The sequence below is a fragment of the Triturus cristatus genome, chromosome 10 (assembly GCF_964204655.1).
Source record: "Triturus cristatus chromosome 10, aTriCri1.1, whole genome shotgun sequence".
Taxonomy (NCBI): Eukaryota; Metazoa; Chordata; class Amphibia; order Caudata; family Salamandridae; genus Triturus; species Triturus cristatus.
In genome coordinates this window covers 962,765,387-962,909,565 of record NC_140593.1, presented here as the reverse complement: position 1 = coordinate 962,909,565, position 144,179 = coordinate 962,765,387, and positions in this window count along the sequence as shown.

Sequence of the window (144,179 nt, the reverse complement as noted above, 5' to 3'; positions counted from 1 at the left end):
GCCTCAATTCAAAGTACAACCATCTTCAAAACTTAACTCTGTGTCTAAAAGTAATACTAGGCTTAACTCTGACCCTAAGTCTAGCCCTAAACCTTACAATGGTTTTGAGTCAGGATAAGAGACCTACTTTTAAAGCTCAAAGTTTTGCCTTACTCTAACCCCTTAAACTAATTCTAAACCTAAGGAAGACTTAAGCCTTACACTAAAAATAACTGTAGACATATCCCTATCCTTGTTATGTTATGTTATAAAGTACTTATTAAGCGCACGTTCACCAAACAGTTTCTTGGAGCTGGAGTGGAAGAAATGCAGCATCAGAGGGGAAGCCTAATTGTCATATGCCTGGGACCATGTCTTCAGCTGTTTTCTGAAAGGTGCATAAGAGGTGACCGACCTCAGCTCCACGGGGAGCGAGTTCCAGAACTGAGGGGCTAAGACTGCAAAAAGAGGAGCCACCATGTTTCTTACGTTTATAAAATAGGAGTGACTAATAGGTTCAGATGGGAGGATCGTAGATTACGAGTGGGGGCATAGTGTAGAATTTTAGACGAGATGAAGGCTGGGCTGTTGCCGTGAAGAGCTTTGAAAATCGTGCATCCCATCTTAAACAGGCCACGCATAGCCAAAGGGAGCCAGCGGAGGCCCCTCATTAGTGGTCTAACACGGTGCCATTTAGGTTGGTGAAAGATCAGTCTAGCGGCCTGATACTGGACTAGCTCGAGGCGTCTAAGTTGATAAGCCGGGATGCCTACATAGAGTGAATTGGCGTAGTCCTGACGGGAGATAACCAAGGCCAGATCACTAAGGTCAGGGCTTCCCGGGACAGGAATCTGCTGATCTTCTTGATTCTACGCAGTTGGAAAAACCCAGCAGAAACCACCGAGCTGATCTGGGCCTTCATCGATAGGTCATTGCTTATCACTATACCCAAGCTCTTGGCTGAGCTAACAGGAAGAGGAGGGTTGCCCAGGGTAGAAGGCCAAACGTTGAAGTTCCAAGTATTAGCAAGTCCTCCAATGAGGATAAGCTCGGTTTTATCAGGGTTGAGCTTCAATTGATTCTTGTTCATCCACTCACTTATGAAGGTCATAGTATCTTGAAAATGAGACAAAGGAGATGGAAGGAGATCAATGTCAAAGACCAGTTGAAGATCATCGGGGTAATTATAGATCCCAACTTTCCTTTCCCGCAAAGAGGAAATTAGAGGAAAAAGGTACAAATTAAAAAGAAGCGGGGAAAGGGAGGAGCCCTGGGGAACCCCACAGGTCAGGTCCATTTTCTTAGAGGAGAAGTTGGCAAGAAGTAACGATTGAAACCGGTTACTGAGGTAGGAGGAGAGCCATTTTAAAGCCAGGTCCTGGATCCCGGCATTACAGACACGGTCAAGATGTTGTGATCGACCGTGTCAAAAGCTGCTGACAAATCCAGGAGAACCAGGGCCTGGGTAAGGCCTCTATCCGCCCTCCCTCTACGATCATCCATAACTATCAAGATGACTGACTCTGTAGAATAGGATGCTTACCCCTAAACTTATCCATATCCCTTTCCCTATCCCCAACCCTATCCCTATCCGGAACCCTTTCCCTTTCCCTATCCCTTTCCCCAACCCTATCCCTATCCCTATCCTTATCACAACCCTATCCCTATCCTTACCCATTCCTATCCCTATCCATATCTCATCCCTATCCCTATCCCTATCCCATCCCTATCCCTATCCCTATCCCTTTCCCTATCCCTATCTCAGCCCTATCCCTATCCCTATACTATACCTATCCCTATCCTAACTCTCTCCCGATCCCTATCCCATCCCCATCCCTATCTCATCCCTATCCCTATCTCATCCCTATCCCTAACCCTATCTCTATCCCATCCCTATCCCTGTCCCTATCCCTATGCCGTTCCCTATCCCTATCCCTATCTCATCCTTATCCCTATCTCTATCTCTATCCCTACCCCTTTCCCTATCCCTATCCCTATCCCTATCCCTATTCCGTCCCTATCCTTATCCTTATCCCTATCCCTTCCCTATTCATACCCCTTTCCCTATCCCATCCCTATCCCTGTCCCTGTCCCTATCCCTATCCCTATCCTTACCCCTTTCCCTATCCCTGTCCCGTCCCTATCCCTATCCCTCTCCCTCTCCCTTTCCCTATCCGTTTCTCTATCCCTATCCCTATACCTTTCCCTATCCCATCCCTATCTCTATCCCCATCCCTTTCCCTATATCAGTTTCCCTAATTCTCACCTAACCCTAGTCCTTGCCCTCACTGTAAGCCTTATTCTTATCCCCAACACCGACTAGAACCCTTACATTAGGGCTAACCCTAAATCTAAGATTATGCGCACCCCTTGCCCAAAATCTAACTCTGATCCTGACCGTGACATTATTCCTAACTGTAAACCTAATCCTACCTCTAAGCCTAAATCTAACCATAACATTTACCCATGGCTCTCTCTTATTTGATAAATAAATATTCTTAGTAGAGATATCACTGTTGTAATATGTATCATTAAAGTACTTTCTGTTATAATACTTCAGTGTATTGAATTCCCAGTAGTAAAGTGTACTTTAAACATTTGCCATTGGAATAAAGTAGATATTCTTTCTTGGGATCTTGGTGCGAAATGTGTGCTGGGTAAAGCGTCTAGGGCGATTGTGCAGCCTCTTGAGGCAGACTGTAGGTAACATTGAAAGGTGCTGGTGAGAGCATCCATGGATATGGATCAGAGACTACACATGAGCAATCAAATGCAGGTGTGGGAATGTCATACAGCCAACCACCACGTCAGGCTATTGTGTGGCCTATGTTTCACTGCCCATTAGGATGTGCTCTCTGAATCAGCAGGGTCAAGGCTCACTGATGCCTAAGAGAAATCGTAGTCCTTCCCGAAACACAGGTGGTGGTTGACCTGGTTGTCCTATGGAAATGTTGCTCCATTAAAAGTTGCCCAGAAGGTTGCCAGAAAAAAATACAGGTCCATGGAATCCACTGTAAACTCTGCACTCTAAAAGGTCCATGAAATCCGCTGTAAACTCTGCACAACAAAAGTATTGGCCACTATGGATTCTGCATGCCACCCCCGACTACTCAAAGAACTCTTCAGTTGTGGTGGCAAAGTGCTATTCTGCACTGAGTTCAGAATTATGACAACTCCAGGCTCAGTGCTGCATCGGCGTGCAGCTTCTAGTATTGTTAATCTTAGACCATTTTCAGCTACCATACTCCTGTGACTTGTACCACTTGCCTGTCATCCCCAACTGTGATGCTATTTTGATCTGCCTCTGCCTCGGATCTGTAGTTGGTGGTACACACAGATGTGTTACTGACATCTTAGCTCCTGGTGGGGTAGTTTGGTCATACTTGACCTGCAGTTCTGTTTTGGTATTAAACCTCTATTCAGGCTGCTATCTTCTGTCAAGCATGCTGCATACTTTGATTATGACCACATCCATGAAATCATACCCAATGTGTTCTTTGTCTACTTTCTACATAATTAATCAGGAGGTAAAAGAATCCATTAAAAAAGACGATGGGCCTAGATCCTAAAACTAAAAAAACATAAAAGAATGAGCAGCGACTTACTTTTATTTCTCTTGAGAGAATCATATGCAAAAACAACTGTGGATATTAAGCATCAAGCTAAGCTGGTAACCTGTGCGCTGTAGTTTCTGACTAGAGACTAGATGGTCTGAACCTGGGGAGGAGCAAGATGGCGGGCTGAAGCCGCCTCTAGGAGCGGACCGCTGCGGCTCCTGGTAAACTTGACCCCTCATCGGTAAAGATCTATAGGAGAGATTGCCAAAAAAAAGCACTAAATTTATGACGAGATAAGGCAATTATTTCAATATAGAGAAAAACTCTGAAGACGGGAGAAAACGGAGAGAAAGGAGAAAGGAGAAAGAGAACGCCGATTCGAAAAAACCTACAGGCAACGCGGCTTTTCCTGGCGCTGCTGACTGGATGCAGCTCCTCCTACAGACTCGTTCCAGCTGCTTGCTATTGACTCGACATCTCGAGCGAGTGCCAGTTTGGCGGTAGGCATATCGCTTACCCTGCAACATTTTCTACGGCCATAGCAAACTTCTGTGTAATCTGATTGCTCGACAAATGGCACCCACAAGGAGCGGTCGAGGAACAAATCGCCAGCCAGCAGAGACCCCAGCGGTAGCAACTACGATGCCTGTGGTGAGTGGGGGCGGTATCGGCACAGGCTCCGGCAACGGCAGAGCTTTAACAGCAGGGGGGTCGGCTGCGAATCTTCAACTAGGTAGCATGGCAGGGACATTGCAGGAAGGATTGGAGGCTTCTGCTGACATTATATCCCCAAAGCTTGGCCGACAGGTAATCCAGTATTTACTATCTGGAAACATCTCTGAGATTACCGAAAATGTGCCACTCTACGGAGATAATAACTTAGCAGAGACGATAATTAATGCTATAGCCAATAACTCTAAACAAGGCAGCACTGACTCTCAGCTACAAAAAACTATTAGCAAAGACAATGATAGCAACGGCCAATTGTTGCTTGATACCCCAGATGGGCAAGATATTAACACATCAAAGGAGCAGCTGGAGAGCTTGGGCAGCTCCTTATCAGTAGCAGATAACTTAATATCAGCTAACGGGCATATGCAACATTTATCTAAAACATCAAGTGAGCAGTGCCTGCTAAGAAAATCTAAGAAGAAAACAACAACCAAAATGGATCCCTTAAAAAAGGTAAAATATACTAAAGAACTTAAGAAAATGCAAGGCGTATCTAACACAAGCATAGCTTCTGAAAAACACACGAAAGAGGACTTGAGGAACAGTCCAATGAGGAAATGGGTGCAATCTAAAAGTGGGATCAAGAAGACTATTGCTAGGTTATCAGGAATGGGGCTTACTGATGGTGGGAGCATCTCCGATGTTCCTATGCCAGCAACAGAAACATCACCAATCAGAAAGGCGGACTCTTTACGTTTTGGGCCGGCGCAAAATCCGGCGAAAGAATTAAACACCCAGGATTTTGTGGCCGGGCAGCTACCTACTTTAGGCGACAGTGATGTTATTTCCTCCGTATCTTTCTCTTCAACCCCACCTTTGGAACTACCCCAAGAATTATCTTTGTCTTCCTGTTCTCTTTCCTTAGAAAAACAAGCTTCTGCAGAATACAGCCATTACAATGCTCAGGGTCAGGGCTAGGAAACAGCTATGCTCGCCATGATATTGCAAGCTCTCAATGAGCAGAGGGAAGAAACACGGGCATTCTTTTCTCAAGTTCGAACTGACAATGGAAAAATACAGCAGACAATGAAAGAAGCAATGGAGAAAGTGGGGTGGGTTACGGAAGAGGTGGCGGAGCTTCAACAGAGAGTTGTCAATAGAAGAGGCTTCGTCTAGAAGGGCCACCTCCGCGGAGAGACAAGAAGTACAACTAAGGGAAGTACAGACTAAACTGGAGGATTTGGAGAATAGACAGAGACGACAGAATCTTAAACGTCTTGGGGTTCCTGAAGGTTTAGAGGGTGCGGCCCCAGAGCCTATATTGTTCAGATTATGCAGCAGGCTTTTCCTGAACTTGGGGACTGGGACTGGGACTGCCAGATCCAGCGGGCGCATAGACTCCCGATAGTACAACGTCAGAAAAATCTCCAATATCCTAGACCATTCCTACTTTATTTTGGCAATTATCTATTGCGCCAAGCTGTCTCGCTGAAAGCTGGTCCTAGATCACCCGTAGTGGTGGATTCTCTTTCTCTGGTCTTTCGATCAGATTTTTGTAAATATACGATGGATAGGAGATGGCAGTTGAAGCAACTGATTTATCCACTAAAGGCAATTGGTGTTCAAGCTTATTTGCAAGAGCCTTCTCGGCTTAAAGCTATTAAGAATGGGCAAAGCTACACTTTTCTTTCTAGATTAGAGGCAGAGGAAATGTTGCAAAAATGGAAAAGGGAAGGCTCAGGTTGAATTGGGGACATCAAAAAAAAAAATTCTTTTTAATTTGCCTTAATATAAGCATATAATCTATAGGCCTGTTCTGGCCTATTTACTTATTTTGTTTATCTACTTTTTCTCTCTCTATTAAAAATGGTTTGGGGGGGGGTCTTGACCGGGGGCTGGGGGGGCGGTCGAGCCCTAGCTGACTGCCATTCCAGCGGCAGTCATTAGAAAGAGGATGATTGCTCCTCCAAGAAACAGGGTGGGTGGGAAGGGTGGGAAGGGTGGGAAGGGTGTTAGGGGGTTGGGGTGGGATTTTAAAATGCATAAAAAGATAGCTGTCAAAAAGGATAAAAAAAACAACATGAAATTGATACAAAATAAAAGCATGAATTTTGGCACTATATTGTGTACTACTGACATAGACCAAGCAAAGGTGGGGTTTCTTCTTACTGAATGGCTGTGGTAAAGATTTTAGCTTGGAATGTTGCCGGCCTTAATAGCAGGAATAAGAGACGCTTGGTGGAAGAGGAACTGCGGATGTATAATCCACACTTAGTCTTATTATCAGAGACTCACATAGCACATAAAGATAAAGGGCTTCTTAAACAATTGGGATATGAAATTGTTATAGCTTCTGATCAAGATACTTCAACTAGAGGCGTAACTATCTTGAGGCATAGATATCTAAAATGTACAATTGAAAAATTGTTAACGGATAAAAGTGGCAGGTGGGCTATTGTGCAGGCTCAGATTGAAGGTAGGAAATGTGTTCTGTGTGTAGTATATGGTTCAAATAACGATGATTATCAAATAATAGACAGATTGAATATTGAATTGCTGAGCTGGGAAGGCGACAGAGTTGTGATGTGGGATTTTAACTGTGTTATGAATTATGAGATAGATACTACAAGACGACATGCATTTCAGAGGATGAAAAAGACACGCACAGCAATCAACGAGCTAGGACGAATACATGCTCTTAGAGATGTCTGGCGGTCACTATATCCTTATGTACCGAGCTACACCTATTACTCTGCTGCGCATAAACTATGCTCCCGTATAGATATGGCTTGGGTATCAGATGAAATTATTGAATTTTGTACAATGGAGATATGTCCCAGGGTCACTTCGGATCACAACCCCATTCTCTTGAATTTTAGGATACCATCAGCGAGGAAACAAACGAGGGATTTTTGATTTCCTAGACATCTTTTAACAGAGGAAACCTATATAGCAAACATCAAGCAACACCTGAGGGAGTATTTGGAAATTAATAATGGCTCTGCAATACCAACAATAGTCTGGGATTCATGTACGGCTAGCATTAGAGGATTTACACAGCAATATATTTGGAGACAGAATAGGCGGCGTAAGATAGAGGCAGACGAGATTATCAAAGACATTAAGACCATAGAGAACCGCCAAGCAGAAGCACTACTAAATGGCTCTCAAAACTTAGAAGCTATAGGATATGAAACCTAAAATCAACATTAAAGCAATCATTCAGGGAGAAGATAGCGGTTAAAATTAATAAACATAGACTGTCTCAATATGAAAGTGGGGAAAACGAAATATCAGAATTATTGTCAGATGATATTCAGCATGATGAAATTAAAGTGGCTATCTCTTATTTGCCATCAGGTAAGGCATCTGGAGATGACTCAATCCCCTTAGAGCTGTATAAACTATGTTTAGACGAATTACTTCCAGCTTTCACTCAACTTATTAAGCATATTGAAACAGGTGGGAACGCTCCAGACTCTTGGAACACGACTAGGATAATTTTTTTCTTAAAAAAAAATAAACCTCCAGAGGAATGTGGGTCCTACAGACCCATATCGCTTATAAACACGGACGTGAAAATTTATGCCAAAATTCTTGCAACTCGCTTAGCACTTATAATGCCGGAACTTGTCTCACCCCAACAACATGGGTTTATTTTAGGACGAGATACTACATCTCATGTGAACATGGCTATAGTAGTGTTCGATGTTGCAAAAATAAAGGCTGCCCCACTCGGTATGATACTACTAGATGCTGAGAAGGCATTCGACCGAGTGGGGTGGGACTATCTCTGGGTAGTATTATCTGCATACGGTATCAACGGTAAATTTTTACACCTAATTAAATCTCTATATTATCATCCCACAGCTAAACTAGTCTATGCAGGACTCCAATCTGATGTGTTTCCAATATCACGGGGTACCCGCCAGGGGTGCCCTCTTTCACCACTTTTATTTGCACTATCAATAGAGCCATTCATATTAGCATTACAAAATCAACTTCGGATTATACCTTTTGTACACAACTCAAATGAATTAAAAATTACGGCATATGCTGATGATATCGCTGTATACTCAGCGGACGTTAAAACAGCACTATACGAGGTGGTCAACGAAGCAGAAAGATATGGTTTGGTATCTGGCTACAGACGTATCATCAATGAAACCCAAATATTAATGAACTACAAAGATACCGATATAATAACTGGGATATGCAATACGGCTACTTACCTAGGGGTTAAATTAACTACTAGAATAGATAAAATCATAGAAATAAACTATGAGACTCTTCTTAAGGAGACTGCAAAGCTGCTTAAAAAATGGCATAAGGTTCCTATAGGTATTAGTGGCCGTATAAATATAATGAAAATGAAAATATTGCCTACGTTTATTTACCTATTCCGCTCTATCCCTTTAAGACTAAGTATGTCTTTTTTTAAACGATTAGATGGAATCTGTGGCAGCTTCATATGGGGCTATAAGAAGGCTCGCAGAGCTATTCGCTTACTTAAACTACCATACAATCAAGGGGGTCTGGATTTTCCAGACTTTAAATTATACTTTTGGGCAGCCTTTTTTATTCGGCTACGAAGTTTAATACACCCTGCAGGATGCAATGCACCCCCCTTTTTTTTAAGTTTATGCTTGGTAAGGAACATGAAATGTTCCTATATAGAATTAACGATCCGATCTATTTCAAGCGGGTCAGATTTAAGGTCGCAAGAGATATCTCAAACATATGGCTCTCCATTACCTCTAACTGTAATACAACATTTTATCATGATAAACTACCCATATGGGGTAATCCGGGCTTACCGGAAATTTTTCATGATATGGAGGATAAACGATGGGCTAGCTTTGGCATAACATATTTGGGTGATGTATATGACCAAAATGGGTTTATGACTCTTGAGAAAATAAAGATTATATATAAGATAACGCCGGGCATGCAATTAAAATATTTTCAAATTCGAGATTGTTTTATCCGTAGCATGCAACTGACGAATATCTCAGGCTCGCTCATATGGTAATATCTGTATAAGGATAACTTAAAATCAATAATTAGTACTGGATATAACATTTTATGCACATTTAAGCTAGATGATTGTCATAGATTAGCTGAACGCCTAGGACACAACGCAGGGATATCAGTGACAGCTAACACTATATCACGTGCTTTCTCTAGACTCAATAACTCTGTATACTCCTCTAATCTCAGGCTACAACAATTTAGAACAGTCTGTCAATTATACTATACACCAGAAAGAATATCAAAGTGGTCATCCCTGGGTCATTCTAGCGAACGGGCAAAATGCCCAAAATGTAATTTACAGGCTGCTGATTTAAAACATATGTTCCTTTCATGTCCTTTATTGGTGAATTTTTGGTCGAAGGTAACTGAAGTGATTTCTCAGAAACTAGGGAGGGCAGTGAAGTTTTCAGCAACAGAGGTACTAGTGGGAGCCCAGAGCATTATAAGCAGACACGCGGACTTAATTTCAATATTATTGGTCAGTGCAAGATTGACAATTGCTCGTGTGTGGATCTCACCAATACCCCCATCGGTCATGGAATGGTGGAGATTGGTTAAAGAAACATATGATATGGAATTAGCATTGGCTAAAGTGAGAGGTGTGCGTGCACTTTGTAAACTAAATAAGATATGGGGTGCATTATTCTGAAATGTCCAAGGCATAATATCCTACTACGTTTGTCAGGGGGGATAATATGTATATCTGCAGATATGAAAAGTAACATACTCCTAAAACTGATATAATTGCTTGTATTAATGTTTGTAGTAATGCGATTATGATTTCTCTAATTGAACAATACATATAAATGTTTTTCTTTTTTTTTTCTTTTCTTATTTCATGTTGGTAATAAAATTTTGGAAAGCAAAAAAAAAGAGACTAGATGGTCTCTAACAGTTCGAGTTTGGTAGTTCAGGAGTGGGACCGCCCCCTCCTGCACCACCCAACCCATGGTTGAACTGCCATGCAGATTAGAAGTTTTCTCCTGGCTGGCGGGCGGTTCTTTGGCGTTCCCACAGTGGTGCCTAATAGGCCCTGCAGTGGGAACGTCAAAGGGCCTCATTATGAATTTGGTGGTGTGGGAATGGGACTGCCCCGCTCCGCCAAACCTGTGTATGAACCACCCGCCAGATTAGGAGTTTTCTTTTGTCTGGCAGGTGGTTCTTTGACGATCCCATGGAGGTGCCTATGAAATAGGCACCGCCATGGGAACATCAACATCAGTAACTGCATGGCACGGACTGCTGCAGTCTATGTCATGCACGTACTGGGGTGCATTCACACAGTGGGGACAAAATGTGCCCTCCCATGCATACACCTGATGGCCCTGAGGCTACAGGGGGCCCTGTAGGGCCTCACTTGTTTCCTTTCTGCCACCGGTTTCTTGGCGGGCTCACCGACATGAAAACCTTGGCGGAGAGGTAACTTGTAATATGCTTTGCAGGACCGCGGCGGTCTGGCAAGCATATTGCAGCCGCCTCAAGACCGCCATGGATCTCTGATCCCTGGCGGTTACGGCTGTCACAGGGGACTGACACAGCTGCGCCCCCACTAGTCTGGCAGGCAGCCAGACTCGTAATGAGGCCCATAATCAGTAACTGCACGGCATGGACTGTTACAGTCCATGCTGTGCAGGTGCTGGGGTGCATGCACACAGAGGGGGCACGACATGTGCCCCCCTGCATGCACCCCATGGCCATGGGGCATTTCTCTCTGCCATGGTTTTCATGTTGAGCTTGATGGAGCAAGGATTCGAGAAAATTATACTTGCTTGGAGAAATCCCTCATTAACAGTACTAATTATTAGAAATAGTAAAGAAAACAAAATTAATATACACGCACAACATTTACATATTGGAAAATAGCTTTACGCATGCTTAATTAATGAAAATAGAATGCAACAGGGCTAAATCCCGCTTTAAAATGGAAAATGCTTTTGCGCATGTGCGAATTAGAACTATGTAGAGAGTAACGTGACTAACCCGTTTTGAGAGGAAAAACTCTCACACATGCGCAGAAATTACTAACATTAGGTCTTGAGGCACCGCGTGCCTGGCATATGCTGGCCTGAATTTAAAGAGCGCTGTTGCTGCTAATGCTTTTGCTTAATGAAAGAGAAAATAACATGGGATAGAGTAGAAGTGGGTGGTGAACAGTGAAAATCACTTATTAGAGAATTTAACATCTGTTTATGATTCCTTTATTAATAGTGTACGTTTGGGCCTCATGTTGCATACAAGAGAAAAAGATGGTGACGAAAATGGAGGCGAGCTAGACATGCGCAGTGTAATAGTGATGTGACCCACTGACCGTGTCACTGACAGGCTGCCAAGAGCCAAGGACAAACACCGTGTGTAACCTCTTCTCAACAGTGGAACTGTATTGAAATGTGTTTTGATTTGTAACATTAAATACATGAGAAAGGAAGTGAGACAGAATATTAAATTAGCTAAAGGGGATAGGTTTGTTAGACAAAAGAGTTTATTAAGAAATTAAACATGGCAGCGTGAGGTGATGACAACTCCCCTGTCACTGCCCAATCAGATTTCGTATTTCATCAAGATTTGTAACTTTTGAGGGTGGGGCATGCAGAAATGAAGACTATAAATGTAGTGACTTAAAATTTAAGATTAGTTGTTAGAGAGTCAGGCGTTTTAAGAGAGATCGACATTGCTGAGAGAGAGAGAGAGGAGAGAACTGCTGCTGATGAGGAAAGGAGGAAACAGATTAGGAAGATTCATACCTGAATGACAACCTGAATATATTGAAGATTCTGGAAGAATATTGAGGAGGAAGAGAGTTTAAGTGAGGGATGCACCCCGGTGCGTCGGGTCTGTAAAGAAGTTTTAGTATGTATTGCCCTGTCCTGAGCCTGTCCTATAGTCTTTGTCTACTGATTCTTAATCAGGAGACCTCCACCAGCCCTTTTTGGCCAGAGAGTTGGTTTTTCTGTTATCACCATTGGGTAAATATTTGTCTGTCTCAGATTTGCAAATGTATGATTTATTATGCCTTTTGTCTCTTCATCTATCCACTCTTAATGCACCAACTTGTTGAATGAGTCTGTGAATTGAATGTATATTGCTTAATTATTTTTCTTCTCTCCCATGAAAATTTGATGGTGTTGCACTGTGAATTTGTATTAATGAGCGTTCAATTATGACTGAGATTTAGATAAACTTTATTGAATGTTACCCAGAGTCTGTGGTTATTTCACTAAGGTATGTTAATCAGTTAGTTAATTGTTCATATCACCGTTAACTACTCAACTAATGGTCCATCGACCAAGTCAAGAGTGTTGATCTGTGAAGATTAGTTAGACATTGAATACAATTTCTCAAGAGTAAAACTGAATCTCCAGTGAGTTAACTAATCAAGATCAAAGTGAATTACAAAACTTAACCCCCAGCGAAACAGCCAGGAAACTTGAATGTGTATGTGGGCCCTTTGTATTTTTCATTGGATTGTGATGTGTTCAACCCTGGTCTTTCGCTTGATCAGGCTCACAGCCATGAAAACAGTGGTGGAGAGGAAACTTGTCATATGCTTGGCTGGACCACGGCGGTCCCACCAAGCAAATTGCGGCCTCAAGACTGCCGCACCAATACCAGGGATCTGATCCCTGGTGGTTGCAGCGGTCCCATGGCGGCCTCACCGCTCTGGTCATCATTGTGCAGTCGGAAGACTGCCACTGAGGCGCCCCCGAGAAGTCACTTTAGCAAAATCTGGGCATCCATGCACTTGTCTTTTGGTTGCGGGATTGTAGATCAGGTCTAGGGTAGTGGGAGTCAGAGCACAGAGTGTGACCAGGCTGATAGCAGCTAGACAAGGAGGTTTCCTCTTGTGCAGTATATCATATATTGTGCCATCTATACCTATGTGGTTAACGTATAGTAGCAAGGTCAGCTTTTAAAATGCCTTTCCTATGGTGGTTGTGGTACAGAGTGCTTCGGTGAATGATCTCCTCACCCAGTTCTGGTGAAAGGAGATACCTCAAGGAAGCAACCTAGGGTAAAACTGATGGATACATTGAGTGCCCCGAGAATATCATCATGGGCGTGACCTCTGAGTGCAAGCGTGGGGGTACCTAAGAGTGGTTTCTTTGTCTCTGATCCGAGTGTTATTTCTGGCAAGGTTGTAATGCCCTATAAACAGTAGTACTCTAGATAGGTCTGCTATTTTGTGTTGTTGCCTCTAATAATGTAATGGTCCCTCTTAGCTAAAAACACTAGTCATGTTGTCTTTGAGATCTTAAAAAAGGGTCTAAGATGACCAACTGTCTTTATTGATTTGTGTCACTTAGCACATCATTAAAAAATATCTCATGTTTATACTCAATAAGTATGACTGGCCAACATGATTTTTTGCATGTAACATTTTGGTAATTTCTTCAGGGCCTGTGGCCCATCGTTCCTTAAGTGTCAATCAAAGCCTGTAAGAAATAGGAAAAAGAAGTATCAGGGCCTGACCTTGGAATTACCTTGCTCTTGGATAGTTTACCATGAGACCACTGACGGTGTTGTATACCAGTGGGGTTTCATACAACTTCCCACTATAGGGAGTATGATGCTTAAATAACAACGTTAACAGCCAATTAAATTGTCCTGATGAAATTGACAAATATTACCCTGCCCGAAAGCAAGGTGAGGTACATTTATAAAACCCTCATCAGAAGTGTGCTTGGCATGTGGAGAATTTTCTTCCAGGAAGACAGGTGCCCAACTGTTGATTCTCTGCTTGCACGTAGCTGGCAGTATAAAAAATATTGGCGGTCCACTCAACCTAAATTGGGTAAATGGACTTCCTACATTGCCAGCATTGTCACAATTTTCTGATGGCTTTCTCGCCATCATTGGCCCAGAGAAAGTCACCTTCCCATGCCCTTGTGAGATTTGGAATGCCCTGGTGAGTGAAGACGGCTTCCATAATTTATTGATAGATGTTCTGTTACCACCCACCTATAAATCAAACCATGTGCTAAGTAATCCCAACACGTATCACCCGGTTCTGCAAAAAGCTATATTAGTAACTGAATGAGGTCAAAGTTACTGTCATTATACTGTACCCCCACACAAATCCGTGTACTCAACAAACCCTTTAAGAAGTGCTATGAAGTACTTGACAGAAAAAGTGACCATAAGAAACTTTAAAGTAAATGAAAATAAAAGAAAGACAATTAAAAATGGCTGTTTTATTTATTTTTTATATATTTAAAAAATATTTTTTTATAACTGAGCAACATTAGTAGAACAGGAACTAGCTCAAGTAGGGAACAAGCCGATACACTTGACAATTATAATGTTATGTACGTTGGTGTGACTGAAATAACTGCAGAAAATAAATAAGGAAAAACAACATACATCAGGCCTTTTAACCATTTGATATGTTCAAAATACATTACCCAATCTTAGTACACCCAATAAAAAGGTACTAAAAGCATTTTGGCTAAGCATAACAGAAAGAGGCCAGTTTAAACCCTTGAAGAAAGACAGGACTGTGTTAATATCCCTAACTGTGCCAAGTAACAGAGTCTTCAACAATGTAATATTTTAAAAATATATTCCAAAATCTTATCCACCCAATAAAAGAGCGTCAAAACAATTGTTAAGTAACTTGGGGGCATATCAACAAGGGCTTTATCTCTGCTTTTTTGGCTTTAAAAGCCAATAAAGCAGAGATAAAACTAGCACCCTATCAACAACAGGGTGCTAACATGCAAATTTGCATGTTAGCACCCTTTTACTCTACGCTTCCCCTTGCATCTCTAATGAGATGCAAAGGGGGCGTTCCAGAGTAAAATAATAGGAGAAATGTCACTAAGCGACATTTCTCCTATTATCAAGAATATCGCTAACCCTGTTAGAGACAAAAAAAGCAGCGCTAACCGCTGTTAACGCTGCTTTTTTACGTCTGATATTTTTCTGACTTAGCCATGATATCCTATGGAAGGAGGATATCATGGCTAAGTTTGTCTGTCCCTATCAACAAGCCAACGTGAGATTATCGCTGGGTTTCCAGCGATAATCTCATGTTAGCCACTTAGCGTGAGGATTTTTATCGCTATTGAGATAAGCGTTGCTAATAGCACGCTATCTCAGCGATAAAAATCAACGCTAGCCGGCGATAATTTTCCTAGCGCTAAGTGATCTTAGCGATAATTATCGCCGGTTGTTGTTGATATGCCCCTATATTAGAAAGACGGACGAACTACTTTATCAGAAACGCAGAGCGGTGTCAACGTTTCTAAAAGCGCCACCATATTGTTTTCCAAATTATTCTAAGGTCTGGGGTGCCAGCACAGACCAGGCAGAAGAACTCGGCAGCATGTGCCATTTCTGTTAATGGTGGCAACAGTGTGTGCTGCAAGGATCCTGAAAGAAAATATGGATTAAGATACACCCATTGCTTAATTTGTAAAATAATAAGTGCAAGGACCCTGACTAGGAAGCCTCAGCAGCTTGCACCATCCACTGCCCCTGTCATGGATGCCAATGAAGGTACCAAAACAACTTCTAGCCATCTCTCTCGCCTGCAGGTGTAACAGTTAAGATTATTCCAGGTCCCCAAAGCTAAAGGAATGGCTGGGGAGGCAGGTATTAGTAATTTTTAATACATATTGTATTCCCGAACAACCGTTGTTCTGCTCATGTGGCAGAGTGTCATATGTGTGGTGTGGACAATCAAGTGCTAGTGCCGAGCACCAGAAACCACCTGCTCAAATTAAGCACTGGATACACCTATTGCTTAATTTGTGCTAATGGTGGGCACTGGCACAATTGTTCGCGTACTAGACTTTATCATCAGATTTTGAGCCAGAGCAAGAAGGAGAAAGTCAGAAAAGCAAGGAGGGAGAGAAAGAAAGGAAAACAGCTGCAAAGGGTGAAAGCAGAGGTGGGAAAGAACCAGGCGCGCAACACCCATTGGGATCAAAGGGCTTCAGCTCCCCCCCCCCCACTGTGTGTGTCAGCCTGGGCTGAGACAGCTTCCCGAGCTGACACACAGACACTTTTTGAACTTATTGAGTACTTCACAGGTCTTTAATAGACCATTTACGTGTTAACGAGGCTTTGTTGTTTTATCACCCTTTCATCTCCACTTTGTCATCCATTCATTCTTTCATCCATTATTCAGTCTTTCACCATTCTGTACATCCTTCCATCCATGTTCCCATCCATATCCAAACCTATCCATTCATAATTTCACTAATCCATCCCTCCATCCACCCTTTCACTCATCCATCCACTCATCCTTTCGATCATCCATCCTATCTCTCATCCATTCAGCCACACTGTCAGTAAATTCTTTCTCTCATCCATCCATTTACCCTTTCACCAATCCACCCGTCCTTTCACTTACTCATCCATCAATCCATTCACTCTTCTGTCCATCCATGTATACTTTCACTCATCCATCCATCCTTTCTTTTATCACACCACCCTCACTTTCACTCATCTATCCATTCTTTTTCTCATCCACCCATAAACCGATCCTTTCACTCATCCATCGATCCTTTGACACATTTACCTATCTTTTTGCTCATCCGTCCATCCACCCTTTCACTCCAGACATTCACACTTTAACTCCATCCGTCCTTTTACTCATCCACACTTTGACTCATCCATCCATTCACTCATCCATCCACTCATCCATTATTTCAGCTCATCCAGCCATCATCTAACCACCTTTTCACTCCATCCACCCATCCATTCAGCATGGGGTTCACGAGGTGGATGGTGGATAGGGCTAGGATGTGAGGTGACTGCGACATGGCGTTGTGGTTCCTTTTTTTGCACCCAAGGTCTTTGGAGTGCTTTACAAACGTACCAATCCCATTACAGAAGGTCACATTATTTTAGGCATGGGGACGTTTAAAGATTTGCCCAGAATCACAGAATTTAAAGCCCGTGCCAGGACCTGTACCTGGTTCACCACTTCCATTAAACTACTCCACGTGCTGCGATGCCCAGGTGAGAGAGTTTAATCCTCTGGGCTTCACAGCATTGATGCCAAGGAGAGGGGGACCTCTGCCCTGGGCCACACAGCACTGGATAATGGCAGCAAGGCCCAGGGAAGGGGGGCGCATAACTGGACCTTGCAGCCTGGAGGACAAAACCTCACTTGAAAAATTACATTTGTGATGTGACCGGATTGGGGAGGGGGCACTGGAGGTGCAGGTGGGCTGACTGACAGTGTGGCATTTCACACAGAAGCAGGGACCTATGTTTTCAATGTGAGCGCGGGCCCTAGGCAGCTGCCCACATGGCCCATGCTTAACGCCGGCCCTGCCCAGACTCTTCCCTTCTCTTACTGATTCTGCCCATCACATACACTGCTCCTCTTCCTCTTTCTGTTTACTCAAGCCTCTTGCTCTTTGTTGCCGTTCTGCCCCCATTATGTTCATCTGCCACCTCTCTGCTGTACTTTTTCTCTATCATCTCTCCTCACCTTTTATCTTAGATCTTTCCTTTTTTGTACCCTTTTCATATTCACCCCATCTCCATTCTCTGTGCTTCTTTCACCCTTAACCTTTATTCTAGGTGAACAAGGTTGTCACCTGGTCAGTTTTCTACCTGCTCCACTGGTATTTCCATGCCCTGGCTGGAAGAACAAGCATTTACAATGCAACAGGTCTCGCATTTGTAAATTTTAGAGCTATCGTACACTAAAACTACGGACCCAAATCACTCCATTCCAATGCTCGCAAGACTCCAAGATTACATCAGGTGTGATAATGTAATGTCAGCACGTATTTGTTATCTTAGCTCATCCTGCTATCCTTACACACTTGGAATATAATGTGACATTTATTCAGAATTAATAAGGGCAGAAGTTACAACTAAAAAAACTGCCTGCAGCACTGAGCCCATATACACTATAAGACGAGCATATTTTCAAATACAAATGCTGAGTTTTAAGCACGACGGCGTGCTTGTCTACAAAATCAGGAATTTTCACGCTCGCTGCTAACATCAGCTGCAATAGTAATTACGACCCAAATCACTCCATTCCAATGCTCGCAAAACTCGCAGATTACATCAGGTGTGATAATATAATGTCAGCACGTAATTGTTATCTCAGCTCATCCTGCTATCCTTACACACTTGGAATATAATGTGACATTTATTGAGAATTAATAAGGGCAGAAGTTACAATTAAAAAAACTGCCTGCAGCACTGAGCCCATATACACTATAAGACAAACATATTTTCAAATACAAATGCTGAGTTTTAAGCACGACGGCGTGCTTGTCTACAAAATCAGAAATGTTCACGCTCGCTGCTAACATCAGCTGCGATAGTAATTACGAGCCAAATCACTCCATTCCAATGCCGCAAAATAAAGACAGCTAAACCCTTCTAGTAAAATAAATACAACGACCTAAATAGCAGTACAACTCTTCCCGAAAAATAAATTAAAACAAAATAAATAGCAGAAATGGACCATCGTACACTAAAACTACGGACCGAAATCACTCCATTGCAATGCTCGCAAAACTCCAAGATTACACCAGGTGTGATAGTGTAATGTCAGCACGTATTTGTTATCTCAGCTCATCCTGCTATACTTACACACTTGGAATATAATGTGACATTTATTCAGAATTATTACGGGCAGAAGTTACAACAAAAAAAACTGCCTGCAGCACTGAGCCCATATACACTATAAGACGAGCATATTTTCAAATACAAATGCTGAGATTTAAGCACGACGCCGTGCTTGTCTACAAAATCAGGAATTTTCATGCTCGCTGCTAACATCAGCTGCGATAGTAATTACGACCCAAATCACTCCATTCCAATGCTCGCAAATCTCGCAGATTACATCAGGTGTGATAGTATAATGTCAGCACGTAATTGTTATCTCAGCTCATCCTGCTATCCTTACACACTTGGAATATAATGTGACATTTATTGAGAATTAATAAGGGCAGAAGTTACAACTAAAAAAACTGCCTGCAGCACTGAGCCCATATACACTATAAGACGAGCATATTTGCAAATACAAATGCTGAGTTTTAAGCACGACGCCGTGCTTGTCTACAAAATCAGGAATTTTCACGCTCGCTGCTAACATCAGCTGCAATAGTAATTACGACCCAAATAACTCTATTCCAATGCTCGCAAAACTCGCAGATTACATCAGGTGTGATAGTATAATGTCAGCACGTAATTGTTATCTCAGCTCATCCTGCTATCCTTACACACTTGGAATATAATGTGACATTTATTGAGAATTAATAAGGGCAGAAGTTACAACTAAAAAAACTGCCTGCAGCACTGAGCCCATATACACTATAAGACGAGCATATTTTCAAATACAAATACTGAGTTTTAAGCACGACGGCGTGCTTGCCTACAAAATCATGAATTTTCCCGCTCGCTGCTAACATCAGGTGCGATAGTAATTACGACCCAAATCACTCCATTCCAATGCTCGCAAAACTCGCAGATTACATCAGGTGTGATAGTATAATGTCAGCACGTAATTGTTATCTCAGCTCATCCTGCTATCCTTACACACTTGGAATATAATGTGACATTTATTGAGAATTAATAAGGGCAGAAGTTACAACTAAAAAAAATGCCTGCAGCACTGAGCCCATATACACTATAAGACAAGCATAGTTTCAAATACAAATGTTTAGTTTTATGCACGACGGCGTGCTTGTCTACAAAATGATGAATTTTCACGCTCACTGCTAACATCAGCTGCGATAGTATAGTTACAGCACGAAATTGTAACATGAAATCATCCTGCCGTCTTTACATACTTAGAACATGGGATGAGATTCGAGAGGGATTAATAAAGTTAGAGCTTGCAAGTATAAAACACCCGAAAACAGTGAGCCCATGTGGTTACAACAACAAAACAGCACCAAAGGCTAAAGTGATGTTCCTTATAACACGAGCACAGTTGTAAATAAGAAACGTTTGTTTTGGGCAAATGTATACCATTTTACACATCAACACGCTTCATGCTCGCTGCTGATATCAAGTATGGTCGTATATTTACGGGACTTCATTCACACATCAAATCATCCTGTTATCCTTACGAAGTCAGTACATGGTGTGCCATTTGTTATATATTCATAAAGGCACAAGGCACAACTATAAAAGAGCCTGAAGCATTGCGCCCATGTACACTATTATTCAAGGGTTTCCTACCCGCATCCACGCTAGGCGCACACAGCCACTTCGCAGTGCCCTTCAATTGGGAATAAAGTGTGAAAAGGGTAAAAAATCGGAAGACAGAAAGTCTGGTATGGTGTCAAGCGTCAACTTGTTTGTGACAGCTGAGAACCGAAACCAGGCCAAGATAATGAAGTACATTAAGATGGGCAGTATAGATTGTAATCTCTTCGTTCCCAGCTTCAAAGACATGCAAATGAAGACACAGAGTGATGCGAAAGGTATTTTCCATTCCAATGCCGCAAAGTGAAGACAGCCAAACTCCCGGGAAAATAAATAAAAATAAACCCAAAAGCAGAAACGGACCATCGTACACTAAAATTACGACCCAAATCACTCCATTCCAATGCCGCAAAATAAAGACAGCTAAACCCTTCCAGTAAAATAAATACAACGACCTGAATAGCAGTACAACTCTTCCGGAAAAATAAATTAAAACAAAATAAATAGCAGAAACGGACCATCGCACACTAAAACTACGGACCCAAATCACTCCATTCCAATGCTCGCAAGACTCGCAGATTACAGCAGGTGTGATAGTGTAATGTCAGCACGTAATTGTGATCTCAGCTCATCCTGCTATCCTTACACACTTGGAATATAATGTGACATTTATTTCAAATTAATAAGAGCACAAGTTACAACTAAAAAAACTGCCTGCAGCATTGAGCCCATATACACTATAAGACGAGCATATTTTCAAATACAAATGCTGCGTTTTAAGCACGACGGCGTGCTTGTCTACAAAATCAGGAATTTTCACGCTCGCTGCTAACATCAGCTGCGATAGTAATTACGACCCAAATCACTCCATTCCAATGCTCGCAAATCTCGCAGATTACATCAGGTGTGATAGTATAATGTCAGCTCGTAATTGTTATCTCAGCTCATCCTGCTATCCTTACACACTTGGAATATAATGTGACATTTATTGAGAATTAATAAGGGCACAAGTTACAACTAAAAAAAACTGCCTGCAGCACTGAGCCCATATACACTATAAGACGAGCATATTCCCAAATACAAATGCTGAGTTTTAAGCACGACGCCGTGCTTGTCTACAAAATCAGGAATTTTCACGCTCGCTGCTAACATCAGCTGCAATAGTAATTACGACCCAAATAACTCTATTCCAATGCTCGCAAAACTCGCAGATTACATCAGGTGTGATAGTATAATGTCAGCACGTAATTGTTATCTCAGCTCATCCTGCTATCCTTACACACTTGGAATATAATGTGACATTTATTGAGAATTAATAAGGGCAGAAGTTACAATTAAAAAAACTGCCTGCAGCACTGAGCCCATATACACTATAAGACAAACATATTTTCAAATACAAATGCTGAGTTTTAAGCACGACGGCGTGCTTGTCTACAAAATCACGAATTTTCACGCTCGCTGCTAACATCAGCTGCGATAGTAATTACGACCCAAATCACTCCATTCCAATGCTCGCAAAACTCGCAGATTACATCAGGTGTGATAGTATAATGTCAGCACGTAATTGTTATCTCAGCTCATCCTGCTATCCTTACACACTTTGAATATAATGTGACATTTATTGAGAATTAATAAGGGCAGAAGTTACAACTAAAAAAAATGCCTGCAGCACTGAGCCCATATACACTATAAGACAAGCATAGTTTCAAATACAAATGTTTAGTTTTATGCACGACGGCGTGCTTGTCTACAAAATGATAAATTTTCACGCTCACTGCTAACATCAGCTGCGATAGTATAGTTACAGCACGAAATTGTAACATGAAATCATCCTGCCGTCTTTACATACTTAGAACATGGGATGAGATTCGAGAGGGATTAATAAAGTTAGAGCTTGCAAGTATAAAACACCCGAAAACAGTGAGCCCATGTGGTTACAACAACAAAACAGCACCAAAGGCTAAACTGATGTTCCTTATAACACGAGAACAGTTGTAAATAAGAAACGTTTGTTTTGGGCAAATGTATACCATTTTACACATCAACACGCTTCAGGCTCGCTGCTGATATCAAGTATGATCGTATATTTACGGGACTTCATTCACACATCAAATCATCCTGCTATCCTTACGAAGTCAGTACATGGTGTGCCATTTGTTATATATTCATAAAGGCACAAGGCACAACTATAAAAGAGCCTGAAGCATTGCGCCCATGTACACTATTATTCAAGGGTTTCCTACCCGCATCCACGCTACGCGCACACAGCCACTTCGCAGTGCCCTTCAATTGGGAATAATGTGTGAAAAGGGTAAAAAAATCGGAAGACAGAAAGTCTGGTATGGTGTCAAGCGTCAACTTGTTTGTGACAGCTGAGAACCGAAACCAGGCCAAGATAATGAAGTACATTAAGATGGGCAGTATAGATTGTAATCTCTTCGTTCCCAGCCTCAAAGAGATGCAAATGAAGACACAGAGTGATGCGAAAGGTCTTTTCCATTCCAATGCCACAAAGTAAAAAAACAGCCAAACTCCCGGGAAAATAAATCAAAACGCTCTAAATAGCAATGCAACTCTCCCGGGAAAATAAATAAAAATAAGCAAAAAAGCAGAAAAAGGAACATCGTACACTAAAAGTACGAGCCAAATCACTCCATTCCAATGCAGCAAAATAACACAGCTAAACCCTTCTAGTTACATAAGTAAAACGCGCTAAATAACAGTGCAACTGTTCTGAAAAAAAAAATGAAAACAAAATAAATAGCAGAAACGGACCATCGTACACTAAAAGTACGGAGCCAATTCACTCCATTCCAATGCCTGAAAGAAAACACAGCTAATAAAACACGCTATGGACCCAATTCAAAGTAAACACAGCTATAATAATAAAACACGCTACTGACCCAATTCACTTCATTCCAATGCCTCAAACTAAACACAGCTAAACTCTTTCAGCAATAGCCACGAAAAGAAACAAAAGAGTTCCAACTGGAACACTTCATGCCACATAAAGCATGTTTACTGTAGTTAGGCGGTGCTGTGTGGGCGTTCTTAAAAAAGTAAAGGCTGATCGACAAAGGGCATTAGCCTGTCAGAAACCAACACACTAAAACAGACAAGCTCAGGAACCAATTACTGACAAAGAGCTGCAGTAGGCGGAGATTCAACACATTTACAAATTACTTAATGCCTCGGAGAGGCAGCGCATGCGCTGCCCTATGCGAGACCTAAAAAAGAAGCAAAATGTCCTACAGCCTGAGTTTTTAACCCTTACCTATACATACTTCAAACAGCAGGTATAAATAGAAAGTACTTTTAAATGTGTTCTAGAGATGCATTAACAATACCTGACTAGTAGTCAAAGTAAAGAAAGGCAGAAAAGTCATGTTTCAAATTAATACATACTATTATTTTAAAGCCCTATTTAGTATAACATCTGGGCCTTAGCAGACTCTTAAAAACCCCAAATGGCCTGTATTTTTTCTCTTGGAAGGCTGGCAATCCTAAGGTGAGCACTGTTCATTATGATGCGATGTGTTTCTGTCTTTTACTGTGAGCCCGGCAGGATATGATAATTTTCATTCATGCAGGGGCAGGGATCACTTCTCAACCGTGGGCACTTTAAATGCCCATCTAATTGCTGTTCCCATGCAGATGCAGAAATTAGATTACAGGAACCCTTTCAGCCAATGGCTGTGTTAGTTCCTCATTGATTGGCCAAACGGCATTTAGTAATAAACACCCCGACTTACAGATTTCAACCTTTGAAAATCCAGATGGCGCTTGACAGGTCAGATGGACCTTTGTCACCGCAGTACGAATGGAGCAACCCGTCATGCACATATCAGCTGCCAGATCCTCAATATTCAGCAAATGAGGAAAAATTGAATACAATTTCAAAACCTTTATTTATTTTAAAGGATTTGTATGATTTTGACAAAACAAAAGGTGGAATGGTGCACCCATACACAAATTGATTGGCGAGTGTTTAAGTCCATTAGAAAAGTTCTTGCTTTCTTCACATCCCATATTCAAAGTTGTAAAATCCAAAGGTTTAAAAACATCCGGCCAATGTGTTTTGTTCAAGCTTTCGTGAACTTCTTCAGGGCTTATATTCGTATATCGTTGAATATCAGTTTAGATTTGTGTTTGATCAATTCCTTTTCTCATATTTTTCACCTAGTGTTGTAATGGTCCGCCATATTAGTTACCAGTTCAATATCGGGATAATTGTTCCCCTAATCCAATACCTTTTGGTCCCGCTTAACTCAAAAAAGTTATGGGTTGTTTAACGGCCATGGTGTCCATCACCACAGAAGGTTCCCCAACATTACGATATGTTAGTCTTCTGGCATCTTTATTCAGATTAGTTCAGTTTACAGAAATAGTGAGTAAAAGGTTGATTAGTGACAACATAAATCAATACAGAATGTTACATAAAGGAAATTGTCTAGCCAAAGAGCCTAATTCTACCCTACACAAAGAAAACCATGAAGGGTTCCTTTTAGAAAAGAGCAAGATTTTGGAGCATAGTTAGAGACTAAAACTTCTTGTGAAGAGCCGTTCTGGAAACTTAGCCGAATACCCTACAGCTGCAGTAGCAACCATCCAAAATATCAGTGCATTGATTAGAGAAAATCATAATAAAGTAAGAAGGATAAAGTCACATTTAGCAATAGCTGTCCATAACAAAGGGCAAGGATGCAAAAGAGCAACTCTTTCGTAGTAGAGTAGAGTCACAAAGGGTCTTCTCCAAATTAGTCTCAGAGGTCAGAGTGAGAGTTCTCCTCCTAACTCACTAGGAGCATTCATTAATATAAGATCCCACAATAATGTAACAAAACTTAGTAAATGTCCGAATCTCTCATCCAATGGAAACCAATCATCCGATGGTGTTGTCAACATCCATTGCTTCTTCTCCTGATTCTCACATGCTGGTATACGATAAAACACTTTTGGATGTATTAGAAACATTGAGCAAAGTTCACATGAGAACCTTCTCACGTAGGCTAAAAGCTGCATTCAGTGTCGATTGTGAATACAAAGGCTGGTCAGATGCGCTGAAACAAATATATCAATGATGTTCTAGTTGAGCATACATAAAGTATATCTAAATTATTGTTCATTCTAACAGACTGTTATTCATTATGAATTTACAGCAAGGGTCAATGTTAATATGAATGATCTACTATGGTACGATGAAGCTAACGAAACATAATCTTCAAATCAGCACATTCGTTAGCAAGATGCAGGTGGTAGGTAAAATGTCTAAAATAAACGTCTACTTAGCTATGAGCAAGAGTCCAGAGATAAGGCTTGGGTCTAATTAAAGGGCCACGTTTAAGAATGATAGCCTAGTACAAACAAGCATTGTCATAGCCAATAGGTCTCGCTTTTGGGACCTTATAAATGTTTAGCCAGAGCTATTGGCAGTGCCAATGTCTTTAAGCTATGTTGTAGAGCAGTGTGGGTGCTCTGCTGCATGCTGAAAAGTTATAATAAAAAAGTGTTATAAGTGAGACCTAAAAATTGAGGAACTGCATTTTTTGTCAGTGCTCGCATACAGATCAAAATGTACTAAAAATGCAGCAACTTGGGCTGCTGCACAGTGGAAGGACCTTCTCAAAGGTTGACTGGTCACCTTTCAGTAGTTTATTGCTGTATTTAAATGTTAAAGACTAACGAATAGTGTGAAACATTTGATATAACAGTATTAACATGGGTGAAAATGACAACATAATGTAGTAATGATGTTACAAAATATGCTGCATAATTTACCTTTTCTAGCTGTATAATATTATTAACTCTGCCACATAATTTGGTCATCTCCTGTCAGATAATTTCAGTGGTCCAGGGTATAACCAAATGCCACTGCAACTATAAGAATATGCTACTGCAGTGTTTTCTATATAATAATGGATTAACCACACTTGCCACATAGCACCTGCCTTATCATTTGAACTACTCAGCAAAGCACATTCAATTTCTAATCGAATGGGATCAAAAGTAACCACAAAAAAGTGTGACAGGCATGTGCTGAGCTTTGGCAGATGCTCCGTCAATTTCTGTACTTGTGTGTTCAGTGCTACTTATTACGTGAAACTTTTGACCAGACAACATTAATGTGCGTTGAAATTACAAAATAGTGCCACATCATGCACCATATGCTTGTTTTCTAGTTACATAGTTTGTCAAAGCTGACATATATTTGGTCCTCCACCGCCACATAATTCCAGTGACACTGGCAAAGAGAATGTGTTGTAGCACGAAGCCATCATGGTCAGAGATAGGCATGGAGCCCATGGCGAACAGTAAAACAGTCAGGGTGCAGTCATGGACTTAAATGCGTGAGGCAGACTTTTTATGTAAGCAATAACAGAGGTCTCACCAAGGACGTTCTGCAAGACGAGCACCCACTACTGATATGCGTATAGACGCACCTCAAACTCTCAGGGTGCCCCCCCACCTCAGCGCAGTATCTGTCAGTAAGAACGAACTGATTGGTAATCAGCTGCTGCTTGAGCACCTCCAAGTCTATATTGTATTTGTAATGTCATTTATATAGCGCTTACTACACCTGACGAGGGATCACGATGAAAACTAACTCACCAGCACCATGTGCCCAATGCATGTTAGGGCATGTGTTTATTTGTTAGTTGTTCTAGTTTCAAACCCATGGCCTGCCAGCACAGAATATGCAAGTAGCAGAAGTTTGATTTGCTACGCCCACATAGCCACTGCATTATTATTTATTTGCAAAACACCTGCCACCGAAATAGTATCTCTGTCATGAGCAAACAAATGTCTCTTGTACGCCATTAAAGTGCACCACAGGGATTTGAGAGGACGCAGGCCAGCCTGGGACAGGCAGATGCCACTGGCGTATCACCTCAAACTACTCCAAAATGTCTCGTCTCCAGAGACGCTATCGGATGAAGCATTGGACCCCCCGTTACTGCCCTCTGCCCCTCAGGTTCTTCTCATCAACACCTGGGAGAGATGACAGATCATTTCCCCTTGGAGGCCGCGTCACTGCAAAGAACGCAATCTTAATCTCCCACTCAGAGATACATCTCGATGGCGACGAGCACATGCCCCACCACCAAATTAATGACCCTGGGAGCTCGCGCGCTGCTCCGTCACCGCTTTCAAAATGCTAATAAGGTGGCAGGGAACAGAGGAGCTTGAAAAATGAGTGTGATATGGAGCAGTAGTGAGGCAGAGAGAACGGAAGGAAATGCGGGGAGATAGTGAAAGAAGCGCCTGCAGAGACGCTGTGGTATAATAATAAGCAGGAGTGGTAGAGAGCTCAAAGCTTAGAAGTGGAGAGACGGACAATTAGTACATGTTGTGTGGAGGCGCAATATCGCGTGATTTTTTATGAAATTTAATAAAAACATTGCAGAATTATCCACAGTGACACTTTTAAGATGAAATGCGGTTTGCTGTGTCTTCATGACATTCTGCCATGCGAGCACGCCCTTTACATAACAAGCACGCGAGTGGTGCGCGCGCGGGCCACAGCAAGCCATGTGTTTTGAATTATCATGCACACGTCTGGGCAAGATAATTCAAAACAGATGGCGCCCGTGCGGGTAACCGCAAGCATTAGGCCTTGGGTGGAGCAAAGGCGGGACATGGACCCGCCTTTGCCCAATTGCGTGCTGTCTTTCTTACGCACACAAAGCCCAATAGCCTGTGAACAAAAACAAAACACACGCACGAGCGTGTGGTCAGATTTTTGAAGCCCCTTACAAAAAGTCTCGCAGAGCAGCGCATTTGCGCTGGCTCAGGCGAGACCTAAAAAAAAGTTTTCACATTATTTTCATATAGATTTAAGCAAGCACATTATCCCTACATGTTATTTTTTTATGTGAAAACATTATTTTATCAAAGCTGAAATGCATTCTAAGTTATTCTTTTACACGTTTAACCCCTTTGATGCTCATGACGGAGCGGTTCCGTCATGAGCATCGGTTGGGCTGTGCTTATAACGGAACCGCTCCGTCATGAGCACAGCCCCCGGGGGAAGCGCTGGCGCTCCCCCCCTGGGGCATCGATCGTGCCCCCACAGAGGGGGATGGCAGCGGAAGAGCTTCCGCTGCCACCCCCGAGCCCCCCCACGCTTCCCCATGACGTCAGCGCGCACAGCGCGCGCCGGCGTCATCAGGAAGCGTTGGACGCGCTGGAATCCATTTCTTCCAGCGCGTCCAAGGGGGTAGAGGTAGGTTTTCTTGTCCGGTGGGGGCCGCGGCGGTGACATTTGTAGTATTGAGGCATCGGGGGAGAGGAAAGAGTATTTCCTCTCCCCTGATGTCTCAATACAGGGCATTCCTGCTCCACGATCGCGCACAGCATCGCGATCGTGGAGCAGGGATGCCCCACTAGACACCAGGGATGTGTGTTGTGGAATTTGGGAAGCGACCCCTTGGGCAAGGGTCGCTTCCTAGGGGTGCCAAATTTTGTGAAGTCTTTTCTGCCCCCCCTGGGGGCAGATTGGTCGTCTTTCTGCCCGTTTCTGCCCCCAGGGGGGGCAGAAAAGCCCGCTAGACACCAGGGATGTCTTTTATGTTATGTAGGAAGCGACCCCTTGGGCAAGGGTCGCTTCCTTCGGGGGCAAAATAATTCGAAGACTTTTCTGCCCCTCCCTGGGGGCAGATCGGTCTTCTTTCTGCCGGGGCAGAAAAGCCCACTAGACCCCAGGGATGTCTTTTATGTTATGTAGGAAGCGACCCCTTGGGCAAGGGTCGCTTCCTAGGGTGGCAAAATATTTCGAAGACTTTTCTGCACCCCCTGGGGGCAGATCGGTCGTCTTTCTGCCCGTTTCTGCCCCCAGGGTACACAGGGTACACATTTCTTTACTTACTTGGTTTGCACATTGTTGGTTGTTGTTGACTTGTTTGTGCAGTCTTCAATCTTAGTAAGTATAATGGCTAGCCGCAGGATTACTGCTCAGCAGGTTGTTGGTTTGCTGTTTGAGGCTTCCTCTGATATTGGTTCAGAGACTGACTCTGCATCTGAGGGAGAGGAGGCAGGGGACGATTCTGGCAGTGAGTTGTCTCTCCGTATGGAGTCATCGGATGATGAAGATACAATTTTTTTCAGTTGTTTATGGACGATGTGTTTTTTGCAGAGATTGTTGAGCAGACTAATTTGTATGCCGAACAGTTTTTGAGGGACAACAGTGCCAGTCTTAAGCCACACTCTAGAGCTACCCGGTGGACTCCCACAAATGTTGAAGAGATGAAGAAGTTCTTGGGTTTAACTTTTTTGATGGGCTTGCTAAGGAAGCCATCAATGTCTTCATATTGGTCTAGCAGTCCCTTGATGGCAACGTCTATTTTTCCGGCAGTCATGAGTCGTGACAGGTATTTGCTTCTGCTTCGGATGATGCATTTTGTTGATAATGGTTTAGCGTTGCCACGAGATCACCCTGACTGTGACCGTCTTTTTAAGATTAGGCCTGTCCTTGATCACTTTTTTTGATCGATTTTCTGAGATTTATGCCCCTGGGAAAGAAATTGCAGTGGATGAGTCTTTGGTGTTGTTCAAGGGCCGCTTGGTTTTTAGGCAATACCTTTCTAGTAAGAGGGCACGCTATGGAATAAAGCTGTATATGCTGTGTGACAGTAGGACTGGATATGTCTCTAATTTCAGGGTGTACACCGGTAAGGAATCTAGGTTTAACCTCCCTGGTTGTCCGTCCACTTTTGGAGTGACTGAGAAAATTGTTTGGGAACTTGGAAGAGGATTTTTTAACAAAGGCCACCATTTATATGTAGATAACTTCTACACTGGTGTGCGGTTGTTCAGGGAATTGGCCAAAGTGGACACTCTTGCTTGTGGCACAATCCGCTCTAACCGTAAAGGTTTCCCGAAAGAACTTGTTTGTCAAAAGCTTGTGCGGGGACAGTGCAGTGCGTTGCGTTGCCAGGAGCTTCTTGCTGTGAAGTTTACAGACAGGAGAGATGTCTACATGCTGACTACCATCCATGATGAAAGCACTGCACCTGTGACTGTTTGGGGTCAGGTCGCTGAAACGCGCAAACCTGTGTGCATTTTAGACTATAATAGGCACATGGGTGGTGTTGGCAGAGTAGATCAGAGGTTGGAACCTTACACTGCTCTTCGTAAGGCATACATTTGGTACAAGAAGTTGGCTATCCATCTTTTCCACTTGGCAATGTTTAATGCTTTTGTTGTGTTCCAGGATTCTTGCCCTGAGTCAAAGATGACTTTTGCTAAGTTTCAGGAGTCTGTAATAGGCAGCCTTGTTGTAGTGGAACAGGCAAGTGTTCCTAGAGTTGGAGTGGTGGAGGATGTTGCTAGATTGAAAGAACGCCACTTTCCAGATCACATTCCTCCCACACCCGCAAAAGATTTTCCCAGTAGGAGATGTAGAGTCTGTTGGCGAAGAGGTTCGCGGAAGGAGAGTCGTATGTACTGCCCCGACTGTCCTTCTCATCCTGCACTGTGTCTCCCTGCTTGTTTCAGAGCGTACCACACGCGAAATAATTTTTGGGAGCATTCATGAGTGGTAAAGTGAACTGCCTGGTCTGTATTCTTTGGATAATTTGATTCTGTTTCAAGGTTGGTGTTAGTGCAATGTATTTAGTTGCTGATATTCTGTTAGAAGATTTGTATCTATTTGCAATTTGTTTGTGTTTTTATTTTTTTCTAAAAAAATCCTAAATGTGATGGCGGTGTGTGTAGGCTTGCGCTTGGCTGTTGGTGTGTGTCGACTGGCACTTGGTTGGTGGTGTGCGTGGAATGGTGCTTGGCTGGCGGTGTGCATGGACTGGCGGTGTGCGTGGACTGGTGCGTGGATGGTGGTGTGCGTGGACTGGAGCTTGGCTGGCGGTGTGCGTGGAATGGTGCTTGGCTGGCGGTGTGCGTGGACTGGTACTTGGCTGGCGGTGTGCGTGGACTGGTGGTGTGTGCGGACTGGTGCTTGGCTGGTGGTGTCCGTGGACTGGAGCTTGGCTGGCGGTGTGGGTGGATTGGCGATTGGCTGGCGGTGTGCCTGGACTGGCGATTGGCTGGCGGTGTGCCTGGACTGGTGATTGGCTGGCGGTGTGCCTGGACTGGCGCTTGGCTAGCGGTGTGCGTGGACTGGCGCTTGGCTAGCGGTGTGTGTGGACTGGTGCTCGGCTGGCTGTGTGTGAGTAGTGACTTTCTGCTGGTCACTACATACACTGCTAGCTGAGTGCCACTCCACGCAATCCATCAGCCTGTGTAGTTGCTGTGTCTGGATTGTGGGAGTGTGAAAGTGATGGGCCCTTGAATGGCGCTGTGTGCTGGTGTGAGTTTTGTTATGTGATGGGCCCGCGGCTGGCGGTGTGAATGGTTTTGTATGTCTCACACGTATGAAAGGTGTATGAATGGCCTGTAAAGAGGTTGGTGCCTTGTCGTGGCTTTACAGCTCACGAGCTGTGAGTCAATGGTTCAGTTTCTCGCCCTTTCAATTATTGCCAGTGCATTTCATTTCTGTGAAATCACTTGCTAATACAATTGTATCTACTGAACCATCACTCACCCTCGTGCCAAATCCAACCAGTATGTGTGTGTGCTTGCGGATTAGATGGCTGTGCAGTAATATTTGTCTTTCTGAAGCAGGGTGTAACTTGTCCCTTTTTGGTGAATTATGAAATGTGTTGCTTTTGTGCCTGGTGGTGCGAATGGTCTTGTTTGTATCACGTATGAAAGGTGTGTGAATGGCCTGTAAAGTGGTTGGTGCCTTGACGTGGCTTTACAGCTCACGAGCTGCGAGTCATTGGTTTGGTTTTTTGTGAATTTAATTATTGACAGTGCATTTCATTTTTGTGAAATCTCTTGTTAATAAAATTTAATACACTGAACCATGACTCGCCCTCGTGCCAAATCCAACCAGTATGTGTGTGTGTTTGAGGAATAGATGGTTGTGCAGGAATCTTTGTCTTTAGTTTCTCTGCCAAGGTACACTTTCCATGCAAGAATAACCCACCAACTGTAGATATTGTCGAAAACCCATGAGAGTTCATGGTGATGTCTCTCTTGTGACTTCAACATTTTTTTTTATCCCCAATGTCCTGTAAACCTCAAAATGTCTGCCACATTTTCTTTGCAATATTATTCCAAAATTCTCACGCTGTAGGAACAATAGTTAATCTGGTTTTGCAAGGGGGGTCACTTTGGTTTTTGGCCCGGTGCTCAGCGGCCATCTAGGGAAACCTACCAAACCCACACATTTCTGAAAACTAGACACCCGGCGGCTTCCAGGGAGGTATGGCTTGCGTGGATCCCCCAACGGTTCCTTACCCAGAATCCCCGGCAAACCTCAATTTTTGCTGAAAAAATCACTTTTTTCACACATTTTGGGGTGGGAAAGTTGTGGCATCACCGGGCTCACACAAATTTACCACCACCCAGCGTTCCCCCAGGTCTCCCGGTAAAAATGGTGCCTCACTTGTGTGGAAGGCCCAAGTACCCGCGGCAGGCAAGGGCCCAAAATGTAGTGAGGCGACATCAAAATGGCCTATCGCAAAACCACCTGGTTTTGCAAGGGGGTCACTTTGGTTTTTGACCCGGTGCTCGGCGGCCATCTAGGGAAACCTACCAAACCCACGCATTTTTGAAAACTAGACACCTGGCGGCTTCCAGGGAGGTATGGCTTGCGTGGATCCCCCAACGTTTCCTTACCCAGAATCCCCTGCAAACCTCAATTTTTGCTGAAAAAATCACTTTTTTCACACATTTTGGGGTGGGAAAGTTGTGGCATCACCGGGCTCACACAAATTTACCACCACCCAGCGTTCCCCCAGGTCTCCCGGTAAAAATGGTGCCTCACTTGTGTGGGAGGCCCAAGTACCCGCGGCAGGCAAGGGCCCAAAACGTAGTGAGGCGACATCAAAATGGCCTATCGCAAAACCACCTGGTTTTGCAAGGGGGTCACTTTGGTTTTTGACCCGGTGCTCGGCGGCCATCTAGGGAACCCTACCAAACGAATGCATTTTTGAAAACTAGACACCCGGCGGCTTCCAGGGAGGTATGGCTTGCATGGATCCCCCAACGTTTCCTTACCCAGAATCCCCTGCAAACCTTAATTTTTGCTGAAAAAATCACTTTTTTCACACATTTTGGGGTGGGAAAGTTGTGGCATCACCGGGCTCACACAAATTTACCACCACCCAGCGTTCCCCCAGGTCTCCCGGTAAAAATGGTGCCTCACTTGTGTGGGAGGCCCAAGTACCCACGGCAGGCAAGGGCCCCAAACCTAGTGAGGCGACATTTGGGATAGGCAATGTTGATGTCGCCTCACTACGTTTTTGGCCCCTGCCTGCCGCGGGTACTTGGGACTCCCACACAAGTGAGGCCCCATTTTTACCGGGAGACCTGGGGGAACGCTGGGGGGTGGTAAATTTGTGTGAGCCCGGTGATGCCACAACTTTCCCACCCCAAAATGTGTGAAAAAAGTGATTCTTTCAGCAAAAATTGAGGTTTGCAGGGGATTCTGGGTAAGGAAACGTTGGGGGATCCACGCAAGCCATACCTCCCTGGAAGCCGCCGGGTGTCTAGTTTTCAGAAATGCGTGGCTTTGGTAGGTTTCCCTAGATGGCCGTGAGCACCGGGTCAAAAACCAAAGTGACCCCCCTTGTTTTGCGATAGGCCATTTTGATGTCGCCTCACTACGTTTTGGGCCCTTGCCTGCCGCGGGTACTTGGGCCTCCCACACAAGTGAGGCACCATTTTTACCGGGAGACCTGGGGGAACGCTGGGTGGTGGTAAATTTGTGTGAGCCCGGTGATGCCACAACTTTCCCACCCCAAAATGTGTGAAAAAAGTGATTTTTTTCAGCAAAAATTGAGGTTTGCAGGGGATTCTGGGTAAGGAAACGTTGGGGGATCCACGCAAGCCATACCTCCCTGGAAGCCGCCGGGTGTCTAGTTTTCAGAAATGCGTGGCTTTGGTAGGTTTCCCTAGATGGCCGTGAGCACCGGGTCAAAAACCAAAGTGACCCCCCTTGCAAAACCAGGTGGTTTTGCGATAGGCCATTTTGATGTCGCCTCACTAGGTTTTGGGCCCTTGCCTGCCGCGGGTACTTGGGCCTCCCACACAAGTGAGGCACCATTTTTACCGGGAGACCTGGGGGAACGCTGGGTGGTGGCAAATTTGTGTGAGCCCGGTGATGCCACTACTTTCCCACCCCAAAATGTGTGAAAAAAGTGATTTTTTCAGCTAAAATGTAGGTTTGCAGGGGATTCTGGGTAAGGAAACGTTGGGGGATCCACGCAAGCCATACCTCCCTGGAAGCCGCCGGGTGTCTAGTTTTCAGAAATGCATGGGTTTGGTAGGTTTCCCTAGATGGCTGCTGAGCACCGGGTCAAAAACCAAAGTGACCCCCCTTGCAAAACCAGGTGGTGTTGCGATAGGCCATTTTGATGTCGCCTCACTAGGTTTTGGGCCCTTGCCTGCCACGGGTACTTGGGCCTCCCACACAAGTGAGGCACCATTTTTACCGGGAGACCTGGGGAAACGCTGGGTGGTGGTAAATTTGTGTGAGCCCGGTGATGCCACAACTTTCCCACCCCAAAATGTGTGAAAAAAGTGATTTTTTCAGCTAAAATGTAGGTTTGCAGGGGATTCTGGGTAAGGAAACGTTGGGGGATCCACGCAAGCCATACCTCCCTGGAAGCCGCCAGGTGTCTAGTTTTCAGAAATGCGTGGGTTTGGTAGGTTTCCCTAGATGGCCGCCGAGCACCGGGTCAAAAACCAAAGTGACCCCCCTTGCAAAACCAGGTGGTTTTGCAAAAGGCCATTTTGATGTCGCCTCACTAGGTTTTGGGCCCTTGCCTGCCGTGGGTACTTGGGCCTCCCACACAAGTGAGGCACCATTTTTACCAGGAGACCTGGGGGAACGCTGGGTGGTGGTAAAATTGTGTGAGCCCGGTGATGCCACAACTTTCCCACCCCAAAATGTGTGAAAAAAGTGATTTTTTCAGCTAAAATGTAGGTTTGCAGGGGATTCTTGGTAAGGAAACGTTGGGGGATCCACGCAAGCCATACCTCCCTGGAAGCCGCCGGGTGTCTAGTTTTCAGAAATGCATGGGTTTGGTAGGTTTCCCTAGATGGCTGCTGAGCACCGGGTCAAAAACCAAAGTGACCCCCCTTGCAAAACCAGGTGGTGTTGCGATAGGCCATTTTGATGTCGCCTCACTAGGTTTTGGGCCCTTGCCTGCCACGGGTACTTGGGCCTCCCACACAAGTGAGGCACCATTTTTACCGGGAGACCTGGGGAAACGCTGGGTGGTGGTAAATTTGTGTGAGCCCGGTGATGCCACAACTTTCCCACCCCAAAATGTGTGAAAAAAGTGATTTTTTCAGCTAAAATGTAGGTTTGCAGGGGATTCTGGGTAAGGAAACGTTGGGGGATCCACGCAAGCCATACCTCCCTGGAAGCCGCCAGGTGTCTAGTTTTCAGAAATGCGTGGGTTTGGTAGGTTTCCCTAGATGGCCGCCGAGCACCGGGTCAAAAACCAAAGTGACCCCCCTTGCAAAACCAGGTGGTTTTGCAAAAGGCCATTTTGATGTCGCCTCACTAGGTTTTGGGCCCTTGCCTGCCGTGGGTACTTGGGCCTCCCACACAAGTGAGGCACCATTTTTACCAGGAGACCTGGGGGAACGCTGGGTGGTGGTAAAATTGTGTGAGCCCGGTGATGCCACAACTTTCCCACCCCAAAATGTGTGAAAAAAGTGATTTTTTCAGCTAAAATGTAGGTTTGCAGGGGATTCTGGGTAAGGAAACGTTGGGGGATCCACGCAAGCCATACCTCCCTGGAAGCCGCCGGGTGTCTAGTTTTCAGAAATGCGTGGGTTTGGTAGGTTTCCCTAGATGGCCGCCGAGCACCGGGTCAAAAACCAAAGTGACCCCCCTTGCAAAACCAGGTGGTTTTGCGATAGGCCATTTTGATGTCGCCTCACTAGGTTTTGGGCCCTTGCCTGCCGCGGGTACTTGGGCCTCCCACACAAGTGAGGCACCATTTTTACCGGGAGACCTGGGGGAACGCTGGGTGGTGGTAAATTTGTGTGAGCCCGGTGATGCCACAACTTTCCCACCCCAAAATGTGTGAAAAAAGTGATTTTTTCAGCTAAAATGTAGGTTTGCAGGGGATTCTGGGTAAGGAGACGTTGGGGGATCCACGCAAGCCATACCTCCCTGGAAGCCGCCGGGTGTCTACTTTTCAGAAATGCGTGGGTTTGGTAGGTTTCCCTAGATGGCCGCCGAGCACCGGGTCAAAAACCAAAGTGACCCTCCTTGCAAAACCAGGTGGTTTTGCGATAGGCCATTTTGATGTCGCCTCACTAGGTTTTGGGCCCTTGCCTGCCGCGGGTACTTGGGCCTCCCACACAAGTGAGGCACCATTTTTACCGGGAGACCTGGGGGAACGCTGGGTGGTGGTAAATTTGTGTGAGCCCGGTGATGCCACAACTTTCGCACCCCAAAATGTGTGAAAAAGGTGATTTTTTCAGCACAAATTGAGGTTTGCAGGGGATTCTGGGTAAGGAAACGTTGGGGGATCCACGCAAGCCTTACCTCCCTGGAAGCCGCCGGGTGTCTAGTTTTCAGAAATGCGTGGGTTTGATGGGTTTCCCTAGATGGCTGCCGAGCACCGGGTCAAAAACCAAAGTGACCCCCCTTGCAAAACCAGGTGGTTTTGCGATAGGCCATTTTGATGTCGCCTCACTAGGTTTTGGGCCCTTGCCTGCCGCGGGTACTTGGGCCTCCCACACAAGTGAGGCACCATTTTTACCGGGAGACCTGGGGGAACGCTGGGTGGTGGTAAATTTGTGTGAGCCCGGTGATGCCACAACCTTCCCACCCCAAAATGTGTGAAAAAAGTGATTTTTTCAGCTAAAATGTAGGTTTGCAGGGGATTCTGGGTAAGGAAACATTGGGGGATCCACGCAAGCCATACCTCCCTGGAAGCCGCCGGGTGTCTAGTTTTCAGAAATGCGTGGGTTTGGTAGGTTTCCCTAGATGGCCGCCGAGTACCGGATCAAAAACCAAAGTGACCCCCCTTGCAAAACCAGGTGGTTTTGCGATAGGCCATTTTGATGTCGCCTCACTAGGTTTTGGGCCCTTGCCTGCCGCGGTTACTTGGGTCTCCCACACAAGTGAGGCACCATTTTTACCGGGAGACCTGGGGAAACGCTGGGTGGTGGTAAATTTGTGTGAGCCCGGTGATGCCACAACTTTCCCACCCCAAAATGTGTGAAAAAAGTGATTTTTTCAGCTAAAATGTAGGTTTGCAGGGGATTCTGGGTAAGGAAACGTTTGGGGATCCACGCAAGCCATACCTCCCTGGAAGCCGCCGGGTGTCTAGTTTTCAGAAATGCATGGGTTTGGTAGGTTTCCCTAGATGGCCGCCGAGTACCGGATCAAAAACCAAAGTGACCCCCCTTGCAAAACCAGGTGGTATTGCGATAGGCTATTTTGATGTCGCCTCACTAGGTTTTGGGCCCTTGCCTGCCGCGGGTACTTGGGCCTCCCACACAAGTGAGGCACCATTTTTACCGGGAGACCTGGGGGAACGCCGGGTGGTGGTAAATTTGTGTGAGCCCGGTGATGCCACAACTTTCCCACCCCAAAATGTGTGAAAAAGTGATTTTTTTCAGCTAAAATGTAGGTTTGCAGGGGATTCTGGGTAAGGAAACGTTGGGGGATCCACGCAAGCCATACCTCCCTGGAAGCCGCCGGGTGTCTAGTTTTCAGAAATGCATGGGTTTGGTAGGTTTCCCTAGATGGCCGCCGAGCACCGGGTCAAAAACCAAAGTGACCCCCCTTGCAAAACCAGGTGGTTTTGCGATAGGCCATTTTGATGTCGCCTCACTAGGTTTTGGGCCCTTGCCTGCCGCGGGTACTTGGGCCTCCCACACAAGGGAGGCACCATTTTTACCGGGAGACCTGGGGGAATGCTGGGTTGTGGTAAATTTGTGTGAGCCCGGTGATGCCACAACTTTCCCACCCCAAAATGTGCGAAAAAAGTGATTTTTTCAGCAAAAATTGAGATTTGCAGGGAATTCTGGGTAAGGAAACGTTGGGGGATCCACGCAAGCCATACCTCCCTGGAAGCCGCAGGGTGTCTAGTTTTCAGATATGTGTGGGTTTGGTAGGTTTCCCTAGGTGCCGGCAGGGCTAGGGTTCAAAAACTCCAGCTAGTCACTTTGCCAAAAAAGGGTCATTTTTCACTGCAAAATTGAGGTGTGACCACGTTGCGTTTTGCGCCGTTTCCTGTCGCGGGCACTAGGCCGACCCGCACAAGTGAGGTACCATTTTTCTCGTAGGACTTTGGGGAACGCGGGGTGGGTGGAAATTTGTGGATCCACGCAGATTCCAGAACTTTCCATCCCAGAAATGTGCGGAAAATGTGTTTTTTTTGGTCATTTTTTTACGTTTGCAAGGGATTCTGGGTAACAGACCATGGTGGGAGGCAGTCAAGTCGCCCCATCCTGGATTCCCCTGGGTGTCTAGTTTTCAAAAATGTATAGGTTTGCTAGGTTTCCCTAGGTGCCGGCAGGGCTAGGGTTAAAAAACTACAGCTAGTCACCTTGCCAAAAAAGGGTCATTTTTCACTGCAAAATTGAGGTGTGACCACGTTGCGTTTTGCGCCGTTTCCTGTTGCGGGCACTAGGCCGACCCGCAAAAGTGAGGAACCATTTTTCTCGTAGCACTTTGGGGAACGCGGGGTGGGTGGAAATTTGTGGATCCACGCAGATTCCAGAACTTTCCATCCCAGAAATGTGGGGAAAATGTGTTTTTTTTGGTCATTTTTTTACGTTTGCAAGGGATTCTGGGTAACAGACCATGGTGGGAGGCAGTCAAGTCGCCCCATCCTGGATTCCCCTGGGTGTCTAGTTTTCAAAAATGTATAGGTTTGCTAGGTTTCCCTAGGTGCCGGCAGGGCTAGGGTTAAAAAACTACAGCTAGTCACCTTGCCAAAAAAGGGTCATTTTTCACTGCAAAATTGAGGTGTGACCACGTTGCGTTTTGCGCCGTTTCCTGTTGCGGGCACTAGGCCGACCCGCAAAAGTGAGGAACCATTTTTCTCGTAGCACTTTGGGGAACGCGGGGTGGGTGGAAATTTGTGGATCCACGCAGATTCCAGAACTTTCCATCCCAGAAATGTGGGGAAAATGTGTTTTTTTTTGTCATTTTTTTATGTTTGCAAGGGATTCTGGGTAACAGACCATGGTGGGAGGCAGTCAAGTCACCCCATCCTGGATTCCCCTGGGTGTCTAGTTTTCAAAAATGTATAGGTTTGCTAGGTTTCCCTAGGTGCCGGCAGGGCTAGGGTTCAAAAACTACAGCTAGTCACTTTGCCAAAAAGGGGTCATTTTTCACTGCAAAATTGAGGTGTGACCACGTTGCGTTTTGCGCCATTTCCTGTCGCGGGCACTAGGCCGACCCACACAAGTGAGGTACCATTTTTCTCGTAGGACTTTGGGGAACGCGGGGTGGGTGGAAATTTGTGGATCCACGCAGATTCCAGAACTTTCCATCCCAGAAATGTGGGGAAAATGTGGGTTTTTTGTCATTTTTTTATGTTTGCAAGGGATTCTGGGTAACAGACCATGGTGGGAGGCAGTCAAGTCACCCCATCCTGGATTCCCCTGGGTGTCTAGTTTTCAAAAATGTATAGGTTTGCTAAGTTTCCCTAGGTGCCGGCAGGGCTAGGGTTCAAAAACTACAGCTAGTCACTTTGCCAAAAATGGGTCATTTTTCACTGCAAAATTGAGGTGTGACCACGTTGCGTTTTGCGCCATTTCCTGTCGCGGGCACTAGGCCGACCCGCACAAGTGAGGTACCATTTTTCTAGTAGGACTTTGGGGAACGCGGGGTGGGTGGAAATTTGTGGATCCACGCAGATTCCAGAACTTTCCATCCCAGAAATGTGGGGAAAATGTGTTTTTTTTGGTCATTTTTTTACGTTTGCTAGGGATTCTGGGTAACAGACCATGGTGGGAGGCAGTCAAGTCACCTCATCCTGGATTCCCCTGGGTGTGTAGTTTTCAAAAATGTATAGATTTTCTAGGTTTCCCTAGGTGCCGGCAGGGCTAGGGTTCAAAAACTACAGCTAGTCACTTTGCCAAAAAAGGGTCATTTTTCACTGCAAAATTGAGGTGTGACCACGTTGCGTTTTGCGCCGTTTCCTGTCACGGGCACTAGGCCGACCCGCACAAGTGAGGTACCATTTTTCTCGTAGGACTTTGGGGAACGCGGGGTGGGTGGAAATTTGTGGATCCACGCAGATTCCAGAACTTTCCACCACAGAAATGTGGGGAAAATGTGTTTTTTTTGTCATTTTTTTATGTTTGCAAGGGATTCTGGGTAACAGACCATGGTGGGAGGCAGTCAAGTCACCCCATCCTGGATTCCCCTGGGTGTCTAGTTTTCAAAAATGTATAGGTTTGCTAGGTTTCCCTAGGTGCCGGCAGGGCTAGGGTTCAAAAACTACAGCTAGTCACTTTGCCAAAAAGGCGTCATTTTTCACTGCAAAATTGAGGTGTGACCACGTTGCGTTTTGCGCCGTTTCCTGTCGCAGGCACTAGGCCGACCCGCACAAGTGAGGTACCATTTTTCTCGTAGGACTTTGGGGAACGCGGGGTGGGTGGAAATTGGTGGATCCACGCAGATTCCAGAACTTTCCATCCCAGAAATGTGGGGAAAATGTGTTTTTTTGTCATTTGTTTACATTTGCAAGGGATTCTGGGTAACAGACCATGGTGGGAGGCAGTCAAGTCACCCCATCCTGGATTCCCCTGGGTGTCTAGTTTTCAAAAATGTATAGGTTTGCTAGGTTTCCCTAGGTGCCGGCAGGGCTAGGGTTCAAAAACTACAGCTAGTCACTTTGCCAAAAAAGGGTCATTTTTACTGCAAAATTGAGGTGTGACCACGTTGCGTTTTGCGCCGTTTCCTGTCGCGGGCACTAGGCCGACCTGCACAAGTGAGGTACCATTTTTCTCATAGGACTTTGGGGAACGCGGGGTGGGTGGAAATTTGTGGATCCACGCAGATTTCAGAACTTTCGATCCCAGAAATGTGGGGAAAATGTGTTTTTTTTTTATTTTTTTATGTTTGCAAGGGATTCTGGGTAACAGACCATGGTGGGAGGCAGTCAAGTCACCCCATCCAGGATTCCCCTGGGTGTCTAGTTTTCAAAAATGTATAGGTTTGCTAGGTTTCCCTAGGTGCCGGCAGGGCTAGGGTTCAAAAACTACAGCTAGTCACTTTGCCAAAAAGGGGTCATTTTTCACTGCAAAATTGAGGTGTGACCACGTTGCGTTTTGCGCCGTTTCCTGTCGCGGGCACTAGGCCGACCCGCACAAGTGAGGTACCATTTTTCTCGTAGGACTTTGGGGAACGCGGGGTGGTTGGAAATTTGTGGATCCACGCAGATTCCAGAACTTTCCATCCCAGAAATGTGGGGAAAATGTGGGTTTTTTGTCATTTTTTTACGTTTGCAAGGGATTCTGGGTTACAGACCATGGTGGGAGGCAGTCAAGTCACCCCATCCTGGATTCCCCTGGGTGTCTAGTTTTCAAAAATGTATAGGTTTGCTAAGTTTCCCTAGGTGCTGGCAGGGCTAGGGTTCAAAAACGACAGCTAGTCACTTTGCCAAAAAAGGGTCATTTTTCACTGCAAAATTGAGGTGTGACCACGTTGCGTTTTGCGCCATTTCCTGTCGCGGGCACTAGGCCGACCCGCACAAGTGAGGTACCATTTTTCTCGTAGGACTTTGGGAAATGCGGGGTGGGTGGAAATTGGTGGATCCACGCAGATTCCAGAACTTTCCATCCCAGAAATGTGGGGAAAATGTGTTTTTTTTGTCATTTTTTTACATTTGCAAGGGATTCTGGGTAACAGACCATGGTGGGAGGCAGTCAAGTCACCCCATCCTGGATTCCCCTGGGTGTCTAGTTTTCAAAAATGTATAGGTTTGCTAGGTTTCCCTAGGTGCCGGCAGGGCTAGGGTTCAAAAACTACAGCTAGTCACTTTGCCAAAAAAGGGTCATTTTTACTGCAAAATTGAGGTGTGACCACGTTGCGTTTTGCGCCGTTTCCTGTCGCGGGCACTAGGCTGACCTGCACAAGTGAGGTACCATTTTTCTCATAGGACTTTGGGGAACGCGGGGTGGGTGGAAATTTGTGGATCCACGCAGATTCCAGAACTTTCGATCCCAGAAATGTGGGGAAAATGTGTTTTTTTTGTCATTTTTTTATGTTTGCAAGGGATTCTGGGTAACAGACCATGGTGGGAGGCAGTCAAGTCACCCCATCCTGGATTCCCCTGGGTGTCTAGTTTTCAAAAATGTATAGGCTTGCTAGGTTTCCCTAGGTGCCGGCAGGGCTAGGGTTCAAAAACTACAGCTAGTCACTTTGCCAAAAAGGGGTCATTTTTCACTGCAAAATTGAGGTGTGACCACGTTGCGTTTTGCGCCGTTTCCTGTCGCGGGCACTAGGCCGACCCGCACAAGTGAGGTACCATTTTTCTCGTAGGACTTTGGGGAACGCGGGGTGGGTGGAAATTTGTGGATCCACGCAGATTCCAGAACTTTCCATCCCAGAAATGTGGGGAAAATGTGGGGTTTTTGTCATTTTTTTACGTTTGCAAGGGATTCTGGGTAACAGACCATGGTGGGAGGCAGTCAAGTCACCCCATCCTGGATTCCCCTGGGTGTCTAGTTTTCAAAAATGTATAGGTTTGCTAAGTTTCCCTAGGTGCCGGCAGGGCTAGGGTTCAAAAACTACAGCTAGTCACTTTGCCAAAAAAGGGTCATTTTTCACTGCAAAATTGAGGTGTGACCACGTTGCGTTTTGCGCCATTTCCTGTCGCGGGCACTAGGCCGACCCGCACAAGTGAGGTACAATTTTTCTAGTAGGACTTTGGGGAACGCGGGGTGGGTGGAAATTTGTGGATCCACGCAGATTCCAGAACTTTCCATCCCAGAAATGTGGGGAAAATGTGTTTTTTTGGTCATTTTTTTACGTTTGCTAGGGATTCTGGGTAACAGACCATGGTGGGAGGCAGTCAAGTCACCCCATCCTGGATTCCCCTGGGTGTGTAGTTTTCAAAAATGTATAGATTTGCTAGGTTTCCCTAGGTGCCGGCAGGGCTAGGGTTAAAAAACTACAGCTAGTCACTTTGCTAAAAAAGGGTCATTTTTCACTGCAAAATTGAGGTGTGACCACGTTGCGTTTTGCGCCGTTTCCTGTCGCGGGCACTAGGCCGACCCGCACAAGTGAGGTACCATTTTTCTCGTAGGACTTTGGGGAACGCGGGGTGGGTGGAAATTTGTGGATCCACGCAGATTCCAGAACTTTCCACCACAGAAATGTGGGGAAAATGTGTTTTTTTTGTCATTTGTTTATGTTTGCAAGGGATTCTGGGTAACAGACCATGGTGGGAGGCAGTCAAGTCACCCCATCCTGGATTCCCCTGGGTGTCTAGTTTTCAAAAATGTATAGGTTTGCTAGGTTTCCCTAGGTGCCGGCAGGGCTAGGGTTAAAAAACTACAGCTAGTCACTTTGCCAAAAAGGCGTCATTTTTCACTGCAAAATTGAGGTGTGACCACGTTGCGTTTTGCGCCGTTTCCTGTCGCAGGCACTAGGCCGACCCGCACAAGTGAGGTACCATTTTTCTCGTAGGACTTTGGGGAACGCGGGGTGGGTGGAAATTGGTGGATCCAAGCAGATTCCAGAACTTTCCATCCCAGAAATGTGGGGAAAATGTGTTTTTTTGTCATTTTTTTACATTTGCAAGGGATTCTGGGTAACAGACCATGGTGGGAGGCAGTCAAGTCACCCCATCCTGGATTCCCCTGGGTGTCTAGTTTTCAAAAATGTATAGGTTTGCTAGGTTTCCCTAGGTGCCGGCAGGGCTAGGGTTCAAAAACTACAGCTAGTCACTTTGCCAAAAAAGGGTCATTTTTACTGCAAAATTGAGGTCTGACCACGTTGCGTTTTGCGCCGTTTCCTGTCGCGGGCACTAGGCCGACCTGCACAAGTGAGGTACCATTTTTCTCATAGGACTTTGGGGAACGCGGGGTGGGTGGAAATTTGTGGATCCACGCAGATTCCAGAACTTTCGATCCCAGAAATGTGGGGAAAATGTGTTTTTTTTGTCATTTTTTTATGTTTGCAAGGGATTCTGGGTAACAGACCATGGTGGGAGGCAGTCAAGTCACCCCATCCTGGATTCCCCTGGGTGTCTAGTTTTCAAAAATGTATAGGTTTGCTAGGTTTCCCTAGGTGCCGGCAGGGCTAGGGTTCAAAAACTACAGCTAGTCACTTTGCCAAAAAGGGGTCATTTTTCACTGCAAAATTGAGGTGTGACCACGTTGCGTTTTGCGCCGTTTCCTGTCGCGGGCACTAGGCCGACCCGCACAAGTGAGGTACCATTTTTCTCGTAGGACTTTGGGGAACGCGGGGTGGTTGGAAATTTGTGGATCCACGCAGATTCCAGAACTTTCCATCCCAGAAATGTGGGGAAAATGTGGGTTTTTTGTCATTTTTTTACGTTTGCAAGGGATTCTGGGTAACAGACCATGGTGGGAGGCAGTCAAGTCACCCCATCCTGGATTCCCCTGGGTGTCTAGTTTTCAAAAATGTATAGGTTTGCTAAGTTTCCCTAGGTGCCGGCAGGGCTAGGGTTCAAAAACTACAGCTAGTCACTTTGCCAAAAAAGGGTCATTTTTCACTGCAAAATTGAGGTGTGACCACGTTGCGTTTTGCGCAATTTCCTGTCGCGGGCACTAGGCCGACCCGCACAAGTGAGGTACCATTTTTCTCGTAGGACTTTGGGAAATGCGGGGTGGGTGGAAATTGGTGGATCCACGCAGATTCCAGAACTTTCCATCCCAGAAATGTGGGGAAAATGTGTTTTTTTGTAATTTTTTTACATTTGCAAGGGATTCTGGGTAACAGACCATGGTGGGAGGCAGTCAAGTCACCCCATCCTGGATTCCCCTGGGTGTCTAGTTTTCAAAAATGTATAGGTTTGCTAGGTTTCCCTAGGTGCCGGCAGGGCTAGGGTTCAAAAACTACAGCTAGTCACTTTGCCAAAAAAGGGTCATTTTTACTGCAAAATTGAGGTGTGACCACGTTGCGTTTTGCGCCGTTTCCTGTCGCGGGCACTAGGCTGACCTGCACAAGTGAGGTACCATTTTTCTCATAGGACTTTGGGGAACGCGGGGTGGGTGGAAATTTGTGGATCCACGCAGATTCCAGAACTTTCGATCCCAGAAATGTGGAGAAAATGTGTTTTTTTTGTCATTTTTTTATGTTTGCAAGGGATTCTGGGTAACAGACCATGGTGGGAGGCAGTCAAGTCACCCCATCCTGGATTCCCCTGGGTGTCTAGTTTTCAAAAATGTATAGATTTGCTAGGTTTCCCTAGGTGCCGGCAGGGCTAGGGTTCAAAAACTACAGCTAGTCACTTTGCCAAAAAAGGGTCATTTTTCACTGCAAAATTGAGGTGTGACCACGTTGCGTTTTGCGCCGTTTCCTGTCGCGGGCACTAGGCCGACCCGCAAAAGTGAGGTACCATTTTTCTCGTAGGACTTTGGGGAACGCAGGGCGGTTGGAAATTGGTGGATCTACGCAGATTCCAGAACTTTCCATCCCAGAAATAAGGGGAAAATGTGTTTTTTTTGTCATTTGTTTACGTTTGCAAGGGATTCTGGGTAACAGACCATGGTGGGAGGCAGTCAAGTCACCCCATCCTGGATTCCCCTGGGTGTCTAGTTTTCAAAAATGTATAGGTTTGCTAGGTTTCCCTAGGTGCCGGCAGGGCTAGGGTTAAAAAACTACATCTAGTCACTTTGCCAAAAAAGGGTCATTTTTTACTGCAAAATTGAGGTATGACCACGTTGCGTTTTGCGCCGTTTCCTGTCACAGGCACTAGGCCGACCCGCACAAGTGAGGTACCATTTTTCTCGTAGGACTTTGGGGAACGCGGGGTGGGTGGAAATTTGTGGATCCACGCAGATTCCAGAACTTTCCACCACAGAAATGTGGGGAAAATGTGTTTTTTTGTCATTTTTTTATGTTTGCAAGGGATTCTGGGTAACAGACCATGGTGGGAGGCAGTCAAGTCACCCCATCCTGGATTCCTCTGGGTGTCTAGTTTTCAAAAATGTATAGGTTTGCTAGGTTTCCCTAGGTGCCGGCAGGGCTAGGGTTCAAAAACTACAGCTAGTCACTTTGCCAAAAAGGGGTCATTTTTCACTGCAAAATTGAGGTGTGACCACGTTGCGTTTTGCGCCGTTTCCTGTCGCGGGCACTAGGCCGACCCGCACAAGTGAGGTACCATTTTTCTCGTAGGACTTTGGGGAACGCGGGGTGGTTGGAAATTTGTGGATCCACGCAGATTCCAGAACTTTCCATCCCAGAAATGTGGGGAAAATGTGGGTTTTTTGTCATTTTTTTTACGTTTGCAAGGGATTCTGGGTAACAGACCATGGTGGGAGGCAGTCAAGTCACCCCATCCTGGATTCCCCTGGGTGTCTAGTTTTCAAAAATGTATAGGTTTGCTAAGTTTCCCTAGGTGCCGGCAGGGCTAGGGTTCAAAAACTACAGCTAGTCACTTTGCCAAAAAGGGGTCATTTTTCACTGCAAAATTGAGGTGTGACCACGTTGCGTTTTGCGCCGTTTCCTGTCGCGGGCACTAGGCCGACCCGCACAAGTGAGGTACCATTTTTCTCGTAGGACTTTGGGGAACGCGGGGTGGTTGGAAATTTGTGGATCCACGCAGATTCCAGAACTTTCCATCCCAGAAATGTGGGGAAAATGTGGGGTTTTTGTCATTTTTTTACGTTTGCAAGGGATTCTGGGTAACAGACCATGGTGGGAGGCAGTCAAGTCACCCCATCCTGGATTCCCCTGGGTGTCTAGTTTTCAAAAATGTATAGGTTTGCTAGGTTTCCCTAGGTGCCAGCAGGGCTAGGGTTCAAAAACTACAGCTAGTCACTTTGCCAAAAAGGCGTCATTTTTCACTGCAAAATTGAGGTGTGACCACGTTGCGTTTTGCGCCGTTTCCTGTCGCGGGCACTAGGCCGACCCGCACAAGTGAGGTACCATTTTTCTCGTAGGACTTTGGGGAACGCGGGGTGGGTGGAAATTTGTGGATCCACGCAGATTCCAGAACTTTCCATCCCAGAAATGTGGGGAAAATGTGTTTTTTTGTCATTTTTTTACATTTGCAAGGGATTCTGGGTAACAGACCATGGTGGGAGGCAGTCAAGTCACCCCATCCTGGATTCCCCTGGGTGTCTAGTTTTCAAAAATGTATAGGTTTGCTAGGTTTCCCAAGGTGCCGGCAGGGCTAGGGTTCAAAAACTACAGCTAGTCACTTTGCCAAAAAAGGGTAATTTTTCACTGCAAAATTGAGGTGTGACCACGTTGCGTTTTGAGCCGTTTCCTGTCGCGGGCACTAGGCCGACCCGCACAAGTGAGGTACCATTTTTCTCGTAGGACTTTGGGGAACGCGGGGTGGGTGGAAATTTGTGGATCCACGCAGATTCCAGAACTTTCCATCCCAGAAATGTGGGGAAAATGTGTTTGTTTTGTCATTTCTTTATGTTTGCAAGGGATTCTGGGTAACAGACCTTGGTGGGAGGCAGTCAAGTCACCCCATCCTGGATTCCCCTGGGTGTCTAGTTTTCAAAAATGTATAGGTTTGCTAGGTTTCCCTAGTTGCCGGCAGGGCTAGGGTTAAAAAACTACAGCTAGTCACTTTGCCAAAAAGGGGTCATTTTTCACTGCAAAATTGAGGTGTGACCACGTTGCGTTTTGCACCGTTTCCTGTCGCGGGCACTAGGCCGACCCGCACAAGTGAGGTACCATTTTTCTCGTAGGACTTTGGGGAAGCGGGGTGGGTGGAAATTTGTGGATCCACGCAGATTCCAGAACTTTCCATCCCAGAAATGTGGGGAAAATGTGTTTTTTTTGTCATTTTTTTACGTTTGCAAGGGATTCTGGGTAACAGACCTTGGTGGGAGGCAGTCAAGTCACCCCATCCTGGATTCCCCTGGGTGTCTAGTTTACAAAAATGTATAGGTTTGCTAGGTTTCCCTAGGTGACGGCAGGGCTAGGGTTCAAAAACTACAGCTAGTCACTTTGCCAAAAAGGGGTCATTTTTCACTGCAAAATTGAGGTGTGACCACGTTGCGTTTTGCACCGTTTCCTGTCGCGGGCACTAGGCCGACCCGCACAAGTGAGGTACCATTTTTCTCGTAGGACTTTGGGGAACGCGGGGTGGGTGGAAATTTGTGGATCCACGCAGATTCCAGAACTTTCCATCCCAGAAATGTGGGGAAAATGTGTTTTTTTTTGTCATTTTTTTACGTTTGCAAGGGATTCTGGGTAACAGACCATGGTGGGAGGCAGTCAAGTCACCCCATCCTGGATTCCCCTGGGTGTCTAGTTTACAAAAATGTATAGGTTTGCTAGGTTTCCCTAGGTGACGGCAGGGCTAGGGTTAAAAAACTACAGCTAGACTCTTCGCAAAAAAAGTGTACATTTTCAGTGTGAAAATGTGGTGCGTTCACCTTAGGTTTTGAGCCACTTCCTGTCGTGGGCACTATGCCTACCCACACAAGTGTGGTACCATTTTTATCGGGAGACTTAGGGTAGTTCAGATTTGTAAAGCAACTGTTATTACCTATTGATTTTTGATGCATTTCTCCCTTCCAAATGAAAGACATTGTGTAAAAAAAAAAGTAATTTTGAAAAATGACCAATAATTTTCATGCAAGTATGAGTATTCCCAATTTCGAAAATGTGCAAATATGCACTGTTTCTAAACTCTGTAATTTGTTCCCATTTCAGAAATACATAGGTGTCTTTCATACCGATTTTTCCATGTATACATTTTCCCACAATAATTGCTATATACCCGGAACAAAAAAAAAAAACATTACAAAATGCTGCTCAGTTTTTTACTCTGGGTTCGTTGGGCTCTAGGTGAACCTACAAGTACTATATATCCCCACAACCAGGAAGGTCCACCGGATGTAACGGTACATTGCTTTCAAAGAGATGTCATAATTCGAAGAAGTTACAGGTGAAAACGTTGACTCAAAAGGCTGCTTTTTTCAACAAATTTTTAATTTTTCCTATATTTACCTGTTAGTTTCTATAAAGAAACCTTGATGGATCTACACAAATGACCCCTTGCTGAATTCAGAATTTTGTCTACTTTTCAAAAATGTATAGCTTTCCAGGATCCATTATTGCTTTTCTACCCATTTTTACCATTATCTGGAAGGAGGTTCAAAGCACTAAAAATAGCAAAAATAGGGTATGTCCCAGAAAAATGTCAAAACTGTGTAAAAAATGTTGGATTTCTAACAAAAAACTATCATTCCCTAAAAGCTGGAGACATTGTGATTTCAGCCCCACAAACCCTTTTTTGATATCATTTGCAGAGAAAAACCCAGACGCTTTCATTTGCAGCCACTTTTCCCCATTTTTCACAAAAAAACCAAACTTTTTCTGTATTTTGACTAATTTCTGGGAACCCTCTAGGAGAATCCACAAACCCTGGGTACCTTTAGAATCCCCATGATGTTGGAAGAAAAGGACGCAAATTTGGCGTGGATACCTAATGTGGTCAAAAAGTTACAGGGGCCTAAGCGCGTACTACCCCAAATAGCCCAAAAAAGGCTTAGCACAGGAGGGGAAAAGGCCTAGCAGCGAAGGGGTTAAAGCAAGCACATTTTTCCTTTGTGTTTTTTTTCTCCATGAAAACATTTCTACAACAGTATAAACACATTCTAAAGTGCAATTCTAATATGGTCTGCAAGTTGAAATGTATTTTAATAATTAATTCCTTACAGCTGCAAGGATCAGGGGAGGGCCCCCTCTCTTGGGCCCACAGCCCTACACCACCATCCTAACAGAGTCTCTTAAAAGGCACTGCTGCGAGGCCCCTCTTACATGTTAAAAGGTGCAGGGCCCTGGGCAGCTGCCCACACTGCCCTTACCTAGCGCTGGCCCTGGTCCTGGGCCTCTGCACATACTCTCGATTAGTGTCTCATCAGGGCCTTTAACAGATTACTAAAAATTGGAAGAATGCTCTGCATCTCCTTTCGAGCATGGTGGTATGGTGTTTGTAATAATCATAGACTATATAAAGCGTACACTGTCCCAATGTCTCTTACTATTAAACCAAATTCTCTCTGGTCTCCAGTAACCATTTTTCCAGATTCCTCAGTTTCAAGGACTTTCATACATCATCAACCCTTAACTGATGAAGTATCTAAACCTCCTTGAATATAATTTTTTTCTTCTTAGAGCTTCCGTACTAATAGTAATATGTTTTCCTCTTTTGTTTCACAGATAATATGTACTCTATGATTTTTGTAATTCCACTACTGTTTATATTTATGCTAATTTCATTAAATGAGAAGTGCTTTTTTTCCCTTTCTATTTTCTTTTTCACTCCCTTCTTATCCTGCTAACTACATATAATTGCAACAATGTTCCTGTTCAATCTTGCTATTGTTCAAATGTTTTCAATACATTGTTATTGTATTGTGAACCTGCTACCTGTTATTTCCCTTTTTCCTAGTTAATAAACTTTACTTTTAAAACTGAGTGTGGCGTCAGGGCCAAAAATCGGGATACCAGATACATGCAGTCGGGCACTCAGCCCAAGGGAACATGCCTGTTTTCCACGTGGAGAATAGTCCAGTTTTCCCATCTCAAACCTTAGGGGGTCATTACGATGGTGAAAGGCCCTCCACCGCCAGCCGTGCGGTGGCGGGCCTTCCGCCATCGGACCGCGATTTTCCTCCTGCCACATTACGATGGCAGGGGGATTCAGACTGCGACTGCGGCGGACGCAAAGACCATACACCACGGAACCGCCACAGGCAATCATCCCGATTGCCTGGCGGAGCGGTCTGCATCCATAAAATGGTGGCGGTGCCAACCAGGCACCTTCCGCCAAATTAGGATGCTGGCTTCAGCCAGCCTTTCCGTGACAGGTTAATCCTCATTGAAAGGCTGTCTGGAATTGGCTTTGGGGGCCTGTTGTGGACCCCCTTGTGTTTGGGGGTGGCGTTTGTGCACTTAGGGGGTACCCATGGTATCCCCCTACATTTCACTGCACCAAGTGGCAGGCACCGTGTGGTGCCTGCCACGTAGTGCAGTAAAATGCACAACATGCATTTTTAACATCGCAGCAGGTGCTGCAGTCAGCAGCACCCGCCGCAATGTTAAAGTGCAAAATGCGACCGCCATGGTGGCGGTTGCATCCTAATTGGGTGTGCGGGACCACCGCATTCATGGCGGGAGGTCCTGATTCCCACCACGATGGCAGGCTGACTCAGGTCCGCCTGCCATCGTAATGACCCTCTTGGTTTTATATTTCTATCTTTCCTTTTTGAAACAAACCTGTTCTACTTGTTACACTTGCTGTTTCAGTGTAATATATGGAAATTCCCAATTTTTTTTACTTTTAAACTTACCAAAACTTTTCTCTTCGCTTTCATTCTGTTCCTTCATGACCACCGCTCTTCCATGATGTGTGCCATGTTTACCCAGTTGCTCCTCTCTGTTCAGTCACCGTTACCACCACCACTAGCATGGCTCTCTATGTTCCCACCTGTTCCTTTGCTCTGCCTTGAAATTCCTTCTCACTGCCCCTCGTTCTCGCTGTGCTGATCAGCATCCGTGTCTTCTCCCTGCAAGCTTCCAAACCATGGATGTCTCTTCCGCTTGCTACACAGTATGTGACTGGGGGATGGCTCAGTGAGCTGAACGTTTACTGCTGACCTGATCTGAAGGTCTCTGTGCAAAAGCTGACAAGACAGCTTCATCCTTTCATCCTTCCTTGTCACTAAACTGAGCACCAAAAATGAGTAGTAGAAACGTCTTATCCATAGCGTAAAGTAACACCTAAGTGTGGTATGAAGTTTCACATAAAACATTAATAATACCCTTGACTGCAATATTCTGGTCTCTATTGAAGGACTATCGTCTTGCCTCTAACCCTATAACTCTTCTGCTTAATGGGTTTATGATGTTGCCCATATTGCACTATGTATTGCGAAGTCTTTATTTTATTATTAAGTGCCATGACTAAGGCGCTATGTAAATTAAATGAAATAACAATGTAGTGAAATAAACGAGCATACCAGTAGGAAATGGTTGCACATTTTACCTCAGAACAACCTCGAATTCTAAATTCACTATAACAGAGTAATAATGAATCTTTTCGCTGGCGAAACTGCTTGTGTGGCTCGTTTTTTGGCATTCCAATAATGAACTGTTTTGCAGAAAAATGCTCTGTTTTTCATCCATTGGTACTTGTAAAGAAAAAATGGCATGACAATTAAATCAGTATGAAAAACCTTCTAACTTGTTAGCAAGATTTCCGCTAAGCTCACCTGACAGTCGAAAGCCGTGTAGTGCGGTTTCTCGAGTGCGGCCTTCCCCTTGGAAGCGCCGTCCTGCCTGAAAATGAGTGACAAAAACAGCAGGTGGAATTCTCACGGGAGAGGGAGTTTCATGAAAGCCCGTGAGGAATAAAATTACTTTGCATTTTGAAGCAAAGAAAATAGTGCCGAAGATATCGGGCCTGCCGCAAAATACACCTGTTGAACGCACTTTTTTTGCAGAGTTTTATTCATTTTTTGTTAAGCACGGGGAGATTAAGTGATTTGCCAGAATCACAGGATGTTTGGCGTCATTACCGAGACTCGAACCCAGTTTCCCAGATCCGAAGTGGAGCGCCCGAGCCGTTAGGTCAACTCCTCTCCCCACCTTGATAACATAAAAGATGAGTTTTGACAGAAACAAATCTAAATAAATTTTTTATTCTGTCAAGCTGTCATCGTAACTGTCTTTCACATGGTGAATGAGTCATGAGCTAAAAATAACACAAACAGGGGGTTAATTGCTACATATTTTGGCATCTCTCATGATGCAGCTAACAAGGAAGAAGAAAGAAGAAAAAAGTGCCTGCATAAAATAATTATCTTCCTCAAAAATGTTACCGTAGGCCTAAGCTCCAAACAGCAGGGTAATGGTTTTATTGTCACAATTTTCCCTTTCGCGGGAGTCTCTACAGCATGAGATCTACTTACATCAGCATGGTTTCTAGTGGCCCGGTTGAGACAGAATTAGGTAAAGCAGGATGCGTGGGGAACGTTTATTTTGACAGCCCACTGCACGTGTTTCTTTCATATTACATCTGAGGCACACTCAGGGAAATTAAGATGTTTGCACAGCAGTAATTATTTTGACCAAGGCCCACAGCTAGGATAACTTTACAACTGAGTGGCCCCGTTTGGAGTAGTGGTGTGCTCTGGTGTTCCTTCGTGCTAGTTTGAACGTGCTACTCCAGTGGGTGGCACAATGTGTGCAGCAGGCCTACTAGTAGCATTCATTTTACAGGCCCTGGGTACATTTAGTACCATATTCTAGGAACTTGCGAGTAAGTTAAATGTGCTAAACAGATGTAGGCCAATTTTACCATTTTTGTCAGGGATAGCTAGCACTGGTTAGCACAGGAAAGTGCACAGAGTCCTAAAGCCAACAAAAACGCATTAAGCAAAACAGGAGGGGTGAAGGCAAGAACTTTGGCGGCGACCCTGCAGTGAAGGCCTCATTCAACAGGAGAATACAGCAGGGTCAGAAACAGAGGTTAGCAAAAGGGATTCCGAGGTAAAGGCTTATCCCTTTAGAAAGGTACATGGGGGAGGATATGTGTGCGTGCATTGGAGTCATGGTGATTTTTTCATATTAACAAACCAATTCCAAAAAACGTAGAAAAAGCTCCGATCAGTGGTATACTCACGGACAGATCTCTGAAGATTTCAAATGTGTTGTGCGAGGATTTGAATACTTTCCTTGATGTTGTGGTGCCCTCCGACTTCCTCCACTGTAGGCATGGGGAAGTATAATCAGGTAATACATTTCTTGAAAACTAAGAAGTAGGAGGTTGAAAAGTTTGAGAACTACTCAAGAATCTAAAGAGTCAGTGCATAATTATTATGACTGGCTTATGCATGTGTTAAATCAGCATTGTGGTATTAAAAATGCTGAGCAAAGAGATTTTAGTAATTTTGTGTCCCAGTTCATTCTTGGTTTGTGCCCAGAGATTACCTCGCACATCCAGTGGAATGTGATATGTTGCTAAGCAAAACCTTTATATGAGATCTTGCATCATACGAAACTGTATCAGAAGGCATTTAAAAATGGTCTGTACCGGTTAATTCTGGCTGTGGTTCAATGGAATGCATTGAATTGCTTATCAGGGTGGTGGGCAGGTGATGCAAGATGGGAATGGTGTCTCTATAAGTAGAAGCCAAGGAGTCCTGGTTAATTTGAATTCAGGGATGTATATGGCTCTGCTAACAAAAACTTTGCCATACCATAATTGCAACAATTTGGGCCATTGGAAACGCAAGTGCTGATCTAATCCTAACCTAGTACAGTTTGATGCACAAGTGCAAAATGAAAATGCTGCGGCAGCTCCAAATGTATACATACAAAGACCTCTAAATCCTAATCTTATCAGTTGATTCTTTATTTCGGTTACAATAACCATAAAAGAGTTCCATACAATATAAAAAACAATCATTGTGACAAAATGCAGCATTTCTAATGGGTGCAGATAATCCATACATAAATACAATATAAAAGGTTTTGAATATTAATTTAAGCCCAATATTGGTTTATCAACAATTTAAAATAAGAATAAAAAAAGTTTAAGAACCAGGGATAAATGACAGTACCATTACATTTTTTGACCATTTCTTTTCCTAATTATCGCTACATTAAATAAAAAACGACTCAGGCTAAATACTATACTTTGTGACGTGTCGCCCTTAAATAATCTTTCCCCATCTTGGATACGCCGAAGACCCAGATTTAAGCAGATAGGTTTAATCCATTTTATCCTTGCCCGCATATATGCAGGGCATATAAATAGGACATGGGTCTCATCCTCCTTAGTGTCCATATCGCACAATTGGCACAAATCAGATTTATTGTTGTTATTATTGGGCGCCCACTTCGATGTTCTAGAATTAAGTTGTAAAATGCCATAGCGATACTTTAAATACAGTGATTTAGCCAAAGGGGGTTCAATTTCATCCATAAAATATTCAAATTTGCTTCCACATTTAGAATATAAAAATTTAAGGGTCAATGATCCAAGTTTGGGGTTATGTAGTACAGAATTATAAACATAGTCCCAATATGTGTCCTTCAGCAATTTTTTGGAAGAATTAGTAAGAGAATCAGGATCTGTCCAAAAATTGCGTAAGCCCAACTTTATAAACCAGTTTTCGATATACGCTAACCAAACCAGCCGAGTGGCATTCTTTATTTGAATTATTTCCTTTAATGCATCTCTGTAGTCTGCAAGCTCATCGGTGGACCACAGGCGCACCCAGTACAGTAATGGACGTAAATGAGCATGATCGTCCAAACGACGTATATTCAGATCCCAAAATAACGGAACAAGGGGGGTGCAGCCCGGGACCGCTAAAAGTTGCCTAAAAAAACTGTTTTCTTGGGCTGAAAAGGAATCTCGTACTACATAGCCCCATAATTCTGCCCCATATAGGGTAGCTGATTGGACTTTATATTTGAAGAGCTCAATAGCAGGTGATATTGCTGTAGTAGGGCCACTTTTAAACTTCCTGATTATAGGGGCTTGGTTTTGTATTAATGTTAACCTCGATTTTTCTATTTGTGGCTTCCAATTCATTTTAGTATCGAGGGTAATACCCAAATATTTAAAATTATTCACTTGTTCAATCTTTTCATTATTTACATCAAAGACTTTATTAAACCCTCTATGGGGGCTAATCGTCATAACCTTCGTTTTGGAAGCATTAATTTCAAGGTTTTTATCCAGGCAATAGGCCAGAAATTTGTTCAGGAGATTTTGTAGTCCTTTAAGCGTCTGGGAGATTAAAATCGTATCATCCGCAAATAATAAGGCCGGAACGGCTTGACCACACAACTTGGGAGAGTCATGCTCGCAGCCCAAGAGGGTGTCAGGGATGTCATTTACATAAAGAGAGAAAAGAGTTGGCGCCAGAACGCAGCCTTGTCGGACGCCTCTCTTTATATCTATTCTCTCCGATAGCTCTCCATTAGGGCCCCACCTCACTCTTGCATAATTTCCATCGTGTAGCCTGATCAATTGATGGCAAATGTCCCCAGGGGCGCCCATATCCCTTAACCTTTTCCATAGCTGCCCCCTGGGAACCAAATCAAAGGCCGCTTTAAGGTCCACGAAGGCTACATATAGATGGGATTTCCTTATATTAATGTATTTCCATATTAGACATGAAAATCTGAATACCTGGTCTATTGTACTAATTCTGGCTCTAAAACCTGCCTGGTATTTGGTAAAAATAGAGTTATCCTCAATCCACATGTTTAATTTATTAAGAAGTTGACGCGCATAGATCTTTTGCAGGACATCTATCAAACTGATAGGTCTATAATGTGATGGGTTGGATCTATCCCCCTTCTTAAAAATGGTCACAATTTCTGCGCCCTGCCAGGTTTCTGGAATTGGGGCACCTCTTGCAATATCATTGCTAAGTAGATTAATATAAGGGGCCCACGAGTTGTTCTCATGTTTCCAGAGATCCCCAGGGATTTTGTCTGGTCCTGGGGCTTTACCTTGTTTGACTGCGTTAATGGCTAGTATGGTATCTGCCAGGCTGAATGTTAACGTTGTATCACAAGTGTTTTGCCCTAGGTATTCATTTGATTTTCCTTCCTCCTCCCCTTCACATGAATACAATGTGGAGAAATGTTTAACCCAGACTTTTTCTTCTAGAAACCTGTCCCTGGATTGCACACCTTCTTTGGTGCCCTTCGCTATAAGATTCCAGAACAGCGTTTGGTCTTTTAGTTTACAAGCTTGGAGTAAATCTGTCCAAACTTGTTCATCCCATAGTCTTTTTGCTAATAAGATAGTATTTTTATAAAATGTTCTCTTTTCTCTCAGGATATTTATTTGCTTCCCTTTTATAGCCTTTATTAATTCTAATTTAGCCTGCCGACAGGCTTTGTTATACCAAGGTCCCTCCTTTGGCCGGTTATTCCGACAAAGTTGACCTTTGTTGTCCTCTTTTGAAAGGATTTTTCTAAGTTGCTGCATCAAGTTCCTATGTACTAATATTACCGAATGTTCCTCAATATTGGTATTGACTAAAGGCGACATAAGTTTTACATAGAGTTCATAGATTTCCCTAATAGTGCCAACATTACCCATTACAGCAGGCCATTTTAAAGACCTGCGATTGTTGGACTCTAAGGGGTCATGAATGGAGTTGTAATCACTAGGTATCAATGCCTTAGGGAACATGAACAATGAGCCAATGATAGTCAAAGAGAGAGGAAAATGGTCACTTTCAATACGGTTGTCCACGTTCAGATCCATAAGCATTGGCCATAGATTTAAAGAGACCAGTATGTAATCAAGATGGCTAGTGAAACAACCTCTTCCAAAGGTCGGTTTGCTTGGGCAATCAGAAGAAAGTCGGCCATTACAAGAACGTAGGCCATATTCCATAATCATTCTTAGCACCTGCAATGAACCATTTGTACAAGGTGTTATATAATTTACGTCAATGCTAGGGATGTTATAGGCCTTATCTTCTTCTCCATAAATGTCATCTAACCCCATGATTGGTTCAAAGCTCCTATTAAAATCTCCCCCTATAATCAACATAGTTTTGTGATCTAGACTACGAATAAAGCTATCTAGTTGGGCTATTGTCTCAGATTCTTTATTTGGCGAATGGGGTCTGTTATAGATATTGATAATACAGATTGCCCGTCCTTTAGTGTCATGAAATTTTATAGCCAAAATATCGGGGCTATTAGAATCCATTTGTGTAAAGTCAATGCCCAGCGTAATTCTTGCCCAGATTATCAAACCACCGGATGGTCTACCTTTGTTTAAATGGGATGCTGCTATGTGAAAAGACCTATAGCCTACTTTAAAAAAATGTCTACTCCCCATGTTTCTTGGAATAAGATAAGATCCGCATCGCTGATATAATTATGCCATGCAGGATCAGACATATTTTTCTTTATACCAGCGATATTCCAAGAAATTAGTTTGACCACAGCTTCCTTGATACTATCAGATTGGCTCAAGTCTAAGTTTATAACTTCATCAGTTCTTATTATTGATGAATTATTATTTCCCACTTCTTCTTGCAGGATTGGGTTGTTATCCTGTTTGGCTATGTCCCTAATAATACACCCATCCATAGTTACCTCAGTGGGGTCGACAATTATGTCATTCTCTTTACCATGAGTTTCTTCCAGTCAGTTTGTCTCATCTAACCCATATAACTCTGAAAAACGATTATTTATAGGTATCTGAGAGTAGGTGTCATGCCCCTGCGGCATAACTTCATATGCCGTGGTTGCCTGACATCTATATGTACGCATAGCCTTCTCACTATACAAATAGTTAAGATTTTTAATTCTGATGAGGCCCTTGTCATTATAGTATTCGTCATTGCAGACTAGTGCCACTACATTCCTATCCCTAAAATTAACTATAATCGTGTCTCCTTGTATGTCTTTTGGCCTTCTTCCTATCCAGCCAACCCTTCTAACAAACAATATTTCTCCATTTAAATGTCTAGGGATCGGCCTGTTCGTATTCAACCAGAATAGCACCTTGTTCTTTAACTCTTGATAGGATTCTGATTTCCCATTCTTCAGTTCTGGGACGCAAGTAAGTGCAATTGTATAGGGTAGTGACTCTGGTGGTAGGTCGATTGTTACCAGAGGAGTTTTTATGCTTGCTTCATGCTTATGTGTTATTTTTTCTGCACTTTGTGGTATGACAGCTCTTTCCTTCATAATCTTCCCTGCACTAGATGTTGGGCTTTTAGCACGTTTTTCTAGTTTTTGTTTTTGTTTATTACAATTCAGACCTTTACAATTTGGTACCTTTGTTGATTGTACTATAGATACCGCACTTACAGCTCTTGTAGAGTTTGCAGAATCAACATTAGATGGTGATATATTCTCCAATCTCCCTCTAACTTCTAACTTTATCAAATTTTTTAGGGAAATAAAATTGTCCAGGGTTAACTGTTCCAATTTCTCCAACTTTTCATCTACCAATTTAATCCTTTCAAGGACTGGCAAAATCATTGACCTAACAGTGTGCTCTATATGTGCCAGTGACCCATAGACACCTTCGGTAGAAGCAGGAGTTATAGTTTCAGTAAGGCTGCCTGTAGTGGTTTGAGTAAATCGCCCATGATTATCGTCAGGCCTTACAGGTGTCCTTTTTATAGGAAGCCCTTGTTTGAGTGTTACCAAATCTTGGGTTTTGAATAATTTTGGTTCCCTCCCTTTTTGTACCGCTTCTATTATTTTCCTCTTCGAAGCCCCGCCAGTTCTTACTCGATTTGCAATGCGTCTGTTGGTCGTTTTGGACGGTGGAGCTTTATTCGTTAAGGGTGTCTCTTTATATGGCGTCATGTCACTATGATGTAAGTGACTGATTTTTCCATTAACTAGCAAGGGTGGAGACCTATCTAGAGCAGTAAGGCTCCCACTCTGGTTCAGTGACACCAAGGAGGAGAGGACCAGATCCTCCGTGGCCACTGAATCAATTGTTGTAGCATGAGTCTCTACAAATATATCTTGGTGCTGCATAGTTGGTATTTGTGGCGCACTAGTTGCACTAGTTGCAGAAAGAGACATTACGGGAGAAGGATTTTTTAAGGATGGAATATTATGACTTCCCTCAACTCCCGGGAGCTCTACATAAGAGTCCAAGAATGTAGATCCAGGTGAGTCTACTCGTTGTGCATTAGTGGTAGGATGTAGCGAAGCAAGGCGCATGTTGGGGGGAGTGATAGGCGTCTCTCAGTGCTCTCTATGGCAGTTACAACAACACCTATGGTTTTCTGCAACATCCTATCAATCGCAGTCAAACTCGGCAAGGGGACCATAGTATGTTTGTTCTGCAGATCCATAGATCGTTTCTTCGTAGTAGTTTTTTTCCCCAAAATTCAATTGCCGGGTCGGCCTCCTAAACAGTACAAATAAATACCTTGTCAGCAAAATGCGAGATGATCAGGGAGGCGCCTCAATAGACCTCAGGGAGTGGGCCCCAGCCCAGCCTCGTTCGGCCCCGGACGGCCACAGACGGCCCGCCCTCTGCCCGGGCTCAGCCCGGCGCCGTCCGCGCGCGTCCCGCGTCGCGGGGGAAGTCCGTGAATATATGCGCCTCCAGGCGCGGTGATGACGTTGGCGGCCTTCCGCCGCGGAGGAGCTTGGGGACTGTAGTTGTTGTCCCCCCTGCGCACTGCGGCCGCACGAAGGATTGACCGTTGCGGCGGCGGCAGGGAGGAGTCACGTTCCCCTGGTTCTGCTCTGGAGCTGGGCGAAGGCGAGGACTGGACAGGTAGTGGTTCCCAAAACAGCTGCTGGCAACTGATACGGACACCCGCTCTGCCGGGGAAGTCCATGAATATATGCGCCTCCAGGCGCGGTGATGACGTTGGCGGCCTTCCGCCGCGGAGGAGCTTGGGGACTGTAGTTGTTGTCCCCCCTGCGCACTGCGGCCGCACGAAGGATTGACCGTTGCGGCGGCGGCAGGGAGGAGTCACGTTCCCCTGGTTCTGCTCTGGAGCTGGGCGAAGGCGAGGACTGGACAGGTAGTGGTTCCCAAAATACGCTGCTGGCAACTGATACGGACCTAATCTTATCATGTACCTCACCCCGTGGATGCAGCATAATCTGAGTACCTCAAGATTAAATGCAACCCCAAATCCCAGAACCAACCAGACCACCCTTTGAGAGTTCAGATAATTTACAAAGTTCCCAGTCCTCTAAATTTTCAGAGTCCTCGGGTCGGATCAATTACAATGACAGTGACTGAGCGGCAAAGAAGATTGTTTGCTTGGCACAATCTTGAAGGTAGACCAAAGTGGCCCACAGGTAGAAGGAGAGGTGAATGGCTACCCTGTATCCTTTCTAATAGACACCAGTGCTACCCGTTGTACTGTACGTACAGTGTAAGTTCCAAACCTAGCCCTCTTGGGAAAACAAATCCAAGTTGCTGCAAACAAGCAGATAGTAAATCCCTTTTTAGTCAAGGTCACTGTGAAAATAAGTCACCTTGAAGAGGACCATCAGTTCGTGATATGTGACTCTAGCTCAGTCTGTTTGTTGGGGAGAAACCTCTTGTACATGTTCAATTCTGTGATCTATTATACAACAAATGACGTTGAGCTTCAGACCCATGATGAAATGTGGATTTTAAACCGAGTACTCAGAAGCCCTTTGTTGTGTTATTCCTTTTTCTGACAAAACAAGATTTGCCACTAGAGATAAAGGACTTTGTAAACGAGGAAGTATGGGTTTATTCTGGCAAGGACACTGGACTGACTAAAGGTGTTAACTCTGCATGGATAATGATAAAGTAAATTGCTGAATCCCCTCGAATGCCACAATATAACCTCTCATCAGAGGCTGTGGCCGGAATAACCACTGTTATTGAATCCATGTTAGATTAGATTTTAAAGGAGATTTTAGTGAGTCCTTGTAACTGTCCGTTCATGGGGATACAGAAATTAAACATGAATTGGCAGGTTGTGCAAAACCTGCGAAAGATTTATACTATTGTTGACCCATGTTGTCCTATGGTATCAAATCCAGCTGTAATATTGATCCAGATCTTCTGTGACGCCTAGTTGTTCACAGTCATCGACCTGTCCCACGTGTTCTTTTACATTCCATTGCTTGAGGACAGCCTGTTCCTTTTTGCGTTCCAGTTCCAAAATAATGTTCTGGCATGGTGAGGAGTGCATCAAGGGTACACAGAAAGCCCCTCAATCTTTAACCAGATATTGAAAAAGAATCTGGAGACCCTAAAGCTGCCATGCAGTTCAGTCCTGATTCAGTATATCGCTAACTTATTGGTCGTGTTGACAACACAAGTGGCGTGCAGGCAAAATACCATTGTCCTATGGAATCACTTGGCTGAAAATGGATATAGTGTGTCCCCAACAGAATTTCAGTACTGTCCGAAAGAAGTCATAAATCTAGGACATCACATTGAGAAAGGAGCAAGAATAGTGTCTCAAGAAAGTATCTCTGATATATGGCAAATGCACTCTCTCCAAACGCAGAGAAAAGTCAGGATGTTCCTGGGAATGGCTGGGTACCAGTGTCAAGAATTCCTAATTTCTCCCCAGTGGCAAAGACTTTACAGAGTCTTATACGTAAGGATGTGCTGGATCTGTTATCATGGAACAATGTGTGTGAAAATACCTTCCTTGAGCTGAGAGAGGTCTCTGTCACTACCCGGCTCAAGGAATGCCAGATTATGAGAAGCCATTCATATTCATACTGTATTGTTCTGAGAGGGAAGGGTGCACCATGTCATTACTAACTCAAACACATGGAAATTCCCAATCAGTTGCTTACTTTTCAGCAACTCTTGACTCAGTAGTCTCAGTGTTACTGGGTTGCCTAAAAAAGGTGACCACAGTTGTCGTCTGTATTCAGGCATGTGAGGGCATAGTTATGGGATACCCTCTTATAGTTATGGTCCCCCATTCTGTCGAACTTCTACTCACCCACATTTGAACCCAACATATGACCAAATGTCAACTTACAAAAGATGAGCAGGTTATCGTCGCTGTGGAGAACATCACTCTGCATAGGAGCTCCTGTTTCAACCCTACCACACTGTTGCCATTAGCTGTTGCTGATCAAAATGATGATGAGGTTGATCACAACAGCCTTGATGTGACTTAGTTGTGTACAATGCCAAGACCAGATGTTCAATATGTCCCTCTGGAAGAGCCTGATTATGTTGTTTGTGGATGGCTCTTGCCTGACAGATGAAAAAGGGATTTTGAAAGCACCTTATGCTGTTTGCACCTTAGAAAGTGTAGTGGAAGTTTCTTGTTTGTGTAATGTAACCTATACACAGGTAGCTGAAATGATGGCTCTTACCAGAGCCTATTGTCCTTTTGACAATTTAAAAGTCACCATATGTGCTGATAACCAGTATGGGTTTGGTGTGGTCCACAACTTCAGACATTTGTGGACCAGGCAGGATTTCATGACCTCGTCTGTCTCCCCCATTCAGAATGGGCAATATGTCATGGGTCTCCTTGATGAATTGCAAATGCCTGATAAAGTAGCTGTTGGGAAGTACATCCTAGATTGAGTCTGGATATGCAAAAGAAAGGGAAGTTAAGTTTTATAAGACCAAAACGATGGGCAAAGAATTCACTAAAGGTGGGATGGAGCAAGTGTGTACAAGGAGCAGAGATTAATAATGAATTTATTTTGGCTGCAAGAGAACCTGCGGTTTCCTGCACTATATTATACATATGGGACTAATGCTTATTTTCTATTGCCTTCTAATTGGGTAGGAAAGTTTTATATTCGGGTAGTGTCTCCCAAACTATATCATGTAGATAAATTAGACAAAAAGAGTGAAACCCCTCAGGGAAGATCTTTTCGCAGTGCCTCAGTAGTGGGTGACATTTTTAGGGGTTTCATTCCTACTAAAGGAGTGATTTTGAATGATGTGAAAATCAGAAAGTTGTCCACTTTAGGTTGATGGCTGTTACCGCAGGCTCATTGAGTGTAATTAATTCAGAATTAGTAGTAATGAGGGCCACGGTTCTTCAAATTTGATTAGCTTTAGATATTCTGTTCCCCAAAGAGGGTGGAGTTTGCAAGGTTTCGTTTCCATCAGTGCTGCCCTTATGTGTCAGATAAAACCAAGGAGCTCACCAAGTATGTGGGGAATATTAACAGTCTATCTGAAGACTTGAAGGAGTTAGAAGAGACAGGTGCATGGGAAGAAACTGGGAAAGGATTTTCTGCTCTAGGCATATTGCTTAGTGAACTTGGTAGCTCAATTTTAGGTGCTATATATTCAGACCTATACCGATAGTTTGTACCTAATGGTGAAGGGATTCAAATTGATGAGGGCAAAGAAAAGGGATGAAAACCATGAAAGAGAGAGATCAACTGATGGAAAAGGATAGAGAAGAAAGAGGGAAGGAATAGAATTGAAATAGGGACAGTGTTGGGTCTATGATGAGTTTAAGGAGATAGAGGAATCTAGATGTAAGCAGAAGCAGACAAAAATGGTTTTGTAGCTTTCATAAGAAAAATGGGGGCTGTTTTATGTAAAGGCTCCCAGAGTTATTAGATGGGGCAATTGAAAACTCAGTGTCATCATCATTTATTTTTGCTTTAAAAAAAATGTTAAGCTCTTACATGCATAATCCTTATTTATACATCTGGACACATTATATTACACTTATTTTATGTTTAAATGTTGTAAAGTGAGTGAATTACATGTTTTAATTTACTGTGGTTAGAAAATGTGAACTTTAACATTAGCATGAAGGGCACTATGTGCTTCACTCCGTTTTGGAGTTAATTATGTATTTCTACTTGCTGTACATAATTGTGGTTTTTGTTTCAGGCACCAAAGTCACAGTGTTCTCACTAAAAAAAATATTTTTTGTTAGCTTATTCTTGAAGGTCTTAGAGTAACAAATAATTGGGTTTGGACAATGAGTCTCAGTGCCTGCATCACAGGGGAGGCAGAGGAGGTGAATACTCCTTTATGAGCTATCTTGCAGACTGCAAAAATGGAGGAAGTTGCCAGTGTACTATCTGTGAGAAGGAGGCAGATCACAAGTGTTAGAAATGGGATTCCTGGTTGGCTGCGGTATGCCCCCAGGCCAGGCAGGAACCACCACTCTAGTAAGGGTAAGCAAGATACACATTAAAAGGTAACCTGTGCTCGCCCACTGGTAGCTTGGCAAAGAGCAGTCAGACTTATCTAGAGAGGCAATGTGTAAAGTGTTTTTGCAACACACACACAATAACACAATGAATACACCAAAAAAGATTCCACACTTGTTTAGAAAAACAGAATATTTATCTGCGCTAAATAAGAATAAAATGACAAATATCCAATCAGTAGAAGTCGAGATATGCATTTTTAAAGATTAAATGCAAAAATATTGCTTAGAAGTCACTAGTGGTCACAAGGATACTTGAGGTCACGAGGGACAGGTGTAAATCCAAAGTTCAGGCCGACCGCGATAGAGGGCAGGCCAGATACATGACTCACGCAGGGCCCACTGAGCAAGTACTTTGGATGGGGAAAAACATTGATGCCCTCTGCGTGATTCGGTGATCTTTTCCACGCAGTCAGGTCGCTGCGTTGTCATCAAACTTTGCTGAGATAAAGGCAATGCATCGTTGTAGAGCCAAATAGAGCATCGTTGTCAGGCTGCGCAGGCTGTAGAACCGCTGTCTTCGAACAGCCTCTGCGTTGGCGTCGAAGCACTATTTGTCGGTTCAGACTGACACAGTGATGACGATGCGTCGGGTTTGTAGAAAACAGTGCAGAACCCACTTCTGAGGCCCAGCATATGGAGAAGACACCTCAGGCAAGGGTAAAACTCACAGACGGCAGAGTCCAGCAGCACTAGCAGAACTCCAGGATGTCTTTTGTGACCATGAGACTTCTTTGTCCTTTTTCCTCCCTTATCAGGTGAAACTGAGTTCCTAGTGTCAAAGGGCCACCTAAATACTAAATTTAGGGGCATTAAGAGGAGTGGAGGGTAGTAGCTAATGGGCTAATTTCCCTTAGGGTCACTACACCATCTATATGACCACTTCCTAAAGGGAGTGGGCATAACCCTGTAGCAGAGTTTGTAATTCCGCCAAAATCAAGATGGTGAAATCCTTCCTTTGTGAACCACCTCAAGTAGCCCACTTTAGGGGTGTGACTAGCCTGGTGTTGCAACACACCTACTTGCATATCTAATTTCCCTCCGTGGTTGTATATTAAAGGTGGCAGAGGCTTTGAAGCCTCTGGCCTTGGTGCATATTCACTAGCCATCCTGCTGGAGAGGTGTAAACACCTCCTGCCAGTGCAGCATTATTTCTGAGAGCGCGGGCTCTCACCTCAAGACAGACAGAAACTCGTCTGCGGTGGCAGGCTAGACGATACCAGTCAGGCAGCACACTAAGAGGCTGGCAGGTGTTCCAGGACACCTCTAAACTCAAAGCTTAATATATCCACTACTGGCATAGGTATGGATTTATTAAGACAAGGTGTTTGGCCATGTCAAAAAAGGGCACTTTCCTACACTTATTTTCTGAGACATGTAGGATGTATTTTTTGATGAAATGCCATGCTTTAATTGTGTGAAATAACCAAGATTTGATTTTGCCTTGTCTTTTCCTCCTTGGTAGGTGGACCTTTTCCTCTCCCTCTATTGAAACTAAATGCCCCATATATTTCTGCTCATAGCCTTAGTATCAAGAGCAAGAGTATTTCTTTTAATTTTCATTGGAACTTTTATTTGGTCTACTTTTGATACTATGGGGCATATGTACAAGCCCCTATCGCCACCACAACGTCACTTTTCATGACGTTGTGGTGGCGATAGTAGCTTTGCCTCATTTATAAGGCTGCGTTAAGCCACTTAACTTGGCTTAACGCTGCCTTGTAAAGAAGGCCCCTTTCACGCAATGCTTAGAGTGAAAGGGGTGGGCAGTGGGTGTTGTGGTGGGCGTTCCACTGCAACACCCATTGATTTTGACGCTACCCCCTATTTACAAGGGCAGCATAAATAGGAGGCAGCACCAAAATAAAGACCAGGTAAAACCTGGTCTTAACTTGGCGAAACGAGGAGAAATCCATTATTTCTGATCGTTTTTGCTTTTTCCATGTGTGCTGCCTTGTGCAGCACACATGGAAAAAGCAAAATACCTTGGATTGTTTAGGTATAGGAAGGCACCCCCTTCCTGTACATAAACAATCTTTAAAAAAATGCCATGTGCATTAAGCAGCACACATAGAAGTGAGAAAATGGCATTTATAGATTGTTTATGTACAGGAAGAGGGAACTTCCTGTACATAAACAATCTTTCCCCTGTGCGCAGACACATTTGCACTATGGTGCACGGGTGTCTGAGTTGGCACTACACTGCTAATTGTAGCGCCAGTGCAGGGGGAAATGCAAGGCTGCACTATATCCTTGTAAATATGGTGCAGCCTTGCGTTTCTGAAGTGGCGGAGTGAGGCGTTACACCATGACGGCTAATGCCTCACTCCGCCACTTCCTTGAACATATCCCCCTATATTTGCTGACACCTGCTGCTTCTAAAATTTCCTGACTTGCCCACAGCCATAGTTTGGCATTAGGATGTTTCTCTTCAGGGGAACAGAATGTTTCTCATTTTTGCATATGTTGCCTTTAATAACTTGTGCTTGTATTTGCCAAATTTATTGACCTGAACTATATTTATACAAGCTACATTCATGTGAATATTGATTTTTGACTATTATACTTGACTTTACCAATTTGTTAATAAACATTCTTGGTTTGCAAAATTTATTTTCTCTGTTGTTCCTGTGAGGCAAATTTGCTACTCTGTCACTGATTTACTGATGAATTTAGATTTTATCCTCCGATCGAGGTAAAGGCCCATCATAGTGGACATAGCATAACAAGTTTGATCCAGTTTTGCGAGGTGCAAACAACATACTTATCTTTCTGGACAATCACAATAATATTGCACTGGCAGTTTTACTGTCCAAGTCTCCTTTGGGACTCTGATTGCACTACCAAATACGGTGATGCATTAATCTTGAACTGTAAATGTACTGACTCCTTCGTTCTGCTATAGGACACGGTCAACCCTTAATTCACACTCAGATAATAATTACCCCACTTTTCTGAAACTACATGGATATCTCCAATATGTACGTGCCAAGAGTGATAAAGCACTGCTCTACATGCTCAACCTAGACTCAGCTTGTGCACTTTTTTGCCACAATCATCAACCATCATTTCCACTCACTATACTCACCTTTGTGGACTGCACTGTCTGCACCATGTGTCCTTTGAATTAGGATCTCTTGGAATGTGCATAATTATGAGAAGATGAATGCATTTAGCATGGGGTATCGCATGGATCTGCTAATTACTATGCAAATTATGCAATTATGATCACTAGAAAAGATTTAAAAGACATTCTTTCTGCTGGTGTTGTACTCTTCCCATCAAAGTAGCAGAGTCAGGGTAGGTCTCACGTCAGACACTGCACCGTGTCTGAGACACTAATACGCTTTTCTCTCTGCCTTCTCCTTAAGGGGTCATATTTTACCCTTCTTAGGGATATGATCCAGGTCAAGGTACAATTTACTTATTGACCTCATGTATGGGTAAGTACTTTAGCACAACACACATATTACTCAATCTAGTCATGATGTAGTGTAGTTTATTTCTGTTAGGTCCTGAAGAATCGCCATTTGATCCAATGCTTATTAGGACCATTGTACCCTAGATGAGCACCACATCTTTTAATTAGGTAAGTGAGTTTAATCAATAGAAAAATCTGATACTGAACATCACTAGACCTATTTTAACTCACTTTTACGACACCACCTTACACACACTACAAACGCCCACCCCCCCCCACTTCATCATACAGCTATAAAAAGTTATCTGGCAAAGAGCCCCCTGTGGGTGCACGTTGGGCATTGCAGCGCCGGCCTGATGAGGAGCTAACCCAGTGATGAAGCATGACACTATTCAGGGTTTGTGAGGGCACTTGCTTCCATTGGAGCTCTCTCCCTGACCTGGAACACTAAGATACCTCGGACATATTATCAAGAACGTGTGATAATCACTGCAAAATTAACTTAACGCAACCTACAACATCGCAGTCTATCACGGGAAATTTACGCCGTGTTAACCAAGTATTCACAACACGGCGGTACCATGCAATAGTCACCAGATAACGCGTCAAATGGGCGCGTTAAAAACAACACCACGCCGCAAAAATGCGAACCATGGACGCAAAAAAACTGTGATGATGCGCGATACAAAAAGCTGCAAAAACCAGCCACAGGCCTGCAAATCCAACACTTCTGGCAGGAAAATGCACTATGAAAGAAAGAAAAAAAACACCAAAACTAATTCAAACTGCCCCATGGAGGACCAGCATGGAACCCCGTGTTCGGAGAAGGGCAAGGAGAAGAGGAAGAGGAAGACGGGGTTCAGTCCGCAGGAAGACCGGATCATGGTCACGGAGGTGATAGAACACCATCAACAACTGTTCGGCACCTCCACCGCGGCACTGGCAACCCAAACGTAAATATGGCAGGCCATCGTCACCAATGTCAATGCAGTCAAAGTGTTGAGGAGGTCAATGGAGGAGGTCAAGAGGCGCTGGCATGATGTGAAAAGGCAGACCAAACTCACCGGCAACAGGAAGGCAGCAACGGCGACTGGAGGTGGGAGTCCTGCGACACAGGAGGAGCTGGATGAGCTGAAGGAAATGGTGGCCACAGTCAGCAGTGTGGAGACAGTAGCAGTATGTGGGGGCCTGGACACACCTCGATACGACCTGACCCAACAGCAACAGGGTGAGTAACGACCAGGGACTGGGGGGACGGAGGGAGATGGGCACAATGGCAAACATGCACAATTATGTGTAGCACACTACACACCCACAATGATCATGGAACATGTCCCTGATAGCCTTAGCACACTGCAGCACACATAGAAACACCAAGTAGGCCCCCGTCCACAATGTGCACAAAGGGGCCCCCCTCCCTATCACCAATATAACAACCTACCCATGCACATGTACTGAATCCAGAAAAGCAGCGACTCTGTGAGCCACACTGACTATGCAAGTGACACTGCATGCCCGATAGCATGGCAGCAGCCAAAAAACATGACATGGTTCACAAATCGACATGGAGGTGGCCCAGTGCGGATCACATCTGTAAAGGAGCAGGTCACACTTTGACATATCCACGTGCACCCACAACCCATGCCGTACAATACACGCAGCAGACGAACAATGCACCAGGCCACAAAATCTGTCCAAGAGCACATATGACCCAAGTCAAAAACAATTCAGCCCCAGAAAAGCACACAATTCAAAGGCACCCCGCCTCAAAGGAAGAACTCTCCCACAATGCAGCACACACACATAGCAATCACAGAACATCAGCAATGACGGCAATGTGGGACAAAGTGCAACACCAACACCACAGGACAGAGCTCACAACATGTTCCGCTCGTGCGTAGCAACTGTCCACTCACATCTGGCATTGCCTGACACTGTGTGATGATAATGAACGGGTACTACCACACATCCGTCATGTAGTCGAAAAACACACTGACTGCCATCAAATAGCCAGCTCCACCAAAACAGTCACAATGAACATTTGCATGCAGTCTGAATGTAAACATCTGCAAATCTTCAACATACATGTGAAACTCTGTTAACCTGCATCTTCGCTTTACATTGCAGAGGGACAAGCAACACTTCCTGCAGAGCACACCACACTTCTCATCATTGATGATGAAGAGGACAACCTGCACATATGTCAAGACACCCTCCAACAGATAATGAACAGCCTCCGTACCCCATCCCCAGGAGCAGGGCAGGCCAGCTGCCTCGAGTTGACCCCACCACGTGCACAGACCACACAGCAGGAAACACACCACCACGGCTGTCTCCCAGGACCCCCGACCAATACATGGAATTCCAACAGCGTGTGTTGGGTTGCCTGGTGGAGTTGGCTGATCAGCTGCGGGTGGGTTTCGAGCTCTTGGCAGCCAAACTCAATGCCATACATGGGTGTCTGAGTCCCATCAGGGACCACGTACAGTCCCTATCGGACACCCCCTGTCCGCACCATGCTCCACCACAGACCTTGGCTGACCTCGCTGGGGCCATTAATCGGATACAAGAACTGTCTGGTCAGACAGGCACCAGCGATGACAGCACAGAGTTGGCAGAGATGCGGAGGTCAATGGAGACCATGGAGCAGATGCAGGCTGGAAGTATGGCTGCCACTGCTGGACACCAGCGAGTAGTAGCTGGGAACTTCAATGCCCTGCAGTTCATCATCTTGCCATTGCTGCCACTGAGCCTGCCCCAGATGACTGCAGCGGGAACATTGACACACACAGCTCCGACCCCTGATGTGTCAGTGACACACAATGATGCAGTCCCATCACCTTCGCAGTCTGATGTGTCAGTGACACACAGTGATGCCGCCATTACCCCGCCACACACACCGGACACACTGGACACAGAACCCATATCAGGGGAGTAAGATGGGGATGGTAATTACTGTGTGAGGAAGGAGGCAGTAGCATCCAGCACCGCCATATGGCCTGTCCCTGCCTGGTTCTGGCCTATGCATCATGCCCTGGGGCAATACTTTCCACTGACCCCCGGAACACTCTGCGACATTCACCCGGACCCCGACACGGACTGCTATATTTTCACTGCTGGACAATTACACAGCAATCCTGCTGCGGACTGCACTCCCCCTCTTCCAAATCACTTTTCAATCCCCAAAGGACTCTGGTTGGCCCACCACTGGGCTTCCATGTACAGCTCCAGCTCTGTCAATCACCTGAATGTGAATAAAACATTCTAAATCACACTGATGTGTCATGACTATGTTCACTCACGTATGGAAGTATGGCTGGATGTAGGGACATTGATTGCACATGAAGGTACACCCTGGTAACTGACATCTATGCACATGTTTATCCCTGAGACACATGGCCAATTGGATGACTGTGAAGGTGAGTACTATCTGTGTCCCCATTGCACATCAACAACAATCTCAACCCCACAACGTAGGCACACGTCCATGTGTTGAATAGGGCTGTGTGTAGGAATGACCTAATCGGTAGCAGGCCAGAAGTGGTGTCCTACATCACATGTGACAACCGAACTTCACGTTGCATACCTACCCACACACATCTGTGTGGACACGTCCTGTTATAATTCATAACATTGCTCCACATGGTCTGAGTTTGGACACCATACTCACATTGCTGAAGTCACGTAAGTGCACAGGTAGGCCAGCAACTATCCCAAAACAATGTCTGGCTCACAAAGGTGGAGCTTGCGAAAGGGAGCCACCCCCATTATACATGTGTCAGTCAGTTCCTCCCTGTGTAGGGACGATGCTAATTGTGGCACACGAGTGGACAATCTAATCAACACTCATCACAGTTAGACACTAGTGGAGTTGCATAGACTTTATTGGCATGTGCGTGTCAGTACGGATGAGGCAACGGCCACAACAGGCAGGGACATGCTTAAGACACTTACACGCAGCATGGGAACATGTTGAGGTGTAGAAAATGGTGAGGCAAAAATGGACAACAATCTTCACGGATGGCAATGGTCTCAGCACACCTTGCCGTGCTGGACGAGTCAAGTGCTGTTTGGCATCTGCCCATTGCTTCACGTGAGGGGGCACGACTCACTGCCCATGGGATCTGCATAGTGCTCTGCCACCGGAATGCGCTGACTTTCTGCTCTGCTGACAGTGATCAGGTGAAAGGGTCCGACAGGTTCACATGTCGTGCTACATTGTCATGAGTGTACTCTCCCCCCAGCAGTGTGTTCGAATTGGTAATGTTGCCAAATGACGCTGTGCTGCTCCGACCATGGACCTGCATCACCTTGCACAGGTGTGTGTACATACGCATAGTTTCACGCTCATGCATCCAGAGTCCTGACGAAGGCACACATGTCCTCTGTTGTGGTGGGATATGTGAGCATTCCCCACGATGCAACAAGGTGTTGGGACCTGTGCTGTGGGTGACAATCCGATGTGGCTGCAGGAACGTAGTTACTCGTCCATGAATGCCCATGCAGCCTTATGTGCAATGTGTTCCAATAGTACGTTGTTGTCATGTCACGAACTTTGGTCGACTCTGGTCAAACGGCGGCACTGGTGCTCCTCAACCTCAGTACCGCGTTTGACACCGTCTCTCATACTATCTTGCTTCAACGGCTGGGTGAGGCTGGTGTCGGTAACATGGCACTGGAATGGTTTCGATCATTTTTATCTGATCGTACGTTCAGGGTTGTCACACCCCCTTTCCAATCTAAACCTTACTCCATCGCTCAGGGTGTTCCACAGGGTTCTGCTCTCAGCCCCACACTCCCCAATCTTTATGTACAGCCGCTGGCTGCGGTTGCTAAACGGTGGAACCTGTCTATGGTGTCCTACGCAGATGATACGCAGCTGGCGGTAGCATTAAGTGGGGCTTCCGACCTTGAAACCGCTAAGTTCCGCCAGGGAATTTGCTCAGTGGCGCGCTGGATGACTGATAACTGCCTACAATTGAACGCTAAAAAAAACGAGGTGCTCATTGTCGGCAAGCAGAGTCATCTTTGGAGCGATCACTGGTGGCCATCGGAGCTGGGTCCTACTCCCCTCCCTGTCACGGAGGTAAAAAATCTTGGGATCTGGCTAGATTCTAAACTTAGCTTTGTTTCCCATACAAAGAAAACTGCCGCCACCTGCTACGGGATACTTCGAAGGCTTAGACCTACTTTTACATTTTTTGATGCCCCAACCAGACAGCTTATTGTACAAGCCACGATTCTGTCTCGTTTGGACTATGCAAGTTCTCTTTTGCTAGGAGCCAACTCAGCAGAACTCTCTAGACTCCAACGCGTTCAAAACACTGCCGCCAGAGCTCTGGTTGGCCTACCGAGATTCTGCTCGGCCGAAAAAACCATCGGTCAGCTTCATTGGCTCCCTGTTGCACAGAGGATTACGTTCAAGTCTTTATGTGTACTGTTTAAAATCCTTAAATACTCCTCTCCCCAGATCCTGGAGCATCTTATTCAGCCTTATGTCCCTTCGCGCTCTCTAAGGTCCTCTGGGCTTCATTTAGTCACAGTCCCACGTTTCAAGAGGGGTCGGGCCGGGGGCCGCTCCTTCAGAGTACTAGCAGCTAGACTCTGGAACTCTCTCCCTGTCTATATTCACGCCATTGACGACCTTCTGGTTTTCAGGAAAGCTGTTAAAACTTTCCTCTTTCCCCAGAATTCCTAGTGTTGTTATTGTTTCTGGTTATGTTTTGGCCTCGATATCTTGTCTGTTGTAGCGCCGGGACGCCCCTTTGCTGGGGCATCTGTGCGCTCTATAAATTTGGCTAACGTAACATAACATAACATGTTCAAGGAACACCAGGGTGAGCCAATCCATTAACTGGTCTGGGCAGGTGTGCTCAGCCCATGTCGTTTCACCAAACCGCAACACAGCCCAATAGGGGAACGCCTCGATGTGGTCACTGCACACGAGGAATTGTGCAATCTCCCGTGCACAACTGCCAACACATACGCAGTATGTCAAGGCATCCCATGCAAGGCTGTCTCGGTTACACTCCTGTTTGTGATCCAACAGGGGGCGCACACACAAGTCATAGTCCAATTCACCTACGGTTGTGTTGGACAGGCAGACATCCATGGGACACTCGAATGTGCATGTTCGGCAGTGGAACCAGGGCTGGACGCAGGTGACGTAGGCAAGGCGGAAGCTCAGCCGGTAACTGATCCGCAGCACTGCCAGTGGCAGTGCGCCCAGTAAATGCAGTATACGTGCACGGTACTGTTCCAAGTGACGGGGTTGTGCATGTGCCCGGGATGGCCTGCCATTGCATTGGTGCGTCTCGTGGAACCGGCACTCTTCTGAACTGTGGCAGTTGTGTGGAGGACATGCCATAGCTCTGAGCAATGATTCGAATGTGTGTGCAACGTTGGGGAGAATGGGTTGCTGTTTCCGTGAGTGTCAAGGGCATCCCATGCGGGGGTACCTCAGGCAGGGGCTTCTGTGTGTGGGGTGTGGATAAGTTGGATAGTTCATTTGCGCAATGCGTGGTGTGGGAGTCGTCCCCATCTGCCATGGCATCTCTCTCAGGGTGTTCCAGCTGCATTCAGGACCAAGGTCAGAGGTGCAGGTGTCCTCATTCTGCATTGGAACAAAGGAGCTTTCATCCCTAATGTTTGTCTGACTACTACTTGCATGTTCGGAATGTGATGTGGCTTTGGTGCTGAGATTGAGACAAGGCCTTGGGCTCATGGTGTACCGATGGTGATACACACACACAATTTGGCATGTGGAGCCAGGTGCCCGGGAGGCCTTGCGCTGCTTGTGCAATCTCACTCAGTCTCTCTTCCTCGCCCTCTCCCTTCCTCTCTCCCTCTTTTTCATTTGTTGGGCGCATGGCATACCTTCTTCTCTTGGATTTTGTCTTCCAGGCTCTGTCCTACAGATTGTCCAGTGAGACCCGCTAGCACTCATTCGAATGGTTGTTTTGGCTTTTGTTTGAATGGTGTTTTGTATTGGTGATTGCACTGCTGTATGACTGATTCTCCATTTTCTGGCACGCATGTATGTTGATTTTCCTGCTTGTGCGACATCAGGCAAGATATTTTGTTTTGGGATTTGTAGTGTTGGTGTGCAGTTTCTTTGTCCGGGGTTGGGGGGGGCCGCGTGGGGGCCGGGGGGGGGGGTTGCAGGCCTTGGTGTGGTGTTGGTGGGTGTTGTGGCCCTCTTGGGGGTCCGTGCTGCATGGGCAGTTGCTCGGGGGCATCTGTTGTTCTTCATGTGTGGCTATGGGTTGTGCTCCCTTGTCTGGTGCCGGTTGTGTTCCGACTTTGCACCAGGTCAGAGCAGGTGATAATTTCCTGGTGCTAACACGCCTTATCGCATGTTTTGTGTTCTTATCGCAGATCAGGCTGGTTGTTGAGAATGTTGCGGAGTGATGTTGTCGCTGCTTTTTGCTCAGGAACACCTACTCTGCATCTCATTAGCGATAGTTTCCGGGGTCATCCATGGCAATGTTTGTTGCGGATGCTAACGCCGGAAAAGTGGCGCTGTAGGCTGTTTGCGCCGGCTTGTGAATGGGGCAGTAAAGTTATCATTACTTTGGCTGCGCTAAAGTGGCGTTAACTCGGAGATAGCTCCTTGAGAATATGGCCCCTCCTTTCTCTGGATCTGGAGGAACTGCACACCCCCTGTTTACTGATAAATTGCCCTCTCCTTTCCTGGTATTTTAAAAGCAAGACTTGAAAAAAGACCACTTATCGATCTGCTTTGCAAATATATTGGATCAAAAGTATCTCATGAATCCAATTGAAAAATATGATATGAATGACGCCAGGCAAAATACTACTTTTGGTTTGCGTAATGTATGTACACGCAGATGCATTTAGCACAAAAGAGGAAATATCTTTGTGCTGGTACAACGACAAGTACAAGTGGATTGATATGCCTTAGAGTAAAGGCATGGGTATTGGATGTAGGTCTAAGTGGTCATATCCCCTAACTCGAAAAGCTGACATTGTATACTTCTTTAACTACAAATTGCACACTTAAACTGCATGAGATGTTGCAAAAGCTATTAAAATGTCGGGCCTGAGTTTGGAGGATAGGTACCTCTCTGTGATGGATATTTCATCCGCTTTATTACAGGAGCCATACCATACAATGCACCGTGATAAATATCTCGTCCAGCTTATTACAAGTGCCATTGGATATAATGCACCATGACAAATATCCCGTCAGCCTTATTAGATGTGCCTTAGGATATAATGCACTTGTAATAAGGCTAAAGGGATATCTGACACATTTGTGACAGAGTACCCTTCAACTAAACTCTAAATTAGTCTAATAATCAACATTTTTTAAATTTGCATCACTAAAATACTCACAGCAAGAGAGCCTTTCGTCATGTTCTCACAGTCATTCAAAAGGTGATCATGCTTGGCCTGAAATGCACATTGGCATATAACACAGCACTTTCTAACATGGATGTGCTGCTGTGAGTTTTTTGTATTGTTGCAATATTTCAAATAAAGATTATGAGCCAGATGTACGACCATTCTGTTTTGTGGGTCGCAAATTGCGATGTTTTTGCAACTCACAATTTGCTATTTGCAAAATGGAATGTACTGTAGTGTTGTTCCTATTTCCCTAATAGGCTCTGCGCATTGGAATAATATACCCTATAGATTTGGCATAGGACTGAGGTCAGTGTGCCCCTATCGAGTATATTAAACTTAATTAATTTGTACCAGCTAACTCAGAGGCCACTAGAAACTGCCTGTAAACAAGAAGGGAGTAGTTTCTGGCAACCGCATAAACATGACAACTTTGTTTCCCTTTAGAATGGGAACACTCTCAGAATCGTGAAAACAACAGATAACAATTTCACTCAGCTAATCGTGCATGCTTAGTTTCTTCAGAGTTACACAGAAAGACTAGACGGGCGCTTCAATAAAAGGATTTATTGAACAGTCTTGTTTCTCATGTAAGAGATATGAGCTGTTACAATCGTAAGACATTATGCGAGATATATTATGTACAGCATAAGCAGTAGAAATAAATAATACTGCGCTAGCATTATCTTTTAGCTATGACACATATATCCATATACATAAATAACATAAGCTAAAAATGCGAGTTCTCATGAGATGCTTCTCTAACTAGTTCTACCCCAGTGTACCTAACCTAAGTGTAGTACAAGGTAAGAACTAGGTGCTGTATGCTATAGTATGGTATGCTAAGTCTAGTACGCCAAGTCTGGTATGCCAAAAGTCCCTCTAGGTTCTAGTTATCTCCATACCTTGAGAATAAGAGAGGTGGAAATCTCTTTCCTGGTCTTGAACTCTAACACACCGCGAAGGGAGTCAGAACACTGGAATCCGGATTGTCTGCGAGCAGAGATGACAGCGTCTCTTGTCAGTGCGTCAGGCGGGGACACGGGCTCCTCTAAAGTCGAGGTCTCCTCCTACTTGCTTGGGCAAGGAAAGGTATATTTATACCCGGTAGGTGCCTTGGAATGTTAGCATTGACGTAAGGTCGGGCAGAGGAAGACGTCAGGAATGAACCCTTAAGGAATAGCGGTTCATGCATAATAAATGAGTTCTTGGAGAAATCAATAATCCTGTGCTAGGGGAACTCCCAAGAGCTTAAGGGTCTGGTTTCTAAGAACTCGTTGTGACGTTGGGGTGGACGGATGTAGGTGACCATGCCTGTATTTGGATAGCATGGCTAATGCCTAAATAAGGACTGGGATCTTATGCCTGTATAAGGGCAATTCGAATTGTGCCTATATAAGGACATTTCAGGATATCTACATGAGAAAAATTTACATACAATTAATCTTCTTTTTTTTTTTTTTTTTTTTTTTTTTTGAAAAACCTTTATTGAGATTTCAACAAATAACAAGTATGGGCCTACAACCCCCGGGGCCGGCCGCTAAGCAGTCAGAGTAACAAAAATCAATATTTGTCACAGGCAGCACCTCGGGGAGCAGAATCTCCATGCTAGTATACTCTCGCCACTGACCAGCCCAAGTAGGAGACCAGGATACAAAAGGTTTTCGTTTTATAATAAAAGAGGATGGAAGGATCAGGTGCCAAACAGTTTCCCAGCAGCAAGAAATGGCAGGCAGAATAATAAACATCCACGATAAACAGCAATTTATCTAGTCAATGGCGCGGAAACAGGAAGTTCAGGATGTGGAGGAATATCACGGCCATTTGCGCCTGCAGTCCCCTGCCCTAAAACCCAGAAGACACCACGGAAATTGTGGCACACATGAAAACGCAGCGATTAACACCGAAGGAGTTCTACCATACTGATCCCAGAAAAAAAGACAAAGAAGAAAAAGAGAAGAAAAAGGAGGCCATGGAAAAAAAGGGGTTAAAGATTAAAGGATCCCCTCCCCCAACCCCCCACCCTGCACCTCTGCAGATGAGTACGGCCCCCCCCCCCCCCAGCAGTGTGCCTGTCGCCCCGGAACCAGACCCGAAATATAGAAGAAACAGAGAAAGAGGAGTAAGGAAAGAAACCCAACCAGACGGGGGGGTAGAGAGAATAGTAATAAACTGGAGGAGGGCCTTCAAAACATGCCCCCGGCTTCTCCCTCCCGCACAATATGTTTTCCCCCAAAGCAAACAATAAGCAACACCGAATCGACCATGTCAAAGAAGAATGGGGAGCATTATGCGCCTATTACACTAACAGTTATGCCGTGAGAGCACGCAACCCCAGAGCCCGCCCGCTTATTAGATGACCACCTCTGAAGGATCAGCCTTATCCTTGGCCACTCTTTGCGAATCTACCCATGCATACCCATCGACCCAGTGCCATGTCCAATGTTACAAAGAAGAGGAGCGTCCAAAAAAGAACATGAAGCGACACACACAGGTAGGGTGGAAGTCTCTGAATCCCAACACAGTCAGCAGTATGGAGAGTCATCTTTCCCAGTGCCGCTCCAGGATCTGCACTGCACACAAGGTCCAAGAAGACGAAATCAGCCAGAGCAGGCGACCGTTGCTTGAATATTGCCTGGGTCGCCGGAGGCCGCGCACGGGACAAGGCCACCACCCCCCACTCAGGTCCAAGTCCTCCGGAACAGACCAGACCCACAGCCAACCGATCACACGTTAGTATACTGTCCGGAGTTTCCAGCTGGTCGCTATCCACAGGGGCGGCCACGACATTGTCCTCCTGTGTGCAGTGTAGGAAGTCCCCGTGTACCTGGGGACAGGCAGGCAGCAACTGTTCCGACGCTGAGGCCACCCCATCAAGCTTACTCCCCAATACCCAGGCGCCGTGAACCAAGGTGGAGTGAAGGGCGCCGAGAGCCTCGAGAAGATCACCATACCCCAGCACAGCTCTCGGCGCTCGCTCCGCTACGCTCCTCATAGTCGCACACTTCCAATCGTGCTGCGACCCAGTGTACAGGATGGTAGACTTCGTCCTGTCAAGATGGCCGCCGGGTAGGTCCAACCCAGATTGGGACCAGGACTCAGGGACAAGCGCCTCAGGTTCCATGTCACTGGAATCAGGGTTTCGGGGGCAGGCAAAAAATATATCCGATGTGTGATCACGGGCAACAGTCATCCCCACCACGGATCTGCGCCCGCGAAAATCCGGGAGCAGTCTGCAAAAATCAGGGCGAGTTACGGGCGGCGGCCGGGCAGCTCACTGGCGAAGGCCAAGGCAATCACCGGGGAATCTTGGATTAGCCACCTCGGGCGTGCACTCGTTCCGCTACGCTCAGTGGTAGGAACGACCACGGCGAAATGTAGGCCGATAATCGCACCGCTCCGGTTAGTCCGACTCCACCCAGTCACCAAAGGCCGCTGTTGTTGAACTGCCGCCCAGCCATGTTATCCACTCGAGGTCCCGGTTCCAGGGTTGCACAGGCCGCAAGCTTCAAATGGATATTTCTCCGGCGATACCGTCGCCAGAAACTTCGGAGTCACACGATCGGTTGCCGCTCTCATTCACCAACACGGGCACATAGCGCAGGCTAAGGATCTCATGCAGGATATCTGTGCGGGATGCGGAGGGTCGCGGAGCCGGGAGCCTACGCTGCCGTCCCGGTCGCCATCTTGGCTCCTCCCCCCCACAATTAATCTTCTTAATTGGTTTGCATAGTTTTTTGATTATGCTGTACATGTGCTATATATCTATCTTCCTTGGTTAGGATGTCAGTTGGCTAATGATGCGGTTATGACGCATGGAGGTGTTTTAGAACTGCCAGACTAGGCCCCCTCCATATGGAAACACAAACAACCCTGAGACTTGCTCTGGCCTATTTAAACCTCGTCATAGAGGTGCGGTTTGAGTAAAATGGCCTGAGACCTCAGGTCCCACGTCTAGCAATATCCATAGCATTTAGGATTTAAAGTGATGGGTAGAACCTGTGACTTAATCTAGACACTGGTAATTACTCACTGCTACATTCCAATGCATCATTTGTACTGGTGTGGTACTGCAGATTGTAACCAGCCATACGCAAATCAAAAAGGTAAAGTTCCTGCTCCAATAGAAACAGTAAGGCCTAAAATGCCTGGCCAGGTCCAGGAAAAGAAGTAACCCGGGACCAGTTTTCCCTACTTGGGGCTAATCCAGCCTGTAGATATTCGGCAAGAATTTTCTAACCAGTGAGAGCACTGTGCCATATACTTGACCTAAAACCACTGTGACCTCTTGAAGTAAGCCTTGACTGATAAAAATAGCTATCCTTAGACAAACAGAGTAACTCAGTTATATACTAGCCATCTCTAACAATAGCAAGCAAGCACCAAGCGCCTCAATACCCAGAGAAAAAGCCTAAAATCTTACAAAGATAATATGTCCCCAGTTGACAGCCAATAGAACATGCTGATTGTTTCAGCTTTACATCCATTATATACAGACACTCAATGGGATGGTGGCAGTCCATAGGCCAGTCATAGCAGTATGCCACATTCTGTGCTAGCTGACACAAAATCCTCTTCCTGCGTTTGCAGTGCAGTATTTCTGTACCATAAGTGCCCACTCTTTTAAAGCTCTAGACCTGATGAACAGAAGCTGCATAGGGGGCTTGAGTTGGGGTAATGGATAGAAAGAGTTGTAGAACAATCATGGACTGCCTATGACCACTGACTGCTCCTGCCATGGTGGCAGAATGAATGCCTTATCCATCAATGATTTGTATATTCTGGCATCGAATCTGCAACAATAGCATTGAGTCTTGGCTAGGGCCATGGCAACATCTAAATAGTGCTCCTAAATTGTAGGCACTAGGAGAACTATGGCGGTGACAGGTAGATCCAGTGCCTGAATATTGTTGGTAGCTCCTGTAGGACATTCTGCGGCCCCTGTAACATCTGAAGGTTTTCGTAGGAGAGTGAATTAGTATAAGGGTTACCATGACCCCTTATCAACACGTTCTCACGTAATACAGTCATGAATAGCTATGTCTATTGTTTTCAGTGTTTGCAGACAGAGCTATAGAACACCAGCTTCTAGACATGACATCATGTTGCCATGGAGACAAGAGAGATGCTAAAACATTGTTGTATACCAGGAGATAATGAAAATGGTAATTTGATAATAAAAGACAGAAATGGATGAAGAATAATGATAAGCTACAAACAGGCTTATATTGCTGTTGGACTTGGCCCTTTTTCCCTCATTTTTTTCGTTTTTGCAGTGTTAAGGTGTAGGTGCTTACTTCTTCCAAGATGGCTGCCACAGACCCCTGCTACTGCAGGGTGGTCGTTTTTCATAGTAGCACCCTAGCTGCCAGGAGCTGGCTGGGACCCACAACATTGTTGCGATACCAGCCCGCCTTTTTGTCCCATAGTTAGAGTGGGGAAGCTCCTGGAAGAAGCTGGAACCTTCTAGAAGGGAGGTGGGGTTTTACTTTTGCCGCCTTGGCTAGAGGTCACCTGACCTAGGGCTACTTAAGATTGGGAGGGAAGCGTTTGTGGTGAGTTGGCCATTGGGGTGAAGCAGAGCTGGAAGAATCCACCAGGAGTGTAGGCGGTAGGGCCTAGCCAGGGACTTATGCCTCTGAGAGTGACAGGATTTAGGTACTGCCTCTTAAGTGAGTGAGGTGCCCTGTGCATCCCACTGATCTTGCCCAGTAGTAGGAGGACCCAGAGACTCTCTGCCAGCCTGACTAGGAAGGACCTAGTCGCCCTCTCCATCCCTACCCCTGTAACAGAACCCCTTAAGGGCGCCAGATACATCTGCGCCAAAAGACTTCATCTGTCAACTGAGAACTGAAACCTAACTTTAAGAACTGAGACTGCATGACAAGAGCGAGCTGTAAGCCTTGAATGCCAGAGCTGAGACTGCGTGTCCAAGCTACCCTAGTGAACAAAATACTAAGCCGATTGCCAAGTCACCGGGGATCGACCAGGTACTAGCGCTGTGACCCCCGCGCTCCCTGCCCTGGTCTGGGACCCCCGGCAGCGTGCTCCGCTGAGCACTTTACCCCCATCCTTAATTTGAGCCCCCCCCCTGCGACGACGAAGCCAGCGCGCTCACCGCCGCGGCCTGGAGGCCTGGGAGAGTGCTCTGCTGTGTCGCGAGGCCCAGGCGAAGTCCGGGGCCCCGTCGCTGCCGTCGCAGCCGTGTGAGGAGAAGCGCAAGGTCGGGGCCGAGTTCCCCCAACGTCGTGAGGACGGACGCCTGCTGACGCCGAGACGGAGGTAAGCCCGGAGGCCGAGATCCCCCCTGGTGCGCCCCCTGCTGGTCTGGAAACCACACCGCACTTGGCCCGGGTTGTCCCCTCCGTGGGAATCCCCTCCCCTGCCTGCGCGACGGAGAGACCCCGCCGAGGGATCCTGTCCGTGTCCCCCCTCCTGTGTTACTGAGCGCGGTGCTCTGAGAACTGCACCGGAGCATAGGGACTCGCTCCTCAAGTCCAGTAATCTTCCCCGCTGGAAGCCGTTCAAAGTACTGACTAACATTACTCTCGTGTGGCGCTTCACGCCACCGACTCTGCTTCCTCAGCTGGAGAGACCGGGACGGCGAGTAACCCCATGTGTTATATGCTCTGCTTGAAAGTAACTATATGCCAAGGAATGCGAGTAGCGCATTGTGTTATATGCTCTGCTCGAAAGTAATTACATGCCAAGGAATGCGAGTAGCGCACTGTGTTACATGTTCTGCTCGAAAGTAACTATATGCCAAGGAATGCGAGTAGCGCATTGTGTTATATGCTCTGCTCGAAAGTAATTACATGCCAAGGAATGCGAGTAGCGCACTGTGTTACATGTTCTGCTCGAAAGTAACTATATGCCAAGGAATGCGAGTAGCGCATTGTGTTATATGCTCTGCTCGAAAGTAATTACATGCCAAGGAATGCGAGTAGCGCAATGTGTTACATGTTCTGCTCGAAAGTAATTACATGCCAAGGAATGAGAGTAGCGCATGGTGTTATATGCTCTGCTTGAAAGTAGTTACATGCCCAGGAATGCGAGTAGCGCACTGTGTTATATGCTCTGCTCAAAGGTAATGACATGCGACTGATTACGAGTCACGCTATGTATTAAATGTTCTACGCAAACGTATCCACATGCAACTGATTGCGCGTAGCGCTATGTTTATATGCCTTGCTTCACAGTACTAGGGGCCCTTGATCACGAGGAGCGCTCAGTTCTACAGGCGCCATGTTAGTGAACCCAATGTGTCCCCTTTCAGGTATTACGCTTAGTTAGACGGCCGGTTCAGGGAAAGACTTTACGTAAGCGCGCACGGCGCTAGAACAAGGTTAGGCACTGCATAGATATCACCCAGGGTGTCGAATGTAATGTCACAATGGTATTATGATTCATGTATTACCTTGTTATTTCCTGAACTGCATCTGACCAGCTATACTTGGATAAACTTGAAGTATTTGCATAATTTAAACGGTGTGGCGTCCCTTATTGTGTGTGACTCTAGTCCATGAGAAGCGTGTGGTGTATGGTTGCTTAACACATAGCCCTCTGGTTGCCCGACCGGCTCGCGCCACGCTACCGCCTATAGGGCCTGGTGACCCCAGGTTCCTACAATTGCACTATGCAGTGAGAGAAAATAAGAGGCCATTGAAAGTAACTCTCCCTGCTGTATGTATGTATGTATGTATATATGTATGTATATATGTATGTATGTATGTATGCATCTATCTATCTATCTGTCTATCTATCTATCTATCTATCTATCTATCTATCTATCTATCTATCTATCTATCTATCTATCTATCTATCTATCTATCTATCTATCTATCTATCTATCTATCTAAGATAGATCGATCGATAGATAGATAGATAGATAGATAGATAGCTAGATAAATAGATAGAAACATAGATAGATAGATAGATAGATAGATAGATAGATAGATAGATAGATAGATAGATAGATAGATAGATAGATAGATAGATAGAAAGATAGATAGATAGATAGATAGATAGATAGATAGATAGATAGATAGATAGATAGATAGATAGATAGATAGATAGATAGATAGATAGATAGATAGATAGATAGATAGATAGATAGATAAGTTACTTGAAGAAGAACGGTCTGATGGAAATGTTTAGCAGAATAAAGAGAAATGCCTGTGTCCACAACTGTGTTGCATACTATCTAACATGGAAACCAGATTTCTGGGCCCCACTACTCTTAAATGTTTTTAATAGCTTAACTCACACTACGTTACCAGATACATGGGCCAAGAGTATTATAGTCCCAATTTAAAAAAAAGGAGATTGGTCACAGCCTAGTAACTATAGGCCGATCTCACTAATTGACAATACGTTAAAAATATTGGGAAGAGTCCTGTACAATAAAATCTTAACCTGGACAGAGGAAAATAGTATCTTAGAGCACTGTCAGCTAGGCTTCCGTAGCAAGGTGGGTACCAACGAGCAATGTCTCAATCTCAATTTGGTTATTGGGAAATACACCATTGCACGGAAGTCCCCGGTCTATATGGCATTTATGGACTTGTCCTCAGCGTTCGACCTTGTTAATAGGTCGAAGCTCTGGGCAATTCTTTTGGCATATGGCTTGGACGAACCTCTGGTACATTTCCTAGAGTACCTCCATAAAGACCTTCAGGCGCAGGTGTGGATCGGCATGGGTGGCGAGGTCTCGGGGGCCATCAAGGTTGGAAGGGGGGTCAGACAGGGTTGTGTCTTGGCCCCACTCCTTTTTATTATTTACATTAATGGGCTGAACAATCTGCTTAAAACCTCAACCCATGACGTCCCCATGATTAATGGTAAAACTCTCCCCGTGCTATTATACGCAGATGATGCGGTCCTTATAGGCCGCACGCCGAACTCCCTGCGTAATTTAGTTTGGACTTTTGTTGAGTACATGGATAGCTTGAACCTATGTGTCAATTTTAATAAGTCATTTTTAATGTCCTGTGGTCCTGGGAAGCGACAGTTAAGTTCTATTGTAGTGGGTAGCCAGAAATTGACAAGTACACGTACATTTCCCTATCTTGGTTTGGTCTTTGCTGCGAGCGGCTCCTGGACTGAGCATCTTGCTCACTCCAGTAGCAAGTTCTCAAAGGCCACCAACTCAATCTTTAGTCTTCCCCGTCCAAAGACCACTGGTGCTATACCAGCCATTTTAAACATTTTTAAATTACAGTGCGTCCCTGTGGCCACCTACGGGGCTGAGATTTGGGGCATTGCAAATTGTTCCTGCATCCAGCAGGAAGAAAATAGGTTCTGCAGGAAACTTTTGGGCATCCCAATCTCTACCCCACAATACATTTGCCACAGAGAACTCAATCTTAATTTTATATCGGATTTTATACGCGCCCGTCCTGCCCTTTTTTGGCTATCGGTATGGAAGAACCATGCTGCCTCCCTCATTAGAGAGATTATTAAGTACATCAAAGCCTGTGTAGTGTTAATAAAGAAAGTATTTTCCAAAATCCAAATATAGCTGACACCGTGCCAAAAAAGGAGCTTAGAGATGCCCTTTACTTTTTATATAACACAGAAAGGATTGGCCTGGAATCCAAGAAATCTTCTGTTCTTAGTTACATGTCTATAGAACAGCATTATCATTCTCTACCTTTATATCTCGCCCTACGCATGAGCTACTGGAAAAGGAGCCTATTATTCCGCCTTAGAGCAGGAACTGTCAGATTTGCATTGTGTTTTCCTCTCGGCTATAATCATAATCTTGATCATGTACCATGCCCTTGTGACGGGGTAAGTGGCCAATCAATTTTACATTTTTTATTTTTTTGTAAGTATTACACAAAATATACTAAGTGGTTTTTAAATCAATTTTTCAAAAAGGGAAGACCTATTAGTTTGGATAATGCTTACACATGCTTAGTTTCCCTGGCTGATGAAGAGCTGATCCTTCGCATAAGCACCTTTTTGAGAATTGCCACCAGAGCACGTAAGACTATGCCCGATCCCTGAGTTTTTACCCGATTGACTATCTCTGTGTAATTGCTAGCTGATATAATGTTTTATTAACAGTAAATTATTTATTTATTACCAATGAAGTTCTTTTTTAATTTGTCATCAAACTTATCAAATGCTATAGTTATATTATTACAAATGCTTGATTATCGTGTACTGTCAATCCTCCATTTTGCTATTTATTTTTTGTTATGATGTTGTGCTTTTATGGGTATTAAGTTACCCGAATAAAGTTTATGAACTGAACTGAACTGAACTACTATCTAAGGCATGGTGTTGCAGTGGCGAAGACAAAACTGTTTTTCTATTTTATAAATCTTTCACACCGGCTAAATTCAGAACATTTTGGAAGATGGAAAAATCGAAGTAGCAATAGCTCAGAGCCAACTTAGGTATCTGTTCTTCACCATTGCATCTTAAAAGAGATAAGAATAAATAAATGCTTATTTAGACATGCTGAGACCAAGGGAAGTTCCTGCAGATATGCTAGTTGGTTCTATTTGAGTTCTATGGGGATAACTCAGTGTGGCACCTTCTCGATGGTGAATTCCCACAAATTGTCCCCCATGTTTAGGTCTGCCTGACAGCGCAGTTGTTGTTATGCCTCATGTGATAGAAAGAAAATCTACAATTGGGAGAAGGGCTTTGGCTCCACCTCCACTTAAATGTGGCTCCACCTAAATGTTCATTAACTTGAGTACAGATTTTGATTGGGTAGAAGTTGTATGCTTTAGCTGAAAAAGAGTGATTGTATTGCACTTTTGGCCTTACTTTTGGGAAACACTTGAACTCAGCACGGCAGGACCGAATTGGTTATGGTAACAAGTCAGTGATCAAGGCTACAGGTCAGAACAGGTTATTATGAAACGTTACATCAAATGCAGTAGGTCTGACTTATTTATTGTGGAAAGCATATGTTAAAGCTAATGAGCCTTCAAGGGTGGATTTTTATTGCACAGTATTAAAGTTTATATCCAGGTATTTTGTTATAGCCAATCTCACAGATTACCTTTGTAGGCAGGGGTTGTGATATTAATTGCCTCCTGTGAGAAACCCTTAGGATTGAAGATTTGATGTTTAAGTATCCTCTTTATGGAATTTAAGGTAGGGTTGTATATTGTTTTGCCAGATGTCATTTTGTGCATATTTCTAATTTTATCAGTGTGTACTGATAGATGTCTTGTCGGAAAATGTATGTGGAAAGCAGTACGCTTTCATGGTTATGAGGACAGCCTCTTCATAAAGGCTAAAGGCCTAATTGGTTCATTGTAAGATGTTCTGCCAGAGGCCATTGGTCTAATCTTTTTATTTATGACAGACTTAGGAGAACTCACTTATTTTTTGTAAAAATGTATTTGTTAAAGCCAATAGGTCTTTAAGTGTCGGTTGGTATTACAGTGTGTTTCAGGCTGTAGACAAGTGCTGTGTTACATCAATTCTCAGAGAGTACGCTTTGATACGCCGTGTTTACCCTCTTAGGAGGGGTTGAATATTGTTGTGCCATCTGTAATTTCTTTGCATATTTATATTTTTCTGACTGTATGACTGAGGGTTGCCATGTGGGAAAGCTTATGCAGAATTGAGTGAACCTGACCTGAGTTTTTTTATGGTGACATCATAATGATAAAAGCAATGGAAAAAATGTCAAATGTTATTGGTCTGATATGTTTGCTATGAAAAGTTATGACAATGATATTAGGACTGAAAATGTTATTGTGAAATGCATTTATTAGAGCGAAATAAAACTTGCGGGTGGAAAGGTGTAGACAAGTATTTTGTTAAATAGAATCACACAGATTACTGTAGTAGGCAAAAATTGGGGAATTGGTTACCTCCTGTAAAAACCATTTGCAATGTGACAATCATTGTTATGCCCTATTCAGAATTAAATCGTTTTGTCAACTGTAATTTTGCACAGATTTGTAATTTTATCACTGTGTGCCTGATAGTTGCAGGTATAAACGCTATACTAGAAGCCTCCGTTAGTTATGAAGACAAGCCAATGTTAACAGCTATAGGTCTTATTGGTTCATTGCGACTAGTTTTGTTGGATGCCATAAGAATGACCTGCTTCTGATGAAAGTTATGACAAAGGCATCAGACCTGACTTATTTCATGCTTAAGTCATGTGTTAAAGCCAATAGGCCTTTAATGATGGATTGTTTGTAAACTGTGTTAAAGTCAGCAGACATATATTGCATTATGTGGAATCTGCTGCACGCTTGGAATCACAGATTACTATAAAAGTCAATGGGTCTCATGTTGACTACCCCACTAACAAAATCCTGTGATAGAAGATTTGTAATGTGTGAATCAGTCTTAGGCCCTTTCAGGAAAGGTTGCATACTGCATTCTCAACACTATTTTTGCATGTGTTTCTAATTTTATGACTTTGATGGTTATCTTGTAGGAAGGTTCATGCCCAATATTGACCTTTGAGTCTGTTATGGTGCTTAGCCAATGCTAAAGGTTATAGGCCTCATTGGTTCATTGGGAAATGTTATGGGACCTAGGTCCAATCTGTTTGTTATGCAACTTTAGAAAATTGGCAGAAGGCCTGACATATTTGTTATGAAATTTAAATGTTACCGCCAATAGGCCTTTATGGGTGGGTTAAAATTATACTGTATTAATGAATGTAGACAGGCATTTTGTTTCATGGAATCTCATAGACCACTATTGTAAGCAATGATTTTGGAGTAGGCTACTTCCTTGTTCCAACCCTAACGTTACTAGATTTTCACTGCCATAGTCCTTGCTAGATACTATTGTAGATATAGGAGAGTTTAGCAGGTGTTTTTGTCTTCCAGGCCATTGCAATAAATAATTAACTCTACATACATATATTAATTTAGAGGGTCTTCGTGTCAGTCCTCTTCTGTCTGTTGGAACATCATTCACATTCTGATATTCCCATGATGGCCATCTGCATGGGCCAATGGATTAGACAATTTCTGCCATTGACTCTACTGTCCTGAGCATTACAGCATTTTGCCTGAGCATATGTGCACATCCTCCAGAAAATGAGTGTCATTCAGTGTCTGGGCTGGTGGCCAGTCCTATAGTTTTCCAATGTTTCCTTATGTATATCTTCTTTCACGTCTATCTTTCTCTCCTTTTTTTGAGCACCCTGCACTCTACAGACAGCCCTATCGCCCTACTTGCTTGCTGCTCATTTTATTTGTGGTGTGCTGTATTGTGTACAGCCACTATTCCTCATTTGGCAGCTTGTCATTAGTGTATCATTGTGGTACCATTTCAAGTGGCTACCATGTTTAGAAACATTATGCAGGCCACCTTAAAGTATAGTATTCGAAGGTGGCTGCCTAGTGAGATATTTACAGAGTGGCTATCTTGAAATGGCACTGTGCATAGTCTATTACTGTTTTTAACGCTCCAAGATTGTCAACCTGTTGCCTTCAACTGTTTCCACTATGTTGGAACTTGACAACAGGGATACACTGTGAACAATACTATTGGAAGAGAGACATCTCATGTATGTTTAATTTTATTTTTACATTGAAAGAATGTACCCAGCAAGTTTATTTGGTGGCATGTTCGATTTTTTCTACTTTTATTCTCTTATCTTCTATATGTGTGTTGCATTTGTTTTGTTGCAGATGGGTTATTGAGTGAATGCAAGAATGAGTCTGTGAGTAGAATAATGGATGAATGACTGCAAAGATGAGTGCCAGAGTGCATGTATGATGACTTAACCCCTTCAGTGCCCGCCCCTTTCCCCGCCCTGTGCCGGCCGTTTCATTAGCGGGCGGGGTTTGTGACGAGCTGGTCTCGTCATGGGCACAGCGCAACCGCGGCCCATGACGAGACCAGCTCGTCACGGGCATTGAAGAGGTTAACAAGTACCTAAACTCATGAGTTACTAACAAGGCACATTCAGTTAGAAGCCAGACCTAGTGGCACTGTCAATGCTTGTTTTATTTTGCCTTGACATTTTAGCTCTTGCGCCATTCATGGCAAATTGTAGCACAGGACTGCACAAGCTACACCAAGGAAAGCTTACATGGTTCTGTGGTACAACTCCCATGGGAGTAGTGTGGTACTACACAGGAGAGACATTCTGGGTCCCGCAGGAGTACTGCAGAATCCGCTGTACATTTAAGAACAATTGGCCCCTCTGTGTCCAACAATGAGTGCCAAGCAGTCAGGGTGTCCCTATTCTGCCCACTTCTATGTTTTCTTGGTATTTCAGGAGACTGAGTCTCTGTATCCTGTAATGGCGACCCAAACATTTTTCTTGAGGGGGTAGCCAGCCAATCAGATTGTTCAGTCCTGCGATACCAGTACCAGTCCAGTAGGACTGAAAAGGCGAATGAGATAAAACCTTCCCCGGCCAAGACGCACTTATTTTTTTAATTTGCGGTACTGTGGAACTCATGTGGGGCTCCCACTGGACAAGCCATCCAGATATCACTAAAATATGAACCCATTCATAACTACCCTGCATCTCTTTAAACTCAAATTTCTCAAAAATGACCCAATGAGGGAGGAGCCTAGCGCTTGACCAAGATGGCCGCGTGAGCTTTGAGCTCCCGAGACCCTCGTGCCCTCCGTCGATTATCCTGTCTCTAATCCTGTTTGCATGCATGGCATCGTGCAGATGACTTGTCAGGGAGGCGATTGATGCTACCCGCGATCGGATCGCCCACCGGGAACCGGAGTTATGCATGGCGGAAGATAGAGGCCTATCTCCGAGGGATGCCAGGGGCTAGAGTTGGCAAGATGCCCGACCTCTAATTGAACAACAGCGGCCAGGCGAGGTGTGAACTACCGGACGGAGGTCCCCATCCTTTCACTTTCACTTTCTCGCCCTTGGTTGGCCCTGCCCAGGGAGTGCTCTCGGCTGCCTTATTATCATTTGGACGCTCTGCACGCTACTCTGGCGGCCCATCTCAGGACTGCGCACTCCTGCCTCCTTTCGCTGAGAGAGGGTCGTCCTGTTTGAACCGACCTGCTTGAGCCAACCATGTCGGGCAAAGCAGAGGTGGATCGGCTGAAGCCTAAGGCTACCAGGCGGGGAGCCTATACTCAGGCCAATAATATGGACCGCTACGCCCAGCAGAAGGGGTCACCGGGTGGACCGAGCCAGTCGCCGGATGCACAGAAGGCTGCCTCACCCTTGGCCCCGGAGCTCTCGCTCCAGGATGTCATGGGCGCGCTCGAAGGGCTGCAGACTTCGATTGGGAGACAGTTTGATGCCCTGGCGCACAAAGTGGATGCCATCTTGGTGGACGTTAATCTGATCCGCGCGGATTTGGGCAAAACGAACGAACGAGTTAAAACCCTGGACCTCAAGACCACGGGCCTCGCTGATGATGTCTCGGAACTACAGACCGAGGTCCGTAAGTTGCGGACCGAGAGTGATCTCGCCGCCCGTCGGCTGGAGGACTTTGAGAGCCGGGCCAGGCGCAACAACGTGCACGTTATCGGGGTCCCGGAGTCCTCGGACGAGACTTCTGTAGACCTGCTAGTGGAGGACTTGGTGCTTAACCATCTGCAGCCTAAGGGTCTTGGAAAGTTTTTCGCAGTTGAGAGGGCCCATAGAGTGCCGGGTGGTAGGCCCAAGGTGGGAGCCCCACCGAGTCCGATTTTCGCCCGGCTCTTTCATTTTCGAGATCGGGACGCTATCCTGCAAGCATCGAGGGTGACGGGCCCGGTCCCCTTCCAGAACGCTTCGGTGAATTTCTATCCTGACTTCACCCAGCAGGTGCAGAGGCAGGGCTTCCTGGGGGTGAAGAGGCGGCTTCGGGAGAGGGAACTGAAATATGCCATGCTCTTCCCTGCCAGACTACGTGTGGTGTACGAAGACCGAACATTCTTTTTTGAATCGCCTGTCATGGCCGATGAATGGCTGGACGCTCTGCCCCGACGACGGACGGGAGAGGACACTGCCGCAGACGGGGACAGTGGCCGGGATGAACAAGGTTGATGTCTTCGGAACCGGACTGACTCGATTTGACTCTAGTTAATGATTTGAACAGAATGCAGTAAATACGGAGGGTTGTGGGAGGACGAGGGGCGCTCTTTCCTCCCTTAGGGTACTGCAAGTTGGGGGGGCTTTGTAAGCTGCAGCAGGGGTGCAGGGTGGGGGGGATAGTTGGGATTTTGGGTTTGTTGTTGGGGGGTTTGTTTCTGCAAGGCGTATTGATTATTTTCAGGACTGTTCCATGGTGGCTCTTCGGGTGTGGGGTGGGCCTCCTTACGTTTGGGGATGGGGGGTAGGGGTTTAAGTGTTATTAGCTGGAATGTTAATGGTTTGGGGGATCGCATTAAGCGCGGGATTGTTTTGCAATTCTTGAAACGGTCATTGCCGGATGTCGCCCTACTGCAGGAGACGCACCTTATAGGTAACACGTGCTATGCTCTTAATAGGAAGGGTTATAAATTCATAGCACATTCGGGATTTTCCTCTGGGTCCAGGGGTGTGGGCATCCTAGTCAGAGCCTCGCTACCATTTGAGGTGGACTCCACCATTGTTGACGATAGGGGGAGGTTTGTGGCGGTGGCGGGGCGGTGGGAAGGAAGAACTTTGGTTTTAGTTTCGGTTTATGTCCCGCCGGCCCTGCAGGCCTCCACGTTTACAGATCTGGGTAGGGCCTTGCTGGATCTCCCGGGGGGTATGCTCGTGGTGGGGGGTGACTTCAATGCTGTCGGCTCTGGGCTGCTGGATAGATACCCGCCCAGAGACACAGGGGGGGCTCAGAAGTGGCTTCCAGACTTTCTTGACACACTTGGCCTGATAGACTGCTGGAGGCTCCGGCACCCCACACAGAGCCAATACACCTTCCACTCCGGAGCGCATGGTAGCCTCTCTAGGATTGATTACCTGCTCACTCTGGCTGCGCACGCCTCAATGGTGTCCGAGGCCAGGCACATGGCGCGTGGTATATCGGACCATTCGCCAGTGTGGGTCAGGCTGGATGTTGGCCGTGAGGGAGGGGGAAGAGTGGCTCCTATTAACCCTTGGTACTTCCGAGACCCCAAGATGCGCAGCGCACTGGTGAAGACAGTTGATAATTTTTTCAAGGATAATCAGGGATCCGTGGACTCGGCAGTGTCGCTGTGGGAAGCATTTAAGACCGTGCTGCGGGGGGAGGCCCTCTCCCTTGTAGTGGCGGCCAAGCGGCGGAGAGATGGCGAGGTTATGCAGGTTGAGGAGGAGATCGTGGCTTTGGAGGGAGCGCTAGAGGAGGAGGTTACAGAGGCCTCACTGCATGAGCTGAGCTTGAAGCAAGCCGAGTATAAGGACCTGGTGACGAATGCTGCTAAGACCCTCAGTAGGGAACAGCAGGGCCGCTTGTATGATGTTGGTGACAAGGCCGGGAAACTCCTAGCTTGGCTGGACAAAAAAGAACGGGTTAATAGAGTAGTGCCGGAGTTGACGGGAGAGGGGGGAGAGGTGATTGTGGAACCTGAGAGGATTGTACAGTGCTTCACGGACTATTTCCGTATGGTTTATGCCTCAGTGTCGGATAGGCCACCCGAGGACTCGCGTGACCTCTTGCGTGATATCGCTTTGCCCTGTCTTTCCGACGTAGATAGGGACGATTTGGATGGAGACATAACGGTCGATGAGGTGGCGGAAGCTATCCGCGCGCTGAACTCGGGCAAGGCCTCGGGCCCGAATGGCTTGCCAATTGACCTGTATAAGATGTTTCCGGATAGGGTTGCCCCTCACCTGCGCGCCATGTTCGTGGAGGCGCGGGGGAGTGGGACCCTCCCGTTGGATCAGCGACTGGCGACAATTGTTGTTATACACAAAGATGGTAAACCCCAAGATAAGTGTGCCTCATATAGGCCTATCTCACTTCTTAACGCCGAGCCGAAGATTCTGGCTAAAGTCCTTGCGGCCCGATTGATCAGGGTACTTGGAGACCTGATCCACCCGGATCAATCCGGTTTTATTCCGCATCGTAACACCGCGTTAAACCTTCGGCGCCTTCATGGCGTAATCGCCAGGGCGGGCACGCTGCGTGAACCAGCCGTTGTGGCGTCTCTCGATGCCACGATGGCCTTTGATACGGTGGAATGGGCATATTTGTGGGCTGTGCTGGCCAAGTTCGGCTTTGGCCATGGCTTTGTGAGCTGGGTGAGGTTGCTGTATGAGGGACCCCTTGCGAGTGTGGTGGTAAATGGCCGGGCGTCGACTCCGTTTCAGCTTGGGAGGGGCACTCGGCAAGGTTGCCCCCTGTCGCCATTGTTGTTCGCCCTCGCCCTTGAGCCACTGGCGGCGTGGATACGCTGGAACCCGGATATACGGGGACTTAGATGGTCGCCCGAACACGAGGACCGCATTTCGCTATATGCTGATGACATCCTGTTGTATCTTGCCTCGCCCAAGAAATCACTGATAGTGGTCTGTGACGTTCTTACATCTTTCGGTAGGAATTTGGGTCTCGTCATCAACTGGAGTAAATCGTATTTATATGTTCTGAGTGGCGAGGTTCCACCGATCCCGCGAACTTGTTCGATCCAGATCGCTCAGCAGGGCTTCGTGTATCTGGGGATCTTTATCTCCACGGACTCCGCTTTGCGGTATGAGAGGAACCTGCTCCCCCCCCTAGCGCGCCTGCGGCGGGATGTAGAGGGCTGGCGGAGGCTGCCGCTCTCCCTCGTTGGGCGCGCTGCCTTGTTCAAAATGATGTCTCTTCCCCGGTTTCTCTACGCATTGCAGAATACTCTAGATTGGGTACCGGCCAAATACTTTCGGGAGATCGAAAGCCTCCAACGAACGTTGTTGTGGGACGGGCGGCCGAGAATAGCGATTGCTAAGTTGACGCTTCCATGGTATGATGGGAGTATTGCGCTTCCAGACATCCGACGCTACTATTGGGCCACCCAGCTGAGCGCGATTAATCATGGTCTCTATGGCCCTGCCCTCAGCCCTAGTTATGCCATGGATAGGAGGTTGCTGCGTGGTGGTAACTATCACAGGGCGTTGTACTCGCGGTCCCTGGACTCGTCCCTCACGGGGCCCACTGGGGTGGCGGTGCGTGTGTGGAAGATGGCAACTGACTCGCTGGGCTGGAAGGGTAGGCTCACCCTCGCTACCCCGCTGTTTGAATCTGAAAGATTGGGTAGGCTTTGGCATACAAAAGGTTTTGATAAATGGGACCTGATCGGCATCTCCAGGGTCGGAGATGTGCTGATTAAGGGGAGGGTGAAGTCCTTTGAAGAGTTGCAGAAGGAGTATGAGCTGGGGACTTCCGAGTTTTTCCGCTATGTTCAGGTGCATCATGCCCTCCGGTCAGTCCTCGTGGAGGGTGAGAAGGTGCCTGAGTCTTCTCCTTTGGAGGACCGGATCCTTGATGGCCATATGCCTGAGAGCACGATCTCGCTCATCTACAAGAAATTGATAAACGTCCGGGCGGATACGCTTCTGGGGCTGCGGGACCAGTGGACTAGGGATGGACTCGAGTTGGATGACGAGGATTGGCAGTCTGCTGTTTCCTCTCCCAAGGAGGTTGCGATCCCGTCGCGTCTGAGGCTGGTGCAGCTCAAAATACTGCATCGAGTGTATGTGACGGGGCCAAGGCTGGTTCATATGGGATTCTCTGAGGAAGGCCTATGTAGGAGGGGATGTGGTATGGTGGGTACTTTCCTGCATATCATCTGGGAATGTGATGTCATTGCGGAATTCTGGAGGAGAGTCCATGCAGTGATGGGGGAGGTGACGGGCATTGCTATGCAGCCGGAAGCGCGGTGTTTTCTCCTGAATGTCTGGGGGCCCACTGATCACGATGCGGCACAGACCCAATGGGTGACTCTGGGTAACATGGTCGCTAAGAGAGATATCGCGCGATTGTGGGGCTCCGCGGGGCCCCCCACATTGACCGCGTGGAAAGAAAATATGGATTGGAGTATGCTCAGGGAGAAGACAGTATATTGCGCTAGAGGCCGCCCTCGGAAGTGGCATGCCATCTGGGGGCGGTGGAATCAATACAGGGGGGGAATATGTCTTGCCCCTGATTTGGATCCCCCCGAGGAACAGCTTTCTTCTTGACATTCTTTCCAGCTCAGTATATAAGATGTGATGATTAATTGACTTCTTGGGCCTCTGCTGTCCCCCTTCTTCCTCTTATCACAGTACTGTGACTGTTAGATGATTGGGGTCCGGCCTCCCCTGGGGGGCTTTCACCATGGGCATTCAGTGTTTTTGCCTTGCTGGGGTTTGCTGTGTGTTTGTGTTTACTTAAAAATGGAATCTTTTCACTGCTCCTTTAATGCAATGTGGACGCTTCTTTGTCCTTTTCTATCGAAGCTGCCGAACCTCCGGGTTGTCGGCTGAATAGCTGTGTCCATACTCTTGAAGAAATAAAGGTTTTAAAAAAAAAAAAAAAAATAAAATAAAAATTACCCAATGTATTTATACAAAATTGTTAAAAGCACGCTGTCTGAGTAAAGTTTTAACTTTCTGCCAAATTTATTGTAATTCCATTCAGCTGCTTTTTTGTATCACCTACCTAAATGTTCCCTGGGAATTAACATGGGAAAATTAGATTATGCCCCTGTCCGCTCTTGGCTCCTGTTTGACGTATCACCCCGAAACTTCCCAGGAAGAAGCTGAGGTGGATGTGCTCCTTTTATGGAAAGTTCAGTAACGATTCATTGAACAGCACCAAAGATAATAACAAAACAAAAAAACTCTTCTTCTGGAAAGCCTGACCTAACTATGACTACACATTTGCGACCACCATTGTGTAATATATCTACTGTCAACATATACATGTCGAGTTAAGGATATATTTTCATTTTTTTGGATCAACCGAAAACACCTATAACAGTACTGCAACAGCTGTGGGAGACAAAGGTCTCGGTACCAGATGCCAGACTTGAAAAACGACGTCACTACTATAACACCACCACCATCCTAATTATAGTCTCACTTATTGCTTCCTCTCACGCATTCAGAAGTCGGTTTAGTAGACCGTGCACAACCCCAGATACCTACTCACCTCTCCAAATCAGAACAAATGGCACCTGCCACCACAACCGCCCTTGGCCCCTCCACCCCGAACTACCTGAAACCACACGGCCCTAACTCCTTCACCATCACCCTCCCCCAACCTCTCCCCTAAATCAAAGAGAAATTTTAAACACAGACTGATCAGACAACACCCAGACACACTATTTGCAGACATATACAATTGAACCTCCAAAGGCCAGCAGAAAATGGATTTTATTTTCCATACTGAATGCCCAACAAATTGGATCAACATTCTCAAAACTCATCTCCTCATAACCAAAATAACTAACACGCCTCACAGTTGCAAACTGACGCTTTCAATCCCAAATCACCACACGCGTAATGGCAACACCGCTGCGACCATCTACACTAACGGTACAGTCATGATCCAAGCCAACAACGACAACCTAGATACATTCGACTACCTCTTCCCCACGCTTCGTAAAGCCCTTAATGACTCACGCCACTCACTCCAGAACTTTTCCCCCTCGCCCGAAGGAATGAACCCTCGTGAGACAACACAGACCTTCCCCATTAACCTTTCCTCCCTCCACCGCCCCCTGGAAATGCACAATTCAAAGCTACCTGCCAATGCTAATCCAAGGCTCATCGTAGGGGAGACATTGCAACCCCCAGACAAACACCCTCCCTCACCAAATTATTACTCCTCACAAACAGCTACTGAACTGAACCCTCAATCAATGACTCCTAGCTCTCTCCCCCCACTTATGCGCCTGAGACGGCCGACGAAAACTAGATGAGACTCCACTCACCCCATGTCCAAGGCCACCCACAGGGATAACAGAGGCTACATCATCTCCAAAACCAAATCTCCAAATCCCAAGCACCTCCCTTCCGTCAACAACCCCACCCAGGACAATCGAAGCCCGGACACTCCCTCACCCCCTCCTGGGAGACGACCAGAGACTCGCTCTATTAGAAAGCCAGCTAGAACATATAATAATGTGCCTTAACAAAATCTTACTGAACCTCACCTCTCACCAGAGATCTCGCCAACACCCACACACCACACCCATAACCAACAGCACCAATCACTCAAGACCCCACAGGACTCCCTGGCCCAGATGGAACACAACCCCCCTCTCAAAGCAAACGCAGAGACCCGAAAGAACTAAAGCTGCAATGTCTGAGAGAGAAGCGACAGAACTTGCCTCCTCTTACTGCACCTACCCTACTACCACCCTAAACTCCAAGATCAAGGTTATCACTGGCTTCGGTAGAAACTGCCTCCCCTGCCTCCCACCCAAAACGTCAAGACCCCCAGCCTTCCTCTCCACTATTCCAAGGGCTCCCCCAACGGAGGGATTCAACAACGAGGGGAACTGCACCAAATGCATGCTTATCAACTGCAGATCGGCCACGAAACATGCAACGGAACTAGCAGAAACTATCCTGGCCCATGACATTGACATCACGTTCATCACCGAAACATGGATGAACGAATTGTCCCTCCCAGACATGGACAGGCTTGTACCTTCGGTGTTCTAAATCCTCAATAAAGACAGAAAAATCCAACGAGGAGGGGGCGTCGTAATCATCCATACGAGCAACATCTCCATATCGGAAATTGACTCCCTCAATTACAACTCATTTGAATGTCTAACTGCCTCCATTAAGATGAGCGGCAACAAACCACTATTTTGCCATCTCCTCTACCATCCCCCTGAGAAAGTCACAGCTTTCGGAGAACAACTCTCCGACTTGATAACCCACTGTGCACTTCAGGGCTCTAACAATATGATTCTAGGTGACCTCAACTTACACTGGAATGTGGTGAACAACTCGATGATACAAACCTTGAGCGATCTTCTACACAACAATAACCTAATCCAACACTGCACAGAACAAACCCACAACAGAGGATCAATACTGGATGCCATTATTGCCCAAGTAGACACTGTCTCAATCGATCTTATTCTGCCTGTAGACTGGTCCGACCACCAGATCATCCTCTTCCACATAAACCTAATGACTCATTGCCGGCCCCACACACAGGAACACACCCACTGGGTGAGAAATCTAAATAAAATCCTCCTTATAGACCTGGAAAAAAAGGCAAGCATACTCCTCCCCATCGATACTGACATTCTCTCCACAACCGAACTCACCTCCCATTACAACACTACTGTGACTGCCATCTTAGACCAACTAGACCCGTGCAAACAAAAAAGGGTAAGGAACACCCCATCTAGATCATGGTTCAATACAAGCATAAACTCTGAAAGAAGAGATCTAAGAGCTAATGAAAGACTCTGGCGGAAAAACCCATCCACAATGAACCTCAAGCTACTCAAATCAATACACAGGAAATACAATAAACACATCGCGGATGGAAAAAAGGCCTTCTTCTGCAGTGCTCTTGACAACGCAAAAAACAGGCCGAGAGAACTCTACAATCTAATCAGACAACAAACCTCCAAGCCCCCTGCTTCATCATTCCAGGCCTCCAAAGACCTTTGTGACAACTTTGCCATTTTCTTCAAGGACAAAATCACAAAGATTGAGCTCTCTCTGGGTGACTACCCCCCCCCCCCCCCCCGCAGCAGCTCGCTTGCTGAGATAGAAGGCACTACACACAAGCTCCACCCAAAAAACTGGAAATCCTTTAACCCCATCTCTGTAGCTGAGATCGAAAAAATGATTTCCTGCTCCACCCATCCTCTCATATTTTGGACCCCATTCCAGGCAAACTGGTCAAAAAGCTTAAAGGCACCCTAGCCCCTATCTGGACCACAATTATAAAAAGCTACCTGAGAACTGGAGTCATGCCGGACTGTCTCAAAGTCAGCCAAGTCCCACCACTGTTGAAAAAGCCGGGATCGGACACCAATGATCTTACCAACTTCAGACCCATCTCCAATCTCCCCCTCCTAGCTAAAACCCTGGAAAGATGCGTCCTCCTTCAACTTACTGAGCACATAGACTGCAACAACCTTCTCGACTCTCACCAATCGGGATTCAGAAAAGGTTGCAGCACAGAGACAGCGGTCTTGAATGTCATAGATGACATCCACAAGTCCCTCGATAGGGATCAATGCTGTTTGCTCGTACTCTTGGACCTATCGGCAGCCTTCGACCCGGTTGTCCACAATCTACTCGTTAAGGCACTGCAAGAAAGAGTAGGAGCGGACGAGGTGGTCCTAAAATGGTTCACCTCGTTTCTATAGAATTGCACCCAAAGAATACATGTCAATAACTTCTTGTCCGACTCACACTCCGTCAGCATCGGTGTACTGCAAGGATCAGTTTTCTCTCCGCAACTCTTTAACATCTATATGGAACCCCTCACCTCCATCCTCAAAAAAACAAACATCCCCTTCCACCCATTTGTGGACAACACCCAGATCTATCTTGAAACCTCCTCTTTGGAAGACATTCATAGACTAAACACACTCTAAGGGAAGTCCAGCACTGGCTAACACTCAACCACTTGAAACTGAACCATGACAAGACAAAAATCCTGCTAATTTCCAATAAGGAGCACAACCCCCAGGTCACAGAATGGATAAAAGCAATCGATGCCATCAACTGCAACCTCACCCTGACCGACTCAGTTAAATCACTGGGAATCACTCTGGATCCAAAATTGAACATGACCAAACACAAAAAGAACTCCGCCAAGAGCGCATTCCTCAACCATAAACTGCTAAATAAAATAAAACCATTCATCCCTCCCAGCGATCTCAAACAAGCCACTCAGTCCCTGGTGCTTTTCCAGACTGTACAATGGGAATGCAACCCTCACAGGAACAGCAGAATCCCACTTAGCCCCTCTGAGAACAACTCTAAATGCAGCAGCCAGAATGGTCACCGGAGTGAAGAATTTCTTTTTTTTTTTTTTTTAAATAATTTTTATTAAAACAACGAACAAAAGTACACCTGTCGTCATTACATGGTAGATCTGTGCGGTACAATGTGTTGTCATATCATTCAATTTCTGACATTGATTGCTATTGTCATACAGGTACATCCAAGCCCAGTTTTCCGCCACCCGCCACCTCCCTCCTCCTCCCTGACCCTCCCTCCGGTCGAGGGAGTGAAGAAATTTTAACACATTTTACCGGCACTTAGAGATTTAAAATGACTCCCAATTGAAATGCGTACCAACTTCAGAATGGCCTGCCTCACGCACAAAGCCCTGCACATTGGGAAGCCCGCCTACCTGGCCGCCAAACTCAAGAAAGCCGACCAGACAAGGACCCTCAGGAGCTTAAACACCTTACTCCTCATCCCCCCAAAAACGCACAAACAAAAAGCCTCTTCTCGATCCTTCGCTGGAAATGCTCCAAGAATCTGGAACTCCATCCCAGTCCATATCAGGACTAACCCCTCCTTTGTAAAATTCAAAAGGCAGCTCAAAGACCTCTTCCTATATCGCTCCCTGACAAATGGATAGCTGCCGCTTGAATGCAGACTCTTGCCCACCGCACCATCCAGTCACCCCAACTTTAAGAACTCTACCTCGCCCACCTACCAACTTAGTCCTGCCTCACCCCTGTGTATATCCCCCCTTTATTTTTTAACTTTTTGGATATTAAGGCGGCATTTTGTTCTGAGACTTTCGACTCACAGCGAATCAATATGTATACTATTGTTATGTTTTGTATTGATTTTCCCATCAACTTTGTTGTAAAGTGCTCCGATACCCTCGGGTCTGGCTAGCGCTATATAAAACTCCTAAATAAATATTTTGTTCAATCAAAATAGACCCTGGTCTTCAAAAACCCGCTTATAAACACAGACAGGCACCCTCTAGAGAGCACACAGCATGGTGACGGCAAATATTAGGCAGTACACCATACAAACGCAAAGTAACATAACAAGCACTGATATTACTATTTTTACATCATCATATACATGATTTGCACAATTTATGTAGAATCCTTCACTAACAGTAACACTAATTTCATGACCATTTATTAACTTGAAAGCTTAATATTCACTTTTAAAACGTTTAATATTTTAACAAAAATATTATTTTCTAAAGTTTCATCATACAACACTAAATCAAAAACAAATTCCCGGTCACAAACACGTACAAAACTACTGCAGTGAGAACTATTGATGTTTGGGAAACGATCAATGTCTTGGAAGGCAGATTTAATTTAGATCACATAATACCTTTCTTTTGCCTGTGTCATATAAATTGTCTTTGAACAGTTTCATGCTGCTGCAGCATTTAAATTACATCAATGCATCACAATTATAACCAAGCGTCAAAATATTTTGTAGATGTTTGAATAGTATATGGATTTCCAATTAGCCATCTGAATTAAGGAAATGAATGAAGAGAATGTTCAGCTGCTGCTGGGTTAATGTGTAGTTTTAACAACCTACTAATAAACACATCAAGGATAGCAGGTTTCTTCGATTTTGTATTTGTTGCTTGGTTATTATTGATAGACAGCAATATGAGTTACATCATCGTGTAATTTCAATTACCTGTATGCATTAGGTTAAGTTTAAATTCTCAAACATTTAATGAAGCATAGGGTTGCCTAATCAGTGGATGAGCTTTCAGAAAATAAGGTTTATCTCTATGGTAGTCCAAGAAAGAATTTTTATATGCTGTGCCCAGTCTCACTGCATGGACACGAGTTCTCACCTAAGGTTTGGCGACCTGGCTACCAAACTACTAGGTACACAGTTTGCGACACCCTACTCGTAGTCTGTCCAGCAGAGTTTGCGTTTGTTGCGAAATGCAGCTGGGCTTTTTTTTAGATTAAACTGCTTCCACCACGGGAGCAGATTTGATCAAAATGCCTCATTTAGACAGACCTGCCCTGTCATTTATTTTGTTTTTTAAAGACAAGCTTCCAAACCTTCAAACCTAGGGTCCACCATGACAGTATGTGGCAGGACAAAACAGTGTCAGAGGATAGGGTGCGCCTTCAATGCAGATGGTAGCCCTCAGTGCTTAAATTGCTAAATAAATAGGTGCCGGGCCCTTTTCAGGAGGCCACCACAGCTTGTACCACCCATTGCCCCTCTCATTGCCCCTCCCAACGCTGCCGTCATAGTACCCACACAACTACTAATCATCACACTGCTACAAGTGCGACAATTCAGACTGTTGAGGCCCCTAAAGCTATTAGAAGGGCTTGGGTAGCAGGTGTTAGATATCTGTCTTAAGATAGCTGTCATAAGAACCTGTGTTCACAATTAAGAGCCTCATTACGATTTCGGTCGGAAACTAAACTGCCCTACTCCTTGTCGGATTCGGTTCCGACCGACTTGCAGTGCATGTCTCCGACCCACCGATTATGATACTTCTGAGCACCATTCGGAAGGACTCCCATTGACTACAATGGCAGCCTGTGTTCTGAATGACAACACAGGCTCCTATGAGGAAAATGGGTGTCTGTGGAAAAAACCTTGCACCCTGTTGGAGGCATCCTATGGTGCCTGTCACACTGTGCATGGTTTCACAGGGGGGTACCTTGGGTACCACCTCGACTCCAAACAGGAGGACTCAGGATGTATGGGTGTCTGCTAGGGGCCCCCAAGGTCAGTTTCTGACAGACTTTTCGTGTCAGACAGACCAAGTCGGAAAGGCTGTTGGAATCCGACATCGTAATCGGTTGGTCAGAAACGCTTTCTATTGAGCTGTACGAATTGGATCCGAATGACTTGGACTCTCTGAATGCCGGTCGGAACTGATTCAGAATGACTGAATGGTTCCCCTTCCGACCGCAAGCATCGTAATCGGTCGGTCGGAATTATTTCCGGCCGAGTCAGGCGGATGGGTTCTGAGACAGTCTAGGGGAATCCAACTGTCGATCGGAGGCTTTCCGCCAAACTTTTCAATCAGGCCCTAAGTGCCGGTGCTGAGTACCGGAACCCACCGGCTCAAATTAAGCACTGATTACCCTGCAGACAGTAGCACACCGTGAAGGTGGTCACAACTGCAGAGCCGGATGGTTCTCCATTCTCAAAGACAAAGGGGTTCAACCACCTCAAAACCAGAAGGAGTAAGAAAGAGGTAGGCAGAGAAAGCCTCTTCGGATTTTTGGAAAATGCTATGTAAATGTTTATTTATAAATGAGGTCCACAGAAATATTTAAGCATTTTCTTTGTGAAGTCGCCTCGGATTGCAACTGGTTTCCCTGGAAAAATATCAGTGAAGAAAGAAATATTGACTGTCCTAGGAGAGCCCAGAGAAAGGTCAAAAATAGATGACAATTGTGTTTACGGCTAATAATATATCTTTGCGTAAAGCTCAAAAATAGTATTGTATTTTTCCATGGGTTACCCGCCACTGAATTAAGTTGGTATAACAAACTGGTATAATTTGTTATGTTAGTAAAGTTCCTTTGCATTTTGCACAGAATTTTACTGTTGTAGGTTGCAATACCTTTATTACAACCACAAAAACCAGCATGTGAAATCTGCTTATACTTCACTTCACACAAGAAGATTGGCGGGATTACAGCCACACCAACTTTACAGCTACCACTCAGGGATTCATTTGCCAGGTTGAAGTCCTTAAGGCAATCAGTTTATATATTGCTTCCCTTGAACATGGGCAGTGCATGCTGACAAGGTGTACAGAGACATTGCCTTCCTTCTACATGCACTGAGCATGTAAAAAAAGCTTGCAATTTTGCCTGAATGCAGAGTAGGCTCAAGCACCAGTGCAGAGGCAAAACCGCCTCTTATTCCTCCTGCCTGGGCTGATTAGCAGAAGCAGTAGGGAGCGGAGTGGGACAAGCAGAATCTGTCGATCATGGCATCTTCTGCCTGTCCCTGCTCCGACAACCTCATTGGAACCCGATGAGGGCAGTCTGTAGTAATGCTGGGTGTGGAAGATCAGATAGGGTGAAGAATGTATGTGTGAATCTTTGTGTATGTTTGAATGTATGTTTGTGGGTAGGCATGTCCATCGATGGGGCTATATATATGTGTGTGTTGGGAATTGACGGTTAGCAAGTGGGCAGGTTGAGAAGGTATGGTTGGGAAGTTGGGAACTCCATCCAGCCTTAGGGGCGTTGAAGCAACATGATACTGGCTATCTTTGGCATAATTGCAAGCTGTCTTTGACCTACAGTGGGCAAACCTGATGGTATTATGGCTATTTCTGTTATATTAGTGACCCATCATTGACATAACACACACATTCCTTACAAGATTCTGGCTGGCCCTAACATAATAATGGCCCACCTTGGACACATAGTGATCATTCTTGACACAAATCTGGCTATTTCTGGCATAAAACTGGCCTTTCTTGGTATATCAAGATTATTCTTCAGAATATTCTGGTTATTCCTAACACAGTGTGAACTTTCTTGACATATTATGGCCATCCATGACACAAGTGTGGTTATTCATTGTGTAATGCTTGCACTGCCACAATTGGTGCCCATTCCTACCTTCTTGCGGCTCTTTCTTTCATAAATCATTTTATTGGCATTTTTGAAAAGTACAGAGAAAGAACTACATAGAAAAGATCCATACTGCCTTCAGTACCATTTCTAAGCATGAACATGCAACATAAAGATCACATACATTGTACTACAATCAATAGTGGGTTCACAGCCACTTGGGAAACAACTACTACGTCACTACCTCTAAGAAGACCTAAGAAATGCCATGCATGAGCCACAAATCTTCAGACGCTTTCTCGGGCATGCAAGAGCTTTATATATTGGCTCTTCAAGCAGCTTAAAGCAATCTAGTCATGGCCCCAATTATTATGACTTGGAGCCTCCACCGCTCTCCAATGCTGGACAATATCTCCTTTAGCCATAAATCAGGTTAGTCTGCTGTGAGCCTTCCCCTGCCACTTATCATCCAGGTCTTTGCATATATTCAGCAGACAATCTAATGGGTGAGGACTATTTTCCGATCTAATATCTCCAAAAGGAGTTTAGCTACTCCCTTCTAGAACAATTGAATAACTCTACACCCCCATACTATGTAATTAAAATCCCCATTGCCAACCAGAAATCGTAAGCATAATGGTGATGAGTCCCATTTCATGAGCCAGTGTATAGAGTCTGATGAATTATACCCAGTGTAAATGGTGGAATTTGACTGGGTGAAAGTGGAATGAAATGGCTGACACACCTAAGGCCATAAGTACCAACTATAAATCATAGTGCTCCAAAAAGCCCAAGTCTGCCTTCCAACCATTTCTCACCATGGCAGACATGGTGCCCTAGTTGTGACACATGTTTTGTATACGATGGAGAATTTCTATTCTGGTATTCTTTCCAGGGTGTAATTTGCCTGTAGTGGGTTTAATTCCAGCAAGGGTCCTCGATACCTTGTCATACATTCTTGACTTGTTAGTAGTAATACCACTAGAAGGCAAGGAGTCCAAACTCTTCCTGCAGTTCAGGGCATGACTTGATATTGTTATGAGAGATTACTGCTTCTAAAGTAGCAATCCCAAGGTTAATCCACCTGTCAAATTTCACAGTGCAATTAGCCTGTGCCAACCCAAAGTGGGGTTTCAGCCACCTGCCTTTCCTGCAAATTTAACACTTTTATCGGGGTCCCTGCTGGTTTGTGAAATCCCTCTAGTAGCTGAGGCTAGATTCATTACATGTATTTCTACCAAATATGAAGTGGAGCACTATACCATATGCCCACGCCACACAATTCAGTCCTGAATGCCAGATCAGAATCAGATGGAAAAAGCCAGGCATGAAAATAAGTAGTTGGGAAGCAAGATAAAAATAAAATACATCGACTCTTCCTAAGCCTTTATAGCACTTGGCCATAGCCACCCTAGAAATTCTGTTGTTCCACTTACTGAGCACTGAAGTCACCTACTGAAAACAAATGTGGGGGATTCTGTATGGGTAGTTCTGTCTAATATAAAGTATACTCAAGGTAGCACTACAATTTTGTAACATAACCACTTGCCTCATCAGAGATAATGGTAGGAATCCCCATTGTGAGAGTCCTTGTTTCTGTGTATCTAACATCGCCAATCCAGACCTGCGATTTCAAGCTGGCAATAATATCCCAATGTAATTGAAACCTCACAATGCTATCATCAGGGTAGATTGAGATAAGATTCCATAGTATTCTCAGCTCTCTTCAGGGAAAACAGGTGAGCCTTGTCCCTTTTGACCAAAGCCACAAATAAACTCTGAAGTCATTGAGGATCTGTGTAGCTGGCAATCCGGATTGATTTGGACAACTCAAGTACAAAAAGCAAACAATCACATACAGCAACACAAGATCTTCTTCCCCAGTCATCCACTGAAAGCATCTAGTCCTCTCGCCCAAATACCGAAAGTGGAGGTGATGGCGGCAAGGCTCTGAAAGTAGCCCATTGATGTGTACCCTATTCTTTGTTCCATTGCCTATGAGGCTGATGCATATTAAGAAGTTCAGGGCAATTTAAAGTTTGATGAGTATAACAAAGAGGTAATTGAAGCGAAATTGTCAAAATTGCCAGGAACGCCTGAATCCTACCCGCAAATGCCAGGATACTGTACAACCACCGTATATTGTGTTGAGTCAACCAATCTGGCACACATCTCCTTTGGGCATTATGGATGAGGGATTAAATCACTCAAAGTAGGCCACTTTTTTGAGTTAAATAAGTGTTTTTACTTTGTTTTAAATTTTACCATAGGGACACTTCACAGTCGGGGTGGAGCTCTCCTTTGATATAGCTTAGGTAACATTTAAAAGGTTTGTTACACTTTATACTAAATTAGTACAAATATTGTTATGGTAAATATTAATGTAAATTAATTTTATATACAGTTTTTAAATGAAGAACAAAGTAAAAAGACTGTTGCAATACTAACTTAATAGTGAATTAAATTGAATTAAATCTTTCATCAATTACAAATATAATATAATAAAAACAAATTATTTTTCTAAATTGTAAATTATAAATAAATTCCCAACTTATATTAAAAACTATTTTTATTGTGCATTGATAATTATTATACATGATGGATGGAATCAATTAAAATTATTTTATTTATATTTTAAATCAAACTAACATTACATTAATTTTTCCATTAAAACAGGTGGTGAAAATATTTTATAATTATAAAACAAACATATTATTTTTAGATATTTTTCTTAATTTTAAATTATATTTATTTATATTTTTAAATATTTTAAGTACCTTAATTTGTTTTACCATTATTTCCTATTTGTTTTTATTTTAAGTCTCTATCTCAATTATTTTCTGTGGAAAAGTGTTGCAGTATCATTGGGTAGCCATGTGTGATGCTGGAAGATTTACTGATAATAATAATAATAATATGTTCTGGCAGTAGTCGCTACAGTCCTACATGTGGTTTCATTTGGCTCCATGCCTCGTCAGGGGTAGTAAGCGCTATATAAATGCAATTACAATTACAATTACCCTCATTTTCTGGCAAAGACATGTAGGTCTACACTTCTGGGTAACTTTACACTCAGATTTTGTGAAAAGCCCAGAGTTGTAAAGTTACTTAAAAGTGTAAGAGTAAATTGCATGTGTAATTTGCTCACAAGTGGAAGTTACCTTTGTGAATAACCCCCAAAGTGTCTGATGGAAGGGTATTCTAATGTACAGCATGCAGAATGTCCTTGGAATAGCACAATTTAGACTCCATCCTTTACACATTATCATTGTGCAATTTCACATTTATGTTTTGTCATTATATTTGCTGTGTGCCTTAATAATATAATCTGTGTGTAAGTATTGAGAAACTGAAGCTTTATAGAAATTTGCGCTACTGTTCAATTACAATGCTTACATGTATTCATTATTCACGTTTTATAGTTCAAGTTATATTTGCATAAGTAAACTTGCATTTTTTATTTTATGTTTGCATTTATTTTGCAAGTTATATGTGTGTATGTATAATCATGTATTTGAAATGCACATTACATGTTTAGTTAAACATAGCCTGACTAAAGGCCTTGATTTTGAAATGTACTTTGCTTGGTCAGTGTGTTCTTTCTTTTTCAGGTGCATTCTCAAGGTTTCCTTAGCTAGAGAAAGGAGTATTGTTGTTTGTACTTGTTTCTTGATAGTGAGGCCTTAAAAGAGACATCTTGTAATGAAGCATGAAGACCTAATGATCAAACAAAGCCTCTTATTCATTGCGTTTTAGGAGTGTTCTATGTTGCAATTAATTGTCCAAGTTCTGTGGAATCTGAAAGTCTGGTAACGTTGCAAATGCAGAACACAAGAAATGAAATTATTTGCTCCTGGTGGTGTGGAGAGAGATATGGTTGTTGTTGAAGTTTTATAGGTTTTAACCTGTGTTCACACTGTTAAATGTTAGAGCAGATTCCCTTCGACTGGGAGGGGTACACGCCACCCTGCTTGCTTCATTCTTGCATACTAAACACTTATTTAAGTTTCGGAAGACTTCTAATGGAGTCTTTACTATTCTGACACTGTCTTGCATTTCCAAATTTCCTTGTGACCCTATTCTACTAACAGTCCTTATTCTAAACTTAGAGCCTTGATTAGATGACAATAGAACTTATTCATGTTTAGGAGAGAGAATCAGAGATTCTTTAAGGAACACCTATTTCTATTTCTCAGTTTTTATGTTGTTGTGGCTGTGATTATTTCATATCCTTTGCTGCTGAGACTGAACCAATTGCGATATTTCAGCTTGTCAGATGTAATCTCACATCTTTTTAATATTCTCCTGACATGCATATATATTGGACTGACTATTAATGGAAAATAAAATTCCTTAACTTCAGTCACCGAATCCTGGTTTGTATTGTGTGGCCAAATTGTCTTCAAGAAGATGAAATTGTTTTATTATTGCTAACTCCCTTGGCGTCTCAGTCAACTTAAAAAGATCCATCAAATGAGAGAATGTAAACCACACACTTGCCCGCTCTCAGATGGTAGCTCGTCAAATGGTTTCATTATTGAAGACAGAGGTAGTTATGGTATTCATGTTAGAGACCAGTCTTGCCCAAACCCAATTCACGCCCCTAAAGCCCATGTCTCGAGTAGGAGGATTGGCGGAATTCCAGCAGTTCAGAAGAGTGTTGTAATAACAGAGGAGTGAGTATCAATAGGGTAGTGTGTTGCAATTGCATATGTCTGGCTTGAGGTGTTTTTCGGAGCCTGCATGGTGTGATGCTTGGATGTTTTAAGTTGCTGTGCAGATGTGGAAGCGCTTAATGCAAAGGAGTTGAAGTGGTTATCGGGCTCAACGTAGCCTGAGATCCCGGGTTAATAATAAGTTATCAGTGTAGAAAACACTCTGTTGTAATTGTCTCCTAAGTTTTTGTGGTGCTTGTCATGAGGTACCGTCGATGATTGAGGTAGGAAATGTATCTTTGTGTGAGAGTAAGCTGTGGTGGATCCTTCTGCGCAGGGCTGACGCTCTATTAATCCAGGAGATTCCCTGATGGTCGAGGTTTTGCCTGAATATGAGTCAGAGTAGGCTGGAAAGTGTCGCTCCGGCCATTTCTTGTGTGATTGAATACTATTGATTCCTTAGTGGAGCATACAGAGTTATTGAATTTTGCTCAGCTTTGTTGTTGTGCTTGTATTGCAATGTTTGTGAAAGTTATAAAGGAGGGTGAGCTGCTGTGAGGAGTGAGGGGTACATCATAGTGTGCCGTGCTGGAAATGGAGGGTTACCGTTAGTGCCGCACTGTCATTGGTTGACCAAGTGATGGAGAGCCGCGCTGTCCTTGGTTATTGATACTGAACGATAATTGTGTGTATAGAATTATTTCCTAGTTTGGAACAAATTTCTATTTTTGATTGTTGACATTATTGTTGGAAAATTAAATTCTTTAAGATTATACTAAATCTGATTAAGGGGGATGTAAGAATACCTGTTCGAAAGGGTGAAGAGGCACCACCCGAAGACATGCCAGATCATTTTGCGGCCATAAAAGTTCGTGGACCTGTTCACGGGACCACAAACTTTTGTTTCTATCTACTTTTGCTCTATGATAGTGTGTACACTCTTATCAGGGAGTCGTACTGAATATTGATACTGCGGGATACAAGCGTGCTGTTCATTATTGGGTCTACATTTCCATGCGTAACAGCGTTTTATCTTAAGGATAATTGTGGCCTTCATCAGATCCGTGGTCTCTTATATTTGAATATTACTTTGGATCGACAGCACAAGTCGCTGAGGGTCACCAATATACATCTATCAGGAATATTGCTACATACCTATTGCCTTGAAAAAGTCTTAGTATAAGACGAAACGCGTGTCGGCTAGATCGTGTGCTGGGATTTCTATTTTAACAATAAAAGATGACAATCAGCTGAAGGGGTTTGGATTCTTTGAGAATGGAGAATGACGATTGATGGAACTGATTCTTCTCACCTGTACTGATGAGTACTTGTAAAATTTGAATACAGTGACTGATACTCAATATTGCTGGACTTAACATTTAACGGATGGGGTTGTGCTGTTCAGGCTTTTTGTATAGTTCAATACATGCATGTTGTTTAACATGGTGGCGATGTCTTCAGGTAGTATACATCATAATGTGCCTTGAGCACCCCCCCTAACTGAGAGCAAGTGAAACCTTACGCCGATAAGATACTTGCTTTCTTAATAATTTGTGTGTATTATTCTGGTGTGCGTTTATTCCTTTATAAGGAACACTACTACCTATTTCGTTCTTGCCTGTTTTGATGAGTGAAGAACCTGAGAAAGAGAAAGAAACTAAAGAGAAGAAGGAGGAGGAAAGGTCAGGAAACTCAGACAGTATAGGTGAAGACAGTGATAGTTATTCTATCAATGATTTCTTAGATGTGTTGTTATCATTGCATCCACCTCCAAATAATGAGGTCCAACCCAAGGTAATTAATGGTGCAGTTGCCAGTGGAAACTCTGGAATAGCCACCTCACAAGTAAATATGGGAGTAAATATGAGTTAGAAACTGTTGGGAGAGAGTTCAGGGATCAGTGAATCTGTTAACTCCACTGTTCCCAAGGTCCCAGATACAATTGCTGTTCCGGTCACCATTGGTCCGGCAGTTCCTATGTCTACATGAGAGTGATCAGGAAACACGACACATACTTTGACAGTTCTCACTGGAGTAGACACATCATCTAATGCTCCAGTGGTCCCAGGAATAGGAAGTACTACTTTAGTCCTGAGACAGGTGAATACCCCTTATGTTGCTGCTACAGCATCAACGATGAATCAGACAGGTTTACTCCTATTGGAGAGTCTGCTCAAATATCGCTAAATTTTGAAATGTCTGTTTGGAATCACCTCAGAGTGTTAGCAACAGTAATCCCAGAGAAAGGAAAGCGTCTAATACCTCTGTAGTACAAAATGGTACTAATTCCTGGGAACCAGATAACTTGATTCGATTTTTAAATGGGTCTCCAAGAGAAAGTGAAGGTTCAGGATTAGGAGAAGAAGTAATTCAGTCCCCTGTGAGGAAAAATGCAATGGATGTGGTCAGACTAAAGTTAGAACTTGATGACATGATCCAAGGGAACCTTGATCTTTCCCGATTAGATACCTATCAAGAGTACAAACTTGTATTCATGTGTATATGTGTCACTAAAAGAGCAGGATAAGCACATGATAAATTGTCTGAACTTATGGTGTAGATTTAAGCCGAACCAAGTCACTGCAGAAAAGTTATCATGAATGTTTTGATGAGATTTACATTTGCAGTATGAGAACACCAGGAATGAAAACTCTAATTAAGGAATTAGTTAGTTGCATCTGGAAATTAAATGAGCTCGATAAGTAGGTAGGCAGATGGGCGAAGAAGAGAGATCACCAGAAAACTAAAGGAGAGCAGCCTCCGTTTTTTAGGGATGGGGAGGGCACTTCAAATTTTTTATTGAGATAAGTGCCTGGTGGAGGTTATGTCCATATGCCTTGGAGTAGAAGTGAGCTTGCATCATTCACCAATGTTTTTACAAAATTGAGAGAAAAGCCAATGGAATGGTATAACCAGGTTGAGCGATCTGTGTAGATTTCACAAGTCTTGTGGGTTGATTAAAATACCTTCTTCAACATTGTGGTACTGAGTGGTTTGTGGGCAGAATGTAAAGTGACTGTAGAGTGGCTGGAGAAGGAACCTCAGAGAAATCCGATATCACATGCCCCATCACCATTAGTGAAGAAAAAATATCGACAGGTGATGATGTTTTTGAAAGGGGAAATACCAGCCAAAACAATGGTTGGGTTAAGATTGACTGGATGACCCAAAAGTCCAAAGAGTCAGTGCACTCCTATTATGAGAGATTATGCCAGGTGTTTGAGCAGCACAGTGGAGTAGAGACTCTCAAAGCTAAAGGCATGGGACATTTTGTGTCTCAGTTTGTGATGGGACTGAGACCTGAGATTAGCTTGATGATTCAACAGCATTTGATTTGTTGACAGAATAAATGGTTGATGAGATTTTAAGATATGGGAAATATTGTAGTGAAGGATGAGAAATGAAACTGAAGTAATTGAAGGAGAAATTGATGGTGGCACCGATGAACGCAGTACAAAGAGGAAGTCAGAGTCAACCTTTTGTAAGTGATGTTGGTTCTATGCAAGAGTGTATCAGCAGGGAACTCCTATGACAAAATGTGGAAATGGGTTCCCACAAAAAGGTAGAGGTCCTGGTGTTCCAATTGACCCAAGTACTGGAATTAATGTAGCAACTCTGAAGAAATTGAATCTTTGTTATTATTGCAATAAATTAGGGCATTGGAAGTGGGAATGTCGTCTTAACCCCAACGGAGTGATGAATGAGAACCAGATCCAGAATTCAGGGTTTACACAGCACCAGAGTAATAACCCCTTATATTCACAGAGTGTACCGAGACAAAGAATGCAAAATTCTACACTGTCTAAAGCTCCAGTGATGCAGATTCCACAAGCCTGATGCCGCTGCAAAATGCAAATGGCTCTGCAAGTGGCGGAGTGCATTAGGTCACACCGTTCGTGCTGATTTTTAGCACCGGCTCTATGTCCAGTGCTGGAAAAACAGCACTAACAGCACCATGAACAGCTCAAGGGGCCACTGCTTCTTTCTGCTGCTGCTTCTTTTTCCGCTCGAGTAGATGTTCTACGGAGCGGAGTTATTTGGCACCCCATGACTCACGGAGTTTCCTCCTTGCTTCCAAAGTGCACAGTAACAGCTTCTTGAAAGTAGGAGAATAGAGAAGGTTCACAATAAAGAAGCAGAGCTTCCTTTTAGGTATTTACCCTCTTCAAAGATATTCAGAGCAAGGTGTTGGTTTCAAGGTATAGGCTATAACTAAAAAGGTGTTGCAGGAAACAGAAACACTATCTCTCTGGCCCCGGAGAGAGGGGTGCTGCACTTCATTATTGCCTCCAACACATTAGCGTTGTTTTGTCATAAGTGCAAGTCAGGCTTACTTTACCGAAGTGACTGTCACATCAGATCGCCATCTTGAAAACAGAAACTAAGCTGCTTGGGGATCCCTGGTTCACTAACAAGTACACCAAAAAATAAATGTATCTCAGAGAAAAGTCTGAAGGTATGGTTGAAGTTTCAGTTGTGTGTTTTGAATGTATTTATTTTTTCTTTGAATTTTATAGCTTCCTCTGTATTTTTGATAATAACCTAGATGTATCAGCATTTAAGAAAATTTGCTTAAAGATTGTGGAGCTATATGCTTGGTCACTCAAGATGCACTACCACTAGTCATTCGGAATATCTCACTAGTTGAACTAAAGCTTAACTAGTAATAAAGGCAAAAGAGACCATCATCAGGCTACTTAAAGGCTCAAGGGACTTTACTGGACTTTGTCAATGGACGGCTACCATTCAAGAGCTTGATGGCATCTTCTAGCGAAGCTGTCATATCTTTGGAGGCAGAAGTAACTGACAGATGAAATGGAGACTTTTTCTGCAGCATGATCTTTATCTGTTTTCAAAATTCTATTTCATCTTATCCTCTATTGATTCCTCTAAACATCTGATCAGTGTTGCTCCTCTGTTTACTACTAGCCAGTTTCAGTGTTGAACTAGTATCCAACTGATGAAAGGTTCTCAAACATCAAAAGATCCACCCAGTTTGGCCACAAATACATTTTAGTGCAGTGACTTAGTAAATTTATAATGAACAAACAGGACTGTATTTGAGGTTTTAAAAATGTGTCTTCAGCATTTCAATCTGACTTACATCACCAAACCTTCGAATACAAATCACACTTAGGAGGGCTGCTGGTTAACTTCACCCTTCATTGTGTTTTCTAAATAAAGCAATGTGTTTCTCAATCAGTTTACTAAATTACATGTTCAAAATTGACACACTTTTTTAACTAGTATACTGATTTTGATGCTTCATGTATAAAAAACTAAAGGCCTTTCCAGCTGTCTAGAGGGCCACACGTATGAAGAGTGAGAAAGAAAAGTTCTGTAAACATTTGAGAACTTTTAATTTCAGGATGAAAAATTAATGTTGGGTTACGAGTAATTCCAGTTAAAATGGGGAATACCATTGTAAATGGTCATAGATCTTTTCATGTCAGTATTCACCATTTGCCATTGCCAAATTCAGGGCCATTTTCCAACGATTCTGGTAGGCCTGATCTGCCAAATTGATTCCTGGAAACACCAGTGAGGATTTCCTTTTCAGGAATGCAGCTTACAAAATGTCTGCAATAATTAGCAAAACCGATTTAGGCGAAAACTCCCATTTCTGCTAAACCGGATAATTAGAAAATCAGAATAGGATGTGCACGCTGCGCCTTTCAAGATGGCTGCCTGAGCTTGGAGCTCCCCGCTACGTTGGGACGCCGCCAGGGTTTTTCAGTGGTTCCAGCATCGTCTTCTGGCTTCCAGAGGGAGGTTTTCGCAGCGGAACTTCTTCTGACCACAAGCATGTCTTTCGGACCCCTCTTGCTTCCTTTGCACATGTAAAATGACCTCCTACATCTTCTCCTGCCTTCCGGCCGCCATTTTGTTTCTTCACCTGACTGGATTTTCCTGTCACCTATGCTTCACTCATAAGGTACTGTATTTGCGCATTGGTCTATTTGTATTAACTCTCGATATCCTGCTTCAGCTACTTTCAAAAGAGCATTCTTTCACGCCACGGGTCATTTTATTTTTATTTTTCATTAAAGGGAGATTTTATTATATATTCATCTCTCCAACGCTGTTTCGACTGGAACTCTGTATTTCATGGGCAGATCTAAACAGTTGTTACATTTAAGCAAAAAGCCTACGACTGGTTTGCCCATGACGCACTTGACTTCCTTGGCATCCTCTATGGATGACTTACTAAACCCGCTCACTATGGCTCACTCTAATTCCTCTAGAACAGCTTCTTCATCCATTGTGCCTTCAAAAGTGAATTCACCCACTTCTACTAACAAAAGACTCAAATATGACTCTCCCTCTCCACCGAAGCCTACTTCACCTGTGTCGTTAGACACTGTTCTTGAAGAAATACGTGCTTTATGCCCATTTATAGAGGAAACCAATACACGTCTACAGGTTTTAGATACTAAATGGTCTACGTTGGATTCCAGACTTTCCAGGGTTGAACAGCACATGGTGATCTTCAGGATACTTCTACAAAAACTTCTTCTTAGGAGAGGGAGGTGATTCTCTTGAAACAATCTGCTGAAGATCTTGAAAACAGAAATAGGCGCAACATCCTACGCCTATATGGTCTTCCTGATGGTATTGAGAGAGATAACCCGGTCACTTTTTTCACCTCTTTTCTTCCAAAGTTTTTGGATCTCCCTGCTTCCTCTTCTCTAAATATCCAACGTGCTCATAGGTTGGGCCCTCGTCTTTCTTCCACATCTGCTCCTTCAAGACCTCGTGGCGTGATCCTTCTTTTTTTGCAATTCACTGACCTTTTACTTCTCCTGAATGCAGCCAAACTTAAGAAGCAATTAATTTTTTTTTTTTTTTTTTTCCTTTTATTAACTCTTTATTTTGAATTGTTTGATACAGCAGGGAGGAAACCAGCAAGCATCTCTGTCAGTCATATAAGGAGAGACATCAAGAACACCATTTCACAGTTTACATTACATTGCATTGGGAACATCCTGGAGGTCGTGGCAATGCCACCCTTCATAGACAGGCATAAAAAAAAACAAAAAAAAACAGACCCACAAGTAAACCCTCCCGATGGAGAAGGCAGTCCCACCTCCGTGTCTCCCATAAGCCATCTGCCACTATCCCTCAGCACCGCTATGAGGTACATCTTGAGTCTCATGTGCAGAGAGGTATCTCGTCAGGGGGGCCCAAATATCAGGGGGCCGGGACACAGGCGGCAACAATTCAGCATATAGCAGAACATTCTCCTGACAAGTACTCATATCCCGCAGCCATTCCTTAAACTTAGGGCTTCTCCCCCGCCCCCATCGGCACGCCACACGCCTCTTGGCTAGCAACAGCGCGCAGGTAACAAATCGTCGATCCACCTTGGGTATATCTCGGGTGTACCCCAGCAGGGCCTGAAGAGGGGAAGGATGTAGCGGGCCACCCAGCATCTCTCCCATGGCAGCATAGACTTGGCTCCAATAATCGTCTACACTCGGGCAGGTCCAGGCCAGGTGTAAGAAATCGGACCCAGGGGAATGGCATCTATCGCATCGATCGTTGTCTCGGAGATGAAACCTGTGCATCTGGACTGGGGTGCAATAGAGGCGGTGTAAGAATTTATAATGAATCACACGGAACCTACTACTCGAGGAGATCATTTCGGTTTGCAGACAGCAGTACTCCCACTGCTCGTCAGTGAGCTCTGTACCGATCTCAGTCTCCCAGCCGGCCCGGGACCTCAAAGTATCCCCCCTGTCACGAGTATAGAGGCGCCTATAAAGCGAGGAGACCATGTGCGACGGGGATGTGGCGTCAAGAAGGTAATGGAACGGCTCTAGAATTGCGGGCTCTGACGGATATGCCGGCAGTACTTTTTGCAGGCCACTGCGCAGCCGTATGAACGCAAAGACCTCCAGGGGGGTGGGGACGACAGCTCCAAAAAGGAGCGGGAGGTCACGAAACCTGCCCTCGTGGAACAGGTCCCCCCAGCACGCGATTCCGGTTTTTTGTTTGATTCGCTGAAACAGACCCTCCTCAAGAAGTGGAAGGGCCGGGTGATACACCAGTGGCATCAGTGGGGAATAAAGAAGCGGCGCACCCATATGGCCAGCCAGAACACTCCAAGCATGCGCCGTAGCCTGAACAGGATTGCGGTCAGCCCGTAACGCGGGGACCTCCGCGAGGACCACTCCCTCCAATGGGATCGGAGCAGCCAGCCAGTGCTCCACCGCTATCTGTGGCATGTAAGGGGTGGGGTGATACCAGTGATACGCGTAGTGTGCCTGAGCGCAGTTGTAGTACAGTTCAAAATCAGGGATATCGAGGCCCCCCTATGCGTACGGGCGCGTGAGCACAGCCCACTTGAGCCGCGGCCTCCTTCCCCCCCAAACCAAGCGGATAAGTTCCGACCGCAAAGCCCTGAAGAAGTATCCCCCCGGATGAAACGGTATGTTGAGGAATAGATAGAGTAGTTTGGGAAGGATAACCATTTTAATAAGTGAGACACGACCAGCCATGGTCAGCGGCAAGGTCAGCCATCTCCCAACACTTTTGCGTATATCCTCCAGCGCCGTGCCATAGTTCATACGCAGCAACTCGTGTCGATCCCTGGAAACCCGCACCCCCAAGTACTTCACCTCGGTGTCGCACCACTCCAACGGGAATTCGAGCGGGCATCTGTCAACTCCCTCAGCAAGGGGAAAGACCGCGGATTTGCCCCAGTTGATATGTATTCCCGAGTACAGCGAGAACCGAACGAACTCCCTCAGGATGGGGTTCAAGTGCACACGGGGGTGTTTGATGTACAGCGTAAGGTCGTCCGCATACAGCGACACTAGTATTTGCCGCTGCTGACAGCGCAAGGAAGCCGCGAGGTAATTTTGCCGAAGACGGGACGCCAGAGGTTCTATTGCCAAGGCAAAGAGGAGCGGTGATAGCGGGCACCCCTGTCGGGTGCCCCTAGTAACCAGGAACGGTTCTCAGATTCGCCCGTTTATAAGAACTCGAGCCATGGGGCGGTGATACAGGATTTGAATCCATCTGGAGAATGCGATTGGCATGCCCATATTACGCAGAATCAAATGAAGGTAGTCCCACTCGACCGAGTCGAACGCTTTGGTGGCGTCTAAGAACACCGCCACCATCTCAAGAGAGGGATCGGCATTATTCAGGACCGAGAACAGGGTCCGCAGATTGTGGGAGGTAGACCTACCAGGGACGAACCCGGATTGATCAGGCAGGATCAAGTCCCCGATCAGAAGGTTAAGGCGGTTCGCTAGAACCTTGGCTAAGATCTTCACGTCGCTGTTGAGGAGAGAAAGGGGTCTATAGGAATCACAGGAATCGGGGGGTTTCCCCGGTTTAAGGAGCGAGACTATCAGGGTCTCCGACATACTGGGCGGTAGCGAGCCGGTCTCATTCACCTCCTCGAAGACCTCACGCAAGACCGCCGCCAGCGGGTCTATAAAAGTTTTGTAGTAGTCAACAGGGAAGCCGTCTAAGCCCGGTGCTCTCCCCGATGATGTCTGCATGATGGCCTCCTTGATTTCAGCTATGCCTATAGGAGCCGCCAGAAGCTCCCGCTGGGCGTTTGAAAGCCATCCGAGAGTGAGCTCCGAGAGATACTCAGACATTTCTAACGGTGATTCCCGTCTGGATGAGTACAAGCCCGAATAGTGGGAGACAAAGGAAGAGAGTATGGAGGGTGTATCTCGGCAGAGGGAGCCATCAGGGCACTTGACCTCCAAGATATGATTAGAGCCCCGCGGGGGGCGAATCGCCCCCGCTAGGAATCTGCCGGGTCGCTCTCCTTCACCATACACCCGCGCCATGAAGTGCTTCCCCCTAAAGTGGACCTCTCTCTCCGCGGCACGCTTTTATTCAGAGAGCTTGGTACGGTATTCCAGCTGTGCTCCAGGATCTTCCAGGAAGTCTGTGGCACGTTCCAACGCCCCCAGATCACGCTCCAGGGAAGTTAGAGTAGCGCGGAGAGAGCGCAGCACCCCCGAGCCCTTCTAGATGCACACCCCTCGCATAGTGACCTTGAGGGCCTCCCACACCGTCGCAACGCTTTCCACCGACCCTCTATTGCGGTCTATGAAGTCCATGATCTCCTGGGACATTTCGTGCTGGAAGAGCTCGTCCCTGAGGATGTTAGGCTGCATGCGCCAGGGGAGCGGTGCACCAACCAGCCCAGTCCTGGCCAGAGTGATCAGTACAGGAGCGTGGTCCGAGAAGATACGCGGCAAGTGGCGCGCCGCTAGAAGCGAGGTCCCCAAGCCCCTAGAAAGCAATATGTAATCCAACCGGGCCCATGTAGCATGTGGTGCCGACCAGTGCGTGCCCTCCCGCGTGTCCGGGTGAATCCGGCGCCAAGCATCTAACAGTGAATGGTGGGTCAGCAGGTCGGAGATATATGCCTGTGAGCGGGGATGGTGTGGAGCGTCTACATTGGAGCGGTCCAGCGAAGGATTCAAAGTAACATTAAAGTCTCCCCCCCAAAGCAGATGAGTGGATCCCACCCCCAGTATGACTTCCCATAGGGAGATAAAGTGCGCGGGCTCATCAATATTGGGCCCGTAAGAAGACACGATAGTAATCGTGGCATTGCCCACGCGACCCCACGCAACGCAGAAACGGCCATCCGCATCCACTTTTTCCCCCAGAGGCACAAAAGGGGTATGTCTCTTGACCAGGATGGCCGTTCCTCTTGAGTATGTGGAGTACGAGGAAAATAGGCTATAAGACGCCCATCGGGACGCGAAGTTAGGTGTGCCCCGGGGATCTGTATGCGTTTCCTGTAGCAACGCGATATGAATTTGGTGACGATCTAGATACCCCAGGACTTGGCGGCGCTTGCGCGGGTCACCCAACCCCCGTATATTCCATGCCAGGACATTCACTCTGCTATGTGGGTCTCGCAGCGCAACGCCCTCCTCCTGCGCCATCACACAGTCTGACACCATATGTCCCCCTGCAGATTGTCTCTCAGCCATGCCTGCTCACCCTGACACCCTCCCACCGCTAGAACAGACAGGCTGCCCGCCGCCAACTCAAGGCCCTTCCATAAGCAGTGCCCAACCATCCACTCCAATGAAGGTATGTGATCTGTCCAGTAGTTCCATGTAATGCTGTATGCACGTCTCCTCCCCTCACCCATTCCATCCGACTCAACCAACTCGTCAGAGGAAAACTTACCAAGCAACAACCCCCCCAACAAACCTTCCCCTCCCCTTCCCTCCCCCTCCCACCACGGCAGCCCAATCCTGCCGGGAGCCATACCCCCCCAACCCTCCCATCAAGCAGAACCAGTCTTGTGGGGTACTCCCTCTGCGGGTGACGCCAGTAGGCTGGACCTACCCTCCCCAGTCCCGATATCTCACCCACCATATCGCCGCCGCCAAGGGCAGACAGCGAAAAATGGGATGGGAGGGGGAGTGCCACGGCAAATAGCAGCCACCACAACCCTGCCAGCACCTCCGAAGTAACAAATGGGGAGAAGAGCGGGGCACTCGACCTTCATGCTCCCCCCCCAACCTTCCCGGGCTAGGGCCAGAGTCAGTGAACTGGAAAAAAAGTCTCCCAAAGAGTCAGATAGCCCAGCTGAGGAAGTCCGACAGCCATCCTCCACAGCCAGAAAAAAAGGCGTGAGCAAAGTGGCAAAAAGAAGAGACAAGGAGGAACAGCAAAGAGTGAAAAAGGGGGTAGTGAGAGGGATGCAGAGGAGGTGAGACAGAAGTGGACATTATGGCTTCGTGATATAATACTCATCAGTCCGGAGCCGACGTGGGAGATCGGGACCCGGACCTCGCCCTGGGGCCATGCCGCGGAGACACGGACGGCCGCCGGTCCCTGAGAAAGTCCTCCACCTGCTGCGGGTTACCAAAGAAGTGGACTTTGCCCTGGTGCGTAATCTTGAGCTTAGCAGGGTAGAGCATAGAGTATGGAATATTGCGTTGTTGCAGCTTCTTCTTCACTCCTACAAACTTGCGACGGGCCTCCTGCACCATCTGGGAGAAGTCCGGATAAAACGAGAGCGTAGTATTGTCGTGCTGGATCGGTTGTTGCTCTCGGGCCAAGCGCAGCAGGGTGTCCCGGTCTCTGTAGTTGAGGAACTTGATTATCACCGGGCGCGGTGGAGCCCCCGGAACCGGCCGGGGCCCCAAGGATCTGTGGGCCCGTTCAACCACCAGTTGAGGCGAAAAAGCATCCCGGCCAAATTTATCCGTCAGTAGGCGCTCTATGAATTCCTCCATACGGCCACAGCCACTGGATTCCGCCAGCCCCACCAGGCGAACGTTATTCCTCCGGGAGCGCGCCTCCAAATCCTCGTTTTTCTCCGCAATAACTTTGAGTAGGCGGTGCATCTGCGTTAGTTTGGTTGCGTTAGTCCCAGCCCCATCTTCTAACTCCGAGATCCGACCCTCCGCCTCTTTGAGCCTCTCTCCATGTTGGTCCAGCCGGTGCACCACCGCATCCAGCCGAGTGTTCATAGTGTCAATCTTTGCGTCAATGGACGTCAAGCTCCGCTGCATGCCCACGAGCAAGGACCTCCAGTCCAGATCCTCCTCCTCGACGGTACTCGTCTCGCCCCCTTCTGCGTTCTGGGCACGCGTTTTTTTCCCCTTCGCGGGATTGAATTGCAGCGTTGATTGTTTCGTATCCGTCTTGCCCATTGTGACTGCGGTAATGGGGTCGATTCACGCGGGGAGCAGGCAGGGCAATGCAGGCGATGGGCGCCAAGGTCCCGGCGGGATGGCCGGTCACGCGCTCCTCGGGGCCCACCCTCCGGGGCAGGCAGGAGATGTCCAACAAGTTATCCGATCCGGTCCACCACCGGCAGGGGGGCCTCAGCGTCCCCCACGCCCACCAGCCCCCTCACAGCCAGCCCCACATCCGTCAGTCCAACCGCAGGAGCGGAGTAGGGCCGCGGTAGCTAGCCCTCAATCAGGAGATCACCTTCGTGCACACATCACGCGAGGCCGCGTTCCAAGGCCCCGTGCACCCACCGCTCCGCACCGCCAGAAGCAGAGAGCCTTCTCGTCCACCCCAGCAGTCTCCAGCAGGATAGGCGATGGGCCGCTCGAGAGGCCACCGGGACACCACACGGGCAGTAGATCACCCACAGCACCAAGGCTCCACAGCACCGGCACGACCGCGCCGCCAACGGCTGTCCCAGCCCACACTCCAGACTCACTCCCAGCAGTTCACGGAGGACGGGCACTCCACCGTCGAAGCTCCGCTCCTCCCGCCGCAGTATCGGCGCACAGCCCCGGCCCAGCGGCCCAGCAGACCTCGGGGATCCCCGGCCTCCAGTAACGCCAGCGGCCGTCACGTAGCTCCGCCCCTCTCCACAGCTCGGGCGCCGGAGGCCAACAAAGGTCGATTCCTCCCGCTACTGGCCGTCGTTCCGTCTCAGACTGACACAGGGTGAGCTGAAGACGCCCCGCTCCTCACCAACGTGGTCAGAGCAGCATTTGCTGGCCTGGAGGATGACTTTAGAGGATCGGCATTTGCCTGGCCGGTTGGAGCCTCACGTAAGTGCGGCCATGACAGTCCAGCGCCACCTAGCGCCCCCCAAGAAGCAATTAATATGGTATGGAACTAAATTGTTTATATCCCAAGATGTCTCAACAGTAACAGCTAAACGACGGAAGGAATTTATAGATCTTCGACCACCTTTACGTTCCATTGGAGCTCGATATGGTTTATTCCATCCATGTTTATTTAAAGTTACGTTCAAAATAACACTTCTACTTTTGAAGACATTTCAGACCTTCAGAAATTTCTTCATTCACATTCTTCGACTACCATGGATACAGCCGGTCCTCCCTCCATAACGTGACTTTTATGTGGAAATTTCGCTGGTTTTTGAATGGTTCATTATCACTCGTTCTAACCCTCATTAATCATTTCCTTTGCAGGTTATGTCTTAGTGATTATCTCTGTTTATAATTGTTCCTGTTGTGTCTTTTATTCTCATCCTTATTACAGATCGTTTGGATTCCCTTCATACTCAATTTCATAACCTCGCACTTTTGATGTCCTGACCTGGTTCATCTCCCCTGTTTGGGTATGCCGTCTTTGTTGTCTGTTGCCGGTCCCAGTCTGTGTTTGTTTCCCTTGAGGTATGTATTTCAGTCGTAATTTTTTGTATGACTTGTACTGTCTTCTCTTTCTATCTTACCTATTCCCTCTCCTTCTTCTCCTCTCTTTTTCTCCTTCCTTTTTCTTTGTAACCTCCTTGAATATTTTACTCTATAATTATCCTTTCTCGAATCTTCTTCTCTTTCTCCACATCAACGTTAATTGTATGATTCTTATATTTAATCTGTTTTTCTTACATCCAAAGTTGTTTCATGGAATGTGAAAGTTTTTGTTAATCCTATTAAGAGGCAGAGAATATTATCTCATCTAGCCTCATATAACCCAGACTTAGTTTTACTACAAGAGACTCATTTGTCAGAGACAGAGGCTTTGAAGCTTAAAATGCAGTGGGTGGGTTTAGTCTTGGTATCTCCTACGACCACTAAGAAGAACATGGTAATTATTCTGGTTCATAAACACTTGAATTGTTCTGGTATTTCCAAAGAAATGTATTCAGAAGGTAGATGGATATTAGTTAAGCTGCTCATCAACATTATTTCGCTTACAGTTTTTAATATCTATGGCCCAACTGAACTGGATTATTCCTTTTGGCCTACTATCACAAAAAAAGGCATCCAACATTAAGATGAATTTTTTATTTAAGGAGGTGACTGTCCCCAAGTGATTGACCCTTTCATTGATCGACAGTCCCAAGTCCGTTTCATCCCCCATAAGACCCACACACAGTTTCAAAGTTCAATTTCTCAGACACACCTTGTAGATGCTTGGAGGCTTTGCAATCCTGACAACACATCATTTTATTTTTTCTCCCCCTGCATGGCACTCTATCTCCATTAGATTACATGTTTCTTTCTCCTGCTCTAACACAAAACCTCATTTCTTCCTCAATTTAACCCATTGTTATTTCTGACCATGCCCCGGTTGTTGCTGATTTTGATTTGCTCCGATTGCAGCCTAGATCTTCTAGATGGCGCTTTAATAATTCTCTCTTATGTGATTCACTTTTTTCCTCTTCCTTTATTTCTTTTTCGGAGGAATTCTTTGCTTTAAATACATCTCCTAATACCTCTCCTTCGCTACTTTGGGACTCTTTTAAAGCTATAGCACGGGGTTTCATTATAGACTTTGTTTCCAGGAAAAGAAGCGAATTATTAATCAGCAGAAAGTTTTGATAGCTAATATCAACCGTTTGGAACATCAATTTTATACTTCCTCATCGGAACTTGCTTTACAGGAGCTTGTATGGGCGAAACTTGACTGTAATAAAACATCAACTGATAATGCTTCATCTGTTCTTCTTTGTACGAGTGCTAGGTATTATGGTGGACGGAATAAAGCTGGCAAATTCCAAGCTAACTACCTAAATCTCAGAATTAACGTTTTGTGATAGATTCTATTCAGTCATCAGACGGGAAATTCCTCCTTGAAGACCAAGATATCTTAAATGAATTCATGAAATTCTATGAAATTCTATATATCCCAGAGTCTTCTTCTCTTTCCTCTTCTACCGATGCATATCTTAACCATGTTCCACCTTCATCTCATGTTAACCTGGACTTTGCCCCTTTAGAATCTGATCTATCCATCATGGAAATTTCTAATTCTTAAGCAAAATAAAACTCCAGGCCCAGATGGATTTACTGTAGAATTGTATTTATATTTTTTAAATCTTCTTTTTCCAAAACTTTTACTGCTCTTTCAATATTTTCATAAGTCTGGCAAGGCACAGGGCACTTTTTTAGAAGCTTCTATCTGTTTAATCAATAAAGACGGTCGAGACCCCAAACAATGTAAAAATTATCGTCCTATTTCCTTAGTGAATGTGGACTACAAAATTTTTGCCATGTTGCTGGCGCTTCGCCTCAAACCTCTTCTTCCCAAACTAATTGGCTTAGAGCAATGTGGTTTAGTTAAAGATAGGTTAACATTGAACAATTCTCGTTTAATATTTAACATTTTGAATAAGGCCTCGTTTCTTCCGTTTCCTCTAGCGGCAGTCTCCATTGATGCAGAGAAGGCTTTTGATAGCGTGAACTGACCCTTTTTATTTAAAGCTCTTCGATGGCATGGTTTTGGTCCTAATTTCATTTTTCTAATTTCTCTGTTATATTTAGCTCCTAAGGCTTCAGTTGTAGTTAATAGTCTTGTCTCTCAATTTTTTTATTTATAGTGCGGTGTTCGTCAGGGTTGCCCTCTCTCGCCCCTCCTTTTTATTTTAGCTCTTGAACCCTTTCTATCACATATCTGTCAAAATACGTCTATCTCTGGTTTCATTTATGGGTGATCATCATTTAAAGTTATCTGTTTATGCGGACGACATTTTACTTTTTATTTCCCATCCCGAAACGTCTATTACTCCTCTTATGCACGAAATTTCAGACTTCTCCCTTGTTTCTGGGTATAAAATTAACTCGACAAAACAGAAATCCTACCACTTACAAAATTCTGTTTTAAACAACATTTTGATGCCACTGGGTTTCGTTGGAACAGCTCTAAAATCAAATACTTAGGCCTTTGGTTTAATAACTTTATATTGACTCTGTTAAAATCAATATGAAGGAAGTGTTTGATTGTATTTCTAAACTTACCCTCTACTGGAATCCTCTCTTTCTTTCTTGGTGGGGGCGTCTTGATTCTATAAAAATGATGATTACTCCTATTTTACTATACATTCTTTCTATGATTCCTATTCACATCCCAAACATTTATTTTAAAAAGTTAACTCCCTTCTTTAAACATTTTTATGGAACAATAAAAAACCTAGAATTTCTATTTCACGTCTTGTAAACCTAAATCTGTGGAATGAGTGAATTTTTCTGATTTTCGATTATACCATAAGGCCTTCTGTCTTCGGCTAGCTTCTAAATGGCTTTTTACTGAAGTTTCCCCTTTTACTACTTTGTGGGTCACAATTGAACATTCCTTACTTGCACCTTTTTCTGTTCAGGAAGTTCTCGCCTTCACAACAAAGGTCAATATTACATCTCTTCCATTGTTTAAACAAACTTGTTCGTTATTAAAACCTCATTATCAATCGGAAATCACTTCTAGGGAAGCTTTTCTTCAGTCCCCTCTTTGGTACAATCCCCTCATTACTATTAACAATAGACCTCTTTTTTGGAAATCCTGGAAACGTAAAGGTATTATTTGGGTTAGGGATATGTTTGATGGTTTATCTCCATGTTCTTTCTCTCAATTTTGGAACACCTTTAATTGCCCACATTCGTTCTGGCACACATTTTCATCTCTTCTGGGAATAATCCTTGATGTGTTTTACTCTCTTCCTTCTATTGACTCTACTTTCATAGTGGATCCACTCCTCAGAGTTTTATCTGTAAGTCCTAAGACCTCCTTGATTTATAAACATCTTCTTACTCCTGATGTTGCTCGAGCTAAATCTAAGATAGAGACTGCTTGGGAGGTGGATCTGGATTGCGATTGGGGCATAGATTTTTGGAACATATGTGCCAGGTCTTTAAAGATTTCTAGATCTGCTTCCACTACTCAATCCTTGTTGTTTCTCCACCATAGATTATATTATACACCCTCATCTATTGCTAAGTTCACACATACTAACAATAAAAATTGTTGGTCCTAACTATCTCCAATGGCTAATTTGATGCACCTATTATTTTCTTGTCCCGCTGTCTCTTCCTTTTAGAAGATTGTTTGGAAATACAGTTCAGCTATTTTTAATCTACATACCCCTTTATCAAATATTATTTTTTTTACAGGAAGTTTATCGGAATCTTTGGGGCTCTCTTTACATGAAAAGGGTTTATTTGACTTGATGTTGGCTTTAGCTTTCCCGCAAATCACACTTAACTGGAAATGTTCAACTAATCTTTCCGTGAAGTCCTGGTGGAATAATGTTTGTCATTACCATAGATTAGATACTGCTTTTGCCTCCTTTGTTAAACAATATGTAAATAGAGATTTATTTTGGTCTTCATTACCAATTATTTAAATAAGATTTCAATGCCTACATTACGTAATCGTTCTGAGAATTTTCAACCTCCATAAATTATTACTGTCTCTGCTTTCTCCTAAATATTGCTGTTCCCTTGTTTCCTTTCACTTTTGATTTGCATTTTTGACGTTTTTTAAGTATTTGCTTCTTCTTTAATTGATTTACAATCTGCTTTCCTCAATCTTTAATTATAGAGCTGTATTATCTTTCCCCTTTATTTCTTTTCTTTCCTTCGTCCCTTCCCTTTCTCTCCCAATGATATTGATAAAATGAGAACAGCTTTCTACTCTTTTTACTGCCTATCTCTCTATCAGTTATATTGTTTTTCATGACCTATCTTTTATGTAACAGTTGTTTACTTAATAAAGCTTTTTAAACACAAAAAAAAGAACATCAGAATAGAATGAGAGGGTTTGAGTTATCTGTGAATTCTTTTTTTAGCACCAACCCCAGCAGAGCTCTGACCATCAGGATGACTCCTTTCAGTTCCTGACAATCTTTGGGGTCAGTTATATCAATGGTTCCGTTAAATTGTTCGGTTTTCAGTAGTGTGCAGAGGAGAAGATAGATTAGCTGCACTGGTGGTGAGCGTACCATTGCTTAGGGACTGGAGCCACACCTTTCAGTCTTTTCAACTGTGATTGACAGAAGGGCAAAACTTTGGCTGGCTGGAGATTCCGGATTTGGACATAGCACGCTGCTGGTTTTCGCAGATAACTTCGATGCTTGTTCCAGAATAGTTCTTGTCCAAAATAACTTTTCCATGTAGTTCAAACATTTTAAACATTTTAAATTCTATTTGAATAATATCATTAGGAACCTCAGATTTTGCTTGCGGCTTTTCTCAGGTGGAATTCTGTATCATGAAAGGGCTTAGCTACCTTCTTTCAAATGTGATTTCTACTCTCTTTAATGTCTTTCTTTTCAGTTATAATATTCAAAGTATTCTTAGAAACCGCATATGCATTCATTTCTCTTGTTTCTTAAGAAAATATGCCTTAACCATGTTCTTCTTCCACCTCCTCATCTCCAAGGGCGAAGCCTTTCATTTATGTTGCATTTCGGAATGTAATTAGAATATCTAGGCCAATTAGCAGCTGAGGTGGTTTTCATCATATCCCTTTTTCTCCCCTGGCTGGCATGTGTGAGTATGCTTTATGCTTTTTTGTGTCTTATTAATGAGCACGGTGACGGCATAGTAAATCGTCATTATACGTTTCAGTATTAGTGTTTAATGAATAGTCAATGCACTGAATTTTGTCAAGAATGCCTTTATGAGAATCTTTGCAAACCGTGATAACTTATTAATGCACTATAATTAGGTATGCAATTATGGGTAAACATAATACATAGCACAATACCATTTGATATGAATGTTAATTGCAAAGTACACATTTGTGTGTATTTAATTCATAACTTTTTTTAAATTCCCCTAACAACACAAATTTTGCAATGCATGAGTTTGTTTGCGAGGTCACAGTTTTCCTTTTTACAGCTGTGTCAGTGGAGGGAGGTTTTTGTCCAGGGATTGGGGCTCGGAATTAGGTTTGGTCTGGACACCAAAAGCAGCCCTGGAAAAAATTCACACTTACACTTCCCTCTCTATCTCGTATCTTCTTTATTAAGACACTCTCAGCTTGCACCATTCAAGAAACAAGCATTAGAAATGCAATATGTCTCGCATTTTTTTGAGTTAAAGCTATTGCTGTTATAAATGGCAATGTCTTTTACCCTTGTGTTATGGAGTGGAGGTATGTGGTTTGAGTGGAATTATGTGGGTTGTATTGGAATTGTTAGTTGTGTAATCGTGTGGTGTGGAATTGGGTTGTGTGGAGTGGTTTTGTGTAGTGTAAATATGTGGTGGGTGTGCAGTGGAAATATGTGTATAGTAATTATGTGATGTAGAGCGCAGTGATGTAGACTAAAGTTGTGTATAGTGGCGCAGAGTGGCGTTGCGTATATTGCAGTAGAATAGAGTACAGTGGGGTGGAGTGGCACAAATTGTAAAAGAGTAGCTTAGAGAAGTGTAGTATAGAGTGTAGTGGCATAGAGTAGATTTTTTTTAGAGTAGAGTGAAGTGGTATAGAGTGGAGTGGTAAAGAGTAGAGTGGATTGGTGTAGAGTGCAGTGCCTCAGCAGCAGTCTTTAAAAAATTAAACATAAACTCAATCATTAGTTATAACCCTAAAATAAACAATGGAAGTGGAGAAGTGTAGCTCACTGGTTAGAGGAGGCATACCCTGAAGCAGAGATCAGACCCGGGACCTGGGTTCGATTCCTGACGCGGCAGGGTCCAGAGCCCAATCGTCCACGGACTCGATAATTCTCGCTTCGGTGCCCACTCTAAGCACGAGTTCACACTATGCAGCTCTGGGCAACAAGCCTGCTTAATCTCCACAACGGCCCCCCGCGGCGGGATGCCTGGCTTTCACCTTGGGGATGCCCAGTACGGGTTATCTTACAGGGAAAAACCAGGACGGGTTCCCAATGCAAGCGCCAAGATGCCCGTAGGGTGATAGCTGCGCTCTATAAGTACATCAATCAATCAATCAAGACTAGTTATGGCTAAAGTTCTTCAGCTTCCCTTTGATAGGGCTGGTTTGGTGGTTACACCCACACCCACACCAAGCCCTAGCTTTGCTTATTGTGACCCACAGTTAACCTGCTGGATGCTGCGCTGTTCGAAAAGTCTCAGGGAAAGCTCCAGCTTTTTATGCCTACTTTGAGTGGAGAAGTAGGTGGGCGGGGAAAGAAGAATGTGGTACAGTGGTCATTGGACAGAACAGCCTACTTCAGGACAGAGGAACAAAGGGTTGAGTCTCAGCTGTTGCCTCAGTGTGTACTATCGAAAACAAAGACGGCTTGTAAGAAAAGCAGTCTGTGTACACATTTTCACTTGTAGAAGCCCAGGTATTTCATTCAGTCTGGGGTTTACCGCCGGGGCATTTCACTAGTGTGAGAGGAGCTAAGAGATGCCAAAAGCTGCAGCACTGAAGAGTTTTGAGTGCATGCAGAGGCTGCTCGGAGTCCACTGCACCAGTGAGGCGCAAATTCAGTCAGCTCAAAATGTATGTTTGGTGCAAGGGAAACCAAGAGCCCACCAAAACCATCTAAAAAAGCAGTAGATTTTTTCTAATAGTGAGAAAAAAAACATTTGGTTCATGGAGCCAGAAAGGCAGATTTGTGGGCTCTCTCTCATTTTGTAATACAAGATTTCTAACTGAAAACATTCCTCTCTGTGCATTTCAGAGAGGTAAATATACCCACCGATTTTAACTGTAAAATACATTCTGTGCTATCTTCTCTTGATGTTACATATGCAGTTCACACCCTGTGCCTCTCAGATCAGTAAAAACACAGAAACACATTTTACTGTGTGAGAATGTGGAAAAAGTTGTAATGTCGCTTTGTAGACAGCTGAAAAAAGTGTAAAATTGTTATATTCTATTTTTTACCACAGTATGAAATGAGTCCAACGTCCATCCATACCTAATAAAAAGAAAACGTTGTTTCCATCATTCAAATGCTGTGAATGTACTATCATTGCTTACAATTAGACACTATGGGCCATATGTAGGTAATTTATTTTTACCGATTCATAATTACCGAATCTTACCGAATCGGTATTTATGAATCGGTAAGTAATATGTAGGTAAACATTCGGTAATCATTACCGAATCGGTAATATTCGGTAATCATGAATCGGAATTTACCGAATCGGTAAATTCCGAAGTGGTATTTACCGAATCGGTATTTACCGAATCGGTATTTACGGAATCGGGAATTCAAATACACATGACATGATGAATCAGCCAATCCTGTGCAACCTAAACCCCACCCAACCAGGAAGTGGCCACACCCAGGCAGGTGCACACAATCCACAGACTCTGGAGAGGCTGGGAGTGCAGAGGAAGGGGCAGAGCAACTGCCTGATTCAGCCCTGGAAACTGCAGCAATGTCCAGCCAGGACACAGAGAGGGATGGAGGGGAGAGGAAGAGAAAGCTGAAATTCAGCCAAAAGGAGCTGCAGGTACTGGTGGAGGAGGTTGTGAAGCAGCACCAGAAGCTCTTTGGCAAACAGTCACTGCAAGAGGCTGAGTCAGAGAAACGGAAGATCTGGCTTGGAATCCAGGCACAGGTGAATGCCATGGGAGTGACCCCCCGGGACATTGATGTCCTCAAGAAGCGGTGGTACGACATCCGTATCATCACGAAGAGGAAGGTGGCAGAACTGAAAAAAGAGGCCAGCCGGACAGGAGGTGGACGCAACAGGGCACCAGCCCTGACAGAACTGGAGGAGCTTGTGGAGACCACAATTGAGCCAGAAAGCATCGTGGGGATTGGGGACGCTGACAGCTCCGGCAGAGGCACCTCCAAACAAGGTAAGACGCTTGCACAGCAATGTGTCCCCCCTACCCCTATCCCAACTCCCCAAATGTGCAATGAGAATCCCACTCCAGTACAGGTGTTAGTGCATGCTAGCAATGCATCATGGGAGATGTAGTCCATGAAAGCCCAAACATGATACGATTAGCACAGATTAACAAGGCATGTAACACACAGTAGCGAGAAGCAGGCAGAGGACATTGAGATACTGTATTAAAAATGTATTGTCATGGCAGCAAATCTATGCTTCAGGTACACTTAGCTGATGTTGCATTTCTGTCCACAGGCACTACTGCGCACAGAACTGCCCATGACAAGGGAGAGAGGGCACACCACAAAGACAGCGCGGAGAAGGCCACCACCAGTTCTGGCCAGGGAACGGCACCACAGGCAGTCTCACCACCACAGCCAGCATCGCCACCCCAGCCAGCATCGCCACTCCAGCCAGCATCCCCACTCCTGCCGGTGTCACCACCATCTTCACCACCTGCATTTCACAGGTCGAGGAGGCGTGCCGCCGCCAGGTTGTATGTAACAGACTCATCCTCTGAAGACTCGAGGGGGGCGGAAACGTCCACTGTACCCCTGGATGTAACCCATGCCAGTGTGCCTTCCGACTCTGAGGGAGCACACACAGGTGGCAGACGGCGCCGCAGGGCTCGGCCGCAGAGTACACCTCCTCTAGGGGTGGGCCATGGAGTCTCCTCAGGGCTTGAGGCCACCATGGTGAAAATTCAGCGCATACAGGCAAGGGCAATGGTGTCCGTACAGTGCCAAATGCGTGGCCTGAATGAGACATTTGTTAACATTGACAAGGGCATCAGCGCCATGGCAGGGGGAATGGCTGAGATGGCAGCGGGCATGCGGGACATGTCCCAGTCCATCATGCTGCTGTGCTCAAAGTATGATGAGGACAGGGCAGCACGGCGCAGGGGACATCAGAAAAAGGATCAGAACACAAGGGCAGTGAACCGGCTGGCAACTGCCACTTCGCTGCTCTGCAGGCGCTCAGTGGCGATGCAGGAGGGCCTTACGCACTGCTGCACAGATGTCTCAAGGGGGATGGTGAGGGTCACAAGTGCACTAGAAGTGCTGCTCACCAGCCAGTCTGCCACAACTGGCGCTGTGGATGCTGGGGACACCGAGGACACGACCAGCAGGAGCAGCATAACCCCCCCTGTCCCAGACACACGTCGGAGCAGCAGGCGGCAAGGTGGTGCCACTGGTCCCACAGCCAGTGAGGACGCTCACTCAATGCCATCCCGCACTGGTGCGCGTGGGCGCAAACCCTAATGCGTCACGAAAAAATAAGACACTATTGGGTGAAGTAACCCTTGACTGACATATGTTTATTTCACAATGTTGACGGAACAGGTTTCCCTTTGTGTTGTGGCGTAGTGCTGCCTGATTAAACTACGTTATGGCATCCAACTACTGGCTGTGTCCCCTTACTCACTCAGAAATAGTTGCATGTGATCTCTGCCCGTCTCACTCTCCCATCTGTTGCTGTTGCCACTCCTGCTGCGTTGGCCTCTGGCTGTGCAGACTCATCATCATTGTCCTCAATATATGTCAATTCGACCTCTGTACCTCTCTTCGTGACAAGGTTGTGCAGCATTGCACAAGTGGCAATTATCTTGCAGCAGAGGATGGGTGTGTACTGGCGTGCACCTCCGCTTTTATGGAGGCAGCGGAACCTGCTTTTCAATAGTCCGAACGTGCGCTCCACCACATTGCGTGTAGATTTGTGTGCCACATTATATCGTCTCTCACTCTGGGTTGATGGGTGTAGGTAGGGAGTGAGGATGAATGACCGCATGGCATATGCACTGTCGCCTAAGTGAGTAAAAGGGAACCATCAGTCACATGCCTCAATACACTATGATTTGCACTAAGTATCATGGGGCGTCACTGTTACTTACCTAGCAGGTATCCTTCTCCAAATTCTCCGGCAAGCAGTCGTGTGTAGATCCCACTGTTCTGGAAGATGTAGGAGTCGTGGGTGCTCACAGGAAACTTCGCAACAATATCAGTGATGATGTTCCCTGCATCGCAGATTACCTGCACATTGATGGAGTGGGTGGACTTTCTGTTCCTGTAGATGTGCTCAGTGGCAGCTGGTGGGCAGATTGGAATGTGTGTGCCATCAATACAGCCAATGACATGGGGGAACTGTGCCATGTGATAAAAGTGAGTTTTAGTTTTCTGCAGTTCAGCCTGTGTGTTTGGGAAGCTGATGTAGTGGTGCAATCTCTGCATCATGGCATCCAGGAACTTCCTGAAGAAACGGGACAGGCAACTCTGGGATACACTGCCCACCACAGCTATCACCCCCTGGTAACTGCCAGATGCGAGTAGATGTAGGCTGCAGAGAACCTGCACATGTGGTGGTATGGCATGCGCCCTTCTTGTTGGCTGGTCCAGGAGTGGGTGCAGGTCCCTTATCAGGTCCATGATGGTTTGTGGGTGTTGCATGTACCTTTCATGTATCTCTGCGTCAGTCTGTTGAAAGAGTGTGATGCGCTGTCTGTAAATGCGTTCCTCCCGTCTCCAAATCCTCAGACCTGCTGCCTGTAGACGTAGGCGCCTTGCAATGACATACAGAGCGGCCATGTTGTCCACGCTGTTGCATTTTGGGATTGCTTATATGCACTGTTGATGCTTACCACCTGCTTTCAATCTGTGTTAATTACCGACTCTTAATTACCGAATTTCATGGATTTCTTAATTACCGAATTTACCTACATATCTTTTCCCGTTTTACCACTTCATATTTACCACCTCATATTTACCGAATCGGAAAATATGTATTCGGTAAATATCAATCGGTATTTTAGTAATCGGTAAATATGAATCGGTATTTACCGATTCATATTTACCGAAACTGGTTTTTGGCCTCCTACATCTCACTTGACTAAATACCGGTCGGTAACGGGATATTTACCGAATTTCGGCCGTTACCGACCGGTATTTAGCTACCTACATGAGTGCTTGCAGCGGTTAATATTGCAAACCCGGCCCATGGGCACTAGAGCACTTTACAGGAGCACAAGTTACATTACACAAAGTTCTTTTTTTATTTTTATTTTTATGTTAGGCAAGAGGATAATTAGTTATATGTCCAGAATCACAGGATGTTGTGCCAACCCCGGGACTTAAATCTGGTTCTCCAGTTCTAAAGTCAGCACTCGGTAATGCCACTTTCTCACACTGAGCCTAACTGGTGAAAATAAAACAAGAAATAAAACAGGCCTTTTCAGTTCAGAGCCAGTCTGCACATAGCAGGGTACAGAGCAGGCTGTGCAAAGTGGGCCCAATTAGCAGATTCATTGAACTATGGAAAATGGATTACTAGGGCATCTCTGCAATTCCAGGAGGTGGGGATCTGGGCACAATCATTAAAGGAAAAATGGACATGATGCCTGTGTATGATCTTCGCACGACTGCGGCATACGCTGTTTAATAAAACACTTCACATGCACAGATGTTAAAGTCATTTTTACGGCTCTGGTTAAACGAAACAAACACAGGAGCAGTGTAAAAAGGAAACAAAATAAGAATATTTACTTTCTTAGAGGTGTGATTATTAGCAATAGAATGTTCCTGCTAGAGTCAACACCACATGCCCTACTGCTACTATATATATATATATATTCACTGAAAAAACCATAGGTTTCAGGGGTGTTATAGTTAGCTGGACTTTTCACTTGTACAAAACCATTGAAATTCCCCCGTTATAGTTAGTTCAGCTAACTTTAACTCGCGCGCCCGCAATGCACTGCTGATGACGTCACATATTACATCACTCATGACATGGTCAGTGACATCACTCATGACATCACTGATGACATCTCAAATGACATCACTGATGACATCACTGATGACATCATCCAGTGAATGTGTGTTTTTCTGAAAATTAAATATGTTTTATATATGTATATCTCAAGGTCGATGGAAGAATAAATGGGTATATAAGTGTCTAAATGGATGATTTGTTTTTGAAAAATTGATTGTGTAACTGACTGATTAAGTGTATCATAGTGAATACATGGCTTAGTGAGTAATGTTTAAATATGTAAATATCTGTATCAGTCTCTCACTTTGTGTATAAGTGGCTGCATGGGTTGGTGAGTAGCTACATGGGTGTCTATATAGGTTATTAGTTGGTTTTTTGAGTATCAGTCTGAGTGTCTGCATGGTTCGGTGGGGGGTATTACGTAGTGCATAGGTGCATGAATGAGTGACTCACTGTTTGTATGGGTTGAACACAGCATGTGTGCAGGACTGTTTGGGTGGATGAGTGTGTGTATGGGTGTGTTAGTGAGTGAATGACTGTCTCAATAGTGTCTTTATGAGTAACTACATATGTTTTAAACTAGTATATGTGACTATTGGTGTATATATGTGAGTATATGTGAGAGTGGGAGATTGAAAGAGTTCCTGTATGAATAAGTATGTGTTTCTATAAGTGATTGTTTAAAAGACTAAGTATGTGTAAGTTTCCGTAGAAGTAAGTATGGTGGTGTGTGTATAACTGTATATGCAAGTAAATGTATGTTTGATTCTTTATTAGCATGAGTGACTATGTGTGTGAGTAACTCTATGGATGAGTGGCATTGTGTAACAGGATGTATAGGTGTATGAGTACATATGATGAGTGAGTACATGTATGAGTGACTGTATAGGACTGTTGGTGAATGAGTGGATGTGTATGTGGATCTTAGAATTACTGAAGAGGTTGTTGTAACTGGTATTGGTATGTCCATTGTTTTGAAAATTTTAGTCTCTATTTTTGAATGTGTGCATCAAAGGTTATATTAGGGTGAGAGGAGGTCTGCCACTGTATCACAAGGATGATGTCATCAGTGATGTCATTTGAGATGTCATCAGTGATGTCATGAGTGATGTCACTGACCATGTCATGAGTGATGTAATATGTGACGTCATCAGCAGTGCATTGCGGGCGCGCGAGTTATAGTTAGCTGAACTAACTATAACGGGGGAATTTCAATGGTTTTGTACAAGTGAAAAGTCCAGCTAACTATAACACCCCTGAAACCTATGGTTTTTTCAGTGAATTTCTGAGGTTTTTTAAATGCTAATTCCTAACTATAACGTGCCTGAAACCTATGGTTTTTTCTGTGAATTTCAAAGGTTTTTTAAATGCTAATTTCTAACTATGCCTACAGAGATAGGACATGTGAAGAAAGAAGAAAAAATGCACAGAAAGAAACAAAAGAAGTGCAGAAAGAAGCAACAGAAGTCCTCACATACGAAGATAAGTGCAGGAAGAAGGATAACGTGCAGAAAGAACAAAAAGAAGAGCAGAAAGAAGCCTTGTTGCAAAATCATCCTGTACCCTCAACTTTTTCAGACGGATACTGGTGGTAACTGAGTCTGACTAACCAGTCCTAGAGCCAGTGCTATGTTAAAAGACACTTAGAATACAGTGAAAACACCTACATACACTAGGGAACATTATGCGTTGGGGTCCCCCTGTGATTAGCATGACCTCCTCTGTAAGCCCCTAGTATATAATAGGGCATGGGGATTAAAACTACCTCTTAAAACAGGCCACAGGGCGTTTTTGCACACGTTAACTCAGGCCCCGTCCCCTCCATTCACCACTGTGTAAACACGCCCTGTGTCCATTTTTAGTTGGGAGATTAAGTTCATTTGAATCCTGAGGGTCCCTAGGGTCCAACTAGCCCACTAGGTACCTCCAGTAAGTGCCACAGAGCTGCGTTGCAGAGAGGTGTAAAAAGTGGCACGGCCTGGACCACCTCTCTGCAATGCAGCTCAGTGGCGCTTACTGGAAGCACTTGGTGGGCTAGTTAGCCCCCAGGGGCCCTCAGTATTGAAGGGAAATTATATCCCCAATTTAAAACGTGCCATAGTGCGTGTTTGCACACGTCACCTCAGGCCCCGTCCCCTCCCTTCACCACTGTGTAAACGCGCCCTGTGGCTGTTCTAAGTTGAGAGATTAAGTCCCCTTGAATCCTAAGGGTCCCTAGGGTCAAACTAGACCACTAGGTACCTCCAGTAAGCGCCACAGAGCTGCGTTGCAGAGAGGTGTAAAAAGGGGCTTGGCCTCAGAACACCTGGCTGCAGGGCAGCTCCCTGGCGCATACTGGAGATGCCTGTTGGGGGCGCGTTTGCAGAGTGCTGCACGGAGGGGGCATGGCCTCCGGCACGATGCCAGTCTTATTTATTTTAGTTTTTTAAGAAGGGGGGCTGTTTGGTTCCCCTTCTTATTCTAATTTATTGGCCCTGATGACCCCATCCCCCAGGGCCAGTCTCCTAATTATATTTTTTTGACCCCAATCCCCAGGGCCAGCCACTGTTTTTTTATTATTTTTAAAAAATATATATTTATAGACACACCTAGGACATGCTGGACAAACCGTACGTACCTATCACCATGACGATTTGCGTGATATTCATTAAAAGGCGACTATGCATGCAATGAATCCACGTGGAATGTATTTACACCACTAGTGAAGCTCTGACATGTCTGATGCCCTACCGTGCCTAATCCTGGTAGACACCCTTGTCGTTTATTTATACAAACATGGGTAGCTATTGACGGGCACATTTAACACACATGCACACCAAGCCATTCAAAGGGGATTCGACAAAAATTCGACCAAAACTATGCAAGAAACCCCCCTCACGGTTAATAAAACACACATCCACTGCCGGATGTGTAATACTTTTTATTTTACTCTCTGGAAAGGGGACGAACATCACTTGAGAGTCACAGCGTGCTCCTGACAGAGCCCAATGCTGTGTTACACCCACCATTGCCTGCCGAGTGCCACACACCTCTGTGTTGTATTCCACTAGCTAGTGCATATGCTATGACACTCTCTAGCCCATGTGCTCTGTAACACCACCCCGTGAATATGTCATGCCACACTTGTCTTCGCACGGGTTATATTGCCCCATCTAACGTGCCTTTCTCGATGCCTATGTTATAACGCACAGTGCTATGCCATACATATTACAATCTGGGATCCATATCTTTGTCACAGTGCATATGCAACGTTACACTCCCCAGCACATATTTTATATTACAACTTTAGAGACTAGTTAGGTTACACAACACTGCCCTGTGCATATTACACTCCAAGGCGCATATCGCATAGCACGCGCTAGTGCCTGTGCTATCTCGCGCTCCCCAATGAATCTGTCATTGCGCACAATGTATTGCATATTATATTTCACGCCCGGTTCATCTTATATCACACTTTTTGGTGCATAGTTTATACCATACACTATATCTAGTTTTCATTTTCAATCGTGCTCTCAGGACTATGTTCTATACAACACTGTGTTCACCTACCCTTTTCACGGGCATTACATTTTGCGATAGGGGGTGGAGGGTCAGGGGGTGTTTCTGCCAAGTGAGCCCGGAGTCACAGTCACAAACGTCCTCTTCTTCCTGAATAAAAGTGAGATTATGCTGCATACTTGTTCATATTTTAAGTAGTTCGCACAGACACAATGTTTTAAAAACAATAAAGTTCCTAATACCCGCCTTCTCTGAACAGTTAGCTTGCTGCCCCATCCCCTTCCTCCCTATCCTCTGTTGTGTGAATCCATGGACTAGCCTCCTCCCTCCTGCCATGCATGGTCTGATGTGCTGCCACTGCCCTCAATTTAGTATGATGTACCAGTCCACTCCTCCTGCCCTCCATTGCCCAATTCTATGCCCCATCATTGACCTCCTGCTTAAACTCTGTGCTTAGCTTGCTGCCCCTATTCTCCTTCCCCCTGCCCTCCGATGTCTTTGTGCATGCCCCTGCTCCATCCTTTTTGCCCACCATGTCCCATGGACCTGCCACTCCTATCTACTCTGAGTGTTCTGTTGAGCTGCCACTCCCCTCCCACCTGCCTAGCATTGTCAGATGACTGTAACCTGTCCCTGCCACCTCCACCCTGCCTGTCCACATGCCATGCCCCTATCCTCTTCCTCCTGTCCTACATGGTCCATTGTACTGCCACACCCTTCTGCCCTCCCTGGTCTGTTGTGCTGCAACTGCTCCTCCTGCCTTCCCCGTGTGGTCTGTTGTGAGGTCCCTTCCCCTGAACTTTCTTGTCTGTGCACAGGTCCTGACCCTCCCTTCTATCCTCCATCGTCCTTTGTGCATGCCCCTCCACCCTCCTTCTTGCCCATCATAGCCATTGTGCTGCCACTAACCCTCCCACTTGCCATGCATGGTCTTCTGTGCTGCCATGGCCCCTCCCACCTTCCCTGTGTGGTCAGTTAGCTGCCCCTGACCCCCTCCCACCTTCCCTCCATGGTCTGTGTGTATGCCATCACAGTCTCACTGTTGCTCTTCATGGTGTGTCTTGCTTCTAGTGCCCATCCTGCCTGACCTCCATGGCTATCTTGCTGCTCCTGCCCTGCCCCCTTGCCCCCAGCCCTACTCCCTCCCTCCTGGCTTGTCTGTTCCATTGTAATGCCCCTGATCCGTCCCTCCTGCCCTTTATGGTCTGTTATGCTGCAGCTTTCTCTCCTGTCTGTCCATTATGGTCAGCTAGCTACCATTGCCTCTTGCCCCTCTGTTCTCTGTTGTCCATGTGCATGGTCCTGTCCCCTCCCTCTTGCTTTCTATGGATTGTTGTGCTGCACTCCTGTCCTGCATGCCCTGTGTGGTGTATTGTGCTGCTGCAAACCCTGATGCCTGCCCTGCAGGGTCAGTTTGGTGCACCTCTCCATGTCCCTCCTGTCCTCTGTTATCCAAGTCCATGTCCCTATCCCATTTCCTTCCATGATCCAATGTACCATACTTGCGAACATTTTGAACTTGGTAAGAGGGAGATTTTGAAAAAAAACTGGGGTATTGATTTTCCCCTTTGAGTTACATTGAAAAAGAGGATATTGTAGACAGGAGACAGATCAAATAAAGCCCATTTGAGCTTAAAAACATTGGACGTTTCCTGGCTGAATTGGGTCTGTTGGCATGTATGGTTGTACTACCATTGCCTCTTCCTTCTGCCCACAATGGTCTATTACATTGCCACAGCCTTGAAGGAGGGTAGATTTTGTATCACAGGGGGCCCCTGGCCCGTTCTGTCCACACCTGAAGTATGAGACCCTTGTCCTTGCCCTGCCAGCTGCATTTGTAGGCCGTATTAAATTGACCAGCGGGTCCTGTGTTGCTATATAATTATCCTGAGACATCCTTACCACTCAGCCAGCATAAAACCCCTGTGTAGGCCCTTCTGTTCAATATGTAGGCCTCTTTGTCAAATTGACCATAGCTCTGCAATTTTAGTGTATAGCAGTCTGAAGGCCGGTCTGCGAGGCCTTCTGATCCAAACTAGTAGCCCCCACCCTACCCGAGTGCTCCGTGCTCGGTATCAAAGTTCAACATCCCCCTGAAGCTGTCGACATACAGTAGGCTGCATCCTGGACTGGTACTTGCTTCCTGGGCAGGTTTCCCGCTTTTAAGGAAGTGGCAACCGCAGAGCGTCAAGTTAGGAGAACTGAGGAGATTTTATACATGAATATATTGAATTCCCGTACAATACCCATTATTTTCTGCTTGCTCTATGGAACTTACGATAAGCGATTGGCCTGAGAGACTGACCTTTTCACCCAGTCCATTGTCAGCATTAAGTGGGTAAATGACGAAATGTCTGGTCAAATTTGCAGACGAAGCTTTTGGGTAGCATACGTAGGTAGATGTAGCGTGCAAAGGAGCCCACAAAATGATATAAAAAGGGAGCACCCACAGATATCGACGGACTACCTCGCCGTCTGTATGTAGGTTAACAGGCAGTGCAGGTTTTCCCCAAGAGCTGGGAGCTCTTGTCTTCCTTTGCTTAAAATGTCTTGCTCTGCTTTGCTTGAAGTATCTTATTCTATTTTACCTATATGAAATGTCATGTTATGTTTAACCATTGTTCTCTTTACTTTTGCATTTAAAAGATTTTGTATTGTAATTGCAGGAATGCTTGCTCTAAGAGTAAACGTGAGTGTTCCTAGGTAACATTTTCCTTGGTGTAACTTATTTCTCATGATGCATTTATAGATGTGTTTTCCCTCTCTCTCTGTCAGTACATTAATTGAGATACAGAGAATATTATGACAGCTGTATGATTATCTGGATTCTGTATTTTGTACTTTATGTCTCTATTCTGCGGTTTCTTTGAAGTTGCATCTTCTCATTAAACTGCCATTGTATTCTGCCTCCAATTCCATGTCTCATATGTCTGTTTTCTTCATTTTTGGAGCAAGCGTTCCTAGGCACCCCGGCTCAAATTAAGGTGCCCCTTTTGTCCCTGACTCACTCTCCTGCTCAGTTCTGTGGTGGCTCCCGGGGATCTGGGGACCGCCCCTAGCTTCCTTGACCCGTAATAGATCTTCCCTCCAACAGCCTCTCTTGCAAGTCCTGTATTGTTGGTTTGTTGCCCCTGCCCCCCTTTCCACTGCCCTCCATAGTCTGTTGTGCTTCCACGGCCCTTCCTGCCTGCTCAGTGTGGTTAAATTGTTGCCTTTGCACCCTCCTACCTGCCTTCAATTTTCAGAGTCCGTGCCCCTGGCCTCTGCCTCGCAACAGTATCCTTATGAACAACTAGATTGCTAACATTCTATATTTATTACAAAAGTGTGGAACGCCTGACATCATCTTGATGTAATCAAAACTGTAATACCTAGAGCATTTCCTTTAGAAATTACATATATGAGAGGGTCTTATTGGCATCAAAATTATGGTTAGTGC